This window comes from Ranitomeya variabilis, chromosome 2, assembly GCF_051348905.1.
Source record: "Ranitomeya variabilis isolate aRanVar5 chromosome 2, aRanVar5.hap1, whole genome shotgun sequence".
NCBI classification, from domain to species: domain Eukaryota; kingdom Metazoa; phylum Chordata; class Amphibia; order Anura; family Dendrobatidae; genus Ranitomeya; species Ranitomeya variabilis.
Window position 1 is genome coordinate 236905133 of NC_135233.1, and position 121896 is coordinate 237027028.

At 45.8% G+C, this 121896-nt stretch overlaps 1 protein-coding gene across 2 annotated transcripts; it reads left to right on the forward strand.

The window, feature by feature from the left end:
- Positions 1-49624: 49624 nt before the first annotated feature.
- On the forward strand, positions 49625-117305 carry PTPN18 (protein tyrosine phosphatase non-receptor type 18). 2 transcript variants are annotated; one of them, XM_077284159.1, is made up of 17 exons: positions 49626-49827; positions 69822-69930; positions 76708-76784; positions 89794-89889; positions 94259-94297; positions 95131-95199; positions 95282-95344; positions 95566-95708; positions 95883-95949; positions 97416-97493; positions 99894-99977; positions 100393-100481; positions 101338-101678; positions 103821-103870; positions 103961-103988; positions 111953-112024; positions 115875-117305. In XM_077284159.1, exons 1-17 carry the CDS (start codon positions 49732-49734, stop codon positions 115937-115939), a joined length of 1566 nt encoding a protein of 521 aa, XP_077140274.1. In that variant the 5' UTR covers positions 49626-49731; the 3' UTR covers positions 115940-117305. The 2 variants fall into 2 exon arrangements, with proteins under 2 accessions (XP_077140275.1, XP_077140274.1); XM_077284160.1 differs by lacking the exon at positions 97416-97493 and having other exon boundaries at positions 49625-49827.
- Positions 117306-121896: the final 4591 nt, after the last annotated feature.

A 121896-nucleotide genomic window follows, 5' to 3' on the forward strand; every position in this document is an offset into this window, starting at 1 on the left:
AACAACAAACATACACACACACACACAACACATGCAACACACACACACAACAAACACACACAACACATACAACACACACAACAAACATACACACACACACAACATACAGAACACACACAACACAGGCAACACACACACACAACAAACACACACAACAAACACACACAACACATACAGCAAACACACACAACATACAGAACACACACAACACATACAACACACACACAACAAACATACACACACACAACATACAGAACACACACAACACATGCAACACACACACATCAAACACACACAACAAACACACACAACACATACACCACAAAGCTGGATTTTTGCATTATTTCACAGTGAATGATGAGTTCAGGAGGCAAAGGTGGTGGAGAAGTGGCCATGAGTGCAGAAGTATTATTTCTATAAGGATTGAGCTGCGGGCACGCTCACGTCTTGTGCCGTACTACCTTATATGTTTTGTATGCGTCAGTTCAGAGAAACCAAAAACCATATCATGTTTGGTGCACTATATTAAATCACTACAAGGCCGCATGTATTTATGTTACACAGCATGTTGTAGACTGGCTAGAAATGTAACAAAGCTTTAAAAGTATACATAAGTTAGATGTTTTTTGAATAAAAATAATCTGTCTTATATTATTCACTGAAAGGAAGCAAAATTTACGGTATACATAGAACGCCAAAGAACTGCGACAACTATAACTAAAAGTCAGATTATAAAGAAATTAAGATTTATTATCTGCAAAAAGTGGAGAAACAAACTTTGAATGTTTTGTAATTGTAATATTCAGGAGCCTGCACATTTATGTAGCTTGGTGGCTCTAATAGCCTATCTTGGGAGCAAAAATAATTGTAATGGCTAACAAATTCCATGGAAAAATAAATAAATAAATAAATAAAAATAAATAAATACATAAATAAAAATAACTGAATGTAACAATTGCCAAGTAGTAGAAACAATAAATGGTTTTACAATATCACCCAAATCAGCTAGGTCATTATTCTTTATTTTAATCCAGTTACATACAAGTTGAAAGCAAGAATCATTAGCTGCATGTTATAAAATATGACAAACGTTATTATATTCACTAATCCAACAAGTTCTAGAACCAAATTTCTACACATGTTGTTTATTGTAGAGATCCATAAACCCACTGCATAAGCCTTTTTTCACATTAACATCATGGATAATTTTCATCATTTTTGTTTTATAACTGGAGCGGCCAGTTCTGTAGCATTATTCTTTCCATAACTATTATGTGGAAACCTTGATAGAACCCCCTTAGACCCCATTAAAATCAGTGGTGTATGTCCGGATTTGAAAGTAGCTATTTGGCTCTATTTTAAGCTACAGATATTACAATAGTCTGAATGGGGCCTAAGATGTAACTTCATATGAAACTACTGTGATACATTATAAATTACAAAATAGTTTGAAGCTTTGTGTAGAAATATATCAGGCAAAGAATATAAATCTACTAGACACTCTAAAAGAATAGTTAAAAGTAACTATTAATAAAATAAAATACTGTAACATATGTAAAACATTATATTCAATAATACGCATATTTTTTAAGGAAAACTGTCCATGGTTGGGAATAGTGTACATTCAGAAGCAGCAAAGAGAAATGAGTGCAGTGGTAACGCTCAGCGAGCTGCGCTAGAAAAATCAGGAGAAACACAGCTGTTATACAAATGTTTAAGGTCAGCAAAACACGGTTTCAAAATGGTTGTGTGCAAATAGATGGCACAGACATCTGTGAAATTAATGTGTGATAAAATAATGTTGAATTAAAGAATGATGGAATAATATACGTGTCTGTGGCGGTTGTAAAAGTCATGCATTTGTTTCTTACATGTCTTGGGATAACCAAGAAGATTTTTATGGAAAATTTCATAGTCGTTCAATATTGACACAATTTTGCGGTGTATGGTTATTATTATTATTATCATTATTATTATTAAAGTAACACCGGGAAAATAAAATACTGTGACATATGTAAAACATTATATTCAATAATACGCATATTTTTTAAGGAAAACTGTCCATGGTTGGGAATAGTGTACATTCAGAAGCAGCAAAGAGAAATGAGTGCAGTGGTAACGCTCAGCGAGCTGCGCTAGAAAAATCAGGAGAAACACAGCTGTTATACAAATGTTTAAGGTCAGCAAAACACGGTTTCAAAATGGTTGTGTGCAAATAGATGGCACAGACATCTGTGAAATTAATGTGTGATAAAATAATGTTGAATTAAAGAATGATGGAATAATATACGTGTCTGTGGCGGTTGTAAAAGTCATGCATTTGTTTCTTACATGTCTTGGGATAACCAAGAAGATTTTTATGGAAAATTTCATAGTCGTTCAATATTGACACAATTTTGCGGTGTATGGTTATTATTATTATTATCATTATTATTATTAAAGTAACACCGGGAAAATAAAATACTGTGACATATGTAAAACATTATATTCAATAATACGCATATTTTTTAAGGAAAACTGTCCATGGTTGGGAATAGTGTACATTCAGAAGCAGCAAAGAGAAATGAGTGCAGTGGTAACGCTCAGCGAGCTGCGCTAGAAAAATCAGGAGAAACACAGCTGTTATACAAATGTTTAAGGTCAGCAAAACACGGTTTCAAAATGGTTGTGTGCAAATAGATGGCACAGACATCTGTGAAATTAATGTGTGATAAAATAATGTTGAATTAAAGAATGATGGAATAATATACGTGTCTGTGGCGGTTGTAAAAGTCATGCATTTGTTTCTTACATGTCTTGGGATAACCAAGAAGATTTTTATGGAAAATTTCATAGTCGTTCAATATTGACACAATTTTGCGGTGTATGGTTATTATTATTATTATCATTATTATTATTAAAGTAACACAGGGAAAATAAAATACTGTGACATATGTAAAACATTATATTCAATAATACGCATATTTTTTAAGGAAAACTGTCCATGGTTGGGAATAGTGTACATTCAGAAGCAGCAAAGAGAAATGAGTGCAGTGGTAACGCTCAGCGAGCTGCGCTAGAAAAATCAGGAGAAACACAGCTGTTATACAAATGTTTAAGGCCAGCAAAACACGGTTTCAAAATGGTTGTGTGCAAATAGATGGCACAGACATCTGTGAAATTAATGTGTGATAAAATAATGTTGAATTAAAGAATGATGGAATAATATACGTGTCTGTGGCGGGTGTAAAAGTCATGCATTTGTTTCTTACATGTCTTGGGATAACCAAGAAGATTTTTATGGAAAATTTCATAGTCGTCCAATATTGCCACAATTTTGCGGTGTATGGTTATTATTATTATTATCATTATTATTATTAAAGTAACACCGGGAAAATAAAATACTGTGACATATGTAAAACATTATATTCAATAATATTCGTATTTTTTAAAGGAGAGCTGTCTATGGGTAAGAATGGTGTACATTCAGAAACAGCAAAGAGAAATGAGTGCAGTGGTAACGCTCAGCGAGCTGCGCTAGAAAAATCCGGAGAAACACATCTGTTATACAAAATGTTTAAGGTCAGCAAAACATGGTTTCAAAATGATTGTGTGCAAATAGACGGCACAGGCACTACGATATCCGATGTCAATAAAAGAGAATAAATATTGTTGGTACACTTTTGATATTATTATCAATTTGTTGGACGCGTATCAGTAATCAATTTAATACATTTTGATTCGCTATGATTTTGGTGTAATGTCTATTTAACACGCTTTATGCGATTTTAATTAATTATCTGCAGGCCAAATAAATATTATTGGGCCTATGAGTACAGTGCTAACGCTCAGCGAGCGGCGCTGGATCGGAATGTAATAATGAGTGTTCAGTGGTAATTGATTTGATTTGTTTATTTGTGCTGTATTGCGGATTTCAAGAAGTAGCTTTTGATCTAATTGAACAGCGAAATTTATTCACATTACTTTTTTAGAAAATGTAATTGATTTTGTTCAATAAACGTTATTACTTTTATCTGAAAAGTTCTCTCGTTCTTTATTTTACAAAGATCAGTACTGTTTATAGTATCAAACTGTCAATAAAAGAGGGTCCTGCCTATGAAAATGTCAGAAGCACATCTTATAGTGGATAAATGACTTGTAACAAAATATTGTTTTGTAAGAAGTTTCACATATTTGGTAAACACCTCTTAACACGCACAACCTGACATCTAGTTAGTGGTCGGTACAGACACATTTTAACAGCTGCTAGCAAGCGGAGTGTTTGTATCTGCAGCACAGAAAAACTTAGCAGCTGTTAGCAGTTATAGTACCCAGACTTCAAGCTCACAACAGAATAATACCATGGTTTCAAAATGATTGTGTGCAAATAGACGGCACAGGCACTACGATGGCCGATGTCAATAAAAGAGAATAAATATTGTTGGTACACTTTTGATATTATTATCAATTTGTTGGAAGCGTACCAGTAATCAATTTAATACATTTTGATTCGCTATGCTTTTGATTCGCTATGCTTTTGGTGTTATGTCTATTTAACACGCTTTATGCGATTTTAATTAATTATCTGGTGGTTAAATAAATATTATTGGCACTATAGGTTTATGAAAATGTCAATAAAAAGAGAATAAATATTATTGCTACATTTTTGATATTATCAACTTGTTGGGAGCGTATTCTCATACCCCTTACAGAACGTATTTTTATAGGCCGATATCCTGACGTGATCACCGACCTTTAAAGTCGGTTTAATCGGTTTATTAGCAATAGTAGAACTGTAAATATTGCGCCAGATTTGCATAGCGTTTTTCTCTGTCACTTCAGCGGGGGTACATCGTATGGTAGAATGATACGTGTGATTGTAGCTATGCACCAAATCCGGTAAAATATCAATATACCTAAAGGTATTATGCTTCGTGAGAATGCTATGATTTTGGTGTAGTGTCTATTTAACACGTTTTATGCGATTTTAATTAATTATCTGCAGGCCAAATAAATATTATTGGGACTAGTGGAGTGTTTGTATCTGCATCACAGAAACTCTTAGCACCTGCTAGCTATTATAGTACTAGAATCCTTCAAGCTCACAGCAGAATAATACTGTAGAAACACAGCCTCACTCTCCCTATCCGTGGATTATCAAACAAGACTAATCTTAATATATCATATAAACAGCTAATATAAAACAATTACTGGGATAATATTCGCTGTATTAACAAATTAAACTATATCAAAAAGGTAGAGCCAGACATGGAGGACAGCTGGCTGACAGGGCGGGGTGGGGTACACACTTTTCTGACTGCAGCCCCTGCAGCCTGTACACAGACTCACCCAGAATAGAGTAACAGCTTTTATTTCGTCAACATTTTCAAATTTAACTCGTTCTAATTGTAATTATCAATTTAATCAAAACTGCACTTGTCTTCGTTGATCTATCACAAAATGTGCGCTCAAGGTGACCGCTGCATTGTGTGACAGCTGCTAGCAAATTCTGTGTTTTCTCAGCTAGTGGGAATTCTACCATGCTTTACTTCACACAGTAAGCTATTTTTAGCCATCCTCTGCTTGCGCCGTTATTTGGGGTACCGGAGAAACAGCTGTGGGGAGCCCCACAAACAATGGTTTGAATCATACGCAGTCATTTTCCAAGCACCGTGATCGCAGCTGTTAGGGTAATTAAGTAGGAGACAGTATTCCTTACTTAAATGCACGCAGTTGTGTGGCCGTTAACTAGACAGCCAGAGTTTCTGCAGTTAGAATGTGTTCAGTGATAATGAATCACAACTTATAGTGGATAAATAATCACATTATTCTGTAAGAGTTTGTTGCTGTATAACCAACGTGCTATTTAACGCGAGTGCTTTTATACTGAGATGCGTTTATTTACAATAAATATCTTTTACTTTTACAATACCCTGTCTTTTGCTTTTTTATAAAGGTATAAAACACCACGATTCATACCTGCGCTTGTTGTAATATGGTCGCACACATAATGCGCCCATTATAAATCCCCTATAAATATAAAACTCTAATATAAAACAATTACGGGGGGGGTAACAGGCCTGTTGTAACATGCCCGCATACATATATATAAATATAAAACTCTAATATAAAACAATTACGGGGATAATATTCATGTTGTAACATGCCCGCATACATAATGCGCGCATTATAAATCCCCTATAAATATAAAACTCTAATATAAAACAATTACGGTGATAATATTCCCTGTATCAAATACAGTGATAATATTAAACTATATAAAAAGGGAGGGGGAGCTGTGTGGCAGCTGCTGTTAGAAGACAAGGAGGCCAGCTGGCAGGGGGGGAGGGGTTACACACTTTGATACATCTTGATAGGGGCGTGTCCACCTGTCAAATTGAGTTTGACGAGAGCTCCCTCTGCTCCACTACTGATGTGGATGGTGGTGGTAGTGCGGTGCAGTAAATAACGAGGACACCAGGTTGCAGTCTCTTTACCTCTTTACTGAAGGTCTCTGGGTCCTCAGTCCGGAATACGGTTCACCAGGCTGCGCAAGTCCGGCCGGTCCAATGGCACCTCCAGAGTTCTCTTTGCAGGTGGAAATCTGTGCCTTCCTGCTTGCGCTATGTGTTGTGGTCCTCCCCTGCTGTGCTTACGGGATAGTCCCCACAACTGTTGTGTCTGTTTCTCGTGTTCCCTCACAACAACTCGATTAGATGATGTCCTGCTAATCCTCCGTCCCTCCCAGTGTTATGGTTGGGACGCACCCGTATGACGGGTAGGCTCGGAGCTCTTCTGGGACCCTAGAGGCGCCCCTCTCCACAGGTTGCCCCCCAAGTCTGCATAGGTGATTTAGGTGAGACAGCCCGCCTATGACTGACTGTCCTGCCGTTGGTTTGAAGTATTGCTTGGAGCTAGATATATGAATACTTCCTCGGCGTTCCGGCCGCCGGTTGTGCGCCTCAGTAGGATGTTGCCTCGGTCTTACAGCACAACTCCTACTGGTATTCTCCTTCTTGCTTTGATCTCGTTTCTCACTCAGCACAATATATCTCGCTTCTGATCCTTTCTTAGGGCACCGCCGCTATGCTGAGCAGGCACGGTCCCGTGACGTTCTTTCTTGTAGCCAGGCCTCTGTCAGGGTCCCAAACCTGACAGGGACCCTACCGAATCTTCCCCACAACACCCCCTGCCACAAGGTGTTGCCTGGTTCCAACCCAGTCAGCTTTCTGAACTAACTTCCTGCCTGACCCCCAGTTTACCCACACGGTGAGGAGTGGCCTAATAAATAGCACCCTTAGCTCCCCCTGGAGGCCCGACTGTGAAATGTATTGGTGTATGCGATACCTGGTCAGATGAACTCCTTCAGTGCCATCAGACGTACCATAGCCCCCCTTAGCGGCGGAGCCACAGTACTGCAACGACCAGGACTCTGGGGCGCTGCATACTACAACACACAGGCGCTAGTAGGAAGGCTACTGATTTCCTCCTGGCTAAGGGGACTCTGGATGTGCCTTCGGACCGGCCGGACTCAGCCAGCCCTGTGAGCGGTACTCTGGACTGCGGACGCTGAAGTCTTCAGTAAAAGGTAAAGAGACTGCAACCTTTGTGTCCTCGTTATTCATCGCGCCTTACAACGACCACTATCATCATCCACCCACTTTGGGAAGCCCTGGGGACATACTTCACCTGTGGGAAGGTATACCATCTGGCTGCCATTCCATCACCCCAGCGGACCCCCAGCAGCGTCGGTCACCCTGACCGAATACCACAGGTGGCGTCACGAACACCGTACAAACAACTACACCTTTAATTGGGCGCCCCTCAGCAGGGCCACGGACCGGGTCGGGCCACCGTGACATCCCCAGAACCGAGACCGAGAGACCCGGTGCCGAGTACCCCATTGCCCTGCGCCTGGGGGCGATCCATGTGCAGTAGGGATATAGTAGAGCTGTGTGTGCAGTATGGATATAATAGAGCTGTGTGGGCAGTAGGGATATAGTTGAGCTGTGTGTGCAGTAGGGATACAGTAGAGCTGTGTGTGTGCAGTAGGGATATAGTAGAGCTGTGTGTGCAATAGGGATATAGTAGAGCTGTGTGTGCAGTAGGGATATAGTAGAGCTGTGTGTGCAGTAGGGATACAGTAGAGCTGTGTGTGCAGTAGGGATATAGTAGTGCTGTGTGTGCAGTAGGGATATAGTAGAGCTGTGTGTGCAGTAGGGATACAGTAGAGCTGTGTGGGCAGTAAGGATATAGTAGAGCTGTGTGTGCAGTATGGATATAGTTGAGCTGTGTGTGTGCAGTAGGGATGTAGTAGAGTTGTGTGTATTAATATACAGAATAATGCACAACTCTAACAGTATTGCATGGATGGGTTGATTGGTTATTCAGTCCGTAATATTTGTGGCATTATATTCGAAGTGTTAGAGAGTGAGGATTAAAAAAAATATGAGAAACCCAAGTAGAAGTTGGATAAAATGCTTGAGGTAATCCGCCATGTTTTTGCAGGTCGGTAACCGCAGCGAGGGTATTCTGATGGAATTATAGCTCCAGGGTGATGTGACCAATGTCGCACTACTGCTCTTATGGCTGTAATTTATTGTGTGAAATCAGAATATTTCTCTCAAACGATACAATCAGATCTGGTGACGGAAAAGCTAACATTTGAGGAACAATTAACTGTAGTGATATCCGCAGTATAAATTGTCAGACTGATGCCTCCAAATCTACAGCGTCAGACAGATTCTGCTGCAGATTTTCTCTGTAAAAGCCATGATGAATTCCCTTGTATGTGTTTGCCAAGTACAGCCCGATCTATGGAAATGCTGTAAAGACACTCGGCAGTGGTCTGGTGTGTATGCAGCGCCCCAGAGTCCTGGTCGTTGCAGTACTGTGGCTCCGCCGCTAAGGGGGGCTATGGTACGTCTGATGGCACTGAAGGAGTTCATCTGACCAGGTATCACATACACCAATACATTTCACAGTCGGGCCTCCAGGGGGAGCTAAGGGTACTATTCATTAGGCCACTCCTCACATACTGGTAAAACTGGGGGTCAGGCAGGAAGTTGAAGGAGAACGCTGACTGGGTTGGAACCAGGCAACACCTTGTGGCAGAGGGTGTTGCAGGGGAAGATTCGGTAGGGTCCCTGTCAGGGGTGGGATCCTGACAGAGGCCTGGCAAACAGAGAGAGAAAGCTACGGGACCGCGCCTGCACTTCATAGCGGCGGTGCCCTAAGAAAGGACAAGAAGCGAGATTTATTGTGCTGAGTGAGAAACGAGATCAAAGCAAGAAGGAGAATACCAGTAGGAGTCGTGCTGTAAGATCGAGGCAACATCCTACTGAGGCGTAAACAACCGGCGGCCGGAACGCCGAGGAGGTACAGAGCTCTAAGCCATACTTCAAACCAACGGCAGGACAGTCAGTCACAGGAGGGCTGTCTCACTTAAATCACCTACGCAGACATAGGGGGCAACCTGTGGAGAGGGGCGACTCTAGGGTCCCGGAAGAGCTCCGAGCCTACCCGTCATACGGGTGCGTCCCAACCATAACACCTGGGAGGGACGGAAGATTAGCAGAAGATCATCTAATCGAGTTGTGAGGGAACACGAGAAACAGACACAACAGTTGTGGGGACTATCCCGTAAGCACAGCAGGGGAGGACCACAACACATAGCGCTAGCAGGAAGGCACAGATTTCCACCTGCAAAGGGAACTCTGGAGGTGCCATCGGACCAGCCGGACTTGCGCAGCCCGGTTAACCGTATTCCGGATTGAGGACTGTGAGACCTTCAGTAAAGAGGTAAAGAGACTGCAACCTGGTGTCCTCGTTATTGACTGCGACCGGCACTACACTGCCACCATCATCCACATCTATTACTGTACGCCCCTCAGCAGGGTCACGGACCGGGTCTAGCCACCGTGACAACCCCAGAGCAGAGACTCAGAGGCCCGGTACCGGGTACCCCTCGGCCCTGCGGCAGTGGGGGCGCTACATGTACAACAGGATTATATTCATTAATGAGTAGAGAATTCGAGACAAAAAACAAGATGTTTCTGACAATACATGACCTTTATTAGTCTAATCAAAGAAATTAAAAAGAATATACAACAATCAAAGTAAGCAAAGGATCACCATATATATCACCATATACCATATACGGGTGCTTCTCACAAAATTAGAATATCATCAAAAAGTTAATTTATTTCAGTTCTTCAATACAAAAAGCAAAACTCATATACACTGCTCAAAAAAATAAAGGGAACACTAAAATCCCACATCCTAGATATTACTGAATGAAATATTCCAGTTGTAAATCTTTATTCATTACAGAGTGGAATGTGTTGAGAACAATAAAACCTAAAAATTATCAACATAAATCACAACTAATATCCCACGGAGGTCTGGAGTTGGAATGATGCTCAAAATCAAAGTGGAAAATGAAGTTACAGGCTGATCCAACTTCAGTGGAAATGCCTCAAGACAAGGAAATGATAATCAGTAGTGTCTGTGCAGCGCTCCAGAGTCCTGGTCGTTGCAGTACTGATGCTCCGCCGCTAAGGGGAGTAATGGTACGTCTGATGGCACTTAAGGAGTTCACCTGACCAGGTATCACAGTCACACTTTATACTTCACATTCTGGCCACCAGGGGGAGCAAAGGGTTCTATGTATTAGGCCACTCCTCACAATCTGGTAAAATTGGGGGCTGGATAGGAAGTTAGTCAGAAGCTGACTGGGTTGGAACTAGGCAACATCCTGTGGCAGAGGGTGTTGCAAGGGAAGATTCAGGGGGGGTCTCTGTCAGGGGTGGGATCCCGACAGTGGCCTAGCGAACAGAACAGAACGTTACAGAGCCGCGCCTGCACCCATTGCGGCGGCATCCCAAGAAAGGAAACGAAGCAAGGTTTATGGTGGAGAAGTGAGAAACGAGATCGCAGCAAAAAGGAGATAAAGCCAGTAGGAGTCGTGCCGTAAGATCGAGGCAACATCCTACTGAGGCGCGTAGCCGGTGGCCGGAACGCCGAGGAAGTATTAGGCTCCAAGCAATACTTCAAACAGCGGCAGGACAGTTAATTTTAGGTTGGCTGTCTCACCTAAATCACCTAAGCAGACATAGGGGGCAATTGTGGGAGAGGGGCGATGCTAGGGTCCCGGAAGAACTCCAGGCCTACCCGTCATACGGGTGCGTCCTATCCATATCATCTGGGGGACGGAGAAAGAACATCAGAACAGATACGAGTTGTGAGAGAAGAACATCAGAAACAGACACAACAGTTGTGAGGACTATCCCGTGGTGCTCAGCAGGGAGGTACTACAACACACAGGCGCTAGAAGGTAGGCACTGATTTCCACCTGCAAAGGGAACTCTGGATGTGCCTTCGGACCGGCCGGACTCAGCCAGCCCTGTTAGCAGTACTCTGGATTGAGGATCCTAAAGCCTTCAGTAAACAGGTAAAGAGACTGCAACCCTGTGTCCTCGTTATTCATCGCGACCTGCACCACGCACCATCATCACACCTTTCATTGGACGCCCCTTAGCAGGGTCACGTACCGGGTCTAGCCACCGTGACAACTCCAGGATTGAGACCGAGAGGCCCGGTACCGAGTACCCCGTGGCCCTGCGTCTGGGGGCGCTCCATGTGGCCTCCACATGCCTGTATGATCTCCCTACAACGCCTGGGCATGCTCCTGATGAGCAGGCGGATGGTCTCCTGAGGGGTCTCCTCCCAGACCTGGACTAAAGCATCCGACAACTCCTGGACAGTCTGTGGTGCAACGTGACATTAGTGGATGATGCGAGACATGATGTCCCAGATGTGTTCAATCGGATTCAGGTCTGGGGAACGGGCGGGCCAGTCCAAAGCATCAATGCCTTCATCATGCAGGAACTGCTGACACACTCCAGCCACATGAGTTCTGGCATTGTCCTGCATTAGGAGGAACTCAGGGCCAACCGCACCACCATATGGTCTCACAAGGGGTCTAAGGATCTCATCTCGGTACCTAATGGTAGTCAGTATACCTCTGGCGAGCACATGGAGGGCTGCGCGGCCCTCCAAAGAAATGCCACCCCACACCATTACTGACCCACTGCCAAACCTGTTGTGAACTGTGTTTCTGGGCTCCCTCTGGTGGTCATAACGGTATTGTGTTAGACATGTCTTGTTGCAGGTCTGAGCTCCAGCTGTGTCGTTAAGCAGCGGGTGTTCCCTATTTAAGTCTCCTCCGGACTCAGTCTCTTGCCTGGCATCGTTGTATCCAGACCTATATGGTCTCCTCCGGATTCCTTTCAGTCTGTCTCATGCAAGAAAAGCTAAGTCCGCTTTGTATAATTTGGATCATTTGCATTTTTCAGTGTCTTTGTCCAGCTTGCTTAATATTTGATTTTCTGGCTCGCTGGAAGCTCTAGGGGGCTGATATTCTCCCTCCGCACCGTCAGTCGGTGTGGGGGTTCTTGAATGTTCAGCGTGGATGTTTTTGTAGGGTTTTCTGCTGACCGCATAGTCCACTATCTATTTTCTGTCTATCTAGACTAGTGGGCCTCACTTTGCTGAATCTAGTTCATCTACACGTTTGTGTTTTCCTCTTGCCTCACCGTTATTATTTGTTGGGGGCTTTCTATATCTTTGGGGTTCAATTTCTCTGGAGGCAAGTGAGGTCTTATTTTCCCTCTAGGGGTAGTCAGTTCTCCGGCTGGCTCGAGACGTCTAGAACCAACGTAGGCCCGTTCACCGGCTGCTTCTAGTTGTGTGTGTTAGGATCAGGTATGCGGTTAGCCCAGTTTCCACCTCCCTAGAGCAGTATTTATGTTTTTGCTATCTTGCCGGAATATCAGAGATCCTCTACCACTGGGATCATAACAGTATGCCAGGCCGAAAGAAAATGTTTATTGCATCGCAGAAGCGGGATTAAAAAGAAGTTCTGAGTTTTTTGGGGTTTTTTTGTTGCTGCAGTTTGCCTAGCTTCTTCCATCCCCTTTTTCTCTGAGTGGCTGGAACTCTGCTGCAGATATGAATGTCCAGACTCTGACTTCTAGTGTGGATCAGCTTGCTGCTAGGGTGCAAAGCATTCAGGATTTTGTTATCCATAGCCCTATGTCTGAACCAAAAATACCTATTCCTGAGCCGTTTTTTGGAGATAGATCTAAGTTCCTGAATTTTAGGAATAATTGCAAATTGTTTCTGTCTCTGAAACCTCGTTCCTCTGGTGATTCCGCTCAGCAAGTTAAGATTGTTATTTCCTTCTTGCGCGGCGACCCTCAAGATTGGGCCTTCTCTCTGGCGCCAGGAGATCCTGCATTGGTGAATGTTGATGCGTTTTTCCTGGCACTTGGTTTGCTTTATGAGGAGCCTAATCTTGAAAATCAGGCTGAAAAGATGTTGCTGGCTATCTCTCAGGGTCAGGACGAAGCTGAGGTATATTGTCAAAAATTTCGGAAATGGTCCGTGCTTACTCAATGGAATGAGTGTGCACTGGCCGCAAATTTCAGAAATGGTCTTTCTGAAGCCATTAAAGATGTGATGGTGGGGTTTCCTATCCCTACAGGTCTGAATGATTCAATGGCTCTGGCCATTCAAATTGATCGACGTTTGCGGGAGCGCAAATCTGTTAATCCTTCGGCGGTGCTGTCTAAACGGTCACCTGATTCTATGCAATGTGACAGAATTCTGACCAGAGTCGAGCAACAAAATCATAGACGTCAAAATGGGTTGTGTTTCTACTGTGGTGATTCAACACATGTTATCTCAGCATGCTCTAAACGCTTAAAAAAAATTGTTAATCCTGTCGCCATTGCTACTTTTCAGCCTAAGTTTATTTTGTCTGTGACTTTAATTTGTTCATTATCTTCTTACTCAGTTATGGCTTTTGTGGATTCTGGTGCTGCTTTAAGTCTGATGGATTTGTCGTTTGCCAAGCGCTGCGGTTTTGTCCTGAAGCCTTTGGAAAATCCTATTCCTCTTAGAGGAATTGATTCTACGCCATTGGCAGAGAATAAACCTCAGTATTGGACGCAAGTGACCATGTGCATGACTCCTGTACATCAGGAGGTGATTCGTTTTCTGGTACTGCATAAAATGCATGATGTTGTCGTTTTGGGTCTGCCATGGTTACAGGCCCATAATCCAGTTTTAGATTAGAAAGCTATGACTGTGTCTAGTTGGGGGTGTCAGGGGATTCATGGCGATTCTCCATTGGTGTCTATTGCTTCTTCTACTCCTTCTGAGATCCCTGAGTTTTTGTCAGGCTTTCAGGATGTATTTAATGAGGCCAGGTCCAGTGCCCTTCCTCCTCATAGGGACTGTGATTGTGCTATAGATTTGATTCCTGGTAGTAAGTTTCCTAAGGGACGACTCTTTAATTTATCTGTGCCAGAGCATGCCGCGATGCGGAGTTATATAAAGGAGTCTTTGGAGAAGGGACATATTCGCCCATCCTCTTCTCCTCTTGGTGCAGGATTCTTTTTTGTGGGCAAGAAAGACGGGTCTTTGAGACCTTGTATAGATTATCGTCTTCTGAATAAGATCACGGTTAAATTTCAGTATCCTTTGCCATTGTTGTCTGATTTGTTTGCTCGGATTAAGGGATCCAGTTGGTTCACCAAGATAGATCTTCGTGGTGCGTATAACCTTGTGCGCATAAAGCAGGGAGATGAATGGAAAACGGCATTTAATACGCCCGAGGGTCATTTTGAGTACCTGGTGATGCCTTTTGGATTATCGAATGCCCCTTCTGTGTTTCAGTCCTTCATGCATGACATCTTCCGGAAATATCTGGATAAATTTATGATTATTTATCTGGATGATATTTTGTTTTTTTCTGATGATTGGGAGTCCCATGTGAACCAGGTCAGGATGGTGTTTCAGGTTCTGCGGGAGAATGCTCTATTTGTGAAGGGCTCAAAATGTATCTTTGGGGTACAGAAGGTTTCTTTTTTGGGTTTTATTTTTTCCCCTTCTACTGTGGAGATGGACCCAGTCAAGGTCCGTGCCATTCATGACTGGACTCAGCCCACGTCTGTTAAGAGCCTGCAGAAGTTCTTGGGCTTTGCTAATTTTTACCGTCGTTTTATCGCTAATTTTTCCAGCGTGGTTAAACCTTTGACGGATATGACCAAGAAGGGTTCTGATGTTGCTAATTGGTCTCCTGCGGCCGTGGAGGCCTTTCGGGAGCTGAAGCGTCGGTTTACTTCAGCGCCAGTCTTGTGCCAGCCGGATGTCTCTCTTCCCTTCCAGGTTGAAGTTGATGCTTCTGAGATTGGTGCAGGGGCTGTTTTGTCGCAAAAAAGTTCTGATGGCTCCGTGATGAAGCCATGCGCCTTCTTTTCAAGAAAATTTTAGCCTGCTGAGTGGAACTATGATGTTGGTAATCGGGAGTTGTTGGCTATGAAGTGGGCATTTGAGGAGTGGCGACATTGGCTCGAGGGAGCTAGACATCGTGTGGTGGTCTTGACTGATCATAAAAATCTGATTTACCTCGAGTCTGCCAAGTGCCTGAATCCTAGACAGGCTCGTTGGTCGTTGTTTTTCTCCCGTTTTGACTTTGTGGTCTCGTACCTGCCTGGTTCGAAGAACGTGAAGGCTGATGCACTTTCTAGGAGTTTTGTGCCTGACTCTCCGGGAGTCTCGGAGCCGGCTGGTATTCTCAGAGAGGGAGTGATTTTGTCTGCCATTTCCCCAGATTTGCGACGAGTGCTGCAGAAATTTCAGGCTGATAGGCCTGATCGTTGCCCACCAGAGAGACTGTTTGTCCCTGACAGATGGACCAGCAGAGTTATTTCTGAGGTTCATTCTTCAGTGTTGGCGGGACATCCTGGGATTTTCGGTACCAGAGATTTGGTGGCTAGGTCCTTTTGGTGGCCTTCCTTGTCGCGGGATGTGCGTTCTTTTGTGCAGTCCTGTGGGATTTGTGCTCAGGCTAAGCCTAGCTGTTCTCGTGCCAGCGGGTTGCTTTTGCCCTTGCCTATCCCGAAGAGGCCTTGGACGCACATTTCCATGGATTTAATTTCGGATCTTCCGGTATCTCGGAAGATGTCTGTCATCTGGGTGGTGTGCGATCGTTTTTCTAAAATGGTCCATTTGGTGCCCTTGCCTAAGTTGCCTTCCTCCTCTGATTTGGTCCCTTTGTTCTTTCAGAATGTGGTTCGTTTGCACGGCATCCCTGAGAATATTGTGTCTGACAGAGGATCCCAGTTTGTGTCCAGATTCTGGCGATCCTTTTGTTCTAAGATGGGTATTGATTTGTCTTTTTCGTCGGCTTTTCATCCTCAGACTAATGGCCAGACCGAGCGAACTAATCAGACATTGGAGACTTATTTGAGATGTTTTGTTTCTGCTGATCAGGACGACTGGGTTACCTTTTTGCCACTGGCCGAATTTGCCCTTAATAATCGGGCTAGTTCTGCCACTTTGGTTTCACCCTTTTTCTGCAACTCTGGTTTTCATCCTCGTTTCTCCTCGGGCCAGGTTGAACCTTCTGACTGTCCTGGGGTTGATTCTGTGGTGGATAGGTTGCAGCGGATTTGGAACCATGTGGTGGACAATTTGAAATTGTCACAAGACAAGGCCCAGCGTTTTGCCAACCGCCGCCGCGGTGTGGGTCCCCGACTTCGTGTTGGGGATTTGGTTTGGTTGTCTTCTCGGCATGTTCCTTTGAAAGTCTCCTCTCCTAAGTTCAAGCCTCGCTTTATCGGTCCTTATAAGATTTTGGAAATCCTTAACCCGGTGTCTTTTCGCTTGGACCTTCCAGCGTCATTTGCTATTCATGATGTGTTCCATAGGTCCTTGTTGCGGCGGTACTGGTGCCTATGGTTCCTGCTGTTGAGCCTCCTGCCCCGGTTTTGGTTGAGGGCGAGTTGGAGTACGTGGTGGAGAAGATTCTGGATTCTCGTATCTCTAGACGGAAACTCCAGTATTTAGTTAAGTGGAAAGGCTATGGTCAGGAGGATAATTCCTGGGTTGTCGCCTCTGATGTTCATGCGGCTGATTTGGTTCATGCCTTTCACGCTGCTCATCCTGATCGCCCTGGGGGTCTTGGTGAGGGTTCGGTGACCCCTCCTCAAGGGGGGGTACTGTTGTGAACTGTGTTTCTGGGCTCCCTCTGGTGGTCACTAACGGTATTGAGTTAGGCATGTCTTGTTGCAGGCCTGAGCTCCAGCTGTGTCGTTAAGCAGCGGGTGTTCCCTATTTAAGTCTCCTCCGGACTCAGTCTCTTGCCTGGCATCGTTGTATCCAGACCTATATGGTCTCCTCCGGATTCCTTTCAGTCTGTCTCATGCAAGAAAAGCTAAGTCCGCTTTGTATAATTTGGATCGTTTGCATTTTTCAGTGTCTTTGTCCAGCTTGCTTAATATTTGATTTTCTGGCTCGCTGGAAGCTCTAGGGGGCTGATATTCTCCCTCCGCACCATCAGTCGGTGTGGGGGTTCTTGAATGTTCAGCGTGGATGTTTTTGTAGGGTTTTCTGCTGACCGCATAGTCCACTATCTATTTTCTGTCTATCTAGACTAGTGGGCCTCACTTTGCTGAATCTAGTTCATCTCTACGTTTGTGTTTTCCTCTTGCCTCACCATTATTATTTGTTGGGGGCTTTCTATATCTTTGGGGTTCAATTTCTCTGGAGGCAAGTGAGGTCTTATTTTCCCTCTAGGGGTAGTCAGTTCTCCGGCTGGCTCGAGACGTCTAGAACCAACGTAGGCACGTTCACCGGCTGCTTCTAGTTGTGTGTGTTAGGATCAGGTATAGCCCAGTTTCCACCTCCCTAGAGCAGTATTTATGTTTTTGCTATCTTGCCGGAATATCAGAGATCCTCTACCACTGGGATCATAACACAAACCAGTCAAGCTGAAGGATGTTCCAGGCAGCAGATCACTCTCCACGGCGTCTCCAGACTCTGTCACGTCTGTCACATGTGCTCAGTGTGAACCTGCTTTCATCTGTGAAGAGCACACGGCACCAGTGGCGAATTTGCCAATCCTGGTGTTCTGTGGCAAATGCCAAGCGTCCTGCACGGTGTTGGGCTGTGAGCACAACCCCCATCTGTGGACGTCGGGCACTCAGACCATCCTCATGGAGTCTGTTTCTAACCATTTGTGCAGACACATGCACATTTGTGGCCTGCTGGAGGTCATTGTGCAGGGTTCTGGCAGTGCTCCTCCTTTTCCTCCTTGCACAAAGGCTGAGGTAGTGGTCCTGCTGCTGGCTTGCTACCCTCCTACGGCCCCCTCTACGTCTCCTGGTGTACTGGCCTGTCTCCTGGTAGCGCCTGCAGCCTCTGGACACTACGCTGACAGACCACAGCAAACCTTCTTGCCACAGCTCGCATTGATGTGCCATCCTGGATGAGTTGCACTACCTGAGCCACTGCTGTGGGTTGTAGAGTCCGTCTCATGCTACCACGAGTGTAAAAGCACAACCAACATTCAAAAGTGACCAAAACATCAGCCAGAAAGCATTAGTACTGAGATGTGGTCTGTGGTCCCCACCTGCAGAACCACTCCTTTATTGAGTGTGTCTTGATAATTGCCAATAATTTCCATCTGTTTTCTATTCCATTTGCACAACAGCATGTGAAATTGATTGTCAAACAGTGTTGCTTCCTAAGTGGACAGTTTGATTTCACAGAAGCTTGATTTACTTGGAGTTATATTCTGTTGTTTAAGTGTTCCCTTTAGTTTTTTGAGCAGTGTATTACACACAGAGTGATCTATTTCAAGTGTTTATTTCTGTTAATGTTGATGATTATGGCTTACAGCCAATGAAAACCCAAAAGTCATTATCTCAGTAAATTAGAATACTTTATAACAACAGCTTGAAAAATGACTTTAAAATCCGAAATATTGGCTGTTATGATCCTTAGTGGTTGAGGATCACAAATTACTCCAGCTAAGTAACAAACATAGGACAAGCTCTAGGGAGGTGGCAAACTGGACTGACTGCAAATCTGAACCTATCCAAACACACTAGAAGTAGACGGTGAACGTGCCTTAAAATCCTAGACGTCTCGAGCCAGCCTGAGGAACTAACTACCCCTAGAGAGAAAGAAAGACCTCTCTTGCCTCCAGAGAAATAATCCCCAAAGATATAGAAGCCCCCAACAGATAATAACGGTGAGGTAAGATGAAGGCACATACACAGGGGTGAAAGCAGATTCAGCAAATGAGGCCCACTAATACTAGATAGCAGAAAATAGAAAAGAGAATCTATGCGGTCAGTAAAAAACCCTTACAAAATATCCACTCTGAGATTTCAAGAACCCCCACACCAACTAACGGTGTGGGGGGAGAAACTCAGTCCCCTAGAGCAACCAGCAAGCGAGGAAATCACATTTTAGCGAGCTGGACAAAAAAACATAATGAACACTGATAATCAAAAAAACGATCAAACAAAAACTTAGCTTGTCTTGGAGAGACTGGGAGCAAGGTAGACACAAGGAATCTGAAGAGCACTGAATACATTGATAGCAGGCAAGGAACTGAGTCTCTAGGTGAGCTAAATAGGAAACTAACCAAGGATAACGAACCAGCTGATGCAGCCAACCTGCAGAAAGACAATACTACACAGTACCGCTTGTGACCACTTGAGGGAGCCCAAAAATAGAATTCACAAGAATTGGCCTACTGAAATGTATGTTCAGTAAATGCACTCAGTATTTGGTCGGGGCTCCTTTTGCATCAATTACTACATCAATGCAGCGTGGCATGAAGGCGATAGACTGTGGCACTGCTGAGGGGTTATGGAAGCCCAGGTTGCTTTGATAGCAGCCTTCAGCTCGTCTGCATTGTTGGGTCTGGTGTCTCATCTTCCTATTGACAATACTCCATAGATTCTCTATGGGGTTAAGGTCAGGCGAGTTTGCTGGCCGATCAAGCACAGTGATACTGTTGTTTGTAAACCAGGTATTGGTACTTTTGGCAGTGTGGACAGGTGCTAAGTCCTGCTGGAGAATGAAACAGAAATAAACACTTGAAATAGATCACTCTGTGTGTAATGACTCTATGTAATATATGAGTTTCACTTTTTTTATTGAAGAACTGAAATAAATTAACTTTTTCATGATATTCTAATTTTTTGAGATGCACCTGTATGTCCGGATGGTATGTGCGTCTCATATGTCTTGTTTATTTCATTTATCCTTCATGACATGAACGTGACTCTTATACCTCCTCTGAGGCCGGCGTCACACTGGCGTTTTAAACGGCCGAGTGCAATGCGATAAAAAATCGCATTGCACTCGGACCAATGTTAACATATGCGGCAGCTCCCAGCAGCCGACTTTTTGTTGGGCGTTTTCTTCGGTCCGAGATAATCGCAGCATGCTGCGATTGTCTCGGACCGAGGAATACTCTGGGCTCACTCGCACCCATATAAGCCTATGGGTGTGTAACGCCCCCACTGCCGCAGGGCCGAGGGGTACCCGGTACCGGGCCTCTGAGTCTCTGCTCTGGGGTTGTCACGGTGGCTAGGCCCAGTCCGTGACCCTGCCGAGGGGCGCACAGTGAATGATATGACGGGTGACGGCGGTGATGCTGTAGTAGTGCAGTGCAGTAAATAACGAGGACACCAGGTTGCAGTCTCTTTACCTCTTTACTGAAGATCTCTGGGTCCTCAGTCCAGAACACGGTTCACCAGGCTGCGCAAGTCCGGCCGGTCCAATGGCACCTCCAGAGTTCTCCTCACAGGTGGAAATCGGTGCCTTCCTTCTAGCGCTATGTGTTGTGGTCCTTCCCTGCTGTGCTTACAGAAAGTCCCCACAACTGTTGTGTCTGTTTCTTAAGTTCCCTCACAACTCGATTAGATGATGTTCTGCTAATCCTCCGTCCCTCCCTGATGTTCTGGTTGGAACGGCACCCGTTTGACGGGTAGGCTCGGAGCTCTTCCGGGACCCTAGAGTCGCCCCTCTCCACAAGTTGCCCCCCAAGACTGCATAGGTGATTTAAGTTAGACAGCCCGCCTTAGACTGACTGTCCTGCCGCTGTTTGGAGTATTGCTTGAAGCTGAATGTTATGATACTCCCTCGGCGTTCCGGCCACCGGTAGTGCGCCTCAGTAGGATGTTGCTTCGGTCTTACAGCACGACTCCTACTGGTATTTCTCCTTTTGCGTGATCTCGTTTCTCACTCAGCACAATCTATCTCGCTTCTAATCCTTCCTTGGGCACCGCCGCTATGCTGAGCAGGCACGGTCCCGTTACGTTCGTTCAAGTTGCCAAGCCTCTGTCAGGATCCCACCCCTGACAGAGACCCTACTGTATCTTCCCCCACAACACCCTCTGCCACAAGGTGTTGCCTGGTTCTAACCCAGTCAGCTTTCTGCTCTAACTTCCTGCCTGACCCCCAGTTTACCCACTATGGTGGGGAGTGGCCTAGTGAATAGAACCCTTAGCTCCCCCCGGAGGCCCGACTGTGAAATGTATTGGTGTCTGTGATACCTGATCAGATGAACTCCTTCAGTGCCATCAGATGCACCATAGCTCCCCTTAGTGGCGGAGCCACAGTACTGCAACGACCAGGACTCTGGGGCACTGCACTCCCCCCTGGTTAAACACAGTACTCCGGGACTGGGAAGAAAACAACAATACAAGTTAGCAAAAAGACATACAGGTTTGTTGAGTGCAATAACAATAAGCATATTTAAACAGAGCTTCCCTTTATGGGAGGTGAGGACACTTGAACGTTACAAACATGGTTAGATATCATAGCAACATGCTATAATTAACTTTTCTTACCCAACCGGGTATTCTACTAAGTGCAAAATTGTTGAACAATAATTTAACATTGCCTTTAAGGTCATACACTCTGAATCCACTAAAGACCTTCTTATAATCACATTATAAGGCAATTTAACTTTTTCATTCTCCTTCTTTAAATCTGCAGGACCGCCTGTCCTAACGGCACCAGACCTACTGCCTCTCCTTTCTATTACAGGACCGCCCCGTTCAGCCCGGGCCTACTGCCTTTTCAACTATTATACACGGTATAGAACATAACATTACTTTCAGTTTAAGAGCACCGAGCCGTTTCTATATGGCTCCTAGGAGGACTCAGGGTTCACCTTCTATCCCCATTGTCTATCAACATTATCAAGCATTTCCTATAGAACATTAAACTCTCTTCCATCTTTCACTTTCTTTCGGGGAACGTCATCAGCATTTCTTCACATTTAACTAGTTGAATACATATAACTTTCTCATGTAAACATTATCATCACTTTCTTTCGTCAAAACATTATTGCTACCTGTCTTAAAGCAATATCATCGTTTAAGTGCGACAAATGAACATCCCCTTTAAGAGGGGACCAAGTCTCTATGAGGTAGCACGTCTTCTCAATCTACCAGTCCATACTCAGCAAAGGTTCCAGTGTGGTATCTTCACAAAGAGTCCTTCTTTAAGTAAAACCAGTAGGGAGCACCTTTAATAAGGTGCAAACTATGTACAAAAAGTTTGTATCATGCACTGTTCATGATTGCGGCAGTTCTGGAAACTTTGTGCAAAAACTTTAGAAAAATCAAACAAAACAATAGGGATCCCGGGTCAACAAAAAGGATCCCCTTAAGAGTTAACCCTGGACGGGTTTTAGCAGCAACATAAGAGAACAGTAACTATTTACATATTGATAAAGCAATTATGCTTACTCATTCTTTGGTAGAGAAGATGGTTTCCTTCCGGGCCTCACCAGACCAACGGGTCTTGCTGCCGATCCAGGGAGCGGTTCTGGTCCCAGCAACGACAGGATCCCTCGCCGCGATGCTCTTTTCACTGAGGATCCGGCACGCCCCCAAGGTACATGGTGGGTCCGGGTTCCCCGCTGCTCCGCAGGGTCAGGTTCCGTTGCCTTTTCGGCGGGAGGTTCATCTTCAGATGTTGCAGCGGCGGTCTGGAGCGCGACGCACCGCTGGACACCCCGCGCCATCCAGCCAGCTTCGCCTGTTGCTCTCCTCCACCTGGTGTAGGTCACAGCATCACCTGGCTCCAGGTCGCGAGCGAACCTTCCTCCGCAGGGCTCTACCTCCTCTCGGTCCACGTGGACTTGTAGCGGCTCCCCGATCTCCTGTATAACCCCTCTTCCATGTCGGGGGTTGAAGGAGACCACTACACCCCAGTGGGATGATGGGACCTCTGCAACGTTGGTCAGATCAACCTGGGTTGCCGGTTGTGGTCGGTCTCGCCATGCAGCCACCAAGCGCCGCAGGTGTTCGGCCTCGGGCATGATCTTCAGGCCCTGCGTCTGCAGCGCACTTTCAGCCGCGGCCGGGTTGGGAGGAGCAGGGGACACCGGAGACAAACGGACCTCCGTGGGCTGGCCCAGCCGAGCAAGCACGCGGGCATCAGCCTCCAAGCGGCGTGCTATCCGGCGGGCCTCGGCTGCAGCTACACACTCCTCAGACGGTGGCAAGGGGGGTCGGCCCATCAGTGACTCCGTGAGGGTCAGTCCCCGCAACGTTGGCGCATCTGGGGCTGTGTCGAGTGGCGCAGCCTCAGGCTGAATCGGGTCAGTCCCACGCGGTGTTCCCGGTGTCGCCATCTTTTCTCCTTCTCCAGTGTCCTCTTCCCGCGGTCTCTTTCGTGGGCGGCCCCGTCTCCATGGTCTCCACCCTCCAAACAGGATCAGGAGGCGGACCTCAGCTGTTGACGGACACGTCCGCAGGACACATAAATATTTAGACTGGGCGGCCATTGTTGTTCGCGCTCTCCAGCTTGCCTACGCCCACTCCACGCCCCTCTTCTTCTGCGCTCTCCTCAGCGCTATAATGGCGGCGGATTTTGGCGGTAAATGGCACAGCACAGTCTTTGCAATAAAGTACAGTCCAAGCACAACAAATCACAGTTCCAAGGCACACATGACCTGATTCTTCAGGCTTAAGTAAATCCTGTTCGTGACGCCAAGTTGTAACGCCCCCACTGCCGCAGGGCCGAGGGGTACCCGGTACCGGGCCTCTGAGTCTCTGCTCTGGGGTTGTCACGGTGGCTAGGCCCAGTCCGTGACCCTGCCGAGGGGCGCACAGTGAATGATATGACGGGTGACGGCGGTGATGCTGTAGTAGTGCAGTGCAGTAAATAACGAGGACACCAGGTTGCAGTCTCTTTACCTCTTTACTGAAGATCTCTGGGTCCTCAGTCCAGAACACGGTTCACCAGGCTGCGCAAGTCCGGCCGGTCCAATGGCACCTCCAGAGTTCTCCTCACAGGTGGAAATCGGTGCCTTCCTTCTAGCGCTATGTGTTGTGGTCCTTCCCTGCTGTGCTTACAGAAAGTCCCCACAACTGTTGTGTCTGTTTCTTAAGTTCCCTCACAACTCGATTAGATGATGTTCTGCTAATCCTCCGTCCCTCCCTGATGTTCTGGTTGGAACGGCACCCGTTTGACGGGTAGGCTCGGAGCTCTTCCGGGACCCTAGAGTCGCCCCTCTCCACAAGTTGCCCCCCAAGACTGCATAGGTGATTTAAGTTAGACAGCCCGCCTTAGACTGACTGTCCTGCCGCTGTTTGGAGTATTGCTTGAAGCTGAATGTTATGATACTCCCTCGGCGTTCCGGCCACCGGTAGTGCGCCTCAGTAGGATGTTGCTTCGGTCTTACAGCACGACTCCTACTGGTATTTCTCCTTTTGCGTGATCTCGTTTCTCACTCAGCACAATCTATCTCGCTTCTAATCCTTCCTTGGGCACCGCCGCTATGCTGAGCAGGCACGGTCCCGTTACGTTCGTTCAAGTTGCCAAGCCTCTGTCAGGATCCCACCCCTGACAGAGACCCTACTGTATCTTCCCCCACAACACCCTCTGCCACAAGGTGTTGCCTGGTTCTAACCCAGTCAGCTTTCTGCTCTAACTTCCTGCCTGACCCCCAGTTTACCCACTATGGTGGGGAGTGGCCTAGTGAATAGAACCCTTAGCTCCCCCCGGAGGCCCGACTGTGAAATGTATTGGTGTCTGTGATACCTGATCAGATGAACTCCTTCAGTGCCATCAGACGCACCATAGCTCCCCTTAGTGGCGGAGCCACAGTACTGCAACGACCAAGACTCTGGGGCGCTGCAGGTGCGAGTGAGACAGCGCACACCACTCGGATATCATCCGAGTGCTGTGCGCTATAAGTGGACCCCAGCAATGGAGGAGATGGAGAAATTAATTTCTCCGCCTTCTCCGCAGCTGTGTTCCGATCCTCCCTGTGCGAGAGAATCGGAGCACAGACGCATGACACTCGGCTCCTGCTCTGCTGCGAGCAGGAACCGAGGGTCATTAGCATATCGCATCCGATGCTCTCGCATCGGATGCAATACGCCAGTGTGACGCCGGCCTAAGGGTGCAGGTCTACTCAGTTTCACGGTTGTAACCATAAAAGTGTACGGTGTGATAACTATCTGCAGTTATTTGGCTTCACATATTCAGTTTTTCCATGCTCTACATATTGCATTATAAATACTAACACCCATATGTTGTACTATGACTGTACCATGCACCCGTTCACCTCCTCCTCCTATTGTTACTCTCTAGTTCTTATCTTGTGGTTTATTTGCTAATTTTGCCTTTTTATTTTTTTTTTGCCTTTCTATTTCCTCTCTTGTTTGGAGGAACTATTCACAGATAATATCACTACTACTAGACTGGATATTCCTCGTATTAATGAGTACTTGTGTTTTTATCTGATTTGCCTATATTCTAATTCATAACATATGGATATATATATATGGTGTTCCTTTGCCAAGTGTCTTTGCAGCATAACTTACGGATTTGGATCCTACTTGTGCACCAGTTTGTTGATAAGTGCCTTGTTTCTTCTCACATCGATCTACGGTACTATCCATCATGGCAGGGGGAAGAGCACTTTCATTAGATACTGTTATTTCCAAAAGTCTTGGCACCCTTGAAATTGTTCAAGAGAATGAAGTAGTTCTCCAAGAAAATTATTGCAATTACACTTTTTGTTATGCACATATTTATTTCCTTTGTGTGTATTGGAAGAACACAAAAAACAAACTGAGAAAAATAGGTGAATTGGCCATAATTTCGCAAAAAAACCCAGAAATAGGCCAGACAAAATTGTTGGCACCTTTCCAAAATTGTGGATAAACAACTTTATTTCAAGCATGTGATGCTGGTTCAAACTTATTACTCAAGGATACAAGTCCACCTCCAGAGATCTTGATGTTCCTTTATCCACGTTGTGCAACATAATCAAGAAGTTTACAACCCATGGCACTGTAGCTAATCTCCCTGGACGTGGACGGCAGAGAACAATGGACTAAAGGTTGTAACGCAGGATAGAGCAGATGGTGGATAAGCAGCCCCAATCAAGTTTCAAAGAAATTCACTATGTCCTGCAGGTTCAGGCTGCATCAGTGTCAGCGCAAACTATCTGTCGACATTTTAAGCCCTTTCCGACATTGGGCATAATAATACCCCCACGTCGGACTCCCTCCCTTTGATGCGGGCTCCAGCGGTGAACCCACATCTATCCTGGCACATGTCAGCTGTTTTGAACAGCTGACATGTACCTCTAACAGCCGCGTGTGGAATCGCGATCCACCCGCGGCTATTAAACCGTTAAATGCCGCTGTCAAACGCTGACAGACGCATTTAACATGCATTTCCAGCAATCGCACAGGAAATCCACCCATCGGTGACCACTATCATCTGATCACGGGTCACTGATGGGTTGGCATGACAACCAGAGGTCTCCTGGAGACGTCTATGGTTGTTACTGACGGATTGCTATGAGCACCACCCAGTGGTCGGCGCACATAGCAAGTGAGGTATTCTGCTACATGCAGGTGATCTGATCATCGCCTGCATGAAGCAGAGCCGATCGGGTTATGGCAGCTTCTAGTCTCCCATGGAGACTATTGAAGCATGCCAAAAGTGAAAAAAAAATTTTTTTTTCAAAATTTAAAAAAATAAAAGTTCAAATCACCCCCAATCGCCCCATTCAAAATAAAACAATAAAAAAAAATCAAACATACACATATTTGTTATCACCGCGTTCAGAATCGCCCGATCTATCAATAGAAAAAGTATTAACCCGAATGCTAAACGGCGTAGTGAGAAAAAAAGTCAAAACGCCAGAATTACTTTTTTTGTTCGCCGCGACACTGTATTAAAAAGCAATAACAGGTGATCAAAAGAACGTATCTGCACCAAAATGGTATAATTAAAAACACCAGCTCGGCATGCAAAAAATAAGCCCTCAACCCAACCCTAGATCACGAAAAATGGAGACGCTACATGTATCGGAAAATGGCGTATTTTTTTTTTAACAAACTTTGGAATTTTTTTTTCACTACATAGATAAAAAAGAACTTAGACATGTTTGGTGTCTATGAACTCGTAATGCCCTGGAGAATCATAGAGGTAAGTCAGTTTTAACATTTAGCGAACCTAGTAAAAAAGGAAAACAAAAAACAACTGAACGAGATAGCACTTTTTTTTGCAATTTCACCGCACTTGAATTTTTTTTTCCGTTTTCCAGGGCACAATATGTTAAAACCAATGTTGTTGTTCAAAAGTGCAACTCGTCCCGCAAACAAACAAGCCCTCACATGGCCATATTGACGGAAAAATAAAAAAGATATGGCTCTGGGAAGAAGGGGAGCGAAAAAACAAAAACGCAAAATCAAAAATACCTCCGGCCATGAAGGGTTTAATGAAGTTAAACACTATGGCAGGAGACCCAGGAGAATTCCACTGCTGACACAGAGACTCAAAAAAGCTACCCTGCAGTTTTCCAAAATGTACATGAGTAAGCCAAAATCATTCTGGGAAAGCATCTTATAGACCAAGTTACAGCTTTTTGGTGAAGCACATAATTGTACTCTTTACCAAAAACTGAAAGAGGTCTACAAAGGAAAGAACACAGTACCTGCAGTCAAATTTGGTGGTGGTTCAAAGATGTTTTGAAGTTGTTTCGCTTCCTCTGGCAGTGGGTGTCTTGACTGTGTGCAAGGCATCATGAAATCTGAAGATTACCAAAGAATTTTGGGTCACAATGTAGTACCCAGTGTCAGAAAGCTGGGTTTGTGTCCTAGGTCATGGGTCTTCCAGCAGGACAATGACCCCAAACATACTTCAAGAAGCACCCAGAAATGGATGGATACAAAGTGCTGGAGAGTTGTGAAGTGGCAGCAATGAGTTCAGATCTAAATCCCATTGAACAATTGTGGAGAGATCTTAAAATTGCTGTTGGGAGAAGGCGCCTTCACATATGAGAGACCTGGAGCAGTTTGTAAGAAGAGTGCTCCAAAATTCCAATTGAGAGTTGGGAGAAGCTTGTTGACTTGGAGCAGTTTCTAAAACAAGAGTGGTACAAAATTACAGTTGAAAGGTGTAGGAAGCTGACAACGAACTAGTGAGTAAAAAACTAACTACAAAAGGAGGAAAAAAAAATGAGGAAAAAACCTCCACTATTCTAGAGAAAACACCAAAAAACAGGCAAAGATGCTTATGGAGCGCCCCCACTGCCGCAGGGCCGAGGGGCACCCAGTACCGGGCCTCTGCGTCTCAGTTCTGGGGTTGTCACGGTGGCTAGGCCCGGCCCGTGACCCTGCTGAGGGGCGTCCAGTGAAAGTTGAGAATGTGATGATGTTGTGGTGCGGTGTAGGTCGCGGTGAATAATGAGGACACCAGGTTGCAGTCTCTTTACCTCTTTACTGAAGGCTTCAGGGTCCTCAGTCCGGAATACGGTTAACCGGGCTACCTGAGTCCGGCCGGTCCGATGGCACCTACAGGGTTCCCTTTGCAGGTGGAAATCTGTGCCTACCTTCTAGCGCTTGTGTGTTGTAGTCCTTCCCTGCTGTGCTTACGGGATAGTCCTCACAACTGTTGTGTCTGTTTCTGAAGTTCCCTCACAACTCGATTAAGATGTTCTTCTTCGTCCCCCCAGAAGATATGACTAGGACGCACCCGGATGACGTGTAGGCTCGGAGCTCTTCTGGGACCCTAGAGTCGCACCTCTCCAATGTTGCCCCCTGTGTCTGCTTAGGTGATTTTGGGTGAGACAGCCCGCCTAGAACTGACTGTCCTGCCGTAGGTTTGAAGTAAGGCCTGGAGCTCAATACTTCCTCAGCATTTCCGGCCACCGGCTATGCGCCTCAGTAGGATGTTGCCTCATCTTACAGCACGACTCCTACTGGTGTTTCTCCTTGTTGCGTTGATCTCGTTTCTCACTCAGCACAATAAACCTCGCTTCTTGTCCTTTCTTGGGGTACCGCCGCGATGAAGTGCAGGCGCGGTCCCGTAACGCTCTTTCTGTTCGCTAGGCCTCTGTCAGGATCCCACCCCTGACAGGGACCCCCCTGAATCTTCCCCTGCAACACCCTCTGCCACAGGATGTTGCCTGGTTCCAACCCAGTCAGCTTCTAACTAACTTCCTATCTGACCCCCAGTTTTACCAGATTGTGAGGAGTGGCCTAACACATAGCACCCTTAGCTCCCCCTGGAGGCCAGGCTGTGAAGTGTATTGGTGTGTGTGATACCTGGTCAGGTGAACTCCTTCAGTGCCATCAGACGTACCATAGCCCCCCTTAGCAGCGGAGCATCAGTACTGCAACGACCAGGACTCTGGCGCGCTGCACTTACACCTGTCTAGGCCTCAAATCAAATGCACTATCAAGGTGCAGATGGCCCAACTAAAGATGGCGACTACACACGTGCGGTAATACCAAATGAGACAGCCAGCCTACAATCAGGGATTGGCCGTTTGGCACACCAGTGCAAACAGATAATCTGCATGCGGCAGTGTTCACACAGAGAATGCAGGGCATCTGGATCACAGCCTATTAATAATCGCCCTGTGGCGGGCTGCCCAGTGCTAACTGTACTGCGTCGTGTGTGAACAGAGGACACAATTTACAAAGCCATCTGGGCCCAACTGCACCTCAAAAAGTAAACATAAATAAAGTGCACAAGAACATATCAAAATATGTAAGGTATTGGTAGAGAGAGATTGTAGAAAAATCTTATAATTGCTGTTGGGAGAAGGCGCCTTCACATATGAGAGATCTGGAGCAGTTTCTAAAAGAGTGGTCCAAAATTACAGTTGAAAGGTGTAAGAAGATGACAACGAACTAGTGAGTAAAAAACTAACTAGGTACTGAAGTTGTCCAGGCACCTCACTAAAGGGGAGGGTGCCTTGAAGACATAATGTCTCCCAGCTATAGGCTGGAAACATCTCCTGAGTGCGCACGCTGCACCTTTAAGAAGTGGGGAGCACGTATGCCCTAAGCACGTTGCCGTGTGTCTTGAGCGACATGCATGAACCCAGGAAGTTGGGAGCCGGAGCAGGAGATGCCGCTGAGCGGCAGTGGCGGTGAGTATGTTGGCATCTTTGCCGGGAAGAGGGAGACTAGCCATGCAGAGATGCCGCTGTTACAATATTGCTTTCCTATCTGAGGATTCGTTACAGTTGTATCCAGACCAGTCAATCCTCTGTGTACTGAATGTATCAGCGGCACAAGTCTTGTTTCCTCTTCTGATTTTGTTACAATGTATTAGTACATAAATTGTGGCTGGTATCGCAGTGGAGCCCCCGCATTGATAAAACAAAGAGCATGTGCAGATCTGGACTTATGATCCACTTTTTTTTTTGTTACCACATAGTGGGGCCAAAGAATGATTCATTATCCTGAATGAATTCCTAATAAATATCACAAAGGTCTGATTCACACTTTGGCTATGTGCACACGTTGCGGATTGGGGTGCAGAATTTTCCGCACAAAATCTGCATCTCCTGGCAGAAAACGCAAGTGCGGATTTGCTGCGGATTTTATGCTGATTTTGTGCATTTTTGTTGTGGATTTTGTGCTGATTTTCTGCGTTTTTTACCCCTGCAGATTTCTATAATGGAAGGTGTCAGAAACGCTGCAGTTCAGCATAAAAGAAGTAGCAGGCTACTTCTTTTGATCCGCAGCGGTTTTCATGTGGATTTTTCCGCACCATTAGCACAGCATTTTTTTTTTCTATTGATTTACATTGTACTGTAAATCACTTTGCGGAACTGCAGCGTTTCTGCGCTGAAAAATCCGCTGCGGATCCGCACTAAATCCGCATCGTGTGCACACAGCCTTACTGTACTTGGTTTCTGAACCTAAAATGAGACAGGCCCCATATATCCCATATTAATCTGAACACATTGCCGGGCTTGTGCAGCACGATTTGTTGCATACCTTCAGGAGACTTGTCAGGATAAGTCGTGCTATGTGTGCATGAGAGGAATAACACTATTTCTGCCCATTATGACTTGTAGCTGCCATTATTTTGTAGTTTTCCCTTCTGCCAGCTCTACTTATTCTTATTCATCGATTTAATTGTACTTACCATGTTTGAAGCATTATCAGTTACAATAGCAAGAACCTGTTCTTTGTTTTAGTTCATAATCTTGCAAAGCTTTTTCCACTACGGTTTGGAGAAACAGGCTGGTGTGATGAGCTTTAGTATCTTTTACTGACAGTGTCTTGATAGCAATTTTCTTGTTGTCACAAACAAATCAAACATTGAAAGCAAAATAGTTCACTCTGTGACGTGTGCAGGCATCCATTTTAAGAAATACAAAGCATTTTTTGAGAGTCTTTTTAAGATCCACCTTTGGTTAAGGGCTTCTTCAATCACTAGTGTGGTGCAGTGACCAATGTTACAGCTAGGGGGCGCTGTGTGTGCTCCTTGGGATATGCATGGAGGCGTATCTGTTGTTGTAAGGGTGGTGAAAAAGTGACTGGCAGAATTGTGAATGGCCGATGTGTCGCAGAGGGAGTCTGCGTGGTAAGTCTGATGTAATGTTGTTGTTCTGGGACCTGTAGTCCCTCAAGAGTTGTGTATTTGTAAGGGAGACTTACTAGGCTAGTTATGTGAGATGGGCGGGACAAACTAGCCATAAATCCACACTTCCACCGAGGGGAGTGGTTAAGGGTATATAATGTGACCAGGGTGTGGGTCACATGTTCCTGTATGGTTTCTGAGTATGGATCTGAATGGTCTGTGCTGAAGGTCCTAGAGAGTCTATATGTTGGGATTGCTATCTCCCTGAATAGCACATGGTGGGGCTTTGGATCTGGTGGCCTGGGGTGTTGGATGAAGTCCTGAATTGCACCTGGACAGGCCACATGCCTCTGTGTTGGACGGTCCCAGGTGGGATGGATGTCCTGAAGAGCACTGTGTGATCGTGGTCCTGGACAGTCTGTGTTGGAAGCTCCTGTGAGTGGAGTCTTCCTGGAGCACCTGAGAGACTGTGGACCTGGATAATCTGTGTTGGGGAAGCTACCGTCCTTCGGTGGGTCTGGACTAACTAAGGTGTGCCGGCCAGGCAAGTTGGTGATCCCCGTGAGGCAGCTTTCCCAGAAGAGAGGACTGACAAGGAGTCAGCAGGTGGAGCAGGAGCTCCCGCAAGGTACCATAGACTGTTGGTGCTTATGTTCCATGAACTGTGTGGTAACCCACGGCAACTGGTCAGAAGAGGACCAGCGTGTTTAGTTGCCACAGACTTAATGTGATGTCCTGATGGAATGTGTAATGGACTGTTCATGATATGGTTTATGAGTCTTTAATAAACCAAATAGACTGTTTTGTGTGAAAAACCGTGCCCGTGTGCTTGAATCCTGTGCCAAGCGCGTGTCCCCCAAGACACGTAGTGAGTGCAACGCTACACTAGTTTTCTAATACTTTCTCTTTACGGAGAAATCAAGTTTGCGGGCCACTTCTCCATTAAGAGCTGTAAAAGATGATAGTGCAAATAATGACTTTCACAGTCTTTCACAACAAGCTTGATGAGCTGTCTTTAAACATTTCAGTTGTCACTGTTACAGTAACTTTGTCACTTACAAAATATCTTGTAACTGATGTTAAAGATGCTCTTTCCTCCTCCTTTGAATGGAGGGAAGTGTTGGGCACTCGTTTCTTGGTGTTGCTGTGATCTTAGAAATAAAGCAAACTTTATATATCAATAATATAGATGATGACAAAAAGTTTGTAACATAGAGTACAGACCAAAAGTTTGGACACACCTTCTCATTTAAAGATTTTTCTGTATTTTCATGACTATGAAAATTGCACATTCACACTGAAGGCATCAAAACTATGAATTACCACATGTGGAATTATATACTTAACGAAAAAGTGTGAAACAACTGAACATATGTCTTATATTCTAGGTTCTTCAAAGTAGCCACCTTTTGCTTTGATGACTGCTTTGCACACTCTTGGCATTCTCTTGATGAGCTTCAAGAGGTAGTCACCGGGAATGGTCTTCCAACAATCTTGAAGGAGTTCCCAGAGATGCTTAGCACTTGTTGGCCCTTTTGCCTTCACTCTGCAGTCCAGCTCACCCCAAACCATCTCGATTGGGTTCAGGTCTGGTGACTGTGGAGGCCAGGTCATCTGGCGTAGCACCCCATCACTCTCCTTCTTGGTCAAATAGCTCTTACACAGCCTGGAGGTGTGTTTGGGGTCATTGTCATGTTGAAAAATAAATGATGGTCCAACTAAACACAAACCGGATGGAATAGCATGCCACTGCAAGATGCTGTGGTAGCCATGCTGGTTCGGTATGCCTTCAATTTTGAATAAATCCCCAACAGTGTCACCAGCAAAGCACCCCCACACCATCACACCTCCTCCTCCATGCTTCACGGTGGGAACCAGGCATGTAGAGTCCATCCGTTCTCCTTGTTTAGAGACACGGTGGTTAGAACCAAAGATCTCAAATTTGGACTCATCAGACCAAAGCACAGATTTCCACTGGTCTAATGTCCATTCCTTGTGTTCTTTAGCCCAAACAAGTCTCTTCTGCTTGTTGCCGGTTCTTGGCAGTGGTTTCCTAGCAGGTATTTTACCATGAAGGCCTACTGCACAAAGTCTCCTCTTAACAGTTGTTGTAGAGATGTGTCTGCTGCTATAACTCTGTGTGGCATTGACCTGGTCTCTAATCTGAGCTGCTGTTAACCTGCGATTTCTGAGGCTGGTGACTCGGATAAACTTATCCTCAGAAGCAGAGGTGACTATTGGTCTTCCTTTCCTGTGGCGGTCCTCATGTGAGCCAGTTTCTTTGTAGCGCTTGATGGTTTTTGCCACTGCACTTGGGGACACTTTCAAAGTTTGCCCAATTTTTCGGACTGACTGACCTTCTGTTATGATCCTTAGTGGCTGAGGATCACAGAATGAACTAGCTAAGTTACTGAACATAGAACGAGCTCTAGGGAGGTGGTAACTGGACTGACTGCAAAACCTGATCCTAACCAAACACACTGAAGGTAGCCGGTGAACGTGCCTAAATTCCTGGATGTCTCGACGCAGCCTGAGAAACTTGCTACCCCTATAGAGAAAGTAAGACCTCACTTGCCTCAGAGAAATGACCCCAAAGATATAGTAAGCCCCCAACAAATATTAACGGTGAGGTAAGGGGAAAATACAAAACGTAGAAATGAAAACAGATTCAGCAAATGAGGCCCACTAATACTAGATAGCAGAAGACAGGCAGGGAACTGTGCGGTCAGTAAAAAACCCTATACAAAATATCCACGCTGAGAATACAAGAACCCCCACACCAACTAACGGTGTGAGGGGAGAAACTCAGCCCCCTAGAGCTACCAGCAAGCAAGGAAATCACATATTAGCAAGCTGGACAAGGACAAGTAAATAACCAAGAAAAATATTGAACACTAATGAGCAAAAAATAACCAAACAGAAAACTTAGCTTCTCTTGGAGAGACTGATGGCGAAGGAATTCAGGAGGATCAAGATAGCACTGAATACATCGACAGCAGGCAAACACTGAAAGTCCAGGTGAGCTAAATAGGAAACCAGCTAACAGATAACGAGACAGCTGATCCGCCTCAGACCTGCAGAAAGACACAAAGAGCCACCAGAGGGAGCCCAAAGACAGCCCTCACACAGTACCACTTGTGACCACAAGAGGGAGCCCAAAAACAGAGTTCACAACAGTACCCCCCCTTGAGGAGGGGTCACCGAACCCTCATCAAAACCCCCAGGGCGATCAGGATGAGCCACATGGAAGGCATGAACCAAATCGGCCGCATGAACATCAGAGGCGACAACCCAGGAATTATCCTCCTGACCATAGCCCTTCCACTTAACTAAATACTGAAGCCTCCATCTAGAAATACGAGAATCCAAGATCTTCTCCACCACGTACTCCAATTCGCCCTCAACCAGCACCGGGGCAGGGGGCTCAACAGAAGGAACCACAGGCACCACATACCTCCGCAACAAAGACCTATGGAACACGTTATGAATGGCAAACGACGCTGGGAGGTCCAAACGAAATGACACCGGGTTAAGGATTTCCAAAATCTTATAAGGACCGATGAAGCGAGGCTTGAACTTAGGAGAGGAGACCTTCATAGGAACATACCGAGAAGACAGCCATTCCAAATCCCCAACACGAAGTCGGGGACTCACACCGCGACGGCGGTTGGCAAAGCGCTGAGCCTTCTCCTGTGACAACTTCAAATTGTCCACCACATGGTTCCAAATCTGCTGCAACCTATCCACCACAGAATCCACCCCAGGACAGTCAGAAGGCTCAACCTGACCCGAGGAAAAACGAGGATGGAAACCAGAATTGCAGAAAAAAGGCGAAACCAAAGTAGCAGAACTAGCCCGATTATTAAGGGCAAACTCGGCCAATGGCAAAAAAGTCACCCAATCATCCTCATCAGCAGAAACAAAACATCTTAAATAAGTTTCCAAGGTCTGATTAGTTCACTCGGTTTGGCCATTCGTCTGAGGATGGAAGGCCGATGAAAAAGACAAATCAATGCCCATCTTAGCACAAAAGATCCGCCAAAATCTGGACACAAACTGGGATCCTCTGTCAGACACAATATTTTCAGGGATGCCGTGCAAGCGAACCACATTCTGAAAAAATAGAGGAACCAAATCGGAGGAGGAAGGCAACTTAGGCAAGGGCACCAAATGGACCATTTTGGAAAAACAATCACACACCACCCAGATGACAGACATTCTCTGAGAGACTGGAAGATCCGAAATAAAATCCATGGAAATGTGCGTCCAAGGCCTCTTCGGGACAGGCAAAGGCAAAAGCAAACCACTGGCACGAGAACAGCAAGGCTTAGCCAGAGCACAAATCCCACAGGACTGCACAAAGGAACGCACATCCCGCGACAAGGAAGGCCACCAGAAGGACCTAGCCACCAAATCTCTGGTACCAAAAATCCCAGGATGGCCTGCCAACACCGAAGAATGAACCTCGGAAATAACTCTGCTGGTCCATCTATCTGGGACAAACAGTCTCTCTGGTGGGCAACGGTCAGGTCTATCCGCCTGAAATTTCTGCAGCACTCATCGCAAATCTGGGGAAATGGCAGACAAAATCACTCCCTCTCTGAGGATACCAGCCGGCTCTGAAACTCCCGGAGAGTCAGGCACAAAACTCCTAGAAAAGAGCATCAGCCTTCACATTCTTCGAACCAGGCAGGTACGAGACCACGAAATCGAAACGGGAGAAAAACAACGACCAACGAGCCTGTCTAGGATTCAGCCGCTTGGCAGACTCGAGATAAATCAGATTTTTGTGATCAGTCAAGACCACCACACGATGCTTAGCTCCCTCGAGCCAATGTCGCCACTCCTCAAATGCCCACTTCATAGCCAACAACTCCCGATTACCAACATCATAATTCCGCTCGGCAGGCGAAAACTTTCTTGAAAAGAAAGCACAAGGTTTCATCACAGAGCAATCAGAGCTTCTCTGCGACAAAACAGCCCCTGCTCCAATCTCAGAAGCATCAACCTCGACCTGAAAAGGAAGAGAGACATCAGGCTGACACAAAACTGGAGCCGAAGAAAACCGGCGCTTCAGCTCCCGAAAGGCTTCCACGGCCGCAGGAGACCAATTAGTCACATCAGAACCCTTCTTGGTCAAATCCGTCAAGGGTTTAACCACACCAGAAAAATTAGCAATGAAGCGATGGTAAAAATTAGCAAAACCCAAGAACTTCTGAAGACTCTTAACAGATGTAGGCTGAGTCCAGTCATGAATAGCCTGGACCTTGACTGGGTCCATCTTAATAGTAGAAGGAGAAAAAATAAAACCCAAAAAGGAAACCTTCTGTACTCCGAAGAGACATTTTGAGCCCTTCACAAATAAGGCATTAGCACGCAGGACCTGAAATACCATCCTGACCTGCTTCACATGGGACTCCCAGTCCTCAGAAAAGACCAAAATGTCATCCAGATACACAATCATAAATTTATCCAGATATTCTCGGAAGATGTCATGCATGAAGGACTGGAACACAGAAGGAGCACTAGAGAGTCCAAAAGGCATCACCAAGTACTCAAAATGGCCTTCGGGCGTATTAAATGCTGTTTTCCATTCATCCCCCTGCTTAATACGCACAAGGTTATACGCACCACGAAGATCTATCTTGGTGAACCAACTGGACCCCTTAATCCGAGCAAACAGATCAGATAATAATGGCAAAGGATACTGAAATTTGACCGTGATTTTATTTAGAAGACGATAATCTATACAAGGTCTCAGAGAACCATCCTTTTTGGCCACAAAAAAGAATCCTGCACCAAGAGGGGAGGAGGACGGGCGAATATGTCCCTTCTCTTAAGACTCCTTTATATAACTCCGCATCGCGGCATGTTCTGGTACAGACAAATTAAAAAGTCGTCCCTTAGGGAACTTACTACCAGGAATCAAATTTATAGCACAATCACAATCCCTGTGAGGAGGCAGGGCACCGGATCTGGGCTCATCAAATACATCCTGGTAGTCCGACAAAAACTCAGGAACCTCAGAAGGAGTGGAAGAAGCAATTTACACCAAAGGAGCATCGCCATGAATCCCCTGGCAACCCCAACTTGAAACAGACATAGCTTTCCAATCCAGAACTGGATTATGGGCCTGCAGCCATGGTAGACCCAAAACGACAACATCATGCAAATTATGCAGCACAAGAAAGCGAATCACCTCCTGATGTACAGGAGTCATGCACATGGTCACTTGAGTCCAATACTGAGGCTTATTCTCAGCCAGTGGTGTAGCATCAATTCCCCTCAGTGGAATAGGGAATTCTAAAGGCTCCAGAACAAAACCACAGCGCCTGGCAAACGACAAACCCATCAGGTTCAGGGCAGCACCTGAATCAACAAAAGCCATAACCGAGTAGGATGACAACGAACAAATTAAAGTAACAGACAAAATTAATTTAGGCTGTATAGTACCAACGGTGACAGATTTAGCGATTATTTTTACGCGCTTAGAGCATGCTGAGATAACATGAGTTGAATCACCACAGTAAAAGCACAACCCATTTTGACGTCTATGATTTTGCCGCTCATTTCTGGTCAGAATTCGGTCACATTGCATAGACTCAGGTCTCTGTTCAGAAAACACCGCCAGATGGTGCGCAGATTTGCGCTCCCGCAAACGCCGATCAATCTGAATGGCCAAAGCCATTGAGTCATTCAGACTTGCAGGCGTGGGGAACCCCACCATAACATTCTTAATGGCTTCAGAAAGACCTTCTCTGAAATTTGCAGCCAGGGCACACTCATTCCATTGAGTAAGCACCGACCATTTCCGAAATTTTTGACAATACACCTCAGCTTCATCCTGGCCCTGAGAGAGAGCCAGCAAGGCCTTTTCTGCCTGGTTCTCAAGATTAGGTTCCTCATAAAGCAAACCAAGCGCCAGAAAAAACGCATCCACATTCAGCAATGCAGGATCTCCTGGCGCCAGGGAGAAAGCCCAATCTTGAGGGTCGCCACGTAACAGGGAGATAACAATTCTAACTTGCTGAGCAGAATCACCAGAGGAACGAGGTCTCAAAGAAAGAAATAATTTACAATTATTCTTAAAATTTAGAAACCTAGATCTATCTCCAGAAAACAACTCAGGAATAGGTACTTTTGGCTTAGACATAGGACTGTGAACAACAAAATCCTGAATGCTTTGCACCCTTGCAGCAAGATGATCCACACTAGAAGCCAGACTCTGAATATCGATGTCTGCAGCTGAACTCAAAGCCACCCAGAGATTAAGGGGATGAGAGAAGCTGGACAGACTGTAGCAAAGGGAGAGGAAAAAAAAAAAATTGTACTCAGGGCTTCTCTTATCCCACTTCTGCGATGCATTAAACACTTTATGGCCTGCTGTACTGTTATGATCCTTAGTGGCTGAGGATCACAGAATGAACTAGCTAAGTTACTGAACATAGAACGAGCTCTAGGGAGGTGGTAACTGGACTGACTGCAAAACCTGATCCTAACCAAACACACTGAAGGTAGCCGGTGAACGTGCCTAAATTCCTGGATGTCTCGACGCAGCCTGAGAAACTTGCTACCCCTATAGAGAAAGTAAGACCTCACTTGCCTCAGAGAAATGACCCCAAAGATATAGTAAGCCCCCAACAAATATTAACGGTGAGGTAAGGGGAAAATACAAAACGTAGAAATGAAAACAGATTCAGCAAATGAGGCCCACTAATACTAGATAGCAGAAGACAGGCAGGGAACTGTGCGGTCAGTAAAAAACCCTATACAAAATATCCACGCTGAGAATACAAGAACCCCCACACCAACTAACGGTGTGAGGGGAGAAACTCAGCCCCCTAGAGCTACCAGCAAGCAAGGAAATCACATATTAGCAAGCTGGACAAGGACAAGTAAATAACCAAGAAAAATATTGAACACTAATGAGCAAAAAATAACCAAACAGAAAACTTAGCTTCTCTTGGAGAGACTGATGGCGAAGGAATTCAGGAGGATCAAGATAGCACTGAATACATCGACAGCAGGCAAACACTGAAAGTCCAGGTGAGCTAAATAGGAAACCAGCTAACAGATAACGAGACAGCTGATCCGCCTCAGACCTGCAGAAAGACACAAAGAGCCACCAGAGGGAGCCCAAAGACAGCCCTCACACAGTACCACTTGTGACCACAAGAGGGAGCCCAAAAACAGAGTTCACAACAGTACCCCCCCTTGAGGAGGGGTCACCGAACCCTCATCAAAACCCCCAGGGCGATCAGGATGAGCCACATGGAAGGCATGAACCAAATCGGCCGCATGAACATCAGAGGCGACAACCCAGGAATTATCCTCCTGACCATAGCCCTTCCACTTAACTAAATACTGAAGCCTCCATCTAGAAATACGAGAATCCAAGATCTTCTCCACCACGTACTCCAATTCGCCCTCAACCAGCACCGGGGCAGGGGGCTCAACAGAAGGAACCACAGGCACCACATACCTCCGCAACAAAGACCTATGGAACACGTTATGAATGGCAAACGACGCTGGGAGGTCCAAACGAAATGACACCGGGTTAAGGATTTCCAAAATCTTATAAGGACCGATGAAGCGAGGCTTGAACTTAGGAGAGGAGACCTTCATAGGAACATACCGAGAAGACAGCCATTCCAAATCCCCAACACGAAGTCGGGGACTCACACCGCGACGGCGGTTGGCAAAGCGCTGAGCCTTCTCCTGTGACAACTTCAAATTGTCCACCACATGGTTCCAAATCTGCTGCAACCTATCCACCACAGAATCCACCCCAGGACAGTCAGAAGGCTCAACCTGACCCGAGGAAAAACGAGGATGGAAACCAGAATTGCAGAAAAAAGGCGAAACCAAAGTAGCAGAACTAGCCCGATTATTAAGGGCAAACTCGGCCAATGGCAAAAAAGTCACCCAATCATCCTCATCAGCAGAAACAAAACATCTTAAATAAGTTTCCAAGGTCTGATTAGTTCACTCGGTTTGGCCATTCGTCTGAGGATGGAAGGCCGATGAAAAAGACAAATCAATGCCCATCTTAGCACAAAAGATCCGCCAAAATCTGGACACAAACTGGGATCCTCTGTCAGACACAATATTTTCAGGGATGCCGTGCAAGCGAACCACATTCTGAAAAAATAGAGGAACCAAATCGGAGGAGGAAGGCAACTTAGGCAAGGGCACCAAATGGACCATTTTGGAAAAACAATCACACACCACCCAGATGACAGACATTCTCTGAGAGACTGGAAGATCCGAAATAAAATCCATGGAAATGTGCGTCCAAGGCCTCTTCGGGACAGGCAAAGGCAAAAGCAAACCACTGGCACGAGAACAGCAAGGCTTAGCCAGAGCACAAATCCCACAGGACTGCACAAAGGAACGCACATCCCGCGACAAGGAAGGCCACCAGAAGGACCTAGCCACCAAATCTCTGGTACCAAAAATCCCAGGATGGCCTGCCAACACCGAAGAATGAACCTCGGAAATAACTCTGCTGGTCCATCTATCTGGGACAAACAGTCTCTCTGGTGGGCAACGGTCAGGTCTATCCGCCTGAAATTTCTGCAGCACTCATCGCAAATCTGGGGAAATGGCAGACAAAATCACTCCCTCTCTGAGGATACCAGCCGGCTCTGAAACTCCCGGAGAGTCAGGCACAAAACTCCTAGAAAAGAGCATCAGCCTTCACATTCTTCGAACCAGGCAGGTACGAGACCACGAAATCGAAACGGGAGAAAAACAACGACCAACGAGCCTGTCTAGGATTCAGCCGCTTGGCAGACTCGAGATAAATCAGATTTTTGTGATCAGTCAAGACCACCACACGATGCTTAGCTCCCTCGAGCCAATGTCGCCACTCCTCAAATGCCCACTTCATAGCCAACAACTCCCGATTACCAACATCATAATTCCGCTCGGCAGGCGAAAACTTTCTTGAAAAGAAAGCACAAGGTTTCATCACAGAGCAATCAGAGCTTCTCTGCGACAAAACAGCCCCTGCTCCAATCTCAGAAGCATCAACCTCGACCTGAAAAGGAAGAGAGACATCAGGCTGACACAAAACTGGAGCCGAAGAAAACCGGCGCTTCAGCTCCCGAAAGGCTTCCACGGCCGCAGGAGACCAATTAGTCACATCAGAACCCTTCTTGGTCAAATCCGTCAAGGGTTTAACCACACCAGAAAAATTAGCAATGAAGCGATGGTAAAAATTAGCAAAACCCAAGAACTTCTGAAGACTCTTAACAGATGTAGGCTGAGTCCAGTCATGAATAGCCTGGACCTTGACTGGGTCCATCTTAATAGTAGAAGGAGAAAAAATAAAACCCAAAAAGGAAACCTTCTGTACTCCGAAGAGACATTTTGAGCCCTTCACAAATAAGGCATTAGCACGCAGGACCTGAAATACCATCCTGACCTGCTTCACATGGGACTCCCAGTCCTCAGAAAAGACCAAAATGTCATCCAGATACACAATCATAAATTTATCCAGATATTCTCGGAAGATGTCATGCATGAAGGACTGGAACACAGAAGGAGCACTAGAGAGTCCAAAAGGCATCACCAAGTACTCAAAATGGCCTTCGGGCGTATTAAATGCTGTTTTCCATTCATCCCCCTGCTTAATACGCACAAGGTTATACGCACCACGAAGATCTATCTTGGTGAACCAACTGGACCCCTTAATCCGAGCAAACAGATCAGATAATAATGGCAAAGGATACTGAAATTTGACCGTGATTTTATTTAGAAGACGATAATCTATACAAGGTCTCAGAGAACCATCCTTTTTGGCCACAAAAAAGAATCCTGCACCAAGAGGGGAGGAGGACGGGCGAATATGTCCCTTCTCTTAAGACTCCTTTATATAACTCCGCATCGCGGCATGTTCTGGTACAGACAAATTAAAAAGTCGTCCCTTAGGGAACTTACTACCAGGAATCAAATTTATAGCACAATCACAATCCCTGTGAGGAGGCAGGGCACCGGATCTGGGCTCATCAAATACATCCTGGTAGTCCGACAAAAACTCAGGAACCTCAGAAGGAGTGGAAGAAGCAATTTACACCAAAGGAGCATCGCCATGAATCCCCTGGCAACCCCAACTTGAAACAGACATAGCTTTCCAATCCAGAACTGGATTATGGGCCTGCAGCCATGGTAGACCCAAAACGACAACATCATGCAAATTATGCAGCACAAGAAAGCGAATCACCTCCTGATGTACAGGAGTCATGCACATGGTCACTTGAGTCCAATACTGAGGCTTATTCTCAGCCAGTGGTGTAGCATCAATTCCCCTCAGTGGAATAGGGAATTCTAAAGGCTCCAGAACAAAACCACAGCGCCTGGCAAACGACAAACCCATCAGGTTCAGGGCAGCACCTGAATCAACAAAAGCCATAACCGAGTAGGATGACAACGAACAAATTAAAGTAACAGACAAAATTAATTTAGGCTGTATAGTACCAACGGTGACAGATTTAGCGATTATTTTTACGCGCTTAGAGCATGCTGAGATAACATGAGTTGAATCACCACAGTAAAAGCACAACCCATTTTGACGTCTATGATTTTGCCGCTCATTTCTGGTCAGAATTCGGTCACATTGCATAGACTCAGGTCTCTGTTCAGAAAACACCGCCAGATGGTGCGCAGATTTGCGCTCCCGCAAACGCCGATCAATCTGAATGGCCAAAGCCATTGAGTCATTCAGACTTGCAGGCGTGGGGAACCCCACCATAACATTCTTAATGGCTTCAGAAAGACCTTCTCTGAAATTTGCAGCCAGGGCACACTCATTCCATTGAGTAAGCACCGACCATTTCCGAAATTTTTGACAATACACCTCAGCTTCATCCTGGCCCTGAGAGAGAGCCAGCAAGGCCTTTTCTGCCTGGTTCTCAAGATTAGGTTCCTCATAAAGCAAACCAAGCGCCAGAAAAAACGCATCCACATTCAGCAATGCAGGATCTCCTGGCGCCAGGGAGAAAGCCCAATCTTGAGGGTCGCCACGTAACAGGGAGATAACAATTCTAACTTGCTGAGCAGAATCACCAGAGGAACGAGGTCTCAAAGAAAGAAATAATTTACAATTATTCTTAAAATTTAGAAACCTAGATCTATCTCCAGAAAACAACTCAGGAATAGGTACTTTTGGCTTAGACATAGGACTGTGAACAACAAAATCCTGAATGCTTTGCACCCTTGCAGCAAGATGATCCACACTAGAAGCCAGACTCTGAATATCGATGTCTGCAGCTGAACTCAAAGCCACCCAGAGATTAAGGGGATGAGAGAAGCTGGACAGACTGTAGCAAAGGGAGAGGAAAAAAAAAAAATTGTACTCAGGGCTTCTCTTATCCCACTTCTGCGATGCATTAAACACTTTATGGCCTGCTGTACTGTTATGATCCTTAGTGGCTGAGGATCACAGAATGAACTAGCTAAGTTACTGAACATAGAACGAGCTCTAGGGAGGTGGTAACTGGACTGACCGCAAAACCTGATCCTAACCAAACACACTGAAGGTAGCCGGTGAACGTGCCTAAATTCCTTGGACGTCTCGACGCAGCCTGATAAACTTGCTACCCCTATAGAGAAAGTAAGACCTCACTTGCCTCAGAGAAATGACCCCAAAGATATAGTAAGCCCCCAACAAATATTAACGGTGAGGTAAGGGGAAAATACAAAACGTAGAAATGAAAACAGATTCAGCAAATGAGGCCCACTAATACTAGATAGCAGAAGACAGGCAGGGAACTGTGCGGTCAGTAAAAAACCCTATACAAAATATCCACGCTGAGAATACAAGAACCCCCACACCAACTAACGGTGTGAGGGGAGAAACTCAGCCCCCTAGAGCTACCAGCAAGCAAGGAAATCACATATTAGCAAGCTGGACAAGGACAAGTAAATAACCAAGAAAAATATTGAACACTAATGAGCAAAAAATAACCAAACAGAAAACTTAGCTTCTCTTGGAGAGACTGATAGCGAAGGAATTCAGGAGGATCAAGATAGCACTGAATACATCGACAGCAGGCAAACACTGAAAGTCCAGGTGAGCTAAATAGGAAACCAGCTAACAGATAACGAGACAGCTGATCCGCCTCAGACCTGCAGAAAGACACAAAGAGCCACCAGAGGGAGCCCAAAGACAGCCCTCACACAGTACCACTTGTGACCACAAGAGGGAGCCCAAAAACAGAGTTCACAACACCTTCATTTCTTAAAGTAATGATGGCCACTCGTTTTTCTTTACTTAGCTGTTTTTTTCTTGCCATAATACAAATTCTAACAGTCTATTCAGTAGGACTATCAGCTGTGTATCCACCAGACTTCTGCACAACACAACTGATGGTTCCAACCCCATTTATAAGTCAAGAAATCCCACTTGTTAAACCTGACAGGGCACACCTGTGAAGTGAAAACCATTCCCGGTGACTACCTTTTGAAGCTCATCAAGAGAATGCCAAGAGTGTGCAAAGCAGTCATCAAAGCAAAGGGTGGCTACTTTGAAAAACCTAGAATATAAGACATAATTTCAGTTGTTTAACACTTTTTTGTTAAGTATATAATTCCACGTGTGTTAATTCATAGTTTTGATGCCTTCAGTGTGAATGTACAATTTTCATAGTCTTGAAAATACAGAAAAATCTTTAAATGAGAAGATGTGTCCAAACTTTTGGTCGGTACTGTATGTTATTAGAATTTTCATTCTCAGGCATTTCTCAGGATTTAGCTCAGTAAATGTTTCACATCATGATGCTTCACAGTCTATGAAGAGTACCCCAGAAAGAAACTGAAACTGCTAGCAGAGCTAATAACATGAAGAGCATCAGATCAACTAACCTCTCCAAACATGAACTCAGAGGAAAAGCAAACTAAAACATGACGCATTCAGAGAAAACATACACTGGACTATTGATTTATGCACAGTTTATTGAAAGTTTAGATATGCTTTAAGAAGTATTTGCCTTAATCATGTTTTCCTGTTCACAATAGCAGTTCTTGAGATGAATGCAGTGCTGCAGGCATTCCTTATCAGTTCCTTTTTGCTCTGATCTATAGAGGAGGATCTTTACTACTGAACATGTACATAAAGTGCAGCACAGATTCATATTAACTAAAAGCAGAGATCCTTAGTTCAGGAATAGAACAGACAGTTATAGGACATTTCATAACTTTCCCAAATTCTTATGAAAACATTTACAGCACATCCTGCATTGTACTGCTGTTCCCAATTTATTATATATTATAGGTGTCTGAGTCAGTCCATGTTATACCGATTCCTCCAAAATGGATACTGACTCTGACTCCACGACTCTGACTCCATGGCCATGGTTTCAATATGGAAATACACATGTCCAAAATTTTGAGCATTTTTAGGTGGGTTTCACAGTGGATCAGCCTGTAAAAGATAACATGTACACATACCTTTACTGTGTCTAGTAGGGCAGGTCCTAAATGTGCAACTCTCTGTCCTCCTTATGCCTATACAACCACAGATTTGACTATGGGACAACCTTTGTAAAGACTACCGCCAGGCTTGGACTGGCCCACAGTAGAATCCTCCGGTGGGCCCCTGTGCAAGAGTGGTCTAGAACTCTGCTATGTGAGCAGTACTTAGCACTAAATACTTAAATCACTATGTACAGACAAAGGCTGCATCTTATTCATTTATCAATCTACTCAGTTCAGTGATATATAAATTTACGATTGAGGATAATGTCACATTTGCATGTAGCTGAAAAGTGGGGCCCTGGAGTTGGTTACTGGTGGGCCCTTGGCACCCCAGTCCGACACTGACTACCACCACCTAATATACTTTAGTAAAACTGGAGGATGGATCATAATGGAGAATCAGAGAACAAAGTGAGTGTGACATATTTCGGTCCGTGTTGCAGGCAGTTTGTGAGATACGACTGATTTAGTGTTTTCTTTCGGACTTTTTCTCTATGTGGATTTTGCTCAGAAAGCAGCAAGTATTTTTTCTGGTGTCTCCACCACAGTATTACATTGGGGTTTCACATGGTTCCTTGTTACATCCTGTGTAGCAACCGAGAGGCTTGGGTGATATACTGCCATGTAGTGATATAACCAGCTCGTGTAATAGTTCAGCTGAAATACTGAACAGAGAACTTGATCCTGTAGAAAACATTGCAGCAGTCAGTCCCTCGGATTAATGTCTCTATATGTCTCCAGTGCGACTGGAGAATTACAAGGCTCCTCCGACATCAAGGTGCAGTGATTGTGGTATATCGTGAGAGCTTTTATTTATTTGGGGCTTTCTCTTTGGAAGTTCTCTATCTTTACAGGTAAGTTTTATGTACTATAACAACCTTTAAAAAATTCTCCACCAAGAATTAACAGGGTGAAGCCGCTTTAGAAGACTAAGTACAAAACCGAAAAGGAGGTGCTGTGCCCCCCATCAATGGGAATATTATTATATATAGATGATACCTTGTCATCTATTTTGGGACAGTTTATATTATTATTATTATTCATCTATACATATTTTCATATATTTGGGGGAGCATCCTTTGGGGTATACGCCATCTCTTGTTATCAGGAATCTATTCATCCTTTTTTGGATCACTTTCCATCATTATCCTGATAGTTTGTCTTTTAGCAGACCTTTTCCATTTATATGTAATGTCTTTGTGATTCTTTAATAGACTGTATATTAATGTATTACTGTGAGATATGGGAAAATGATATCTAATTTATATCATTTTGATATCTGATGGAATTCTGTCTCTTCTTTTTTTAATTAGCTGGAGCAAATAGGCCTTTGAAGCTCTCGGGAGGGGGGAGAATGGAACCTGTGTTCCCAGCAATTATCACAGGGGTGTGAACTCTTGTGCAGCTACGAGCCAACTGACTTCCTTTGTTTGACTCAGGCTGACATGTGGCACCACAGATTCCAGGCTAAACCAGCACACGGCTCTGAAATATTGAGTCTGGAAAATGACCTATAATAAAAGAATGCAATACCTCTGAGCCTAGTCGAGCACATAATCGGAATCTGGAATTCCTTCCCCCACACGCCTGTACCCTGCAGCCACCTGTAGGACTCTGCATTATTAAGTTATAAAGCATAGCTACCAGCATAGCTACCAGGAATATAGGCATATTTGGTCTCCCTGCACAGATAAAATCCAGCAGAACCCAGTAGCGCCGCCACCATCTTAGTTAGACCCTCAGGTGGAAAGTTATGAGCCTCCATGGTTCTGTACAGAAAACCATACTCTCAGAAATGGGAAGGGAGAGGCTGTACAAGCCCAGGGGTGGGTGCAGCGTGTGGGAGGGGGCAGCCTAGGGGATAATAAGCAGCTACTCATTTTGAACTCAGTCTTTCTACTGGCAGGAGGATCGTTAGCTGACGCGGCCAGAGAATCACGTAACAAAGATATGGACCTGTAATCCATTAGCGCCTCCCTGTGGTCACATACTAAATAACACGGTAATTGCAATCTATCTGCCCTACCCTTGTACTTCACTCCTGACTGCATACCTGTATATTTGCATTTGTATATATATATATATATATATATATATATATATATATCTCTTTATCTTTTGAGTGCACCTTTCGGCGATTAAATATAAAATTAATCTTGGGCTGCTCTTTTATCTCGATTCACGAATCCCCACGTCCGCACGCTCAGTTGATTATTATACGACACCCAGGTTGGTTTCTGACCCGATATAAGCCTGTTGTCAGATGGGTCTTATATCGAACGAGGAGCTGGTGGCAGCATACCTTACTGTGCTAGTGAAGAGCCCTGACACTGATGGCCGGGAGGTTTATATATACTGTGTATATATATATATATATATATATATATATATATATATATATATATATATATATATATATATATATCCCCAGCCTGGACTGGTGATGTATATACCACACACTGGGAGCGCCTCAACAACTTGTACCTATAAGGGAAGCCTTTCCCACGACTATTTGCCCTCAGTGCAGTTCCCTGACTGACCTGGGGCAAGTGGTGGCGCCAGAGAGCCGATCCCTGCTAGGTCCTTTTCTCCCCTCCCCAGCGGTGAGTGAAGTCAATAAACCCCTTCCCCTGTACGATCCGTCACAATTACAATATTGATTGCCCCTTTATGTCTCTGTGTATGGGATTTATTATTTGTTTTTGTTATTACTTCCATTAGAGAGACATTTTTTAGCTTTATTTACTATACTGGGATTTATGACCTGCAGATAGTGGAGGATAGCCGCAATAGTTATATCATCTGTGTGAGCTATATCATCTCGATGTATTTGCATGTGTATTACAACATATTGTATGCCCATGCAATCTATAGCACCCCAATGATTTATATATGACATCTCTCTGCATTGATCATCGAGGATGAATTTTAGGAGGTATTTTGATGTTTGGGTTTGTTATCCTGCATTTGCAACCTAAGAGTCCATAGTCATGGCCCTGTAGGACCCTGAAGATGGACTGATAATGGAATGAGGCAATGGTTAAAGGTTTGGGTCCAGGGTCTACGGACACAAACAATGCTGTTGGGTAAATGCTGCAACTATGGTGGATGGTAAAGAACTTATGGCCTGGGGCCTGGTCCATGTTCAGCCCAACCCTTAGGGTAGGCAACATCCGACTGTACTTGTAATGTACTGATCAGTGGGAGTCATGTATAAAGATTGCCATTGATTCCCAAATTTAGAACATGGCCGGCAGTGCCTCTTGGGCGTGCCTTCACTACATTCAAACACACACAAATACTTCTATAACCAGGGCGCACACCCTGATGAAGCTACTGTCCATGCCTGTGGGCTGCAGCCTGCTTTCTCTTCCTGCTCACTGACTGTCTCCCTCAGCCTAGGTGCTCCTCCGGTTGTGCAGGACTGGCAGGTAGGAGTGGCCGCCTCTGCTCTCAGGACACTTCCTCATTCTGCAGCAGCTTTTCCCCTGACTCTGGAGACACAGGTTGTCTGTGTTCAGCGGACAGGGAAACGTCATGAGTCAGATGGCCGAAAACCTGAGGGGCTTCTTGGCAAGAGTGGAGTGTGTAAAACGCCAAGGGAGCGAGGACCCCCTGGGCAAGGAGTTTCAGGTGAGCCGATGTTCCTAAATATCTTTACTTTTGTACATTCCTCATACCCGGCTCGTTTAGATCTGAAAAATAATAATTACCACAATTCCAGGTATTATTGGAAATTAATACAAAACTGTTGGGATTGTAACAATATACTATTCCTGCATCTATATAAAGTGATTGGTATTGGGAGAGTGACGCTCTATGTGAGCTAATATATAACCACAACTGATTGGCCAGTAACACGTATAGGGCGCAGTACAGCCAACTGGCAAGGACGTCCCAAAACTCGGGTCATATAAAACACTGCACCAGATTAGTCAGTAGTGCCATCCCAAACCTTCAGATCTAGTATATATATATATATATATATATAATACACACACCCATATATACCAGCCTTGCCTAAGTTGTAGCCAAAGGTTTTGAGACTGACACAAATTTGGATTTTTACACAGTTTGTTGATTAAATTTTTATAGTGGTAATTTGCATTAACTTTAGATTGCTATGAAGACTAAGGGTACCGTCACACAGTACCATTTACATCGCTACGACGGCACGATTCGTGACGTCGCAGCGTCGTATGATTATCGCTCCAGCGTCGTAGACTGCGGTCACACGTTGCAATCACGGCGCTGGAGCGATGCCGATGTCCCCGGGTAACCAGGGTAAACATCGGGTTACTAAGCGCAGGGCCGCGCTTAGTAACCCGATGTTTACCGTGGTTACCAGCGTAAAAGTAAAAAAAAACAAACCGTACATACTCACCATCTGATGCCCGTCAGGTCCCTTGCCGTCTGCTTCCTGCTCTGACTGAGATCCGGCCGTACAGTGAGAGCAGAGCGCAGCGGCGACGTCACCGCTGTGATCTGCTCTCACTTTCCGGCCGGCAGTCAGTCAGAGCGGGAAGCAGACGGCAAGGGACCTGACGGGCACCGGAATGTGAGTATGTACGGTTTGTTTTTTTTTACTTTTACGCTGGTAACCACGGTAAACATCGGGTTACTAAGCGCGGCCCTGCGCTTAGTAACTTGATGTTTACCCTGGTTACCAGCGAACGCATCGCTGGATCGCTGTCACACACAACGATCCAGCGATGACAGCGGGAGATCCAGCGACGAAAGAAAGTTTCAAACGATGTGCTACGACGTACGATTCTCAGCTGGGTGCCTGATCGCAGTAGCGTGTCAGACACAGCGAGATCGTAACTATATCGCTAGAACGTCACGAATCGTGCCGTCGTAGCGATAAAAATGCCACTGTGTGACGGTACCCTAATCAATTGTAGAAAATTGAAATAATCTCTTTATCTCTGGATAAAGTGTTAACAAGGACAAGACAGCTGATATCACTCTGTCTTGCTGATTGATAAAAGAGCAGACTGGTGGCTTTAAAAAGGGCTGATGCTTGAAATCATTGTCTTCTTCTGTTAACCCTGCCTACCTTTAAGGAAACACAAGCAGTCATCAATGTTTTGCATCTAAAGGGCTTTACAGGCTACGATATTTCTGCTTTTACGAATGCCCCTAAATCAACCATGTATCGGATCATCAAGAACTTCAAGGAGAGAAGTTAAATTGTTCTAAATAAAACTTCAGGGAGCTCACGAAAATCTACCCAGGACCGTCCCCTAAATCGGATTTAATAAAAAAAAATTTAATACCAGTGCAGAGTTTGCTAAGGAATGGCAGCAGGCGGTTGTCAGTGCAATGGCACACATAGTAAGGCAAAGGCTTTTGGAATCTGCCCTGTGTCATGAAGGTCAGCAAAAAAATTCACTTCTCTCCTAGAAAAACATCAAGGACAGACTGACATTATGTAGGAAGTACAGAGCTCCGACTCCAGAAGACGGGGGAAAGTTATTTTCTCTGAAGCCCCCTTCAGACTATTTGGGACATCTGGAGGAATGATTCTCCAGAGAAGAAAAGGTGAGCTCTACCATGAGTCCTGTGTCATGCCAAATGTAAAGCATCCTGATTGAGACTATTCATGTGTGGGGCCTTTCAACCATGCATGGGGCTCACTCACAATTTTTCCTAAGAGTACTGCCATGAATAAAGAATGGGACCTAAACATCCCCCAACAGAAACTTCTGCCAACTATCTAGGAGTAATTTGGTGGGGAATGTTTTTACCACCATATTACAACGTAAAACTGATATCTAAGTGGCTCAGTGAACAAAACATTGACATTTTGCGTCCATGACCATTGAGAACCTGTTCTCAATCCTTAAAAGTTGGGTTAACAAACCAAATCACAGAAATTGTGATAAACTCCGACCACTGATGAGACAAGAATAGACAGTCAACAGTCCATTAAGGGTAGAAATCTGGAAAAATAAGAGTCAAGGCTGTAAATATTGAGTATTTGCATAAACTTCATGTATTTGTCAGAAAAAGCTTAAAAACTTTTGAAATGCTGATAATTGTACTTCAGTGACTATAGAAACAAAATGACTAAATGAAGCACTGAAAGCAATAAAATGTGAAAACTAAAATTAGTGTCAGTCTCAAAACGTCTGCTCACAACTACTGTATATGCTACAATATGTGCATATATATACATATATATATATATATATATATATATATATATATATACATACACACACATGCATCTCACAAAATTAGAATATCATCAAAAAGTTAATCTATTTCACTTTCTTCATTACAAAAGTGAAACTCATATATTATATAGAGTTATTACAAGCAGAGTGATCTATTTCAAGTGTTTATTTCTGTTAATGTTGATGTTTATGGCTTACAGCCAATGAAAACCCAAAAGTCATTATCTCAGTAAATTAGAATAATTAACAAAAAACACCTGCAAAGGCTTCCTAAGTGTTTAAAAAGGTCCCTTAGTCTGTTTCAGTAGGCTCCACAATCATGGGGAAGACTGCTGACTTGACAGATGTGCAGAAGGAAATCATTGACACACTCCACAAGGAGGGTAAGCCACAAAAGGTCATTGCTAAAGAAGCTGGCTGTTGACAGAGTGCTGTATCCAAACATATTAGTGGGAAGTTGAGTGGAAGGAAAAAGTGTGGTAGAAAAAAGTGCACAAACAAACGGGATAACTGCAGCCTTAAAAGGATTGTTAAGAAAAGGCCATTCAAAATTTTTGAGCAGATTCTGTCTGGAGGAAGAGTGGAGAGGCCACAATCCAAGCTGCTTGTAGTCTAGAGTGAAGTTTCCACAATCAGTGATGGTTTAGGGAGCCATGTCATCTGCTGGTGTAGGTCCACTGTGTTTTATCAAGACCAAAGTCAGCACAGCCGTCTACCAGGAAATAATAGAGCACTTCATGCTTCCCTTTGCCGACAAGCTTTTTGGAGATGAAATTTCATTCTCCAGCAGGACTTGGCACCTGTCCACACTGCCAAAAGTACCAATATTGATTGGCCAGCAAACTAGCCTGACGATAACCCCATGGAAAATCTATGAGGTATTGTCAAGAGGAAGATGAGACACCAGACCCAACAATGCAGATGAGCTGAAGGCTGCTATCAAAGCAACCTGGGCTTCTATCTAATATATAATTGCCTAGAATACTACTTCCTGCAATTCATCATTTAATATAATGGGCCCCAAATATCCATCTATTTAATATATTGGGCCCCACATATACTTCCATCTAATATATAATTGCCTAGAATACTACTTCCTGCAATTTGTGCCAACTTCCGTGGCTTTGTCCGGAGCTAATGTCCGGAGCTAATGTCCGGAGCTAATGTCCGGAGATAATGTCCGGAGCTAATGTCCGGAGCTAATGTCCGGAGCTAATGTCCGGAGCTAATGTCCGGAGATAAGTGACGTCACCAGTGTCCTACACCCAGGCAGAGCACAGGGGCCCCAGGCAGCATATGGGGCCCCAGGCAGAGCACAGTGGCCCCAGGCAGAGCACAGGGGCCCCAGGCAGCATATGGGGCCCCAGGCAGAGCACAGTGGTCCCAGGCAGAGCACAGGGGCCACAGGCAGCCTATGGGGCCCCAGGCAGAGCACAGTGGCCCCAGGCAGAGCACAGGGGCCCCAGGCAGCATATAGGGCCCCAGGCAGGGCACAGGGGCCCCAGGCAGCATATAGGGCCCCAGGCAGAGCACAGGGGCCCCAGGCAGCATATGGGGCCCCAGGCAGAGCACAGTGGCCCCAGGCAGAGCACAGGGGCCCCAGGCAGAACATGGGGCCCCAGGCAGAGCACAGGGGCCCCAGGCAGAGCACAGGGGCCCCAGGCAGAGCACAGGGGCCCCAGGCAGCATATGGGGCCCCAGGCAGAGCACAGGGGCCCCAGGCAGCATATGGGGCCCCAGGCAGAGCACAGTGGCCCCAGGCAGCATATGGGGCCCCAGGCAGAGCACAGTGGCCCCAGGCAGAGCACAGGGGCCCCAGGCAGCATATGGGACCCCAGGCAGAGCACAGTGGTCCCAGGCAGAGCACAGGGGCCCCAGGCAGCTTATGGGGCCCCAGGCAGAGCACAGTGGCCCCAGGCAGAACATGGGGCCCCAGGCAGAGCACAGTGGCCCCAGGCAAAGCACAGGGGCCCCAGGCAGAACATGGGGCCCCAGGCAGAGCACAGGGGCCCCAGGCAGAACACAGGGGCCCCAGGCAGCATATGGGGCCCCAGGCAGAGCACAGGGGCCCCAGGCAGCATATGGGGCTTCAGGCAGAGCACAGTGGCCCCAAGCAGCATATGGGGCCCCAGGCAGAGCACAGTGGTCCCAGGCAGAGCACAGGGGCCCCAGGCAGCCTATGGGGCCCCAGGCAGAGCACAGTGGCCCCAGGCAGAACATGGGGCCCCAGGCAGAGCACAGGGGCCCCAGGCAGCATATGGGGCCCCAGGCCGAGCACAGTGGCCCCAGGCAGAACATGGGGCCCCAGGCAGAGCACAGGGGCCCCAGGCAGCATATGGGCCCCAGGCAGAGCACAGTGGCCCCAGGCAGAGCACAGGGGCCCCAGGCAGCATATGGGGCCCCAGGCAGAGCACAGTGGTCCCAGGCAGAGCACAGGGGCCACAGGCAGCCTATGGGGCCCCAGGCAGAGCACAGTGGCCCCAGGCAGAGCACAGGGGCCCCAGGCAGCATATAGGGCCCCAGGCAGAGCACAGGGGCCCCAGGCAGCATATGGGGCCCCAGGCAGAGCACAGTGGCCCCAGGCAGAGCACAGGGGCCCCAGGCAGAACATGGGGCCCCAGGCAGAGCACAGGGGCCCCAGGCAGAGCACAGTGGCCCCAGGCAGAGCACAGGGGCCCCAGGCAGCATATAGGGCCCCAGGCAGAGCACAGGGGCCCCAGGCAGCATATGGGGCCCCAGGCAGAGCACAGTGGCCCCAGGCAGCATATGGGGCCCCAGGCAGAGCACAGTGGCCCCAGGCAGAGCACAGGGGCCCCAGGCAGCATATGGGACCCCAGGCAGAGCACAGTGGTCCCAGGCAGAGCACAGGGGCCCCAGGCAGCTTATGGGGCCCCAGGCAGAGCACAGTGGCCCCAGGCAGAACATGGGGCCCCAGGCAGAGCACAGTGGCCCCAGGCAAAGCACAGGGGCCCCAGGCAGAACATGGGGCCCCAGGCAGAGCACAGGGGCCCCAGGCAGAGCACAGGGGCCCCAGGCAGCATATGGGGCCCCAGGCAGAGCACAGGGGCCCCAGGCAGCATATGGGGCTTCAGGCAGAGCACAGTGGCCCCAAGCAGCATATGGGGCCCCAGGCAGAGCACAGTGGTCCCAGGCAGAGCACAGGGGCCCCAGGCAGCCTATGGGGCCCCAGGCAGAGCACAGTGGCCCCAGGCAGAACATGGGGCCCCAGGCAGAGCACAGGGGCCCCAGGCAGCATATGGGGCCCCAGGCCGAGCACAGTGGCCCCAGGCAGAACATGGGGCCCCAGGCAGAGCACAGGGGCCCCAGGCAGCATATGGGCCCCAGGCAGAGCACAGTGGCCCCAGGCAGAGCACAGGGGCCCCAGGCAGCATATGGGGCCCCAGGCAGAGCACAGTGGTCCCAGGCAGAGCACAGGGGCCACAGGCAGCCTATGGGGCCCCAGGCAGAGCACAGTGGCCCCAGGCAGAGCACAGGGGCCCCAGGCAGCATATAGGGCCCCAGGCAGAGCACAGGGGCCCCAGGCAGCATATGGGGCCCCAGGCAGAGCACAGTGGCCCCAGGCAGAGCACAGGGGCCCCAGGCAGAACATGGGGCCCCAGGCAGAGCACAGGGGCCCCAGGCAGAGCACAGGGGCCCCAGGCAGCATATGGGGCCCCAGGCAGAGCACAGGGGCCCCAGGCAGCATATGGGGCCCCAGGCAGAGCACAGTGGCCCCAGGCAGCATATGGGGCCCCAGGCAGAGCACAGTGGCCCCAGGGGCCCCAGGCAGCATATGGGGCCCCAGGCAGAGCACAGTGGTCCCAGGCAGAGCACAGGGGCCCCAGGCAGCTTATGGGGCCCCAGGCAGAGCACAGTGGCCCCAGGCAGAACATGGGGCCCCAGGCAGAGCACAGGGGCCCCAGGCAGAGCACAGGGGCCCCAGGCAGCATATGGGGCCCCAGGCAGAGCACAGGGGCCCCAGGCAGCATATGGGGCCCCAGGCAGAGCACAGTGGCCCCAGGCAGCATATGGGGCCCCAGGCAGAGCACAGTGATCCCAGGCAGAGCACAGGGGCCCCAGGCAGCCTATGGGGCCCCAGGCAGAGCACAGTGGCCCCAGGCAGAACATGGGGCCCCAGGCAGAGCACAGGGGCCCCAGGCAGCATATGGGGCCCCAGGCCGAGCACAGTGGTCCCAGGTAGAGCACAGGGGCCCCAGGCAGCATATGGGGCCCCAGGCAGAGCACAGGGGCCCCAGGCAGCATATGGGGCCCCAGGCAGAGCACAGTGGCCCCAGGCAGAGCACAGGGGCCCCAGGCAGAACATGAGGCCCCAGGCAGAGCACAGGGGCCCCAGGCAGAGCACAGGGGCCCCAGGCAGCATATGGGGCCCCAGGCAGAGCACAGGGGCCCCAGGCAGCATATGGGGCCCCAGGCAGAGCACAGCGATATTTTGGACCACTGTGCGGTGTTTCAGACCCCCTGTGTGATGTCTGGGGCCCTGTTCTTAAGTATATTAAAGATTAAAGTAACGTATATTAAAGTATATTATAGATCAAATTTGACACGTTTATGAGCACCATTGAGTGATATACTCAAGAATGACATAATTTTTCAACATTTTATGGTTTCAAACTGTAAACACTCAGAGTTTTTTTTACTTCAACCAGAAAACCTTAACGGTTCATAAAAAACTTGACTGTTCAGGATATGATAAAAGTCATAGTATTCTGAATCTTTAACTTATAAAGATACCTTTACATGGGGTGATTATTGGTTCCAGAGAGGCTTTCGGCCGATAATCGTACACATGGCTGGTGACATACTACTTCCGGCAATTTGTGCCAACTTCCGTGGCTTTGTCCGGAGATAATGTCCGGAGATAAGTGACGTCACCAGCGTCCTACACCCGCTCAGGGTGGACAAAGATATATGCCTTCGTGGTGCGCGGCACTTTTCTGATTGGTTGCCGCCTGCCGCGAGCGACCAATCAGAAATGTGCCGTACTGTCAAGAATTGTCAAGAGCTGGTGAGTGCAGCCATTTTTTGTTCTTTCTTACTATTATTTATTAATTGTATTATTCTTACATTTGAATAAATAAAGTATATATGGATTCTAGACTCCCGATTCTTTAGAATCGGGCTGCCATCTAGTAACATATAAAATTGTACATTCACACTGAAGGCATGAAAACTATGAAATTAACAAATGTGGAATTATATACTTAACAAAAAAGTGTGAAACAACTGAAAATATGTCTTATATTCTAGGTTCTTAAAAGTAGCCACCTTTTGCTTTGATGACTGCTTTGCACACTCTTGGCATTCTCTTGATGAGCTTCAAGAGGTAGTCACTGGAAATGGTTTTCATTTCACAGGTGTGCCCTGTCAGGTTTAATAAGTGGGATTATTTGCCATATAAATGGGGTTGGGACCATCAGTTGTGTTGAGCAGAAGTCTGGTGGATACACAGCTGCTAGTCCTACTGAATAGACTGTTAGAATTTGTATTATGGCAAGAAAAAAGCAGCTAAGTAAAGAAAAACGAGTGGCCATCATTACTTTAAGAAATGAAGGCCAGTCAGTCTGAAAAACTGGGAAAACTTTGAAAGTGTCCCCAAGTACAGTTGCAAAAACCATCAAGCTCTACAAAGAAACTGGCTCACATGAGGACCGACCCAGGAAAGGAAGACCAATAGTCACCTCTGCTTCTGAGGATAAGTTTATCCGAGTCACCAGCCAGGTTAACAGCAGCTCAGATTAGAGAACAGGTCAATGCCACACAGAGTTCTAGCAGCAGACAAATCTCTACAACAACTGTTAAGAGGAGACTTTGTGCAGCAGGCCTTCATGGTAAAATACCTGCTAGGAAACCATTGCTAAGGACAGGCAACAAGCAGGAGAGACTTGTTTGGGCTAAAGAACACAAGGAATGGACATTAGACCAGTGGAAATCTGTGCTTTGGTCTGATGAGTCCAAATTTGAGATGTTTGGTTCCAACCACCGTGTCTTTGTGCGATGCAGAAAAGGTGAACGGATGGACTCTACATGCCTGGTTCCCACCGTGAAGCATGGAGGAGGAGGTGTGATGGTGTGGGGGTGCTTTGCTGGTGACACTGTTGGGGATTTATTCAAAATTGAAGGCATACTGAACCAGCATGGCTACCACAGCATCTTGCAGCGGCATGCTATTCCATCCGAATTTGCGTTTAGTTGGACCATCATTTATTTTTCAACAGGACAAAGACCCCACACACACCTCCAGGCTGTGTAAGGGCTATTTGACCAAGAAGGAGAGTGATGGGGTGCTACGCCAGATGACCTGGCCTCCACAGTCACCAGATCTGAACCCAATCGAGATGGTTTGGGGTGAGCTGGACCGCAGAGTGAAGGCAAAAGGGCCAACAAGTGCTAAGCATCTCTCGGAACTCCTTCAAGATTGTTGAAAGACCATTTCCGGTTATTACCTCTTGAAGCTCATCAAGAGAATGCCAAGAGTGTGCAAAGCAGTCATCAAAGCAAAAGGTGGCTACTTTGAAGAACCTAGAATATAAGACATATTTTCAGTTGTTTCACACTTTTTTGTTAAGTATATAATTCCACATGTGTTAATTCATAGTTTTGATGCCTTCAGTGTGAATGTACAATTTTCATAGTCATGAAAATACAGAAAAATCTTTAAATGAGAAGGTGTGTCCAACGTTTTGGTCTGTACTGTATATATATACATACACACATCACTACTACACCAGCCTAGTGTATACTATTCTATATATACTGTATATATTACTGCTACAACAGCCTAATGTAACACTTTAATTAGACACAGTCATGGCCAAAAGTGTTGGCACCCTAGAAATTGTTCCAGAAAATGAAATGTTTCTCCCAGAAAGTTATTACAATTGCACATGATTTGTTATACATATGTTTATTTCCTTTGTGTGTATTGGAACAACACAAAAAAGGCAAATTGGACATAATTTCATGCAAAACCCCCAAAATGGGCAGGACAAAATTGTTGTCAACTTTTCAAAATAGTGGGCAAACAAATATATTTCAAGCATGTGATGCTCGCTCAAGATCACAAGTAACAGGTGTGGGCAACATGAAAATCACACCTGAAACCAGATAAAAAGGGGAGAAGTTGACTTAAGCTTTGCATTGTGTGTCTGTGTGTGCCACACTAAGAATGGAGAACAGAAAGAGGAGAAGAGAACTGTCTGAGGACTTGAGAACCAAAATTGTTGAACAATATCAACAATGTCAAGGTTACAAATCCATCTCCAAAGATCTTGATGTTCCTCTGTCCACAGTGTGCAACATAATCAAGAAGTTTATAACCCATGGCACTGTAGCTAATCTCCCTGGATGTGGACAGCAGAGAAAAATTGATGAAATATTGCAATGCAGGATAGTCCAGATGGTGGATAAGCAGCCCCAATCAAGGTCAAAAGAAATTCAAGCTGTCCAGCAGGCTCAAGGAGTATCTGTGTCAGAGCAAACTATCTGTCGACATTTGAATGAAATGAAACGCTATGTCAGGAGACCCAGGAGGACCCCACTACTGACAGACATGAAAAAGCTAGACTGCAGTTTTCCAAAATATACTTGAGTAAGCCAAAATCCTTCTGGGAAAGTGTCTCGTGGACAGATGAGACCAAGATAGAGCTTTTTGGTAAAGCACATCATTCTATTGTTTACTGAAAACAGCATGAGACCTACAAATAACAAACACTGAACCTCCATCATATTTAACTGTATGTACTAAGGTGTTTTGGTGTTGTTTAGTTGCCTATGGCACTGGGTGTCTTGACTGTGTGCAAGGCATCATGAATTCTGAAGATTAACAAAGAATTTTCAATCTTAATGTAGTGCCCAGTGTCAGAAAGCTAGTCTTGCGTCCTAGGTCATGGGTTTTCCAGCAGGACAATGACCCCAAACATACTTCAAGAAGCACACAGAAATGGATGGAAATGCAGCGCCCCAGAGTCCTGGTCGTTGCAGTACTGATGCTCCGCCGCTAAGGTGGGCTATGGTACGTCCGATGGCACTGAAGGAGTTCACCTGACCAGGTATCACAGACACCAATACACTTCACAGTCTGGCCTCCAGGGGGAGCTAAGGGTGCTATGTATTAGGCCACTCCTCACAATCTGGAAAAACTGGGGGTTGGATAGGAAGTTAGTGAGAAAGCTGACTGGGTTGGAACCAGGCAATATCCTGTGGCAGAGGGTGTTGCAGGGGAAGATTCAGGGGGGTCCCTGTCAGGGGTGGGATCCTGACAGAGGCCTAGCGAACAGAAAGAACGTTACGGGACCGCGCCTGCACTCCGTTGCGGCGGTACCCCAAGAAAGGACAAGAAGCGAGGTTTATTGTGCTGAGTGAGAAACGAGATCAATGCAACAAGGAGAAACACCAGTAGGAGTCGTGCTGTAAGTCGAGGCAACATCCTACTAAGGCGCGCAGCCGGTGGCCGGAACGCCGAGGAAGTATTGAGCTCCAGGCCTTACTTCAAACCTACGGCAGGACAGTCAGTTATAGGCGGGCTGTCTCACTCAAATCACCTAAGAAGACAAAGGGGGCAACATTTGGATGGGGGCGACTCTAGGGTCCCGGAAGACCTCCGAGCCTACCCGTCATACGGGTGCGTCCTAGCCACATCATCTGGGGGACGAAGCAGAACATCATAATCGAGTTGTGAGGGAACTTCAGAAACAGACACAACAGTTGTGGGAACTATCCCGTAAGCACAGCAGGGGAGGACCACAACACACAAGCGCTAGAAGGTAGGCACAGATTTCCACCTGCAAAGGGAACCCTGGAGGTGCCATCGGACCGGCCGGACTTACGCAGCCCGGTTTACCGTATTCCGGATTGAGGATCCTGAAGCCTTCAGTAAAGAGGTAAAGAGACTGCAACCTGGTGTACTTGTTATTTACTGCGACCTGCACCGCACCACCACAACATCATCACCATCCACACCTTTCATTGGACGCCCCTCAGCAGGGTCACGGACCGGGTCTAGCCACCGTGACAACCCCAGAACAGAGACTCAGAGGCCCGGTACCGGGTACCCCTTGGCCCTGCGGCAGTGGGGGCGCTCCAGAAACAAAGCACTGGAGAGTTGTGAAGTGGCAGCAATGAGACCGGATCTAAATCCCATTGAACACCTGTTGAGAGATCATAAAATTGCTGTTGGGAGAAGGTGCCTTCAAATTTGAGAGACCTGGAGCAGTTTGTAAGAAGAGTGCTCCAAAATTCCATGTTGGGTTAAAGTCTCTGGGTCATTTATTGCGTCATAAACCAAAAACTTGAACTGGTAAAAGAAAATCAGCCTTCCTGGCTCAAAGGAAAGTAAAAGTTCATATAAAGTTCCTGCCAGTACTTCTTGGAAAACACCTGTGGCTGCTCTTGCAGGAGCTTCAGTCTGGAGGCTTTCTTCTTTCACACCGCACAGACAGAGGAAACAAAACTAGCTGGACATTAAACTCCCTCCAGCCACATCCTGGAGGTGGAGATATGGTGGGTAGGCGTCCCATCCAACTCTGACCTACCCACCATGAAAACCAAGCCCATATACCCACTGGATTACTCTTAGCACATATCATGCTGGAGAAAACACTTAACGGCTTTCACTTCACGCAGGAAAACAATCTTTGCGACACATATCTTCCCTCATGTACGGCACCAGTGACCCTGTCACAATGATTATAGGAAGCAATTGATTGCAGGCATTTATTCCAAAGGGTGTGCAACCAAATATTAAGATGAGGGTGCCAACAATTTTGTCCATCCCATTTTTGGGGTTTTGTGTGAAATTATGCAAAATTTACCTTTTTTCGCAGTTTTTTTTGTATGTTGTTCCAATACACAGAAAGAAAATAAACATGTGTAATTGCAATAATTTTCTGGGAGAAATACTTCATTTTCAGGAACAATTTTAAGGGTGCCAACACTTTTGGCCAAGTCTTTCGCTCTGAGGTTATGCCTTTTCTACACCTATAAATACATTAGTGGTAGCTGTCCTAGAACCAGGGCAGGGCTCACCACAATCTGACCTGTCTTCTTTGTTTAACCAAACTTTTATATATCATATATCTTTTTTTGCAATATTGAGTGACAAAACCTATGTAATTGCAGTAATATTCTGAGAAAAATGCTTCATTTACTCTAACAATTTGTAGGGTGCCAACACGTTCAGCCATGACCGTACTTGATATACCAGCCTAGTGTATACTGTTCTGACCGTGTCGCAAGATATTGTACACCACATCCAGTTATTTGATCACATTGTCCTGTTCTGCCTCATCTGTCAGTTTGTTCATTCTTATTTATCGTTGATACAAACCATATGGGAATACTCCACCCATCCGGCGCACTACACCACCGCATCATAATGCTATGCCAGATGATTACCAGTTATCGGTGCAGACATGTGACATAAATATTGCAATCCTTTATTATCACGTGCATGATGTAACCCAGGCTATAATTACCATGTTGCCTTTTTTACCAATTACACTCTCGGGAACCATTTGCACCTTTTTTCTGGAGGAAAAATTTTTGGAACCTTTTTTTTAGTTAACTTTCCTTAGTTTCGTCCATTTGTTCTGTTCGGCATATGGATGTTGTTGTAGGGTAATTCATCATTTGCGCCTTTATGAAATGTTACTAAACTTATTACTCCAGTACCTGGTGGAGTACAAATTCTGGAGAACTATTTTCTCTGCGCAGTTGAACACTAGCAACATTTTAAAGGATTGTGCAACGTTTTAGGCTAATTTTCCACAAAGAGTATTTGATGCATTTTTTTGTATTGCGCAAAAAACGCAGAGCATTACAGTTCCAGCAAAGTGGATAGAATTTCTGTAAGTCTCATGCCCACTGTGCTGTTTTTCCACGCTGCGGACACTGATCTGCGGTGCATTTTTTACATCCACAAGATTCCGATTTCTCTTATGGGAAACTTGTGCTTTACTTGTGGAATTTCCCCATAGACTGGAATGAGATGTGGAAAATCTGTAGATAAAAAAGTGAAAAATGCAATAAAATCTCATGAAACACGTGCATTAGTTTATTAATAACATTTTATCAAAGCGAAGGAAGAGTCCAAAGCAAAGAAGTTTTCTTTAACCTCTTAAGTACCGAGCCACTTTGTACGTTAATGACCGAGCCTCATTTTACAAAGTGTCACTTTATGAGGCAATAACTCTGGAACGCTTTATCATATTCCAGTGATTCTGAGAATCAGAATGAGAGTGATTCTGAGAATCAGAATGAGAGTGATTCTGAGTGTTTTTTTTTCATGACACATTGTACTTCATGTTAGTGGTACATTTTGGTGAAAATTATGTGCATTTATTTATGGAAATATCAAGAAATTGGCAACATTTTTTTTTTAAATTTCTCAATATTCAAATGATTAATTGTTACACCCTTAAACTAGACAGATATATTACACAAAATAGTTAATAAAAAGCATTTCCCACATGTCTTCTTTACATCTGCATCGTTTTTGAAACTTCAAATTTTGTTAGAAAGTTAGAAGGATTTATCAGCAATTTCTCATTTTACAGCAAAATTTACAAAACTAATTTTTTTTAAGGACCACATCACATTTGAAGTGAGTTTGGGGGGCCTATATGACAGAAAATACCCAGAAGTTACAAAATTTAAAAAACTGCACCCTTCAGAGTACTCAAAACCATATTCAAGAAGTTTATGACCCTGCTTCACAGGAATTAAAACAAGTGGAAGGAAAATGTTGCTTTAGCCCCAAATTTTTCATTTTCACAAGGGTAATATGATAAAATAGACAATACAATTTGTTGCGCAATTTCTTCTGAGTACACCGTTACCCCGTAAGTGGTGGAAACCTACTGGTGGAACACATACCAGTGCTCGGGAAGGGAATGAGCATCATTTAAATTTAGGAACACACATTTGGTTGAAATAGACTGCGTCACATTTGCAGGGCCTCTAAGGTGCCTAAACAGCAGGAGCCCCTCACAACTGACCGTATTTTGGAAACTACACTCCTTAACGATTTTATTCAGGGGTATAGTGAGTATGATGAACCCACAGGTACAACATAGAATTTATAGCATTAGGTTGTCATATTGAAAACGTCCAATTTTTTCACAAAAATTTTGATTTAGCCTCAAATTTTTACTTTTGCAAAAGGTAACACAAAAAAACAGGACCATATAGTTTGTTACCACTTTCTTCGGAGTGCGGCGATACTTCACATGTACACAAAAAGTTCTGTTTGGACAAATAGCCGGGAAGAAGTAACATTTTAATTTTAGAACAGAAATTCAAATGAAATAAACTGTAGGCACCATGTCGCATTTGCAGAGCCCCAGAGGTAGCAAACCAGCAGAAATACCTCACCTCACAGGTTAGCCCAGTTTGGAAATTAAACCCCTCAATTAATTCATCTAGGGGTGAGTTGAGTATTTTGAGCAATGGGGTGCTTCACAGAACTTTATAACATTTGGATGTGATAATAACCAAAAAATACATTTTTTTCTGTAAAATGTTATTTTAGAACCAAGTTTATCATTTTCACAAATGACAACAGGAGAAAATAGCCCGATAATGTTTTACTCAATTTCTCCCAAATGTGGCAATATCCCATATGTGGTCAAAAACTGCCATTTGTTACCATGGCAGGATCCAGAATGGAAAGAGCGCTTTTTGGAGCGTAAATGTTTCTGCACTAGGCTGTGTAACAACAATGCTGCAAAGCTGAGCATGTTCACAGAATAAAGCATATCCAGGGCTGATGTCACTCTCTTGTTTTTTTCTTTTCCATTTTTAAAGGTACTGGTTGTACAGCGTCTCTATAGCCCAATCAATCCCCATAGGAAGAACGGATGTGCCATGTGACACTGAATAACCCATCCTATTACAGAATACAGTATATAGGGAAGCTGTATACCACAGTTTTAGCAGGTATAATGGGTTTTATAATACCTGAATAAAATAATAAGAAAGCTCATTCTGTATGGACCAAGAACAGCTCGCGTGCTAGGTATCCACCAGGAACAGCTCGCATGCTACAGTAGGTATCCTCCAGGAACAGCTAACGTGCTAGGTATCCTCCAGGAACAGTTCGCATGCTAGGTATCCTCCAGGAACAGCTCGCGTGCTAGGTATCCTCCAGGAACAGCTCGCGTGCTAGGTATCCTCCAGGAACAGTTCGCATGCTAGGTATCCTCCAGGAACAGCTCGCGTGCTAGGTATCCTCCAGGAACAGCTCTCGTGCTAGGTATCCTCCAGGAACAGCTCGCGTGCTAGGTATCCTCCAGGAGCAGCTCGTGTGCTAGGTATCCTCCAGGAGCAGCTCGTGTGCTAGGTATCCTCCAGGAGCAGCTCGCATGCTAGGTATCCTCCAGGAACAGCTCGCATGTTAGGTATCCTCCAGGAACAGCTCGCGTGCTAGGTATCCCCAAGGAACAGCTCACATGCTAGGCATCCCCCAGGAACAGCTCGTGTGCTAGGTATCCTCCAGGAACAGATCGCGTGCTAGGTATCCTCCAGGAACAGCTCACGTGCTAGGTATCCTCCAGGAACAGCTTGCGTGCTAGGTATCCTCCAGGAACAGCTCGCGTGCTAGGTATCCTCCCAGGAATAGCTCGTGTGCTAGGTATCCTCCAGGAACAGCTCGCGTGCTAGGTATCCTCCAGGAACAGCTTACGTGCTAGGTATCCTCCAGGAACAGCTCGCGTGCTAGGTATCCTCCATGAAAACCTATGTCCAGGTCTATACCACCAAACAGTAGAAAGAATCAGCATGGCTGCTTTACATGGCATTGTGTGTTTTCACACAGTGACAGTTCAGTTACAGTGCCTTGCGAAAATATTTGGCTCTCTGGAACTTTTCAACCTTTTCTCACATATGCTTCAAACATAAAGATACCAAATGTAAATTTTTGGTGAAGAATCAACAACAAGTGGAACTTGTTCAACAACAAGATGAACAAAATTTATTGGTTATTTTATATTTTTGCGGAAATTCACAAACTACTGGTGGATGAATGAAATGCTGGGAGTGGAGCTTCAGTGACAAGCGGTGATCTGAATCTAGCAGTTCTCTGAATGCTGAGCTCTGTATAGCTCTTCCCAAACCACTGATTGTCAGCTTTTTGCCCATGTACAATATATACAGAAAGCTGCCAATCAATAGTGGGGTGGGTTATACACAGCTAATTTTACTTAAAATTGAAGCATATTGAAAGCCAAATTCACATATTGCATATTTGGGGCAATTTTTTTGCATGGATTTCTAAAGCAATTTTCTGCATTTAAAGTCTGTGCATATTTTTCTTGACTTAGTTCAGTTTTTTTGTTGTGCAATTGCACCAAAAAAAGTGTGACAAAATAATGCCTGGTGGATTTAAGGTTTTCGTTAAAATAAATGGGTCAAATCCACACACAAAAAAGGTGCGCTTCTGCAAAAAAAATAGATTTGCTGCAGATTTAAAAAAAAAATGCATTGTGTGGGTTCTGCACACACAAAAAAAATGCAGAATGTGGTTGACATTATTTTAAGACTGAAGCTATGTTCACACGTTGCGTTTTTGCTGTGTTTTTTTATGCAATGCTTAAGCTACGTTTCAAGATGCTTACAAAAAGCAGGTTTTGCTTATTTTTTGCTGCATTTTATTGCTGCATTTTCGTCAGGGTACATTTGTCTCTTGTGCATGCTGATAAAGTTTAGTGCATAAAAAATAATCAGATTCAACTTCATCAGGTTTTGGCATCAAAAACGCAACAAAACCTGATAATCTGCAATTTTTGCAGCATTTTTTGCACCATTCATTGCTTTCAATGGGTGAGAAACACTGCAAAAATGCTAAAAGAAGTGACATGTTGCATTTGGCAAAAACGTATCTCTTTGACAAAACAGTCAGGAAAAAAAACAAGGTGTGTGCAGGTGCTGCAAAACGCAGCTGAAAATTTGCATTAAAAAAAATTCTGAAAAAGAAACACTGCAAAAATGCAACGTGTGAACACAGCCTTACCCACTTTGCTGGCAAAATGTTGCAGAGTTTCTATTCAGAACATTCCTGCCAGGTGGGCAGTTTGAGAACCCAATGTATGGCTCCTACAGACATCCGTGGATCTCGAGCCGCTCATTGCTCTGTAATCTGCAAATTAAAAAAACAAAACGTCCATTTCATAGTTTAATAACTGCAAAGTTTCAGCTCTGCTGAGTTGATGATTTTATGCGATGTTCCTCATTGCAATGACTAAAGACAGCAGTCGGAAAAGCGTTCGCTTGTACTTCAGTTAATCACGGACTTGTGACTTTTTAAATATTTTTCTACAATAAAGAGTCATTTTATGAAGATTTGGATTCGGGAATTGTTCCTACCTCCCACAATGCACTGCTCTCTCACATCATACAAGAAATGAAAGTTCATTACAAATGAAGCAAAATGCTCCAAATAGAGAAGTGACTGCAAAACTTCCTCCAGCACTGTACCATAGGCAGGAAAAGGGCAAACAGGACATTCTGCAGCTTCTATGCACCAATTCATTACATTAGGTGACTTTCTGTTGAGTCTTTTGTTAGACCTGTTTTTTTCTTGCTTTTTTCTGCTGCTGTTTTAGGAAGGTTTCACACGTCAGTGGCTCCAGTACGTGAGGTGTCAGTTTTCTCACGTACCGGAGACACTGAGACACGTAGACACATTAAAATCAATGTGTCTCTGCACATGTCATTGATTTTTTGCGGACCGTGTGTCCATGTGCAAAACACGGAGACATGTCAGTGTTTGTGGGAGCGCACGGATCACACGGACCCATTAAAGTCAATGGGTCCGTGTAAAACACGTACCGCACACGGTACCCACCCATAGGGGTGGAGCCGCATATTCATCACTGTAATGAGCGGTACCACGTGACCGCTTATACAGGAAGAAGCAGCGGCGCTGAGAGGAAGCAGCGAGGGAGCCGGGTGAGTATATTATTTCCAGCGGGCGGGCGCACAGGGGGTGGGAGGGGGGTGGTGACAGGGATCTTTATTTTAAACACACAAAAAAAAAAAAAAAGATTTTTCATATATTCTCTCCAGCGAACGCTGCTGGAGAGAAGAAATGAATGGCGGCTTCAGCACCAGATGCAGGGGACAGCGCTTATCTCTAGCGCTGTCTCCTGCACGGTCCGTGTGGTACCCAGTCGGCACACGGGCGGCACACGGCTGCCGCACGTGTGCCACACTGATGTGCCACGTGAGCACACGGACACGGATAACTCCGGTACCGGAATTATCTGGACGTGTGGGACAGGCGTAAGTCTCTTTTTAGGATTTTAAAGGCCTGATTCATTGATGCATTTGAGCCTCTTTCACCTGTTTTTCCATTTATGCTAAATTCTTCTTTTAATTTGTACCTTTTTTGAAGCCTATTTTATGTGTTCAAGTCAACTGTTTTTCTTTATTTTTTGTGGAAGTGATTTTAGTTTTCCAGATTTTTAAGGTTGGATTAATTAATTGAGACTTTAAAAATTTGCAACGTTTGCACAAATATACTCCTTGTATACGACTGAATTTGTTTGTGCAAATTATGCGACATTTACCCTTTTGCACCTTTTTAAGGTAAAAAGAGTCATGTTCTCCTAAAAGACAAAAATAAAGATTTTCTTATAGCAGAATTCAGGAATCTTGTGCACCGATTTGTTGAATTTAGCACAAAAAAAAACCCAACAATGAATATCACAAGGAAAAAAAAAAGAAAAGTGACTTAGAAAATCTGTGCAGATTGCAGGTGTTTCTACTGCGTTTCCAGGCTGCGCAATATTGCATTTTTCTACATGTGCACAAAGGCAATACCACGTAGGACACATTACAAAGACTCTGGATCTTACATGTGTGGATTGTGTGACCAAAGTCAATCAAGGAGTCACGCAGTCTGAGAAGAAGCATCTTGCTTCCTAGTCACGGTTCTGCCCACTACCCTTTTTGTACCTTTTTTCTAGAATTAAAGTTTATTTTGAGATTTCTTCAGGGAAGTCTTCCCTCTGGGGTCAGAAGTACCAGAATTCGGTTTCTGCTCCCTTTCTCATACAAAGGTCATCATTAAGCTTTAACCCTTATTAATCAATGTTTCTCTTATATTGCTTGATATTTTTGGATGGTTATTGCCTTTTCTGCTGTAACACATGCAGGGATTTCCTAACAAACAGGCGACCGCCGCATGTGCTGCGCCTGTTGAACAGCTGCGAGACATGCAGCAGCGGGGACTAGAACATAGTATTCGAGCACGCCGAAGACACTCGTATAACTCGCAAACATGCTCGAATAACACCTTACCTGAGCACGCTCATCACTGGTAGCAGAGAAAGCTGTTAGTTCTGAATAGAATCCTCCCGCTCACTTTTACTAAAAATAATGCATTTATATAATTGGCTAAAATGACCTCTTTTGGTTTTTTTTTTTCAGGAAATCAAGTGTCGTGCTGCAGCCTTTCGACAAGATAGCAACTACTCTACGGAGGCTGGAGGATGCCAGGAAAACCTGAAAAAGAACAGGTACAAGGACATTCTGCCATGTGAGTATTATACAGAGGGCCTACTGCGGGACGCCATGTTTAGGAAGCCAGGAACACTGGGAAAGTATCTTGTGTGAACTGATTAATATTCATGAGATCTGCATTATATGCAAAATAATTAGTTCCACTTGAATTTGGAGCTGTCACCGTCTAATAAATGTCAATCTCTGAATCTGTTGTGTCGGGTTATAGCATGGTGACGGCACAGAGATAACCAATATGGCCACTTTACAGCTCTCTTAATGGTTCCTGCTGAGCTTTCGAGAATTTGCAGAAGAGTTTTTTTTCCTACAACTGATGAAACTGCGAAGATCAGTGTCACTTTCTGACTTTTGCTTATGGATGATCTGTTATTTTAGGGGCTTTTCTTTAACACACTCACGTCCAGCAAACAACGGCAGCAGCGTCAGAGGCTCCACTGTAGACAAGGAACGATTCTACCATTCAGCCTAACGATATGAGATATTTCCAAATGAATAGAATTATGCAAAGTTCTATGTTCCAGTTAAGGATCACAGATGATTCTACACTTTAGCACAGTGTTCTATAGTTTATGGCTTGTGAGATGTTGTAAAACTACAACTCCCAACATTCCCTAACGCCAGTGTATGTTTTTGTGCAGCGCAGTATGCCCATCCGGTGTTGTATAAGCAGAGACAGAGAAGTATTTTAACGTGAGCCTTGTCCTCTCCAATAGCTGCCTATGCAGAGCACACAAACAGATTACAAACTCATCTCACCTGCTGCCATCTTTACAAGCAGAGGCGGAGATGCAGAAGTTGAGCAGCGAATGACAACCGTACTGAACCCTGAGTACTGTACATCACTAACATCTGATTTTATGTTTTCACAGTTTCTAACCCTCGCTCGGGTTCAGGCTAAGGTTAAGCGTAGGGCTAGGGGAATAAAACAGTTACATAAATTATATTCGAAAAAAAAGGAGGTGTTTTAAAGAAATGTATTAAACAACTAAGAAGTCCAAGTTAAACTGTAATTAAATACAATATATGTGCTTGGAGTTTAATACTGGACAGGTGGAAAGGACTCAGGGAGTGAGAACGGTTCATGGATAAGGGGGCGCAAAATACTAGCCTTGCCCTGATCACTGGTAACCGACTCTACCAGTGCCACTACCTGACCCCCAATATTCACAATAGTTTGGAACCCGCAGGCTGGGGTCCTGTGAGTTAATAATTCGATATTTCTACTGTCACAGGCTAAAGACCACCGGTTGAATGCATAATTCAATATTTCTGATGTCACAATCTGGGGGTCTCTGGTTGAGTGCATAATTTGATATTTCTGCTGTCACTGGCTGGGGTCTCCGATTAAGTTAATAAAATTCGATATTTCTGCTGTCACAGGCTGGTGACCACCCGACTGAGTGCATAATTCGACATTTCTGCTGTCATAGTCTGGGGGTTTCGGATTGAGTGCATAATTTGATATTTCTGCTGTCATAGGTTGTGGGTCTCCAATTAAGTGCATAATTCGATATTTCTGCTGTCAGAGGCTGGGGACCCCCGATTGAGTGCATAATTCGATATTACTGCTGTCACAGGCTGGGGACCCCCGATTGAGTGCATAATTCGATATTTTTGCTGTCACAGGCTGGGGGTCTCCGATTGAGTGCATAATTGGATATTTCTGCTGTCACAGGCTGAGGACCACCGGTTGAGTGCATAATTCGATATTTCTGATGTCACAATCTGGGGGTCTCTGGTTGTGTTCATAATCTGATATTTCTGCTGTCACAGGCTGGGGACCCCCGATTGAGTGTGTAATTCGATATTTCTGCTGTCACAGGCTGGGGACCCCTGGTTGAGTTCATAATCCGATATTTCTGCTGTCACAGGATGGGGAATCCCGGTTGAGTGCATCTATATATATAAGAGGCATCGTGATTACTCGCTAATCCTGCCCCCTGCACAGTAGCTCCGCCCCCACATCATCACCACACAGAATCCCGTCCCCCACTCCATTACCACACACAGTCCCGCCCCAACCACATTACCACACACAATCCCGCCCCCTACCACATTACCACACATAATCTCGCCCCCCAACCCATTACCACACGCAATCCCGCCCCCCACCACATTACCACATAATCCTGCCCGCCCACCACATCACCACACATAATCCTGCCCCCCACCACATTACCACACATAATCCCGCCCCCACCATATTACCACACATAATCCCGCCCCCACCACATTACCACACATAATCCTGCCCCCCACCACATTACCACAGATAATCCCATCCCCCACCACATTACCACACATAATCCCGCCCCCACCACATTACCACACATAATCCTGCCCGCCCACCACATCACCACACATAATCCCGCCCGCCCACCACATCAACACACACAATCCCGCCCCACCACCACATTACCACACAAATCCCGCCCCCCACCACATTACCACACATAATTCCGCCCGCCCACCACATCACCACACATAATCCCGCCCCTCACCCCATTACCACACATAATCCCGCCCCCCACCCCATTACCACACACAATCCCACCCCCACCACATCACCACACATAATCCCGCCCCCCCACCACATCACACTAGCTAATCCCGCCCCCTGCAAGTAGCTCCACCCCCACCACATCACCACACATAATCCCGCCCCCACCACATTACCACACACAATCCCGCCCCCCACATTACCACACACAATCCCGCCCCCCACATTACCACACACAATCTGCACCACATCACCAAACACAATCTGGCCCCCCCACCACATTACCACACATAATCCCGCCCCCCACCACATCACCACAGTTAATCCCGCCCCCCACCACATCACCACACATAATCCCGCCCCCCCACCACATCACCACATATAATCCCACCCCCCCACATTACCAGTTATTCCCGCCCCCCACCACATTACCACACAATCCCGCCCCCACCACATTACCACACATAATCCCGCCCCCCACCACATTACCACACATAAGCCCATCACATCACCACACATAATCCTGCCCCCCCACGACATTACCACACATAATCCCGCCCCCACACCACATTACCACACATACTCCCACCCCTCCACCACACATAATCCCGCCCCCACCACATTACCACAGATAATCCCGCCCCCACCACATTACCACAGATAATCCCGCCCCCCACATTACCACAGATAATCCCCCCCACATTACCACACATAATCTCGCCCCCCACCACATCACCACACATTATCCCGCCCCTCCACCACATCACCACACATAATCCCGCCCCCACCACATTACCACAGATAATCCCATCCCCACACCACATCACCACACATTATCCCGCCCCCCACACATTACCACACATAATCCCGCCCCCCACATCACCAAACATAATCCCGCCCCCCCACGACATTACTACACACAAAACATCACCACACACAATACCGCCCCCCCCACGACATTACCAAACACAATCCCGCCCCCCCACCACATCACCACACACAATACCGCCCCCCCACCACATTACCACACGAGGTTCCATCCCCACACATTACCACACGAGGCTCCGTCCCCCTACATTGCCACAATAGGCTCCGTCCCCCCACATTACCACACGAGACTCCGTCCCCACACATTACCACACGAGGCTCCGTCCTAACACATTACCACACGAGGCTCCGTCCTAACACATTACCACACGAGGCTCCGTCCTCACATATTACCACACGAGGCTCCGTTCCCCCACATTACCACACGAGGCTCCGTCCACCCACATTACCACACGAGGCTCCGTCCCCACACATTACCACACGAGGCTCCGTCCCCCACATTACCACATGAGGCTCCGTCCCCACACATTACCACACGAGGCTCCGCCCCCACGCCTTACCACACGAGGCTGTCCCCACACATTACCACACGAGGCTCCGTCCCCCTATATTACCACAAGAGGCTCCGTCCCCCCACATTACCACACGAGGCTCCGTCCCCACACATTACCACACGAGGCTCCGTCCTAACACATTACCACACGAGGCTCCGTCCTCACATATTACCACACGAGGCTCCGTCCACCCACATTACCATACGAGGCTCCATCCCCACACATTACCATACGAGGCTCCTTCCCCACACATTACTATACGAGGCTCCATCCCCACACATTACCACACGAGGCTCCGCCCCCCCCACACAATACCACACGAGGCTGTCCCCACACATTACCACACGAGGCTCCGTCCCCCTACATTACCACACGAGGCTCCGTCCCCCCACATTACCACACGAGGCTCCGTCCCCCCACATTACCACACGAGGCTCCGTCCCCCTACATTGCCACAATAGGCTCCGTCCCCCCACATTACCACACGAGACTCCGTCCCCACACATTACCACACGAGGCTCCGTCCTAACACATTACCACACGAGGCTCCGTCCTCACATATTACCACACGAGGCTCCGTTCCCCCACATTACCACACGAGGCTCCGTCCACCCACATTACCACACGAGGCTCCGTCCCCACACATTACCACACGAGGCTCCGTCCCCCACATTACCACATGAGGCTCCGTCCCCACACATTACCACACGAGGCTCCGCCCCCACGCCTTACCACACGAGGCTGTCCCCACACATTACCACATGAGGCTCCGTCCCCCTATATTACCACAAGAGGCTCCGTCCCCCCACATTACCACACGAGGCTCCGTCCCCACACATTACCACACGAGGCTCCGTCCTAACACATTACCACACGAGGCTCCGTCCTCACATATTACCACACGAGGCTCCATTCCCCCCCATTACCACACGAGGCTCCGTCCACCCACATTACCATACGAGGCTCCATCCCCACACATTACCATACGAGGCTCCTTCCCCACACATTACTATACGAGGCTCCATCCCCACACATTACCACACAAATCCCGCCCCCCACCACATTACCACACATAATTCCGCCCGCCCACCACATCACCACACATAATCCCGCCCCCCACCCCATTACCACACACAATCCCACCCCCACCACATCACCACACATAATCCCGCCCCCCCACCACATCACACTAGCTAATCCCGCCCCTGCAAGTAGCTCCACCCCCACCACATCACCACACATAATCCCGCCCCCACCACATTACCACACACAATCCCGCCCCCCACATTACCACACACAATCCCGCCCCCCACATTACCACACACAATCTGCACCACATCACCAAACACAATCTGGCCCCCCCACCACATTACCACACATAATCCCGCCCCCCACCACATTACCACACATAAGCCCACCCCTATCACATCACCACACATAATCCTGCCCCCCCACGACATTACCACACATAATCCCGCCCCCACACCACATTACCACACATAATCCCACCCCTCCACCACACATAATCCCGCCCCCACCACATTACCACAGATAATCCCGCCCCCACCACATTACCACAGATAATCCCGCCCCCCACATTACCACAGATAATCCCCCCCACATTACCACACATAATCTCGCCCCCCACCACATCACCACACATTATCCCGCCCCTCCACCACATCACCACACATAATCCCGCCCCCACCACATTACTACAGATAATCCCATCCCCACACCACATCACCACACATTATCCCGCCCCCCACACATTACCACACATAATCCCGCCCCCCACATCACCAAACATAATCCCGCCCCCCCACGACATTGCTACACACAAAACATCACCACACACAATACCGCCCCCCCTACGACATTACCAAACACAATCCCGCCCCCCCACCACATCACCACACACAATACCGCCCCCCCCACCACATTACCACACGAGGTTCCATCCCCACACATTACCACACGAGGCTCCGTCCCCCTACATTGCCACAATAGGCTCCGTCCCCCCACATTACCACACGAGACTCCGTCCCCACACATTACCACACGAGGCTCCGTCCTAACACATTACCACACGAGGCTCCGTCCTCACATATTACCACACGAGGCTCCGTTCCCCCACATTACCACACGAGGCTCCGTCCACCCACATTACCACACGAGGCTCCGTCCCCACACATTACCACACGAGGCTCCGTCCCCCACATTACCACATGAGGCTCCGTCCCCACACATTACCACACGAGGCTCCGCCCCCACGCCTTACCACACGAGGCTGTCCCCACACATTACCACACGAGGCTCCGTCCCCCTATATTACCACAAGAGGCTCCGTCCCCCCACATTACCACACGAGGCTCCGTCCCCACACATTACCACACGAGGCTCCGTCCTAACACATTACCACACGAGGCTCCGTCCTCACATATTACCACACGAGGCTCCATTCCCCCCCATTACCACACGAGGCTCCGTCCACCCACATTACCATAGGAGGCTCCATCCCCACACATTACCATACGAGGCTCCTTCCCCACACATTACTATACGAGGCTCCATCCCCACACATTACCACACGAGGCTCCGCCCCCCCTACACAATACCACACGAGGCTGTCCCCACACATTACCACACGAGGCTCCGTCCCCCTACATTACCACACGAGGCTCCGTCCCCCCACATTACCACACGAGGCTCCGTCCCCCCACATTACCACACGAGGCTCCGTCCCCACACATTGCCACACGCAGCACTTCCTATGTAATTCAAGCACTTCAGCTAAGGTTATAGTACATTTAATTGCATAATCACCAGCAGTCTTAATTAGATAGCAATGAGTATGCCGAGCGTTAGCTGGCTGGAAACAGCTAGTAATTTGATATTTCTGCTGTTTTAGATGATCAGACGCGTGTTCCCGTCACATTACTTGCAGAGGACGCTGGATCTGATTACATTAATGCGAGCTTCATACAGGTAAACAGCTCAGGAGGATTTCTGTGATCTGTACATGTAGTACATCCATCCATATATCACCTGGCCGGACATTGATCTGAATGCATTGCAGCATTCAATGTCAGACCGAGTCAGCTAGGGCAGGAAAGGTTCCCTGTGATTCCGTAGCAATGTACAACATTTACTCCACTATCTGCACCATATACAATCCCATCCCTCACATAATCTACAGTGAGTACGGAAAGTATTCAGACCCCTTTAAATGTTTCACTCTTTGTTTCATTGCAGCCATTTGGTAAATTCAAAAAAGTTCATTGTTTCTCATTAATGTACACTCTGCACCCCATCTTGACTGTAAAAAACCAGAAATGTAATAATTTTTGCAAATGCATTAGAAAAGAAAAACAGAAATATCGCATGGTCATAAGTATTCAGACCCTTTGCTCAGTATTGAGTAGAAGCCCCCTTTGAGCTAGTACAGCCATGAGTCTTCTTGGGAATGATGCAACAAGTTTTTCACACCTGGATTAGGGGATCCTCTGCCATTCTTCCTTGCAGATCCTCTCCAGTTCCGTCAGGTTGGATGGTGAACGTTGGTGGACAGCCATTTTCAGGTCTCTCCAGAGATGCTCAATTGGGTTTAGGTCAGGGCTCTGGCTGGGCCAGTCAAGAATGGTCCTGAAGTTACTCATTTGTTATTTTAGCTGTGTGCTTAGGGTCATTGTTACATAGTTACATAGTTATTAAGGTTGAAGGAAGACTTTAAGTCCATCTAGTTCAACCCATAGCCTAACCTAACATGCCCTAACATGTTGATCCAGAGGAAGGCAAAAAAAAAACATGTGGCAAAGAGTAAGCTCCACCTTGGGGAAAAAAATTCCTTCCCGACTCCACATACGGCAATCAGACTAGTTCCCTGGATCAACGCCCTATCAAGGAATCTAGTGTATATACCCTGTAACATTATACTTTTCCAGAAAGGTATCCAATCCCCTCTTAAATTTAAGTAAAGAATCACTCATTACAACATCATACGGCAGAGAGTTCCATAGTCTCACTGCTCTTACAGTAAAGAATCCGCGTCTGTTATTATGCTTAAACCTTCTTTCCTCCAGACGTAGAGGATGCCCCCTTGTCCCTGTCTCAGGTCTTTGTACTGTCCCCTCATATATTTATACATTAACATAAGATCACCCCTTAGCCTTCGTTTTTCCAAACTAAATAGCCCCAAGTGTAATAACCTATCGTGGTATTGCAGACCCCCAGTCCTCGAATAACCTTGGTCGCTCTTCTCTGCACCTGCTCCAGTTCAGCTATGTCTTTCTTATACACCGGAGACCAGAACTGTGCACAGTATTCTAAGTGTGGTCGAACTAGTGACTTGTATAGAGGTAAAATTATGTTCTCCTCATGAGCATCTATGCCTCTTTTAATGAATCCCATTATTTTATTTGCCTTTGTAGCAGCTGCCTGACACTGGCCACTGAATATGAGTTTGTCATCCACCCAGGTCTTTTTCATTGACGGTTTTGCCCAGAGTTTTAGAATTAAGCATATAGTTATACATCTTATTACTTCTACCCAAGTGCATGACCTTACATTTATCCCAATTAAAGCTCATTTGCCATTCATCAGCCCAAGCTTCTAGTTTACATAAATCATCCTGTAATATAAAATTGTCCTCCCCTGTATTGATTACCCTGCAGAGTTTAGTGTCATCTGCAAATATTGAAATTCTACTCTGAATGCCCCCTACAAGGTCATTAAGACATGTTAAAAAGAAGAGGGCCCAATACTGACCCCTGTGGTACCCCACTGCTAACCGCGACCCAGTCCGAGTGTGCTCCATTAATAACCACCCTTTGTTTCCTATCCCTGAGCCAGCTCTCAATCCACTTACACATATTTTCCCCTATCCCCATTATTCTCATTTTATGTAACAACCTTTTGTGTGGCACCGTATCAAAAGCTTTTGAAAAGTCCATATACACTACATCCACTGGGCTCCCTTGGTCCAGTCCGGAACTTACCTCTTCATAGAAGCTGATCAAATTAGTCTGACATGAACGGTCCCTAGTAAACCCGTGCTGATACTGGGTCATGAGATTATTCCTCTTCAGATACTCCAGTATAGCATCCCTTAGAAAGCCCTCCAGGATTTTACCCACAGTAGAGGTTAAGCTTACTGGCCTATAATTACCGAGTTCAGTTTTTGTCCCCTTTTTGAATATTGGCACCACATTTGCTATACGCCAGTCCTGTGGTACAGACCCTGTTATTATGGAGTATTTAGAGATTAAAAATAATGGTCTATCAATGACTGTACTTAATTCCTGCAGTACTCGAGGGTGTATCTCATCCGGGCCTGGAGATTTGTCAATTTTAGTGATTTTTAGACGCCGGCGTACTTCCTGCTGGGTTAAGCAGGTGACATTTAATTGGGAATTTTTATCACTGATCATATTGGCTGCCATGGGATTTTCTTTTGTAAATACTGATGAAAAAAAGTCATTTAGCATATTGGCTTTTTCCTCATCCTCATCCACCATTGCACCCAGACTATTTTTAAGGGGGCCAACACTATCATTTTTTAATTTCTTATTATTTATGTAGTTAAAGAATATTTTGGGATTATTTTTACTCTCTCTGGCAATGAGTCTCTCTGTCTCAATCTTTGCTGCCTTGATTTGCTTTTTACAGAATCACTACCTACTTCCTTTAATTCTCTAAATGCATTCTTTTTTGTCACTTATTGCGCCCCTTACAGCTCTATTTAGCCATATTGGTTTCCTCCTATTTCTAATATGTTTATTCCCATACGGTATATACTGTGCACAGGTCCTATCCAGGATGCTAATAAACGTCTCCCATTTTCTTTGTGTATTTTTATGTCTCAGGATATCGTCCCATTTAATTGCACCAAGATCCTCTCTCATCCGTTGGAAATTTGCCCTCCTGAAGTTTAGTGTCCTTGTCACCACTCTACTACACATCTTATTAAAGGATACACGAAAACTTATTGTTTTGTGATCACTATTCCCCAAGTGACCCCCAACCCTTATATTTGCTATGCGGTCTGGCCTGTTGGTTAATATTAGGTCTAGCAGTGCCCCCCTGAACCAGTTGTAAAAGGTAATTGTCTCTCATAGTTGTCAAAAACCGATTACCTTTGCTGGAACTGCAGGTTTCTGTTCCCCAATCTATTTCAGGGTAGTTGAAGTCCCCCATAATAATGACTTCTCCTTGAGTCGCAGCTTCATCTATTTGCTTTACGAGGATATTCTCCATTGCTTCCATTATTTTTGGAGATTTATAACAAACCCCTATCAGTAATTTATTATTTTTTCCCCCTCCCCTTATCTCCACCCACAGGGACTCTACATTTTCATTAAATTCACCTATATTATCACGCAGGATGGGTTTTAAGGACGATTTTACATATAGACACACCCCACCCCCTCGCTTATCTGTACGGTCATTTCTGAACAGGCTATAGCCCTGCAAGTTAACAGCCCAGTCATGGCTCTCATCCAGCCATGTTTCAGATATCCCCACCATGTCATAATTATGCTCCAACAACATTAGTTCTAATTCGTCCATTTTGTTGGCGAGGCTTCTGGCATTAGTATACATGCACTTGATGTTCCTCTCTGTACCTCTATTCTTTCTTAAATTATTAACTGTTCTAACCCCACCTCCTATGCCACCGCCACCCCCAACTTCCTTATTTGTGCCCAGGTCTCTGCACTATCTTCCCCTCCTATAAATTGAATACCCTCCCCCCAATCCCTAGTTTAAACACTCCTCCAACCTTCTAGACATTTTCTCCCCCAGCACAGCTGCACCTTCCCCATTGAGATGCAGCCCGTCCCTAGCGTAGAGCCTGTAGCCAACTGAGAAGTCAGCCCAGTTCTGCAGGAACCCAAACCCCTCCTTCCTACACCAATTCTTGAGCCACTTATTAACCTCCCTAATCTCCCGTTGCCTCTCTGGCGTGGCACGTGGTACAGGCAGTATTTTGGAAAATACCACGTTGGAGGTCCTTGCTTTCAGCTTGCAGCCTAATTCCCTGAAATCATCTTTAAGGACCTTCCACCTACCTCTAACTCTGTCATTTGTGCCAATGTGCACCATGACCGCTGGGTTCTCACCAGCCCCTCCCAGTAATCTGTCCACCCGATCAGCGATGAGTCGGACTCGAGCGCCAGGTAGGCAGCACACCGTTCGACGATCCCTGTCTTTGTGACAGATTGCCCTATCTGTTCCCCTAATAATTGAGTCCCCCACTACCAGTACCTGTCTGGCCTGGCCTGCCCTGCTCTCCTATTTCCCTCCTTACTGGAGCAGTCACTCCTCCGGCTTTCAGAGGACATTCCTGGCTGCAGCAGTGCTACCCCTGTACTGGCATCCCCCTCATCCGCCAACTTAGCAAACTTGTTAGGGTGTGCCAGATCAGGACTAGCCTCCCAGGCACTCTTCCCTCTACCCCGCTTCCTAAATGTCACCCAGCTTGCTACTTCACTGTCCTGCAGCTCCGTCCTACCATCCCCCCCCTCATCTATCCCATTGAGCGTCTGCTCAGAGAGCATAAGACTCCTTTCCATGTTGTCAATGGATCTCAGTGTTGCCAGCTGCACATTTAGATCCAGAATCTGGGCTTCCAAATGCTCAACGTGCTCACATCTCGCACAGCAGTATGCACCCTCGACCGGCTGATCAAGGATTGCATACATGTGGCAAGATGTGCACTGGATGGCATTAACAATAGTGGAGCACATTTCCTAATGGGGATTGCACCACACAGAAACGTTAAATAAAAAATAAATACAAAGTATTAATAAAAAACAGACAGCAATTCCTCCCTTGAAAACTCCCTGATTCCAAAGTCACTGAATCACAAGTCACACTTACCGCCGTTCACACTTACGCTCAGGTCACACTCAGCTCGCTCACACTCGCTATACTGAAGATTTATAGATTTTTTTTTTTTCCTCTCTATTTCCCCTCAACAGCAATCCACCTTGCTGTTCAAATGCACTTCCAAAAAGGCTGTCTTGTTGAAAGGTGAACCTTCGGCCAAGTCTGAGGTCCAGAGCACTCTGGAAGAGGTTTTCATCCAGGATATCTCTGTACTTGGCCGCATTCATGTTTTCTTCAATTACAACCAGTCATCCTGTCCCTGCAGCTGAAAAACCCCCCATAGCATGATGCTGCCACCACCATGTTTCACTGTTGGGATTGTATTGGGCAAGTGATGAGCAGTGCCTGGTTTTCTCCACACATACCGCTTAGAATTATCACCAAAAAGTTCTATCTCCGTCTCATCAGACCAGAGAATCTTATTTTTCATAGTCTGGGAGTCCTTCATGTGGTTTTTTAGCAAACTCTAGGCGGACTTTCATATGTCTGTCACTGAGGAGAGGATTCTGTCAGGCCACTGCGCCATAAAGGCCCGACTGGCGGAGGGCTGCAGTGATAGTTGACTTTGTGGAACTTTCTCCCATCTCCCTACTGCATATCTGATCTTTGGGTTCTTCTTTACCTCTCACCAAGGCGCTTCTCCCACGATTGCTCAGTTTGGCTGGACGGCCAGGTCTAGGAAGACTTCTGGTTGTCCTAAACTTCTTCCATTTAAGGATTATGGAGGCCACTGTCCTCTTAGGTAACTTTGATTACTTCAGAAATTCTGTTGTAACCTTGGCCAGATCTGTGCTTTGCCACAATTCTGTCTCTGAACTCCTTGGCCAGTTCATTTGACTCAAGCTCACATAAACTAATACCTAAAATTTTTAAGCTTTATTAAATACAAAACGACAAACAACACTTAAAGGCACCGGGCCTGCACAAACTTTTGATTTGGTGCTCCTACATATACAAATCCCTATAAGGCCCTAGCGGACCCTAATACACCCTTCCTTACAGCGGAGGTTGGCACCCTAGCTTGAACGCAAATTGGCGCCCCCTCTCACCGATGGCTTACCCTAAATGCACCCTGCTGTTCCCTATAAAGGTATATAGTGCAGACGGTAAAAAATCTTAATCAACATAACAATTGTGCCCCGGTGATTGGAAGGACAAGGGAGAAAAAAAGGGGAAGGTGAACCCGATGAAGTGATTAACACTAGATAACAACCTGCTTTTCATCAGGAGCCCTACAAAGACGGTAACACTCAAATCAAAACAAAAACTCAGAAAACCAAAACGATAAAAACCGGATAAATCTGAACTTGATACAGTGATGGGGGTGGCACGATAAAGCCTAACATGGTCCTCCCTCTACTCACCCTTATCAAACCATCCCTACCTGACTGCGGAGGTTGGCACCCTAAATAAATATGCAATGTGAAGCCCCCGCTCTCGTCGACTCACCCTCACTTTCCCTAAGAATTATCCCTCTCTGCTCTCAAGCAAGAAAAAGGATAGAAGAGCAAGAAGGAAAAACCAAAAAGTGAAGGAAATAAATTTAGTGGGTGATAGGGACGAATAGTGATTCAGGATCCCACAAACAAATAATGGTGCACTCAGGGATTATACGCCTAATAATATCTATTGTATATCATGAAAGCAGGGCAGAAGATACAGCATGCTTAATGAAATAATAAACCGAAGAGACCAGTGATATACTCATGGGCAATTCACTGTCCTTTGTAAGGTCTCCTCCTTATAGTATGCTCATCATTAAAGCGGCAAAGACTATTTAAATTGCACCAATTCCCCTATTGCACTCTCCCCAATACAATACACAATAGTAGTGGAATACTAACTGAAGTCCGAATGGTATATACATGCCTCTGAATCACAATCCCACAAACGGATATTGGTGCACTCAGGGGTTATATCCCTCATAATATCTATTTATATATCAAAGCAGCAAATAAAGGATACAGCATGCTTAATAGATCGATCACCAAAAGAGACCAGTGACATACTTATAAACTCACTGTACTTTTTAAGGTCCCCTCCTGGTAGTATGCTCATAAATGGAGCCGCAAAAAGATTGCACCAATTCCCTTATTGCACTCTCCCCAAAACAGTAAACAATTGTAGTGGGATCTTATCTGAAATCCGGATGGTATATAAATGCCTCAACGCATTTCCCTTCCAGTTCATCAGAACGCGTTTTCCAGTTCATCAGGAGGCAGATGGATGAGCCGATGTCCAGAGATGAAAAGACAAATGGCCGTCAAAACATCCTATTTGCATACTACCAGGAGGGGACCTTAAAAAGTACAGTGAGTTTATAAGTATGTCACTGGTCTCTTTTGGTGATTGATCTATTAAACATGCTGTATCCTTTATTTGCTGCTTTGATATATAAATAGATATTATGAGGGATATAACCCCTGAGTGCACTAATATCCGTTTGTAGGATTGTGTCCTAGTATGTCACTGGTCTCTTCGGTTGATTATTTCATTAAGCATGCTGTATCTTCTGCCCTGCTTTCATGATATACAATCAGGGGTGGATTAAGGGTAGCCAGGGCTCCGGGCTGTTCAGACACTATGGGCCCCCCCGGTCATGTGACGGGGTCATGCGACGGGGTCATGCGACGGGGTAATGTGTGTCATGTTACAAAGATTTTGTAAGCCGCCACCATAACACGGTAGACACTTTTGGCCGGGCCCTACTCTACTGTAACCTATTAAATATTTGTTAAAATATGCAATACAATTTAGGTATATTATGATTTATTTTTCAATTTTTAAAATGACCAATATCACATACAAGGAACAAATACCACCGCACCATGACCAGACCACATATTACAACCACAGTGATCGAATAATATCACATACAAGGAACAAATACCACCGCACCATGTCAAGACCACATATTACCACCACTTGGTGACCAAATAGCACATTCAAGGGACAAATACCACAACACCATTTCCAGACCACATATTACCACCACATAGTGACTGAATACTACAATACTGATTAGTAATAAAAAAAACAAACACAATACTATCACCATAAGTGCCAGTATTCACAGGAGATGTGTACTTAGTATGCAGTGTCTGTGTAGAGGTTATACAGCGATCACTGGTGACATTATACACAGGACCTCTGTATATAGTATACAGTGTATAGTGTCAGTGTATAGTTAACACTGACTCACCAGTGACGTCTCTAGGTGAAGTCCTTCATCTTTCATCCAGCACAGACCGCCATCATTTCTTCCAGCCAGGACTTGTCTCTGCAGGAAATAACACAGTTATCTCGAGCTCTGTTTGCAGAACACATTATTTAATTTGTCACAACTTCTACATTACACCACATGAAGAAAAAAAGGCGATATAGTGTCACTCTGCACAGTAACAGGACCGCCCCCCCCCCCATTTAAAACAGTATACTCAAAAAATAAAATAAATACATCACTGCAGTAATAATATCCCTTAATTAGCCCCTATGGTAATAATATTCCCCATCCTGGCCCCGTTTATCTCATTCCTGGCTCCAGCCATATGTTCTCGCATCCTGCCCTCATGAGTATCCATTCTACCCCATATGATCTCCCCATCCTGCCCCATCTGTCTCCATCGTATCCATCCTGCCCGATGATCCAATCCTGCCCCCATGTCTTTCATTCTGTCCCGTGTCTCCAATCATGCCCCGTATCTACATTATTATTATTATTATTATTGTTTATTTATATAGCACCATTGATTCCATGGTGCTGTACATGAGAAGGGTTTACATACAAATTACAGATATCACTTACAGTAAGCAAACTAACAATGACAGACTGATACAGAGGAGAGAGGACCCTGCCCTTGCGGGCTTACATTCTGCAGGATTATGGGGAAGGAGACAGTAGGTTGGGGGTTGCAGGAGCTCCGGTGTTGGTGAGGCGGTAGCTTCGGTAGTGATGAGGAGGCAGCGGGGTCAGTGCAGGCTGTAGGCTTTCCTGAAGAGATGAGTTTTCAGGTTCCGTCTGAAGGATCCGAATGTGGTTGATAGTCGGACGTGTTGGGGCAGAGAGTTCCAGAGGATGGGGGATATTCGGGAGAAGTCTTGGAGGCGATTGGATGAGGAGTGAATAAGTGTGGAGGAGAGAAGGAGGTCTTGGGAGGACCGGAGATTACGTGAGGGAAGATATGGGGAGATTAGTTCAGAGATATATGGAGGAGACAGGTTATGGATGGCTTTGTAGGTCAGTATTAGTAATTTGAACTGGATACGCTGAGGGAATGGGAGCCAGTGAAGAGATTTGCAGAGGGGGGAAGTGGAGGAGTAACGAGGAGAGAGATGGATTAGTCGGGCAGCAGAGTTAAGGATGGACTGGAGAGGTGCAAGGGTGTTAGCAGGGAGGCCGCAGAAAAGGATGTTGCAGTAGTCAAGGCGGGAGATGATGAGGGCATGCACAAGCATTTTAGTAGATTGAAGGTTGAGGAAAGGACGGATTCTGGAGATATTTTTGAGCTGGAGGCGACAGGAGGTGGAAAGAGCTTGGATGTGCGGTTTGAAGGACAGGTCAGAGTCGAAGGTTACTCCGAGGCAGCGGACTTCTGGTACGGGGGAAAGCATTATGTCATTGATTGCGATAGATAGGTCAGGTAAGGAAGATCTGTGGGATGGAGGAAAGATGATGAGTTCAGATTTGTCCACATTGAGTTTGAGGAAGTGAGAGAAGAAGGAGGATATGGCTGATAGGCACTCTGGGATTCGGGACAGCAGAGCAGTGACGTCTGGGCCAGAGAGGTAGATCTGAGTGTCATCAGCATAGAGGTGGTACTGGAATCCATGGGACTTTATGAGTTGTCCCAAGCCAAGTGTATAGATTGAGAAGAGTAGGGGTCCTAGAACAGAGCCTTGGGGGACTCCAACAGAGAGAGGGTGGGATGAGGAGGTAGTGTGGGAGTGGGAGACGCTGAATGTGCGGTTGGAAAGGTACGAGGCGATCCAGGATAGGGTGAGGTCTTTGATGCCAGGAGGAGGAGAGGATCTGTAGTAGGAGGCAGTGGTCAACTGTGTCGAAACAGAGGACAGGTCTAGAAGGAGGAGTACAGAGTATTGTCCAGTAGCTTTGGCGGTAAGTAGGTTGTTAGTGATTTTGGTCAGGGCAGTCTCAGTTGAGTGATGGGGGCGGAAACCAGATTGTAGATTGTCGAACAACAAGTTAAATGAGAGGTGGGAGGAAAGTTCAGTGTGGGCGTGCTGCTCCAGGAGTTTGGAAGCGAATGGGAGCAGCGATATTGGGCGATAGTTGGACATAGCAGTTGGATCGAGGGTTGGCTTTTTAAGGATAGGCGTGATTGTGGCATGTTTGAACGCAGAAGGGAAGGTGCCAGAAGTTAGTGATAGGTTGAACAGGTGGGTTAGGGATGGGATAAGTGTGGTGGTGAGGTTGGTGAGGAGGTGGGATGGGGTGGGGTCAAGCGCACAGGTGGTGAGGTGCAATTTGGAGAGGAGACAATTAAGCCCCCCTTCAGTGATGTTGGATAGGGAGGTTATGGGGTTTGGGCATTGGTCTGGTATACAAAGGGGTTGTGGTGGTTGAACAATAAGACTTGCTTTGGCTGGTCGATCTTATTTTTAAAGTGTGTGGCAAAGTCCTCAGCAGAGATGAGGGAGGTTGGAGGGGGCAGTGGGGGGCGGAGGAGGGAGTTAAAGGTTTTGAATAACTGTTTGGGGTTGTAGGATAGGGAAGATACGAGGGTTGTGAAGTAGGCCTGTTTAGCAGAGGTGAGAGCAGATTTAAAAGCGAGTGTTGCTTGTTTGAATACAGTGAAGTCATCTTGCGAGTGTGTTTTCTTCCAACGCTGCTCCGCAACCCTGGACACTTGCCGGAGTTTTTTAGTTGTCTATTGATACGTCGCACTCTGCCATGGACGAGAGGGCAACCGTGCCCATGCCTCCAGTCCTGTCCCCAGTGTATCCAGCAATCTGCCCCAGTGTGTCCAGCATATTACCTCCAGTGTGTCCAGCAATCTGCCCCAGTATGTCCAGCATATTGCCCCAGTGTGTCCAGCAATCTGCCCCAGTGTCTGACTCCAGCATATTGCCCCCAGTGTGTCCAGCAATCTGCCCCAGTGTGTCCAGCATTGCCCCCAGTGTGTCCAGCAATCTGCCCCAGTGTGTCCAGCATATTACCCCCAGTGTGTCCAGCAATCCGCCCCAGTATGTCCAGCATATTGCCCCAGTGTGTCCAGCATTGCCCCCAGACAGTGTGTCCAGCAATCTGCCCCAGTGTGTCCAGCAATCTGCCCCAGTGTCTCCAGCATTGCCCCCAGTGTGTCCGACTCCAGCATTCTGCCCCATTGTCTCCAGCAATGTGCCCCAGTGTCTCCAGCAATCTGCCCCAGTGTGTCCAGCATTCTGGCCCGCCCGGGCCCCCCGGTTTGCCGTTAGCAAAAAAAACCCAAAAAACGAGTTCTCCTCACCTGACCTGTGCGCTCCAGCGGCGAGCTCCCTCCAGCAGCGCGCACTCGCAGGCGACTGACAATGACGTCAGACCCTGGCGACGTGTGCGCTGCGTCTGCGGCCAACTTCAGCTGCCAGCCTCCAATTGGCTGGCGGCAGTTGTTAACTATTGACGTGCGGGCGCGCGCGGTGAGCAGATCAGACAGGGCGCGATGCGGCCCCCTCTCTGCCCACCGGGCCCATACGCCATACTGGCGGCGGGCAATCTGAGCGGTAGCCGAGGGCCCCCCCACACCGCTGGGCCCTGGGCTACCGCACAGATTGACCCTATTATAATCCGCCCCTGTATACAATAGATATTATTAGGCATATTATCCCTGAGTGCACCATTATTTGTTTGTGGGATCCTGAATCACTATCCGTCCCTATCACCCACTAAATTTATTTCCCTCACTTTTTGGTTTTTCCTTCTTGCTCTTCTATCCTTTTTCTTGCTTGAGAGCAGAGAGGGATAATTCTAAGGGAAAGTGAGGGCGAGTCGACGAGAGCGGGGGCTTCACATTGCGTATTTATTTAGGGTGCCAACCTCCGCAGTCAGGTAGGGATGGTTTGATTAGGGTGAGTAGAGGGAGGACCATGTTAGGCTTTATCGTGCCACCCCCATCACTGTATAATGTTCAGATTTATCCGGTTTTAATTGTTTTGGTTTTCTGAGTTTTTGTTTTGGTTTGAGTGTTACCGTCTTTGTAGGGCTCCTGATGAAAAGCAGGTTGTTATCTAGTGTTGATCACTTCATCGGGTTCACCTTCCCCTTTTTTTTCTCCCTTGTCCTTCCAATCACCGCTGCACAATTGTTCTGTTAATTAAGATTTTTTACCGTCTGCACTCTATACCTTTATAGGGAACAGCAGGGTGCATTTAAGCTAAGCCGTCAATGAGCGGGGGCGCCAATTTGCGTTCAAGCTAGGGTGCCAACCTCCGCTGTAAGGAAGGGTGTATTAGGGTCCGCTAGGGCCTTATAGGGATTTGTATAAGTAGGAGCGCCAAATCAAAAGTTTGTGCAGGCCCGGTGCCTTTAAGTGTTGTTTCTCGTTTTGTATTTAATAAAGATTAAACATTTTAGGTATTAGTTTATGTGAGCCTGATTTGAATTCTATACCTGTGTATCCAGTTTATGGTTTATCCAGTTCCTTTGACCTCATGATTCTCATTTGGTCTGACATGCACTGTGAGCTGGCCTCCAATGAAGAAGTAGAACCATCTCAAGGAGGATCACAAGGAATGGACAGCATGTGACTTAAATATGAGCGTCTGAGCAAAGGGTCTGAATACTTATGACCATGTGATATTTCAGTTTTTATTTTTTAATAAATATGCAAAAATTTCAACATTTCTGTTTTTGCAGTCAAGATGGGGTGCAGAGTGTACATTATAGTGAAAAAAAATATTAACTTTTTTGAATTTACCAAACAGCTGCAATGAAACAAAGAGTGAAAAATTTAAAGGGGTCTGAATTCTTTCCGTACCCACTGTATATTATACCATGCCTGGTTTTATACTCCTCCATGCCGAACCTGCAGATCCCCCCCCCCAGTTTGACGCCATATATCGATACTGTCCATGTTTGGTATGCTCCATTAAATGAAATCCTCTGATTCTGCAGGGTGTAGATAAGCAGCCGCGGTACATCGCCACGCAGGGACCCCTGAGCCACACAGTGGTGGACTTCTGGAGAATGATATGGCAGTATAATGTTAAGGTAAGCGTGACCGCTCCAGGTTTTCACCGCTCCAGGTTTTCTCCGCTCCACAACTATTCACTGTAATACCAGCAATTACAAACTCATGAAAAACATCAACATCATCTTGAATCATGAACCTTACTACATGTCCGCAAAAAATCGATTTAATAAAAAATGAATGTTCTCCAAAAGAGGCGCTCCCCAATAATCCTCCTCCCACATCCTGCTCTCCACTACCACCCCCAACGTCTGATGTGAGTAGTGATATGACAGTGAGGCGCTCGTACATTTGCATTTATGAAGAGGACACTGTCATCATTGTTTCCCGCAGAGGACAGGGCTGTTACCCGTTCCCGGCCTGAAGACTCCATGGCCAGGGTCCTGCCGCAGAGCAATGGTTTCCTATGCAGGTCGCAGCCTTTAGGAGATGCTTACCTGACAATTACGTTCTGTGCAGACTGATTTTACCTTCATTAAGACACCGTTATAATCAGTTCTTTCTTTATGTAAATCTGTGTATTTTTGTCTAACAATATTTTTTGCAATAGGGTCTGATTACAAAATGTTGCACTGTTTGGTTTTTACAGGCTCTTTGTTTCCCTGCACATTGCTGTCTGCAGAATAAGTTTACTGAGCTGAACTTTGATGTATCATAAATCAGGTGAAAGGAGCATAGAAAAACCAGATGAAAGCGTTACAAACTCTCCTAAATCAGCTCACTGATGGATTAACAGGTAACATATTCCGCATCCAGCAATGTGCAGGGAAACAAAGGTCCCATGAAAGCCAAATGCTGCAAAATGTATAATAAAACCCATTGCAAAACTGATTTACAGCCCAAAATGCATTAATTTAAGTAAAAGAATATACCCACAAAGTCCCTACATCCTATAATAAACTGTAAGGTTGAGCTTAGAAAACCATAAGTATTGTGATGGCGGTGGGTGTGGATTTACTGCGCCACTGGCCGTGTTTACCATGGAAGGGTGTAAATAAGTAACTACCTGGTCTTCACAGGAGCCTCTGGTGGTGAGCCTAGGTTTGGGCCATTAGGGTAGTCACCAGGTGTCACTCCAGGGCAGTGGTCAGACCTGCAGCAGCTGACAAACGGGTCAGAGGCACAAATACAAAATTCAGTTCAGAAATCAAAGGCAGGGGATACTTGTTCTTAATGGTGATCTTGTTAAGGCCCTGATAGTCAATGCAGGGGCGTAGGGAAACATCCTTCTCTGTCACAATGAAGTTGGCACCAGCAGGAGAAGAGGACTTATGGATGAATCTCTTGGCTACATTTTCTCGGATGTATTCTGACATGGCATGAGTCTCTGGCAAGGAAAGGGGATACACCCAACCCTGAGGAGGCGAAGTGCCTGACCATAGATCAATGGGACAATCATAACGTCTATGGTGAGGCAAGACCATTGTCTTCTTTTCACAAAATACATCTGCAAATTCGCGATAATAAATGGGCAAAGAAGATTCAAAGGCAGTGAAGGAGAAGACTTGGGCAAAACCTTGGCAAGGCAGTTGGTATCACAACACGGGCCCCACTGAGGTACCTGGCTGGTTGACCAGTCAACAACTGGCATGTGTAAATAAATACAACTATGGAAGGCCCAGGAGAACACAGTTTATGGATTTAGGTAGCACGTAGAAATAAACTATTTCAGAATGCAGGGCTCCAATTCGCAATGTGACTGGCTGTGTGATACATCGGATAGGCTTCACCAGGAGCTGTCCGTCAATGGAGGTGGATCGCCCCCAGTAGGGCCGTGGGGTACTCGGCACTGGGTCCTTCGGTTCTCAGCGGGGATGTCACGGTGGCTGACCCGGTCCGTGGCCCTCAGGGGTGTCCAGTAAAAGGAATAGTCTTTATGGGAATAGTGTTCGTGACGCCACCTGTGGTATTCGGTCAGGGTGACCGACGCTGCTTAGGGGTCCGCTGGGGTGATGTTATGGCAGCTTGATGGTATACCTTCCCACAGGTGAAGTGTATCCCCAGGGCTTCCCAGAGTGTAGATGGTGGATGGTGTGAGGCGCAGTGAATAACGAGGATACAAGGTTGCAGTCTCTTTACCTTTACTGAAGGCTTCAGTGTCCTCAGTCCAGGGCATCGGATCACAGGGTAGGCAGAGTCCGGCCGGTCTGAAGGCAAATCCAGAGTCTCCTTGTCCAGGTGGAATGCAATAGCCTTCCTATGCGCCCAGTAACACAGTAGGTTCCCACTTGCATAATCTCTAATGAAGTCCTCACTGTTATTACTCTTCTCGCTGTTCCCCGTGGTCGGATAGAACAAAACCCGTATGACTGATGGCCTGAGGCTTGTTTATAGGGACCCTAGAGACGCCCCGACGCCCATAAGTTGCCACTGTATCTTCCTAGGTATTAAGGTCGGGCAGCCAACTTGGAATTGACTGTCCTGCCGGTCTCTGGAGCAAGGCTTGGAGACAGTTGCTCCCTCGGTATTCCGGCCACCGGATCGCGCACCAGAAGGATGCTGCTTCTCTTCTGTCACTATCCTCTCTGGTATCCACTTGTTGCTGTGCCTTCGTTTCTCACTCACTGCAATACACTTCCTCTCAATGTCTCTTTCTTTGGATGCTGCCGCACGTGGGGCAGGCGCTGCTATGTGGACCCTCGTCCTCCTCAGACCTCAGTCTGGATCTGGCTGGAATTGACTCCAGCCAGCTTCTGCCAAACTCCATCGAGTTCTGACTCACTTCCTAACCAACCCACCAGTTTTACCTATCTGTGAGGAGTGGCCTAGTAGATAGAACCTTTGCTCCCCCTGGTGGACTGGTGTGTGAAGTGTGTTGTGTGTGGTTGTGATACCTGGACAGAAGATCTCCTTTATTGCCTCCAGATGTAATATTGCTCCCCCTGGTGGAAGAACAACATTACTGCAACGACCAGGACTCTGGGGCGCTGCAGAGGCAATAACCAGCTGTTGTGTGTGAAGCTGAAGTTGAAAAACCAGGTCCTGATGGATGATGTGGAGCCGGAGTCTAAATGGGCTGCTACGGAGAGAGACCTCTCTCCCCAGATCAGGGTGACCTCAGTCAATAGTTTTGGAGAGCAATCTTTCTCACCTAAGGTCATCTCTACAACCAACCCTAAGTGCTGGAGATTTCAGGCCTTACTGCGCACTGATGAACAGAATATCCTTTGCCTCCACAGTACAGGCATTTGTCCTCCCTATACATTCGCTTTTGCTCTTGCACAGAAAGTTTGGCCCATACCACTTGCATCAGCTCTATAGCAGTAGACACACTCCTTGCGGCAGCAAATGGTAATGGAAGAGTAGAGCAAGCTGGGGTGGTCTGCTGACGCGAGATGATATCTCAGTTTGTTTCAGAGTTCGCTCATGGAAACGTAGATCGATCATAGTAGCCAGTTGTATAAGGGCATCCAATGTAGATGGTAGATTTCTGCTTGCCAATTGATCCTTAGTTCAATCAGACAAACCCTGCCAGAAGGTCGCCATCAGGGCTTCTTCATTCCAAGCCAACTCCGCAGTCAAAGTACAGAAGTGTAAAGCATACTAAGCCACAGTGTTGGTGCCTTGTTTTAGAGTCAAAAGAGATGTGGTGGCTCAGGAGATGTGGTCTGGTACGTCGAATACAGTTCGGAACATCTCCAGGGACTTCCCTAAATGGTGGGTCTCTGGACCTCCACGCTCCCAAATGTGATTTGGTCAAGCCAGGGCTTGTCTGGACAGGAGAGAGACCATAAACACAGTCTTGGCTAAGTCTGATGGAAAGAGCTGAGCTTGGAGAGTGAAGTGGATTTGGCACTGGTTTATGAAGCCGCGACTTTCCTAGGGGTCTCCATCGTAGCGGGATGGGAATGAAAGCTGGAGCTTAGCTGCTTCACCAGAAACTGGAGCCTTAGGCAGTTCCCCAGGAGAGGTGGCCAGTCCTGAGGAAGGAGGACCTGACACAGTAGAGGCACGGGATAGGGTGGAAACTGAGGTGGACAAATCCTGCAGCTGAGTTGCTCCCACATTAATTGCCTGTATCAGATGTTCTTGACGCTTATGTTGAGAATTAACTTTCTTGTTCAGGACTTAAACACTCACTTGGGGTCTCTGGGTCCCGATTTGTCAGAGGGATCCATGGCCTGAACTTACTGTGTGGAGCAGTGATAGCCACATTGCAGTGATAGACACATTGATTATGAAGATGGTAGGTCACATGACAATACCACATGACCGCTATTTTGTCTGCTGTCCCCCTACTGCGCACAGTGAATATGTCTGCAACAGGTGACAGAATCTAATATATCAAGGGTCTTTATTGATGCTGTGGGGAAAGTACATATGTAAATATACTGGTCAGGGGTCTCTAAACTATCAACTCATTCATGACCATGGTCACATCTCTTACAGGTGATAGTTATGGCGTGCCGAGAGGTGGAACAAGGAAAGGTGAGTCCACTTTACAAATTTGAATGTAAACCTATGAAAAAATCATAATATAATGTGACCCTCATAGATCAGAATAATGTAGATGTACAGTATGGTGATGGCATGGGCAGTCTCGGGCTGTCTCGGACACTGTGGGGGCCGAGCTGTCACTAAAATCCAGGTTCAAAGAAAACTTTAACTCTGTGCACTGCCAACATCATAAGCAACTGTGGCACCACGGTGTTAGACCGAGGGAAGGAGCGCCTTGTAGCAGGGCTCTGATGTGTGCTAAGAATGACCCCAATAATAAACAGGTAGTCGGTTTATTACTGACGGGCAATAATGGTGTGGTACACTGAGTAAACTATAATAATCAGTTCCCAAAAATGGTTGTAATAAAAAAGTGACATAAAAAACAATCTGATGGAAAAATGAGAATGCACAGCTTATTGGAGAACAGGCCATAAATGTTAAAGAATCAGACAACCCCTTTAAAACTAACAGGAGCACAAATATCATAAAAAGGGAAGTTCACCATTGAAAACGTTATTCTTGTCATCGTATTCCTATTACTAAAAGTCGCAAGCAGACATTAATGATGTGAAATTAGCAGGTGGCATGAAAGGCTGGAAGGGGCGCTGTTACCAGACGGAGGGAGTGTCATTGTCACCAGTAATAGAGACTATAATAAATCAGGTTTCAGGACTGTAACACAAGGGCTGGACTGGGGGCACAGCCATGATGACCACTACGCGGGGACAGCATATGTAGTGTCTGCAGATACAAGTAGGGGTAATGCCTATGGCCACCAGCTAACATACGTAAGATAAGCTGTTGCCTCTGATCTCTTGCAGAAAAAATGTGAGCGGTACTGGCCGCTGGACAAGGAGACTGTGCAGTATGGAGCGTTCACCGTCACTACGGTCAGTTCAGCCCCTCACCATCATCTCCACTGATAGCCATCACTATTCCTGGTTATGACTTGATCTATCGTCTCATTTTCAGGTGGCTAAAGACATTGTGAATGCAGAGGTTGTGTTCCGCAATCTCAAAGTGATGTTTCAGGAGGTGAGTGACCTGAAGAACTACGACCAGCTATGACAGACAAGTCATGGCCACCATGGCTGGTTTTCTCATTACCATTGCAATATGACCTGACTAGAAACTGAATGCCGTGTCATAAGGAGGCCGTAGATATCGCTTATACCTTCGTGTAGGATATGATGCGCTCTCCTGTAGGACTTTGTCTTTGGATGTCCTGCTATAGAGGATCTTTACACTATCTGCAGGAGGTGCGCGAGTTGGTCCACTTCCAGTACATAGCATGGCCTGATAGAGGGATACCTGACTCATACTCCTGCTTCCTGGAAATGATCTACATGGTTCGTCAGCATCAGGATGAACACCAGGCCCCGATGTGCGTCCACTGCAGGTAAAGCAACGTGATAATATAACCAATTCTGTACTCATCATATCTGAAGGTTTGTTCCATGTTACCTGGGAAGGCTGGATGACAACCCCTATGGGAGCAGGAACAGGCGCCAGTGATAGCACAAGCTTATATTATGTTATTACTTATTGTACCCTTGTCATATCTCTTGTGCAGCGCAGGTTGTGGCCGCACTGGCGTTATATGTACTGTGGAATACATCCAGTGTCTCCTACACAAGCAGGTAATGTATAGATGCAGAGCCAGCAGGGGGCAGCACTGGACTATTAGCTATACATGACAGGGACACATACTGTAATATAATGAGCTTCAGCTTTATACCTGATGTATTGGGACAGGTGGAATTGCCCTTAGTTTTATGGAAATCACACTCAATAGCTGTATATAATTTCTTTTAACTCCACACTCTTTTAAAGATAATAGTTTTCTGTCAGCGAATGAGAACACTCAGGTGCACATCACAGGTAGCAAGTATCCAGTGTAGACAGTATCCAGTGTAGACAGCTCTCTGTGAACTCCAGACTCGTACATAGAATCATAGAAGGGTCATCGTGTCCAACCCCCTGCTCAATGCAGGATTCACCAAACCATCTCAGACAGATGTCTGTCGAGCCTCTGTTTGAAGACTTCCATTGAAGGAGAACTCACCACCTTTAGTGGCAGCCTGTTATATTCATTGATCACCCTCACTGTCAAAAAGTTTTTTCTAATATCTAATCTGCATCTTCTCCCTTTGATTTTCATTCTATTGCCTCTCATGTTTCCATGTGCAAATGAGAATAAAGATGATCCCGCTACACTGTGACAGCCCTTCAGATATTTGTAGACAGCTATTAAGTCTCCTCTAAGGGTATGTTTCCACGGTAAGTAAACGCTGCTTGTTTGACGCTGCAGCGTCAAACAAGCAGCGTCCAGATGTTCCAGCATAGTGGAGGGGATTTTATGAAATCCCGTCTCCACTATGCGTGGAAACCCGCACGCGGCGGCCCTGCGACTCCGGACATGCTGCGCGTCTTTTCAGAACGCAGCATGTCCGTACACCTTGCGGGGACGCAGCGTCCCCGCAAGGCATATCACAGGGCCCTATGGCGAGGGGTGCGATGATCCCGGATGTGTACTGTACACATCCGGCACCATCGCGTCCCAGAAAGGGGGCGGGGCTTAGCGCCGAGCGGCTTCGCCGCTGCGGCGATACCGCCGCCCCTCCGGACCGTGGAGCCATACCCTTAGCCTTCTTTTTTGCAAGCTAAACATTCCCAGTGAAAATAATGCCCGACGTGGGCAGCGGAAGCAGTCTTACGACGCTTCCGCTGCCCCATTGTAAGGTCCGGGGAGGAGGGGGCGGAGTTTCGGCCACGCATGCGCGGTCGAAAATGGCGGACACGACGCGCAAAAAAACGTTACATGTAACTTTTTTGTGCCGACGGTCCGCCAAAACACGACGCAACCGTCACACGACGGTTGCGTCGTGTGGCTATACGTAGCAATGCGTCACTAATGTATATCTATGGGGAAAAACGCATCCTACAGACAACTTTGCAGGATGCGTTTTTTCTCCTAAACGACACATTGCGACGTACAGCAAACAACGCTAGTGTGAAAGTAGCCTTAGAAGGAAGAGACATGTAGTAATAGTGACTGCCCAGCTGCACTTCTGCCTCATTTCTTTGCTGCTTTCTTTTATTTTAGAGCGTTCCCAGTAATTTCAGTATCTTTGAAGTGGTGATGGAGATGAGACGCCAGAGACCGTCCGCTGTGCAGACCCGGGTACGTGTGCGCAGGAGCAGCATGTGGGCGAAAAGGACACGTCAGTGCAGTAAATTCTGTGCATCACATGAGACATAATGTGCTGTGACATAAGGATAATCTGAGGCCACACCACACTAGTGTGTATAACATCTGTCCACATTGCCCCTGTGTATACCATATGGTCCCATTGCCCCCTAGTGTATAACATCTGTCCACATTGCCCCTGTGTATACCATATGGTCCCATTGCCCATTAATGTATAACATCTGGCCCCATTGTCCCTGTGTATAACATCTGGCCCCATTGTCCCTGTGTATACCATATGGCTCTATAGCCCCCTAGTGTATAACATCCAGCTCCAGTGTACAGAACGGCTGCTGGTGCAGAGCTCACTGAAACCAGGGCAGTTCCGCCGATGTAACAAGTGTGTTCATGACATTTCTTCCTCCTGTATCTTCCCCCATCACCTGTGAGTGATATTATTGATAAGTGCAGGCCCCGTAACAATAGAGATCAGGGTCACAGAGTGCTGAGGGGCAGAGGGCAGAAGAGTCACTAACACGCTGCTGACTACATAACTGCAGAGTCCAAACCTCCTCTGGTATCAGCATCAGCACAAACACAGCACCCGCGCCGTGAGCTTCATGGCTGAGCAGCTGCATGCAGCCTTAGGCTACTTTCACACTAGCGTCCTGCACTGCACGTCGCTATGCGTCGTTTTGTAGAAAAAACACATCCTGCAAAAGTGCTTGCAGGATGCGTTTTTTCTCCATAGACTTGCATTAGTGACGCAGTGCGACACATTGCCACACGTCGCAATCGTCGTGCGACGGTTGCGTCGTGTTGCGTCGGACCGTCGCCACCAAAAAAGTTGCATGTAACGTTCTTTGGTGCGTCGTGACCGTGTATGCGCGTCCGGAACTCCGCCCCCGCCTCTCCGCACCTCACAATGGGGCGTTGAAAAACAGCATCCGCTGCCCCCGTTGTGTGGCACTTTCACTGCTTGCGTCGGTACGTCGCAACGACGCAATTCGTCGTGCGTCGTACGACGCTAGTGTGAAAGTAGCCTTAGGCTGCTTTCACACTTGCGTCTTATGGCGTACGTCGCAATGCGTAGTTTTGGAGAAAAAATGCATCCTGCAAAGTTGCCCGCAGGATGCGTTTTTTCTCCATAGACTTGCATTAGCGACACATTGCGACGGATTGCCACACGTCGCATCCGTCGTGCGACGGATGCGTCGTGTTTTGGCGGACCGTCGGCACAAAAAGAGTTCCATGTAACTTTTTTTGTGCGTCGCATCCGCCATTTTCGACCGCGCATGTGCGGCCGAAACTCCGCCCCCTTATCCCTGGACTGCAGAATGGGCAGCAAATGCGTTGTAAAACTGCATCCGCTGCCCACGTCTTGCAGTTATTTCACAGCGTCCGTCATTGCGACGGGCCCCTACCGACGGAAGTGTGAAAGTACCCTTACATCACCAAGCACAATATCAAGCGTAAAAGGGAGTTACCCGAGCTGGCTGTCTGACAGCTTTCTTGTGTGAATGGCCAGTGTTAAGGCTAAAATATATGGTAATGACGATTATCCAGACCTATACACTAAGTCCTTATAAGTCCTTATTATGGACTTTCAGGCACCCATGGGTTTTCATGGCTAAGCAGCTGCATGCAGACGTACATCACCAAGCACAATGCCGAGCGTCAGATGGAGTGGTGTAAAGCCGCCACCACTGGACTCTAGAGGAAACATGTTCTGTGCAGTGACGGATCGCACTTCTCTATCCGGCGTCTGATGGAGGAGTCTGGTTTTGGTGAATGACAGGAGAACGTTACCCCATAACTACATTATGCCCGCTGTACAGATGGTGGAGGATAACGCTATCGGCTTGTTATCAGGGGGCGGCCTTGGCCCCTTAGTTCTAGGGAAGGGAAATCTTAATTCTTCAGCACAAGACATTGTGGATAATTGTAGCCTCCAGCTTTGTGGGAACAATTTGGGTAAGACCCTGTTTATGTGCCCAAAGCATAAGCTCCATACAGACATGGAGGGGGAATTTGTGAAAGAACATGTGGGCCGCACAGAGCCCGGACCTCATCCAACACTTTTGGGATGAACTAGAACGGAGATTGTGACCCCGGCCTCCCCTCTCTGACCTCACAAACGCTCTTCTGAATGAAGGGGCAAAAACTCCCACAGAAGCCTCCAAAATCTTATAGCAATCCTTCAGAGAAGGGCTGTGATAGGTGCAAAGTGGAGAAGGAGTCTATACTAATGCAAATGGCTGTAGACTGGGTTGTGATAAACCCCTGTAGGTGTAATAAGTAGGGGGCTCATACTTTTCTCCATGTACTTTGTATTAATACTTACTCTGTGTATTTCTGTGGTTAGTAATTGGCATAAGATCTCTCTCCCCACAGGAACAGTATGACTTTCTCTACCATGCCATTACTGAGATGTTTGAGAAGCAGTTGAAAGGAAATTACTACGAAAACCTGAAAGAGGTGAGAAGACAAAGTGAATGACAGCGGGGTGCGGCACACAGCCACTTACAATGGGGCAGTCATTATGGGTGACATTTTTAAGCCTATTTTGCTGTAGATAACAATGCTGTTATGTACAAGAAAATGATTACAAAAGGGGCTTAATTCATGTGTTGCACCGTTAATAATTAGGTCTCCATTTTTTCTAGCACCACTGACTTGTGCAAAACTTTAGAAATGATTAGAAAGTATCTGTCACATCCTGAACCCTGTGGGGGTCCTGCGAGTGCTTCCAGGACCCCACAGAGAACACGGAAAGAATATGCAGTTTATAAAATATGAGAAAACAGGAAGGGGAACTTCCTGATTCTCACAGCGCCGACCACACTGTCATCTTCTTGTGTCACATTGTGAGTTTGTCTTTCTGTCCGCACAGAATAAAGCTCCGTTATACGATGACGCTGTGACTCTGACACTCCCGAACCGGAGCCAGACCCCCAACAGGCGGAGAGACCTCCGTTTACGGTAAGTGACCATGCAGATTTAGCACTGACTGGTCTAATGGAGTGTTATCAGAGGAGCAGATGATATCCATCACAGCAATGGAAAGGCCCATTACACCAATATCTAGTATATATGGGGGCCTCCCGACCGTTCCCCAGAAGATGGTGTGTGTGGTGAGGATGATCAGGCCACCGGAATCTCCAATGGCCACTCTTTTTCTTCTCCGGTAGATGGGCTCCTGCCAGAGGGGTCTTCAGCAGCTCTCACCGGAGAGCATTGCCGAGCCAAATGTTCCTGTGTATTGGGAAGTCAGGGAGAGAGTTTTCAGCCAAACAAGGGCTTAGCAGAGAGCTACCTATGTGTATGGGGGGCTTCAGTACTCCTGGATACATGTGACATACCGTAGTGATAAAAGATGTATGCCCCTTCCTAGTATCAATAGGCTGATAACTGAGAACAATAGTCTCCATATGGCTTCACTGTAAACAGAGAGCCTGCTCTCTCCCTTTCATGGTGCAAGGTGGTGACAAAAGTGATAAACTCTGTCTGTCTGGACCTTAATGGTTAATCTCAGACCTCCATTATTTCTAGGGAAGTAGTTATTCATTAGATAACTGCTGATGCAAATAAATGTGTCAGATGGTGCAGCGGGCAGTGGGCAGGCGGGTAGACTCGTGATGTGTGCTGCCTGCTCACTGCTGCCACGATCACAAGGGAGACTTTGATATACTTATTTTTGCAATATCTTGGGGGCCACTGTAGATTTGCTGTGGATGATAATTAGCCAGGAAACTATAATTTAACAATCCCGGTAATGATATAATGGTTGTGTTGCATGGTGCAGACATACCTCACCTCTTCTCTTCTCTCTGTACAGTGTATCTCTGCCTCCACCGCAGTCAGACATGAGCAACACCTATGCTGTAGTGAATAAAAAATCCACCGCTCCGGTGCTACTTCCCGGAAGTAACACACAGGAAACACGGAGCCCGACCTCTTCTCATGTCCAGTATGACAATGTCAGACCCCGCTCGTCCCCTGCCACACCAGTGGATCAGCTGTACAGCTCTGTGGTGCCCAAACCCAACAGGATGTCCGCCTGTGTAACGACACCTTCCAACCCGGGGCTTATTTCTTCTTCCTATTCTTTGGCTGGAAACCCAACTCCTTCCGAACCCGCTTCTGTTGAGTACAGTCAGGTCAACATTCCCAATGCAGGTAAACTTACAGGCAGGCTCAGGTTCCCCACCTTATGGTCTATACCAGGAATCGGCTCCATGTGCTGCTTTCTTCCTGGGGAATTAGAGTAAGACCCCCAAGGCAGATATATCAGAGGGCACACATATACATTTACATGTATGTAAAAATCTAAAAATGGCTCCTAAAAACGAGAGCCTGACAAGAGGAGGTGGCAGCCGGCATCAGTAATAATAATAATAATAATTTATTATTTATATAGCACCAACATATTCCGCAGCACTTTACAATGAAAGGACTACCACCACGAGTATTTTCTATAATATAAGGATACTTTATTACCTGCCCTTTTGTGTATAAGTATGCAGTGCCAGATATAACCACCAATATGGCAGGTGAACAAATGAGTGAGATCCTACAGGCTAGCGATGGGCATTAATGGGCACCAATATTTCTAAGATACTAGAGACATTTTACTTACTTACGTAGGAGCCAGCGCTGTACTACACAGTGGCTGAATGAGCACTTTATTACATAGTGGCTAAGTAGTCACTTTACTAGCCAGTGGCTAATTACTGGTTAAGTGCATACTGACTAGCATACTGGCTAAATGGGCACTGCATGGTAAACTGGGTAAATGGGTATTGCATCTTGCTAGGTACATGCTTCAGAGCAATCTGCCTATATGAGCACTGACTTGTAAGCTAGCTGCATGGGCATGGCCTGGCATACTGGTACATGTGTGCTGCAGGGTATCTTGGGTGCTGTGTTACATTGCATTGACTCTATCAATGCTGCTTTGTACGCTGGTGAAACTTTCTTGTTGCTTGGGATGGCATGGTTGGGAATGGATTTGATGGCAGTTGCATTTGCCGCCCATGTAGTGTCTGTACTGCAGTATAATTATATATAATGCGCAGGGTGTGTGGGTCGTAACGCCACCTCATAGACAGAGCAGCAGATACAGGAGTTGCCAACACTAAAACTTTGTACCAGGTCAGTGGAGCCCCTACTCTCCAGCTATGTCGGCCACCACATATGTTCTGGTCTGACAAGGACCTCAGACCATTTCCTGTATCTGCATCCTACAGACAGGTGCAATGTACAGTGATCGCGGTCAGTGCACATCGCAATCACGTCGTGTTTTATGTGTTCTTGTGCAGGTGTAATGTCCGTCTGTATTTTGTGTAATGTTTGTCTGTACTTTTGTATTTATTTGTTAATAAAACCATGTTTTCTCAGTACGTGTCTGTGTTGTAGGTTAGGCCAGAACAGAGGATCGGGATACAGCTTTGATATAAGGTTATATTATACAAGATAGGACGGTACATCCAAGTCTTTTTTGTCCACATACAAAATTTAATGCTTCTAGAAGAAGGTCTTGTCCGTCTACATCATACCGAACTGTAGAATCCACCATGGTGGACTTGTAACAGGGCCGGACTAGCCATCTGGCAATTCTGGCAATTGCCAGATGGGCTGGTCCAGTAGTGGGCCACACTGTCTCCTATGCCCATTAGCAGTGTCAGTATCCTCAGGGTCCAGTTGAGACGGCGCAACAGGGGGAAGGAACAACATGGGCCTATATGCTTTCAAATGCTAGGGATAAATTTCACTCCCAGTTCGTCCCTGACCAGTAGCCATTGCCTATACAGTGACTTCAATCCATACTAGCCTAAATATGCAACATGGCTGCTGACCTAAAAACACTATTGTAGGGATGGAGCAACCCGCCAAAATGAATGGCACACATTGTGACACTTTTTTAGTTGGTCTTCTTTAAATAAAAAGGTTTTAAATAAGAATTATTGTCTCTATGTATGATCATAGAGGAGAGTGTACCTTCAGACGTGTTGTTCCGTATGTGCCATATGGCGCCACCACTGTAAGGTACCAGTAGCTGTACAGCCCAGACTGATATAGATGTATACATGATACCGGGGAAAAGAGGCCCCATCTTTGGGCTCAGCCCTTAGCACCTGATAGGTATCACAAGTGCCCAGATGGTATCTTTGCCTGTACACGTCCCTTGTCTGTTATGACTGCTTATGTGGCCACCAGTGTGTGCCGGTTGTCCGTTCTGTGTGCCCGCTTTTGGCTGATGTTGGCAGGTCAGGGAGATCTGAGACTCTATAACTCTCTATGACTTTCTTCCTGCCGCAGTCCCGTCCTTTAACCATCTGAAAGGAGACAACAAGAGGGTCCAGACCAATGTGAGTATCCATCCCACCAATATTCACATGCAGATGACTACCCACCACGTGCTCTCCTCACAATGTGACAATATTCCTGTTTTATTCTAGGTTCATGCAGGAGTATCAGATAGGCAAGGTAAGCGTATGGGAATCCAGACCCCCCTTAAAATTATTGCTGAGTGTCTCCAGTATGTAAACTGTGAGAACATACATCAATAGTAATGATATGGACAGGCACACTCTCCAAAACCCTACACCAGGCATCCATGGTGTGGATGAGTGGGCCCTGCCAGTAACGCTTAGGCCTGATGACTCTCCATTGCCATTGGTACGGTAATAAGTTTAGTATGGCATATCCATTCTGCCCTGTCCTCCTAAAATGTCTTTTAGCAAAAAAAGCCATGATAAGGTGTGTGACTGGCGATAACGAAGACCAAACTTACACTGGCTACATACACACTGATAGTCTACGTTTCTATTAGCACTTTCTTGTAATATCATTAAATATACAACCCCTGGCAAAAATTATGGAATCATGGCCTTGGAGGATGTTCATTCAGTTGTTTAATTTTGTAGAAAAAAAGCAGATCACAGACATGGCACAAAACTAAAGTCATTTCAAATGGCAACTTTCTGGTTTTAAGAAACACTATGTAATAATTATAAGGGATAACTCAGGAGACTCTTTGCGTGGAACAAGACAACTACAGGACGCAGTTTTATAAGTTGTAAAGTCTATATTATCACACGGTGATTCAAACAGGTGCAGAGAAAAACTCAAGTCCACAACACTTGGTGCAAATATCAAATGCAGCTCAGCAGTCTATAGGAAACTTCAGAGGAAAATGCAATCATGCAGAAAGTCTATGAAGCACAATTATTCTTGAGGATACTTGACACGAATAAGTCCTTGCTTAGTCCAAAACACAGATAGATATGCTTATAAGGCAGTTCAAATAATATCTTAGCTCAACCAGGGAGGTCTGGGTAATAGTCTCAGGTTCTTGCAAAGCAGAAACAGCTTACATGTCCAGCAAATGCAGATGGAAGTAAACACGAGCAGCAGATGAAGGAGGATTACTGGAACTGGTGTATGCAGCAGGAACTCAGAGCAGAGTAGCAGGATCACCACACAGGTTCACAGGAGCAGGTATATAGCCAGAGAGTCACCAGAGGTCAGGAGCTGGATGCAAGGCAGAATACTCTAGCACAGACTGAAGGCTGGGGTGGAGTTTTATAGCAGGAAGACACAGTGCACATGAGACCAAAGACGCCATCTTGGAAAAGGGCAGTAATGCACAAAAAGGTAATAAAAAATGTTCAGAGTCCTGAGTCCTTAGAAGCGGCCTCAGGACGATGCTGGACCTGGTTTCTCAGGGAATCTCTGATGAAAACGAGAAATCTTCTGTTGGGCATTGATGTTTTCCACAGGTTCCCAAGAGTCTTCCTCAGGGGGATATCCCTGCCATCTTATCAGATATTGGAGCAGATTCCTGCGAATCCTGGAATCAACAATTTCCTCCACCACAAATTGTTCTTGCCCATCAATCACCACAGGCTGCGGAGGTGGCACAATACGTCCCTGGAAGGTATTAGGAGATACAGGCTTTAGCAAAGATACATGAAAAACTGGGTGTACCTTCATAGTCCTAGGCAGCTTCAGCCGGCAGGCCACAGAGCTCACAATACCGTTGATCTTGAAAGGGCCAATGAATTTCTGTCCAAGTTTTTGTGAAGGAACGTTTAACTTCAGATTCTTAGTTGCTAACCACACGGAATCTCCTACCTTGAACATGGGTGCAGGTTTACGGAATCTATCAGCCGATCTCTTATAACGTTCTTGAGCTGTGGTCAGGGATTCCTTCAGAACCTCCAGATTTTGCCTCATCGCAGTCAGCCTTTCCTCCACTGCCGGAACCGGAGAATTAATTGGAGACCTAGGTAAGATACACGGATGATAACCCAGATTGGCAAAGAAAGGTGTAAATTTAGTGGAGGCGCTCTGAGAATTGTTATATGAAAATTCGGCTAACGGCAGCAACTCCAACCAATCATCCTGGAGATGGCTGACATAGCATCCTAGATATTGTTTCAGCGTCTGGTTGGTACGCTCAGTCTGACCATTTGTCTGGGGATGGTAAGCGGAAGAGAGACAGACATTAATATTGAGTGCAGAGCAAAATCCCTTCCAGAATCTTGAAGTGAACTGCACTCCACGGTCAGAGATGATCTCATCCGGAACCCCGAAAGACATTCTGTATAACCAAGTTCACTGTATCTTTAGCTGAGGGAAGGCCGGTGCACGGAACAAAATTAGCAGCTTTAGTCAGGCGATCAACTACCACCATGATTGTATTCATGGCCCCCGATGTAGGCAGCTCCACAATAAATTCCATTGATATAGACCCCCAAGGGCGGGACGGAACAGGTAATGGTTGTAGAAGACCCGTATGTGCCACATGAGTCTTGTAACGAGCACATACCTCGCAAGAGAGAACATAGTCCTTGGTATCCTTCCGGCAAGTTGGCCACCAGAAGAATCGGCTCAGGAACTCTTGTGTCTTCTTTACCCCCCCTGTGACCAGCCAACTTGGAGTCATGTACCAACTTGAGGATCTGCAGACGGACGACCTCAGGGACGTAGATACGTCGATCTCTGAACCACATGCCACCCTTAAAGACAAGATTAATATCCACAGGTGGGTTGGCCAGAAATACATCACCGTCATAGGCCTCCCTGCACTCCTTCCACAAGTCCTTATCGTGCATAACTCCAATGAAATTGGCATCAGATAGAATGGTCTTGGACGGGGCTCCAGGTACGGAATCCGCAGCATGGATTCGGGATAAAGCATCAGCCTTCCCATTACGAGAACCTGGATGGTACGAGATAAAGTTAAATTGATTTAAAAATAAGTTCCAACGAGCCTGACGAGGAGAAAGACATCTAGCGGATCTAAGGAACTCTAAATTGCGATGGTCAGTTAGCACTATGATCTGTTGTGCAGCTCCTTGCAGATGATGCCTCCATTCTTTGAAAGCCGCAATAATAGCCAGCAATTCCTTGTCTCCCACGTCGTAATTCTTCTCTGCTGAGGTTAGTCTACAGGAAAAGAAAGCACAAGGATGTAGCAGACCCTTCTCTCCTGTTCTTTGGGAGAGAATAGCCCCCAAAGCATTATCAGAAGCGTCCACCTCCACAATGAAAGAAAGTGTTGGATCTCGGTGTATCAACAGCGGTGCTGATGGGAAACAGATCTTAAGCCGATCAAAAGCTTCTTGAGCCTGTGATGACCACTTAAAGGGCTTTTCCTTCTTTGTCAAGGAAGTAATGGGACGGACAATATCAGAAAAATTTCGAATGAAGCGTCTGTAGAAATTTGCAAAACCAATAAAACGTTGGACCTCCTTAACATTCTTGGGTACCGGCCAGTCAAGGATAGCCTGAATCTTACCAGATTCCATGTTCAGCCCCTCGGGAGAGATGATATAACCTAAGAACTGTATCTCAGAACGATGGAACTCGCATTTCTCCGGCTTAATATACAGATGGTTCTCTTTCAGACGTCTTAAAACAGTTTTGACATGTTCTTCATGTTCCTGTAGAGAGTCAGAAAAGATTAGTATATCGTCCAAATAGATCACTACAAACTGGTCCAACAAATCTCTGAAAATGTCATTAGCAAGGTGTTGAAACGTTGCAGGGGCGTTACAAAGCCCGAAGGGCATCGCAAGAGATTCAAAGTGTCCATACCGGCATCTGAATGCTGTCTTCCACTCATCCCCTGGACGAATACGCACCAAATTATAAGCCCCACGAAGATCCAGTTTAGAGAACACCTTAGCATGGCGGACTCTTTCCAGTAATTCGGGAATCAGAGGCAAAGGGTAACGGTTTCGTACGGTTACCTTATTGAGTTCCTGATAGTCAACACAGGGTCTCAGGGTCCCATCCTTCTTCTTTACAAAAAAAGATAGGTGCCCCTGCTGGTGAGGAAGAAGGACGTATGAAGCCTTTGGCCAGATTTTCATCAATCTACTCCTTTAAGGCTTGAAGCTCAGGAAGCAACTCAATGGGACAGTCATAATGCCTGTGTGGAGGAAGCTGATCTGCATTCTTCTTGTCACAGATGTCAGAGAACTCTTTATATGCTGGAGGTAAAGAAAATACCTGTACATGTGGTTCGTAGCCGTGGACCCAGGGACAGCTTCTGTTAACGCTGAGTTGCTCCTTGTTGGAAAGATAATCTCCTTGGTCTCCCAGTTGATAATTTGGTTCTGAGAACGCAACCAAGGAATGCCTAAAATCACAGGAAAATGAGGAGAAGAAATTAGCAAGAAAGAAAGTTGCTCCTGATGATTAGGCTCCAACAAAATTTCAAGGGGTACGGTCTCCTGTTTCACAGGCCCAGAGATTAAAGGTGACCCATCCACTGTTTCCATGGTAATTGGAGAGGCTCTTTGCTGAATTTCAATACCATGTTCCTTGGCAAATGCGATATCCATGAAATTGCCACCTGCACCAGAGTCAATCATAGCCGCACTGGAAATTCACTGTCCTGAACACAGGATCTTAATAGGGAGAGAACAGTGAGAGTTCTTTTCCTTAAGCTCCTTGGGGGGTGAAGTCATAGAAAGTGAATGGAATACAGCGTTTAAAGGCAGGCTACATTCAGAGATGTCAGATTCATCATCACAGTTGTCCCCTACTGCTGCTAGCACCTTGTTAGGCCGTCTAGGACACTTAGGATAATTGATCAAGAAGTGGTCAGACTGGCCGCAGTAGAAACATAGACTTTCACGAAGGCGATGCTCCCGGCGCTCATTGATCTCGCGCCTCTGAACGGAATCAATTTGCATGGACACATCCCGAGATGTTTTACCTGCAGGCTCTTTGAAAGGAAGGGAAAAGTTAGAAATACGGTTATATGCAGCAAACTTCTCCTGCCTACGCTCAGTAAGGCGAATGTCAATGCGCACACAATGCTGTATAAATGTCTCTAGCTCTTGTGGTGACTCAGAGCAAGCTAGTTCATCTTTTACAATACTAGACAGACCCCTTTTAAAAATAGGCAATTGTGCATAACTGTCCCAATTGGTATCTACCGCTAATCTCCTGAATTCAGTAGCATACTCAATAACAGAACGTTTTGCCTGGCGTAAAGACAATAAAGCAGATTCAGCGGTTGCACGGCAATTACGATCATCAACATTAATGCCATAGCGGCCAAGAAATCATCCAAGTTATTTAACCGTGGGTCACGAGACTCAATCATCGGATTCGCCCAGGCGAGCGCTCGTGCGGTCAGCAGCATTATTACACACAATACTTTGGATCTACCATTAGGAAAACGGTCAGCATGCACATCAAAATATAGCATACATTGATTCACAAAGCCACGAAATTTGTCGCGATCACCATTAAATCTGAATTGGGGCAACTTAGGTGGGCTAGCTGGTGGCGGTTGCCCAGAGGGAAAAGTCGCTTGTGCAGCTATTTGCGTGCTTATGTCATGAAAAGCCCGTCCATACTGGGACTCTATGCCAGCAAGTTTGTTTTCCTGGGCTGCCATGCGGGTGCTTAAGTCCTGCAAAGTCTGTCCAAACACTTGTTGATTGTGTTCAAAGCTTCCAAACTACTTTTGCAGACCTTCCACATCATTCTGCAGTGATCTAATTATGGAAAACACCTGCTCTAGTCTGCTTTCTGCAGTCATTGTTCCAGCAGTCTCCTTTTTTATTTTTAGGCTAGAGTATCCTGTAATAATTATAAGGGATAACTCAGGAGACTCTTTGCGTGGAACAAGACAACTACAGGACACGGTTTTATAAGTGGTAAAGTCTATATTATCACACGGTGATTCACACAGGTGCAGAGAGAAACTCAAGTCCACAACACTTGGTGTAAATATCAAATGCAGCTCAGCAGTCTATAGGAAACTTCAGAGAAAAATGCAATCATGCAGAAAGTCTATGAAGCACAATTATTCTTGAGGATACTTGAAACGAATAAGTCCTTGCTTAGTCCAAAACACAGATAGATATGCTTATAAGGCAGTTCAAATAATATGTTAGCTCAACCAGGGAGGTCTGGGTAATAGTATCAGGTTCTTGCAAAGCAGAAACAGCTTACATGTCCAGCAAATGCAGATGGAAGTAAACACGAGCAGCAGATGAAGGAGGATTACTGGAACTGGTGTATGCAGCAGGAACTCAGAGCAGAGTAGCAGGATCACCACACAGGTTCACAGGAGCAGGTATATAGCCAGGAAGTCACCAGAGGTCAGGAGCTGGATGCAAGGCAGAATACTCTAGCACAGACTGAAGGCTGGGGTGGAGTTTTATAGCAGGAAGACACAGTGCACATGAGACCAAAGACGCCATCTTGGAAAAGGGCAGTAATGCACAAAAAGGTAATAAAAATGTTCAGAGTCCTGACACACTAAAAAAAATCAAGAACAAAAAATGTGGTATTCAGTAATGGTTACTTTTTTTTAACCAAGCATAAGGGAAAAGTTATGGAATCACTCAATTCTGAGGAAAAAATTATGGAATCATGAAAAATAAACTAACAAAAAAACACTCCAATACATCACTAGTATTTTATTGCACCACCTCTGGCTTTTATAACAGCTTGCAGTCTCTGAGGCATAGACTTAATGAGTGTCACACAGGACTCTTCATCAATCTGCCTCCAACTTTCTCTCATTGCTGTTGCCAGATCAGCTTTGCAGGTTAGAGCCTTGTCATGGACCATTTTCTTCAACTTCCACCAAAGATTTTCAATTGGATTGAGATCCGGACTTTTTGCAGGCCATGGCATTGACCTTATGTGTCTGTTTTCAAGGAATATTTGCACAGTTTTTGCTCTGTGGTGGGATGCATTATCATCTTGAAAAATGATTTAATCATCCCCAAACATCCTTTCAATTGATGGGATAAGAAAAGTGTCCAAAATACCAACATAAACTTGTGTATTTATTGAAGATGTAATGACAGCCATCTCCCCAGTGCCTTTACCTGACATGCAGCCCCATATCATCAATGACTGTGGAAATTTGCATGTTCTCTTCAGGCAGTCATCTATATAAATCTCATTGGAACGGCACCAAACAAAAGTTCCAGCATCATCACCTTGCCCAATGCAGATTCGCGATTCATCACTGAATATGACTTTCATCCAGTCATCCACAGTCCACGATTGCTTTTCCTTAGCCCATTGTAACCTTGTTTTTTTCTGTTTAGGTGTTAATGATGGTTTTCGTTTACCTTTTCTGTATGTAAATCCCATTTCCCTTAGGTGGTTTCTTACAGTACGGTCACAGATGTTGACTCCAGTTTCCACCCATTCGTTCCTCATTTGTTTTGTTGTGCATTTCCTGTTTTGGAGACATATTGCTTTAGGTTTCCGGTCTTGACGCTTTGATGTCTTCCTTGGTCTACCAGTATGTTTGCCTTTAACAACCTTCCTATGTTGTTTGTATTTGGACCAGAGTTTAGACACAGCTGACTGTGAACAACCAACATCTTTTGCAACATTGCGTGATGATTTACTCTCTTTTAAGAGTTTGATAATCCTCTCCTTTGTTTCAATTGTTCAATTGACATCTCTCATATTGGAGCCATGATTCATGTCAGTCCACTTGGTGCAACAGCTCTCCAAGGTGTGATCACTCCTTTTTAGATGCAGACTAACGAGCAGATCTAATTTGATGCAGGTGCTAGTTTTGGTTGTGAAAATTTACAAGGTGATTCCATATTTTTTTCCTCAGAATTGAGTGACTCCATAATTTTTCCCCTAGGCTTGGTTAAAAAAAGTAACCATTACTGACTACCACATTTTTTGTTCTTGATTTCTTTTAGTGTTTCTTAAAGCCAGAAAGTTGCCATTTGAAATGACTTTAGTTTTGTGCCATGTCTGTGATCTGCTTTTTTTCTACAAAATTAAACAACTGAATATACATCCTCCAAGGCCAGTGATTCCATAATTTTTGCCAGGGGTTGTACAAGTAGGGCAGAAATATTTTATTTTTTAGTCTACGTTTAATAGGTAATATTCTTCTGGACGTTACGTGTATTAAACATGTCTCATCCTTGCAGATAATTCTCTTGATTATGAAATTGTGGCAGATTCTTCCAAAGGACGAATGTCAGCAAATGTTTCCGGGATAGGTAAGTTCTGTCTGCAGAAACAGTAAGAGCCACGACCGGTATCAGTCACTTACATAGTTTTATTCCTTACTGACAGCCCCCAATACTAGGTCCTGTAGTCAGACCAGTTCATGCAGGCAACCAGTGGTCCTTGCATTTATTTTGCACTTATTTTTAGTAGTTGTGTCCGGGACTAGGCTATATAGGCTCACTAAGGCCACCTCACAACGGTTGTACATCACATGAAGTTCAGGCCAAAATCTAAATGAAACCCACCAATAACCTACATCCCGTGCAGAGACCAGGCATCGCAAAGGAAAATTCCCATATACAGGGGCATCTGCTGGAGGTATATACCGGGAAATCCTGCTTAGGCCGGGGTCACACTTGCGAGTACAACGCGAGAAACTCGCAGTCTCTCGCCTGAATACCCGGCACTGCCGCCGGCACTTCGACCGGAGTGTACGGCTGCATAGAAATACATGCAGCAGCACACTCCGGTCCCGAGTGCCAGTGGCAGTGCCAGAAATTCATGCGAGAGACTTGTTTCTCGCATCACACTCGCAAGTGTGACCCCGACCTTAGGCCACACTGGTTTTGGCTTACAAATACTGAGGTAAAATACTGACCAAATACTGAACGTGTGAATGTGGCCTTAGACCGATTTCCAACATCAGTTATTGTTTTTCATAAGTGAAAAATGGTTGTTGTTTTTTTTTTTTTTCTTTTTTTGTGTGTGTGTGTTTTTTTTGGTCCGCATGTCAGTTGTTACAACCCTTATTGCATATGTTTTTCTGATATGAAAAAAAATGTATTTCTCAGCTTTTCCCACCCGTTAAGCACTAAAATACGGAAAGGACTTAGATGACATCCGCATGATATCCATTTTTTTTTCATGGTGTTATTGACTTGCATTGGTGGGTTTGATCTGAAGTACGGATCAGTGTAGGATGGAGCTCGGTTTTATTTTTTGTGAGTGCACATTCGGTCTGCAAAAAAAAGGACATGTGAAAAGGTGCAATCAATATAATAGGTCTGTGATCTATCCGTAAAAATAACAGGTAGCACCAAAAACACCTTTATGTGAACGAGCCCTTGCACATATCTCTGGTAGATCTCGCTGCTTGAAAACCTCTTAGGGTCCCTTTCCACTTGCGAGAGAAAAAATGGTCCGATTAACGGACCGAAAAAACGGAGGAAAATCGTGCAAGTGTCATGCGAGTGTCATGCGATTTTTTTATCGCAACATCCGTATGACATCCGTATGACATCCGTATTGCTGTCCGATTTTTACGCACCGGTGTCCTTTGAAAAGCCGGCAAATCAGTGCTGTGTACAGTAAAATCACACTGACAGGTTAGAATAGAATAGATATATACACATAGAATGTGTATATATACATATATATATGTCAGTGAGACACCTATATATGTATATTTAAATTTAATGCAGCGCTAGATAGCATAAAAGCCGCTAATTCAATTGCCGGCTTTTGCTCTCTCCTTCACAAACCCGACAGGATATGAGACATGGTTTACATACAGTAAGCCATCTCATATCCCTTTTTTTTTTGCATATTCCACACTTCTAATGTTAGTAGTGTGTGTGTGTGCAAAATTTGGCCGCTGTAGCTGCTAAAATAAAGGGTTAAATGGCGGAAAAAATTGGCGTGGGCTCCCGCGCAATTTTCTCCACCAGAGTGGTAAAGCCAGTGACTGAGGGCAGATATTAATAGCCTAGAGAGGGTCCATGGTTATTGGCCCCCCCCTGGCTACAAACATCTGCCCCCAGCCACCCCAGAAAAGGCACATCTGGAAGATGCGCCTATTCTGGCACTTGGCCACTCTCTTCCCACTCCCGTGTAGTGGTGGGATATGGGGTAATGAAGGGTTAATGCCACCTTGCTATTGTAAGGTGACATTAAGCCAGATTAATAATGGAGAGGTGTCAATTATGACACCTATCCATTATTAATCCAATTGTATGAAAGGGTTAAAAAAACAAAACACACACATTATTAAAAAGTATTTTAATGAAATAAACACACAGATTGTTGTAATATTTTATTGCTCTCTCAATCCACCTGAAGACCCTCGCTTGGAAAAATAATAAACCAACAATATACATACCTTCCGTAGATCTGTGACGTCCCACAATGTAAATCCATCTGAAGGGGTTAAAATATTTTACAGGCAGGAGCTCTGCTATAATGCAGCTGTGCTCCTGCCTGTAAAACCCAGGGAATGAAGGTAATGTAGGTCAATGACCTATAGTTACCTTCAGTCGCGGTGATGCGCCCTCTGCTGGATGTCCTTATGAACTGCAGCCTGGGAACTTTTTCCCACGCTCGACGTCATATGAGGCCATCCAGCAAGGGGCGCCTCACCGCGACTGAAGGTAACTATAGGTCATTGACCTACATTACCTTCATTCCCTGGGTTTTACAGGCACGAGCACAGCTGCATTATAGCAGAGCTCCTGCCTGTAAAATATTTTAACCCCTTCAGATGGATTTAAATCGTGGGACGTCACAGATCTACGGAAGGTATGTATATTGTTGGTTTATTATTTTTCCAAGCGAGGGTCTTCAGGTGGATTGAGAGAGCAATAAAATATTACAACAACCTGTGTGTTTATTTCATTAAAATACTTTTTAATAATGTGTGTGGGTTTTTTTTTAACCCTTTCATACAATTGGATTAATAATGGATAGGTGTCATAATTGACGCCTCTCCATTATTAATCTGGCTTAATGTCACCTTACAATAGCAAGGTGACATTAACCCTTCATTACCCCATATCCCACCGCTACACGGGAGTGGGAAGAGAGTGGCCAAGTGCCAGAATAGGCGCATCTTCCAGATGTGCCTTTTCTGGGGTGGCTGGGGGCAGATGTTTGTAGCCAGGGGGGGCCAATAACCATGGACCCTCTCTAGGCTATTAATATCTACCCTCAGTCACTGACTTTACCACTCTGGCGGAGAAAATTGCGCGGGAGCCCACGTCAATTTTTTCTGCCATTTAACCCTTTATTTTAGCAGCTACAGCGGCCAAATTTTGCACATACACACTACTAACATTAGAAGTGTGGAATATGCAAAAAAAAAAAAGGGATATGAGATGTCTCATATCCTGTCGGGTTTGTGAAGGAGAGAGCAAAAGTCGGCAATTGAATTAGCGGCTTTTATGCTATCTAGCGCTGCATTAAATATAAATATACATATATAGGTGTCTCACTGACATAGAATGTGTATATATACATATATGTGTATATATCTACTCTATTCTAACCTGTTAGTGTGATTTTACTGTACACCGCTCTGAATTGCCGGCTTTTCAAAGGACACCGGTGCGTAAAAATCGGACAGAACTCGCATGGTGCGAGTGCTGTGCGATTTTTTTCTCGCACCCATTGACTTGCATTGGCGAGTCTCGTCCGAGAATCGCAGCAATACGCAGCATGCTGCCATTTTTTTCTCAGCCGATCCAGATTTTTCTCAGTCCGATTTCGGCTGAGAAAAAAATCGCAAATGAAAAGACACCCATTGAATAACATTGGTCCGAGTGCAATCCGATTTTTTATCGGATTGCACTCGTCCGTTTTCCTCGCAAGTGGAAAGGGGCCCTTAAGGCCATGTTCAGATGGCTGCTGCAAAAATTTGGCCAGTCACATCCGCCAATTGTGGCCGTGACTGGCTCTGTGGGCAGGTGTGTGCTCCGCCACATCACAGATGGGTGCAGGACTGACTTATTTCATGCACTTGCACATGGACTAGTATTGGCATGTTGGGTGAAGCAGACAGAAAATATGGCCACCTGCCTGTTGTGGACATGCTGTTCTCCCACTAATGCGCCATTTCTATATTTACAGGATTTAACTGTCGCATTGGCAAACCTAAAGGCCCCCGAGACCCCCCAGCTGAATGGAGCCGATAATAGGACGGATTATAATACAACAACATAAAATACATTTCAACCTGTTGCCTGCACACTATAGGATTAATATAGGGAATGGTCCCAGAGTATACGTCATTGACAACATCGCCGGCCCCTATGGACATATTTCATGTGATGTCAGAAGTTTTGATTACTTAGAAGGTGCTCCTGAACCGACATCTAATCTACAAGTGACCGATTTTGTCTGTGTTATTGGATCTGTATGCGGCACATTATAGGTGACTGCAAGGTATAGAGCATGAAATACATGTAAGAGGATGCAGCGTTCATGTCTAGTGCTGAGTATACTCTCAGGTGAGGGCTGTTGACCTACAGAAGCAGGATAATGTCCCCACTAATGATCTGCAGGATCGTACGACCTCAATTTGACCAACGCACGGACACTGGAGTATAACAGTGACTGTAGGGTGGATGTTCAGATTAGCCAGGTTAACACTGTTGATGCAGCAGTCAATAGCGACCGGATCATCTAAGGAGTTTTGCAGAAGAAAGGGCTTGCTCTGCCTTAATTTTTACACACTGCATCACAATTGCTGGGGGTGGATGCTTTATAGCAGCAGTAGCACGACTACGGCCCCCTGTTGTGTCAGAGGTATATATACAGTTGTGCTCAAAAGTTTACATGCCCTGACAGAATTTTTGCTTTCTTGCCCTTTTCACAGAAAATGTGAATGATAACACCAAAACTTATTCTCTACTCATTGTTAGTGGTTGGGTGAAGCCATTTATTATCAAACTACTGTGTTTTCTCTTTTTAAATCATAATGACAACCCAAAACATCCAAATGACCCTGATCAAAAGCTCACATACCCTGGGGATTTTGGCCTGATAACATGCACAGAAGTTGACACAAATGGGTTTGACTGGCTACTAAAGGTAACATTCTCACCTGTGACCTGTTTGCTTGTAATCAGTGTGTGCATAAAAGCTGAGTGAGTTTCTGGGATCTAGAGAGACTCTTGCATCTTTCATCCAGCCACTGACGTTTCTGGATTGTGAGTCATGGAGAAAGCAAAAGAATTGTCAACGGATATACGGGAAAAGGTAGTTGAACTGTATAAGGCCGGTTTCACATGTCCAGATAATTCCGGTACCGAAGAAAACGGTACCAGAGTTATCCCTGTTCGTGTGTCCGTGTGCTCACGTGGCACATCAGTGTGGCACACGTGCGGTATGCACATATTCATCACTGTAATGAGCGGTACCACGTGACCGCTCACACAGGACAGGCTGCCGGCGCTCGGAGGAGACATCGCTGGAGCTGGGTGAGTATTTCATTTTCTCTGCAAGCGGGCGGGCGCACGGGGGATGGGAGGCGGAAGGTGACCCCCAAACTTTATTTTTAACAAAAAAAAAACAAAAACTTGATTTTTCATCTCTTCTCTCCTGCAGGGGAGAAGAGATGAATGCCGCCTTCAGCACCACACGCAGGGGGGACAGCGCTTACTGTAGCGCTGTTTCTCCTGCGGCGGTACGTGCACACGGAGGAGAGTGCACACTGTTCTCCGTGTGCACGTGTGTGGGACACATTGCGGACCGTGCTGCCGGAGATAAGCGGACATGTCTCCGTGTTTTCAACACGGACACACGGTCCGTGAAAACACGGAGACATGTGCATAGACCCATTCATTTGAATGGGTCTTCGTGTGTCAGTGTCTCTGGTACGTGAAAAAACTGTCAGTACACGTACCGGAGACACTGACGTGTGAAAGAGGCCTAAAACAGGAAAATGATACAAAAAGATATCTAAGGAATTGTTTACGCCAGTCAGCAGCGTTCAAACTGTGATTAACAAATTGAAAATCAGGGGCTCTGTAAAAAAAAAAAACACGGTCAGGTAGACCAACAAAAAATTCCACTTTGACAATAAATGGCTTCCCCCAACCACTAACCATGAGTGGAGAAAAAGTTTTGGTGTTATCATTCATATTCTCTGAAAAAAAGGCCAAGAAAGCAAAAATTCGGCCAGGGTATGTAAACTTTTGAGCACAACTGTACAGTTAGGTCCATATATATTTGGACAGAGACAACATTTTTCTCATTTTGGTTATAGACATTACCACAATTTAATTTTAAACAAAACAATTCAGATGCAGTTGAAGTTCAGACTTTTAGCTTTCATTTGAGGGTATCTATATTAAAATTGGATGAAGAGTTTAGGAGTTTCAGCTCCTTAACCTGTGCCACCCTGTTTTTTAAAGGGACCAAAAGTAATTGGACAATTGACTCCAAGGCTATTTCATGGACAGGTGTGGGCAATCCCTTCATTATGTCATTCTCAACTAAGCAGATAAAAGGCCTGGAGTTGATTTGAGGTGTGGTGCTTGCATTTGGAAGGTTTTCCTATGAAGTAAACATGCGGTCAAAAGTGCTCTCCATGAAGGTGAAACAAGCCATTCTTAAGCTGTGAAAACAGAGAAAAAACCCATCCGAGAAATTGCTACAATATTAGGAGTGGCAAAATGTACAGTTTGGTACAACCTGAGAAGGAAAGAAAGCACTGGTGATCTCATCAATGCAAAAAGACCTGGGCGCCCACGGAAGACAACAGTGGTGGATGATCGCAGAATAATCTCCATGGTGAAGAGAAACCCCTTCACAACAGCCAACCAAGTGACCAACACTCTCCCGGAGGTCGGCGTATCAATATCCAAATCTATCATAAAGAGAAGACTGCATGAAAGTAAATACAGAGGGTTCACTGCACGGTGCAAGCCACTCATAAGTGTCAAGAATAAAAAGGCTAGACTGGACTTTGCTAAAAAACATCTAAAAAAGCCAGCACAGTTCAGGAAGAACATTCTTTGGACAGATGAAACCAAGATCAACCTCTACCAGAATGATGGAAAGAGAAAAGTATGGTGAAGGCTTGGTACAGCTCATGATCCAAAGCATACCACATCATCTGTAAAACACGGCGGAGGCAGTGTGATGGCTTGGGCATGCATGGCTGCCAGTGGCACTGGGTCACTAGTGTTTATTGATGATGTGACACAGGACAGAAGCAGCCAAATGAATTCTGAGGTATTCAGAGCCATACTGTGTGCTCAGATCCAGCCAAATGCAGCCAAACTGATTGGTCGTCGTTTCATACTACAGATGGACAATGACCCAAAACATGAAGCCAAAGCAACCCAGGAGTCTATTAAAGCAAAGAAGTGGAATATTCTTGAATGGCCAAGTCAGTCACCTGATCTCAACCCAATTGAGCATGCATTTCACTTGTTAAAGACTAAACTTCAGACAGAAAGGCCCACAAACAAACAGCAACTGAAAACCACCGCAGTGAAGGCCCGGCAGAGCATCAAAAAGGAGGAAACACAGCGTCTGGTGATGTCCATGAGTTCAAGACTTCAGGCAGTCATTGCCAACAAAGGGTTTTCAACCAAGTACTAGAAATGAACATTTTATTTAAAATTATTGAATCTGTCCAATTACTTTTGGTCCCTTTAAAAACAGGGTGGCACATGTTAAGGAGCTGGAACTCCTAAACCCTTCATCCAATTTTAATGTGGATACCCTCAAATGAAAGCTGAAAGTCTGAACTTCAACTGCATCTGAATTGTTTTGTTTAAAATTCATTGTGGTAATATCTATAACCAAAATGAGAAAAATGTTGTCTCTGTCCAAATATATATGGACCTAACTGTATATGCCTATTAGTATAAAATGCCTCTGCCATAGCCTGACAGAGAATAAATGCTATGGAATAGAAATATTAACTAAATTTATAGCCATTCTCTCTCCAAAAGCAGAATTGCAAAATACAATGGTGACATATTTTTTTTCTCATCTCTCTCCTTCCTTCTTCCCCCCAAAAATAAAGGTTATGTGAAAAATAATGTGCTTCAAAAGTCTATGTGTAAGTAGAAAACAAAATGTGACACAAAAATAAACCCTCATACATCTAATATTGATGGAAAATGAAGCAGGTACAGTTCTTCAACTGACTTGTTAAAAAAATTAAAAGAAAAACTGTGAGACCCAAAGTAAAAGAGAAATAGAAGGCTAAGAGGAAGATTCCCTTACTGAAAGCTGAACAGCAGATCTGGTCTAAAATTCAATGTATAAGTGACTTGTCACGATGGTGTTGGGACTATGGGCGATAACCAGGTCCCTAAAACTAGGGGCGCCTTAATCTATCCCTGTCCTCGGTATTACTCCTGAAGGTAGAGACACTGGGTGTTCGTGCCTTGCTATGCTCCTAAATCAACCCCAACCTGTCCCCTCCCTCACCCAGGGTGGTGGGAAGCTGAAGTGTATAGGAACGCACTAATCGGATAAAAAAAAGTGAATGTAAACAGGGATAAATGAAAATAGTAATCATGCAAAATACACTCACCAAACAACACAGAGGGACGAGAAGGAGAAACCACATAGGATAGGAAGAGGATGTGCACACAGACAAAACTCCAAGCAACAATCTCCTGAACAATCTCCAAACGCCAACTCCAACCACGAACTACACCTCCAACTCCAGAACCAGGCAGGAAGAACTAACACTGGCAATCCCTAAGTGCCAGAGACAAGCATATACAACCCCTGGCAAAAATTATGTAATCACCGGCCTTGGAGGATGTTCATTTAGTTGTTTATTTTATTTTTTTAAAGCAGATCACAAACATGGCACATAACTACAGTAATTTCAAATGACAACTTTCTGGCTTTAATAAACACTAAAAGAAATTAAGAACAAAAAATTTTGTAGTCAGTATTTGTTACTTTTTTAGAACAAGCATAGGGGAAAAATTATGGACTCACTCAATTATGTGGGGAAAAAATATGGAATCACCCTCTAAATTTCAATTCCCAAAACTAACACCTACATCAACTTAGATCTGCTCGTTAGTCTGCATCTAAAAAGGAGTGATCACACCATGGAGAGCTGTTGCACCACGTGGACTGACATGAATCATGGCTCCAACAGAAGAGATGTCAATTGAAACAAAAGGAGAGGATTATCAAACTCTTAAAAGAGGGTAAATCATCATGCAATGTTGCAAAAGATGTTGGTTGTTCACAGTCAGCTGTGTCCAAAATCTGGACCAAATATAAACAACATGGGAAGGTTGTTAAAGGCAAACATACTGGTAGACCAAGAAAGACATCAAAGCGTCAAGACCGGACACTTAAAGCAATATGTCTCCAAAACAGGAAATGCACAACAAAACAAATGAGGAACGAATGGGAGGAAACTGGAGTCAATGTCTGTGACCGAACTCTAAGAAACCGCCTAAAGGAAATGGAATTTACAAACAGAACAGCTAAACGAAAGCCATCATTAACATCTAAACAGAAAAAAACAATGGGCTAAGGAAAAGCAGTTGTGGACTGTGGATGACTGGATGAAAGTCATATTCAGTGATGAATCGCGAATCTGCATTGGGCATGGTGATGATGCTGGAACTTTTGTTTGGTGCCGTTCCAATGAGATTTCTAAAGATTACTGCCTGAAGAGAACATGCAAATTTCCACAGTGATTGATGATATGGGGCTGCATGTCAGGTAAAGGCACTGGGGAGATGGCTGTCATTACATCTTCAATAAATGCACAAGTTTATGTTGATATTTTGGACACTTCTTACCCCATCAATTGAAAGGATGTTTGGGGATGATGAAATCATTTTTCAAGATGATAATGCATCCTGCCATAGAGCAAAAACTGTGCAAACATTCCTTGAAAAAAGACACATAAGCTCAATGTCATGGCCTGCAAATAGTCCGGATCTCAATCCAATTGAAAATCTTTGGTGGAAGTTGAAGAAAATGGTCCATGACAAGGCTCCAACCTGCAAAGCTGATCTGGCAACAGCAATCAGAGAAAGTTGGAGCCAGATTGATGAAGAGTACTGTTTGACACTCATTAAGTCCATGCCTCAGAGACTGCAAGCTGTTAGAAAAGCCAGAGGTGGTGCAACAAAATACTAGTGATGTG

Bases quoted from the DNA above. Each gene is read 5' to 3' on its own strand.
- PTPN18 (XM_077284159.1), top strand. From the start codon at position 49,732: ATGAGTCAGATGGCCGAAAACCTGAGGGGCTTCTTGGCAAGAGTGGAG. The intron at 95,950-97,415 runs GTAATGTATAGA...CTTTTATTTTAG, and splicing joins AGTGTCTCCTACACAAGCAG to AGCGTTCCCAGTAATTTCAG. The intron at 112,025-115,874 runs GTAAGTTCTGTC...CTATATTTACAG, and splicing joins AGCAAATGTTTCCGGGATAG to GATTTAACTGTCGCATTGGC.